Genomic DNA, 144,179 nt, shown 5'->3' with positions numbered 1-144,179 from the left:
AGAATGTGAATTCTAGTGTAAGTCCTCATGCCTACACTGCCTCATTGTTGTTGGGTAGGGAATGGAGGTTTAGAGGGTCACTAGACCCCATTAACTAACACTGCCTTGGTGAAGTAATGAGTGTACAGCTGGATCCATGAGGAAGATTTTGGAAGATCAGCTTCCTGCGCTCCCTGTCAATACCAGACAGGGGGTTGGGTAGAAGATCAACTCAATACCCCTCCATTTCTTGGAATCCTGTATCTTAGAAAACATTGCTTTTTGTTTACTTTCTAGTATTTCTGGCAAGAGGGTGAACATGGTCTCTATTATTTCACATTGGCTGGAAGTAGGAGACTAAAATGAATCACTGAATTTTTTGAAAAGATGGATTAAGTCTTGCTAAATTTGTTACAGTATCCAATGTCACTGACATGCAATCAATTGTAATAAGGTGAATTATAACAAATCATAGGATAAGAAAACTGTCATGGTATCTTCTCATAATTTCAGATTTTTAATTTTGGACTTCTCCTCAGTGAGATCCAATCAATACCAAACTGATGACTCATGCCTATAGTCTATTAAGCAGTTTGTTTTAATGCAAACAGATAATAAAATGGGAGTGGAGAAACACTAATTGAAATAATTACCTGAAATTGGTTATATACAGTTGTGGATCAAATTTGAAGTTTAGTTATTGGTATTGCAAAAATGTAAATTTCTTAATTTTATTAATTATGTTATGTAAGAGGTTAATTAGAGCAAGCCAGGTGAAAGGAATATATAAACTTTCTATACCAATTTTGCTATCTGTTATAAGTCTAAATTCATCTCAAAGAGAAAGATAATTTAAAAAACTATGCCTAACATTCTTATTATTAGAATTAATAACTTAAAATGTCATAGTCATTTCCATCCTTAATTCCATTCCCTTGCCCATTCTGTAACCAAAGTACATCCTTTTAATTCTAGGCTGTCTTTTGTCTTTTACATCACATTCTTTGCTCCAATTCTCATGAGCTCTAGCTTGAATAATTACAATGGTCTCTGCATTAGTGTTCTATTTCTATAGCTGAGGAGAAATATCTAAGTTAAATGGTTCCATTTTTGAGTTGGCTGAAACTAACTCATTTCATCACCAGATACTCACTTCTTCTGATGTCCTCAATTTTAAAGTGAGAATAACTAAAGCTGTATTGTTTACAGATTGACTATGAGACACAAATAGGTGAACAGATGGATGAATGGGTAGATGGATGGACAGATGCTGGATCTTGCAATATGCAAATTACTTGGTCAGAAACAGGAGTGTCACCAGCCCTACTTCAGCCCTACCTCACTCATATAGTGTTATTGTTGCCTAGTGGATATGGAAGTATAATACAAGTAACACCCAAACAGCACCAGTAAAATAATAATATATTATTATTGCAGGAAAACATAAACCGTTGTTTTCTGGAAGATCATTTTAGTCATGTTTTAGGTCCACAGACTTCCTGAAATCTGCTTACATATAAATAGCTTTAGATAGTATCACTGAAACCCAAAGCACACTGACATGCTTCAAGCAGAGTCCATCTTGGGGTTTGCAATGGTCTCTAATTTCTGCTTTGTTCAATTCCATCTGCATAATGTAACCATACAGGATGAACGCTGTTAATTCTCATTTTGTCACTTTCAGTAATTTCTTAAAGCCATATAGCAATAGAACTGCCTACCAAGTAAAATAATTAATAATTAATCCCAAGTAAAATAAGTCACCCTTAAATGATTGAATTGCCTTGCTGAATACATGTAATAACATCCATTAATTAATGCACCTGTGAGTACATGAGTAAAACTAAAGTAATAAATGTTTCATAAAGAAATTTTTGCACATTTGATTGCAGGAAACAATGGGATATGCTCTTAAAATTATTCATGGTCTTTAAAAAATCTTCATCACCTATATAATTTTGTCACATTGATTATGAGAATGAACACAAACATTAGCATGGTTTGCAGACTTTAAAAATTAATAGTATTTTTGCTTCACTAGTCTTTGACTTAACCCAGCCCTCTCTGCTCCCAAACTTCCCACTTTTTTTGGCTTCATATAGATGAAATAACCCCAAGTTTATTAATGATAAATGTCAATGGCATATCTTAAACTATTAGTTATGAACTGAGCATATTTGTTAACAGTTAGCTTAGAAAAGGCTTAAAAAGCAAAAGTAAGTCTTGTATTTTAGTAGAGTTTTCTAGTTTACAATACAAGTAACACCCAAACAACACCATATGTCAGCTGGGTAAAGGGTGAAATATTAATGAATTATTGAGACTTATGGCCAGAACTTTAAAATCATAATGGTTTTCATACTGTTTGGCTATTCCTTGCTGGACTCACATGACCAGCATGGACCACATTTCCACAGATTTTTATTCAGTAGAGAAAAAATCTATACTGAAACTCTAAGTCTTAACACATTGCCAGAGGATGAGACTAGAGATGTCAGAGGATCTCTGCATATTCAAATATTCAGAAACCAGTCCTGAAAAATATCAAGAGTAAGGCAGGAATTTAAGCGGGGCGGGGGGGGGGGGGGCGGAGAAATGAGTTCTTGTTTGTGTCCAGGTAGTTTGTCAGTTTCTGTGATGTTAAATAAGAACCTTGGCTTTAAATATTGACAGATGAATGATCTGTCTCTTGAGGGGGAGTTATTATCCACTAAAGGCTGTGTGTTATACAAGCACTTCTGTTTTGGTTCTGGGCACTTGGCATAAGGACCCTCCACTATTATCTTCAGCTTGAGGATGCACAGCTGGAATGGCAATGGATTTGTTATTTGTAAAACATCCCTGAATTTCACCACAGGCCTTCTACCAACATGCAAGCATCTGTGAATCAAACTGTTCCCCAGCTGTTCATCCACTACCTGCAGGTTCTTGTAGTATAAAGTCCCTATTAATACTGCTGGTTACACTACACCCCTGATGGGTCTGTACAAAATCTTCCTCTTACCCTACAGTTTAATGCATGAAGTTCCCCAAAGATAAATCCCTTAAGATTCTTTTAAAAAATGTCTTTTTGGAGTTACAGCCAGGGTTTGTGGGGCAACTCTGCATTTTCATTTGAACCCTTTTAGTTTCCCAAGTTTTTGCAAAAGGTTCTCCCTTCCAGGCAGATACACCCTTAGTGCTTTACCACACAAAAAATAGAGAAAATTTCCATGAAAACAAGATTCCAATGCTTAGAATAAAAATAAATGCCAGGCTGAAGTTGTTTTAGGCCTTATCTTCAAAAGCACAATTGCTTCAGGACCCTTTAACAAATAGCTTTTCTTATGAAGGCTCAGGAAATTTTCATTTCTTTAACAGTGACACACATATTTTAGGTTTTAATTAAAAGCTTTGAATGATAATAATTTGTATCATTGCACCACTGTACTTTTATTTTAAAAACAAATTACATTTATAAATCATTTGGCAAAGGGTATTTAAAAGCTGTACTTCAGGAAATGGAAAAACGAATAGACTTTCATATCAAAACCAAAATAATAATATGTTTGAATTTGCAAAGAACATGTATTTTAACTTAAATGTCAACTAATAACAAATGAATGATTACAAGATTGTTGAACTCAATTCAGTTTTCCAAATGTTAATGGAACACATACAATGATTGGCTTCAAAACTCAGATATTATCAATGATTGCTTTGTTTAATGGCTCCAAAATTTCATTAATATCTTATTAACAACTATAATCCATGAACTCTCTCTTATTAGTAGTTTGCTGTTTCTCTGTTTCTTGCACATTCGAGATCTAGGATTTTTGTGGAGGAGGGGTGCCGCTGGGGATTGAACCAAAAAGATCAAAAGATCTAGAATTTATTAACATCAAATTGAGTGGTTCTTGTTTTTTCCCTCAATACCCAATGTGTGCTTTTCTATGGTATATTTCTATGAATCTACAGATTTTAAACTCAATTCAATAAGAATGTACTCAGGATTATAATGTGTGAAAACTTAAATCTGATATCATGTGATTCACTAATGACTCTACTAATTAGAGTTTCACTTCTGTGTGGATTTCTAGATTTCACTTAGATGCTGGTATATTTTTAAAATTTCAGATAAATTTTTTTTAGATTTTATATATGTATTTGCATTCATAAATGAACATAAATACAATGTGCTTTTAAAAATAAAATTCCTTTTATCTAAGCCACTTTCAAATAGCAAAGAGATACATTTGGCTTTGAAAAGAAATAATGTATGTCAAATATTTACTGTCTGTTCACAATATGTGAAAAATAACATCAAGTAGGAAGTGTTAGACATCATGTTCTTAGTAGGTTCAAACCAGAGCACATAGAAAACAAATCACCACTTCATAAGTAGAAGAAGAATTGAAGATGCACAAGGTGTCTGTAGATGGTAGGGAATAGCAGAAGTTGACCTACAGACAAAGCTTATCCTGGCTGTGACCTGGTGACCCACAACAAGCAGTATTCCTCCAGAAAAATAGCTACTGTCTTCCCCAATTATTTCTTTTCAACATATCATGGCTTTATATTCCTTTTTCCCAAACCTAGTCTCCACTGAAGCACTTACTGGGGTGTCCACCACCAACCTACTCATAGTCACAGAGAATTTCTGCATAATTCATGACACCACTGGTCAAGCTTATAATGAAACATAGTTCTATATTAGATTTCCTTCTCTTCAGAATGCTTTTTCATATAGGAATAATGCTTTTTTTCATACATATGCATATGAAAATATATGTATTTTTTCTAGTCATTGCTATGTCTTTTCATGCAAATGTACAGAAAACCCTTCCCTGTCAAGTGAAAATTGGCCTTCCCCTATCATTTTCTATATTTTCTTTGCAGTAGAAACCATATTTTTTCTGAAACTTACAGAAAACTCAATCAAAGAATGACTTAGCTTAGTTAGGACTTCGTTTTTCTTAGACCTAGATGTATGTAGGCAATTGGTAAATTCGCTTCAGGACCCTGGTCTTGTCTTTTTCAAATAACTACTAGTGGCTACTCCAGCTTCAGCTCTCATTTCCACATTCCAGCAAGAAAGAAATAGTAAGTGACCCAAAAGGGGTTACACCTTTATAAGGAATACAAAACTCTCTCTAAAATTTCAGAAGACTTCTCACATTTTATTGTTCAAAATTGTGTCATGTAACCATCCTAACCTTCAAAGGGCACTTGAAAATATGTTTTCCAAGCATCTGTGAATCAAACTGTTGGACAACAGTGATCTCCTGCTAGCAATAAGGCAGTCAGGAGCATCTGCTAAATTTCATACCCTCCTTTTGTTTTATATTCTTTGCTGCCCTTATCAATTAGTATTTTTATTATGTATTTATTGGCTTATCTCCCCCTTACTAGAAGGTAAGCACCAGAAGAGCAGAAACTGCACCTGTCTTTTTTCCTGCAGCATCCCTACAATTGAGAAAACTCTCTGGTCCCTCGTATATGCTTTATAAATATTGTTTTAGCAAAAGAATATTGACTTTTGAAGTTCAATTAAATAGCAACTTTAACTTACAAAATTGAAACTTATTGAACAAATACTTCCTGTCTTAAAATTGTCACAGAAAATATCTTCACTATTTTCAGTTAATTGTGTCAATGTTTATTTAAATTTTTGTTCTGAAGACTTTATCATGTAGAATCAGGGATTGCAAAGATTCAGTCAGTCAATACACTGTTTTGATTTGAAAGAATTCTAATACTTGAAATCCAACACGTAAAACAAACCCTATGAATTCACCACCCATCCTTATTCCTTCCCCTCAACACTTCCTCCCATAACAGAAATGTCTTGGAGTCAGGTATATCGAAACAGCTGTTCCCTTCCTTAGGCAGGTGTTAGGAGGTCAGTGAGAAAAATGAAGTAGAAGTGTCCTTCTAAAGGTTCGTACCATCATCTAAAAGAACAGCCACAATACACTGGGCTAGAATACATTTCCCTGAAACTGTATCTATTAGTACAAAGTAGGTGTCACAAAAACCAAAAAGAAAAAATAAATAAATAAACCAATATGATTTTGAACAAATACTATATGCTAAAATATCTGCCAGATTTCACATCTATAAATATTTCACAGACCAAGAAACTCATTTGTTTAATCAAGTTCTACAGTGCTGTGAATGAATTAAAGATTATTGGTTTTGGCATTATAAATTCTCATGATTTAATTTCTAAAGTGCAGCATTCTATAATTGGCAATCTGTTATAGGTAAGCTAATGAGACTAGGCTACTTCTTTATTTAGCTTTAAAATGAAATTGTTACATAAATACCTGGTCAATACAGCATGCATATAAGTAGTTTAGTCAGAAGGTACTTAAGTATCTTATGCAAGTATAGCTGGGAAATTTGGTAGTTCCATTCACCTGTAAGCAGAATGAAAACTTCCAGACTTGTAGCTCCTATCATCAAATTCCATTCTTTCTGGAAGTAAGTACCTGGAAAGGTAAAGGAAAAATAATTAATTGCTCATCTTTTATTTTTTTTTTTATTTTTCAGAGACTCCAAGGAACTGCCAATGCCATTTATTCAGTTCTCATCACTTGGAAAACAAATTCCAAGATAATAAAGACAGAGCAATTTCCACAGGTCCACAGGGAATTCTCTGGTAGTTTCCAAATCTGGTAGGTATTTTCAGAGAAAAAAAAATCATGAAAAGCTGATGTAATATCTTCATGTTTCCATTATTGTATAATAATTATTAAAAGATACTATTTTAAAATCCCAGGTAATTACCTTTCCAATAAGATGAGTGAGAACTATCACTTAGCTTAAGTTGCACAAAAATCACAGGATTGGCCTAGAAGAAGTGCTAATACAACAATCCAATTGTCCCCACACCAACCTTGTGTTGAAAGCATTCTTTCACTAGGGTTCCTAATAGATGGGCAACTGAAAAGGATCATTAATTCTCTCAGGCGTTGGGGTACCATTTAAATACCCAGGAAGAAACAACTTGCCAACTGTCATATGAACTTCCTGAAAGAGTTAAAAGGACTAAGAGTTTATTCCCATGAAGTCCTTTATATACCTTGAAATCAGAGTTGTCTTTAAGTTTAAAATAAATTTGGTTTTTATTAAATGCATGCATTTGTTTGCTGTTTGCTTGGAAAATCAGGCAAATCATTTTAACCTGGTGTTTTCCATGAATTCATCTGTTTGAATGAATTTTCTAGAATGGAATACTATGAAAATGATGGTAATCACAGACAATATTGGAATTTCAGAGTTTGGGGTTTTTCTATTTTAGATTATATTAATGCGTTTGTTAGTGAAGGATAAGGGAGTTTTTTCAGTATTCAAGACATCTCTGTAAATGACATAATTGAAATTCCTGACAGTGTAACTAATAAAATGTTAGCATGTAAATATATTCTTATATACTTACTGTTTTTTAAACCAAAACGAATAACTCAATTTCCATGCCAAGCGATTTAATGATAAACATTTAGATTCTTAAAGGTTATTTTCATTTAACACTGATGTAAATTTTATAGACATGTTGTTGATACTGAAAAAATAATCATTTTTTGCATATGGCCAGATCAAAAATAAAATGTCTTTCCATTTGTTTAAAGAATGAGAAAAAAAAATCATAATGACAATATTATTAAGAATAGTCTATAATCATTGCCAGCTAGTTCAAAAATACATAATTTTTCTAGAGTTCTTTTTAAAATTATACTCTGGATTTGAGGAATATATAAGAGAAAATAAGAAGGATGAAGGAGAGGAAGAGAGGGAGAGAGAGAAGAAAGAGAAAGAGGAGAAGAGGAAAGAGAAAGGAGGAGGAGGGGAAGAGCTCAGGGAAGGGAAAGGGGATCCAGGGGGAGCTAGGGGGAGCACTGAGCTTCCTGATACTTCTTGCTACATTGTACTTTTCTAAAAGAAGGAGGTCTAAGCAAAGCAGAATTATGTAGTTTTAAAACTTTTATTTCCGAGGAACTCTGCATATAATACATATGATGCCTAATACATTAAGGGAAGGCCATGATCTCTTCCTTCTTCATCTTTTCTTCCTCTCTCACATCACCTTTTTTTTTTTTATTCCCTTAGTTTTCTCCTTTCTGTTCTTTCAAAATTTCCAGTCCCTCATTTTCTAACCAAGTGTAATCTAGTCATATGAGGCACAGTACCATGCTGACTTAGGTCTTCCTGCTTCTTTATCTTTCAGAAAAACTCCACTTGTATAATTGAAAACTCAAATCCAGTAAGAAATATACAAGTCATTAGTGGTTCAGATTTTGATCACCAATACTTTTGGGTTTTTTTTTTCTTTTTAATAGATGGGTGATCTGTTGAAGACCAGTGGAATGTTTATCTTGTGGAAAGACTGAGAGTAACATTGATAGTTATGAGAAAACTTTAATCAGAACATTTACAATTAAATTTGGTTCTCATGTTTATGGGTGACACATGAAATACTTCTAGTTAAAAGATTTGCACTATTTTAAGAGCACTAAAATTTCTTCTTGCTGCATTTCAAGTTTGGGAGATTAAAAATATTGATATATTTAACTTTGGAAATCTATTTTTCTCCTTTTGTAACATTTTCAGGATTACAACTCTTATGTGTATTTTATTTTCTAATAAAATATTTCTAATATACCTACTGAGTTTTATGTACTAAGAGAGTTTAATGTTACAAGAAATTTGTGGCTTATTCTTGAAATAATTTTAGTGTTGCTTCTTTTTACTGAATATTTAGATCACTTATCATTTGTATTAATACAAGTATTCAAAATGTTATATGTCCATAAGAATCAGATTAAAAATTATTTTATATCTGAAAATTACATTTCAAATTTTACTTTATGCAGCACCTTTTTCAAACATATTTTATTCTTTATCTATAGACCACTATTAAGTCATTCAAATTATTTGTTTTTATTGAGAGATGATAAATAAAATAAAAGGAGTACTTGTCAATTTGCTTGATTCTTCTGTTTTAATTTTGGGAGGAAATTAAACTTGCTTAAAATTTTTCATTTTGACAGATTGCAGCTAAACTTCTTCAACTTTTGCCTTTAGTTTGCAAACATTAGGGAAAGTGCCCATAAATATTCAGCAACTGGAATAAATTAAGGCCAAATACACTTGAGAAAGATGATTTGATAATATTCCTTTTGGGGTAATATTCTTTCTAAATTACATGCAAGAATGTATCTGTATCATTTAAACAAATTTTCAAAATATTTGACAAAGAGCAGCATTATCTTCTGTTCACAAGTGTCTTCTCTAAAAGAATTCACATTGTTTCTGGTAATGAAGCTTCTGGGTTTTAAGTCCTTTTAAGGATTTTTAAAATTTTTATATGGAATCAGACTGTTTTGCACATATTGTTAGACAAAAATCCATGAATATTAAGCCATTATTTTTACATTAGCAAGTTTTCCCAAGGTGAGTTTTTATCATTTTAAGACATTTTGTTTTGTGTGTTACTCCCTTTTTGTCTAATCACCTCTAAAATTATGAGCACTACAAGAATAATACATACTGAATAACAAAACAGCTTGAAATATTCATAACTAAGAAAGCAACTGTTAAATGTTCATAAACAAAGTTGTTTGGAGACTCCTTTATTAATTTTTAATTTATTTTCAGTCAATTCCTTATTACTTCCAAATTCCTGTAGGGGATTCTGTTAATTAGTCATGTGTAAAATATTCATTAAAACCAGCCTCCTATTTTCTTCTTTTATTGCAAATTTACATTTCTAATCTTATAACCAAAATAAATGCCATTGGGTAGAGGACCACATTAATTTTGATCAGCCATTTAAAACAGAAGCTTATACAACAAAAGATATGGTAATATAAGCTAGACTAATATTGAGGTGCTATTTGGTAGATTCTGACATAAAATAGCAGGTGGGTATCTACTTCATTTCTGAAAAAAATAAAATAAAATTTACATAAAGTATAGCTTGTTTGAAATCAATAAAGTCATCTAACATGAATATACTGACTTAATGCTTTTATACTCATGCACATTAAGAATATTTCATAAATTGCATTTAGTGAAGTTAGGGATTCACGGTTAATCAACAGTGGTTGTGTCAGCTCTAAAGTCAAATCAGTGAGTTTCTCAAGCTTTGTTAAATCAGTATTTAAGCCTCATGCTTTATTTTTAAATAAGTTTTTTAGAGGCTATTACTTTTAAAATATTTTAATTATCTTTATAATATGAATCATGTTGTTTTAATTCTGTTCCACAAATACTAATATAGTGTAGCAAGTGACACATTTATGAGTTTAACATTATTAATGTAGCTGTTGATTTTTCCCCAATATAAGGATATACTAGTAAAACAATTGTGGAAATAGCTCTAAAAAATATACATGCCAGCATTGTAAAAAAAAAAAAATTCCAATTCCAGTTATAGTGTTACCCAGGAGAAATTCTTGTTCTTGTAAAAACCATTTTACTTTGGATACATTTTACACTGTCCTGAAAAACTTCAGATAAACTATATAACTGCATTTCTTCTGGAAATTCATGTCTAAATTTTAACTCATGTAATTGAAATATGTAAATACAACTCCTTATGGTTGGTCATTCTTCTAAAAATCCATTTAACCTAATTACTCTTTTTGCTTTTTTTTTTTATCTTGACTACAAGACATCAAGGAAAGTCATTCCATAGTAACACACACATAAGCTAATTTATCAGTCAGGTATTGTGATTAAAAAATAAAATAAAGTTCATTTAATATTTCTTGCTGGTTAAGGATCAGCTTGCCCTCTGGAATTTTCAAAAAAAATTATTCACAGTCATGATTTCTGAGCTCCATGACTTTCTACTCTTCAGCAATGTAATTCTTCAGCATCGGAGTTTCCTAACCTAAATAAAGTCTTTTAAGAGATCCTAGAGTCATATCTCATATCCTGAATGTTGATCACATGTGTCCTCTATTCTCCAATTTGAAAATCAATATCACATCTCAGATGGTGAAGTGGGAAGTGAGCAAAGATCATGAAATCCAACCCTCTTTGCAATGAGGATCTTAAAGTCAAGCACCTGTAAATTCAGTGAACAGGAGGCCAGCTGGACCTGGGGCCATTCTACATGCTCAGTGTCTATGAAAAGAAGATGAAAGCAAAATAGGAGCTGACTAGTATGTAAGCCTGAGTACTAGAAGAAAATTAAAAACACCAAGCTCTGCTTTGGTTTAAATTCTAGCTCAACCCTTATCTTTAGGCCAATTTTTGAACATGTTTCTCTCATTTGAAAAAGAAAGAAAATCTTGTGCAGTGTTTCCACACCGCTGGGAGGCCCCAATAATACATATGTTAACATATTTCAGTATATAAGTGTATGTCATATTAATATTCTAAATTATACCATCTGTCCCATGTGTGGGCTATGATTTTTTTTAGTTTCTATTTTTTTAATGAATACATAAAAACGTAAAACTTTTGCATGGGTCCCTGTGTAATGGTTAGTGCATGTATACAGTGTATAATGTTTAAATTAGATTATACATAGTTATCTCCTCATTTATCATTTCTTTGCACTATGGGTAAAAATTCTGTCTTTTAATAAATAATACCTAAATTTTATATTATTCTAAAAATGTACTTTGTATCACCCTTCAATATGAAAACAAAATAAAACAAAATGATGTCATTTAACCTAAACGATAAAAAAAACCATTTTGCATTTACTGCATGCATTATGAAAAATCAATGAATGCAAACTACATAATTCTTATATATGTTTTCTCCAATAGATTTATGTGAAAAATTACTAATAAAGCTGTTATTTTAAAATAGTTTTAATATTATTATCCCCTATGTTTTTCAATGAAATGATTAGTGAATAAACTTATGTAAAAGAAAGTGATAAAATGAATTGGTATTAAGAAGTTAGTTGATTTTTTCTTCTAATCTTTAACAATTTTTATCTATTACCTCCAAATATACTCATAGTAGGTCAAAACAAGTAAATACAATTTAATATTAGGCTACACAATTGGGATGCTGTCATAGTAATAATCTTATTTTCATTTCACTATGCAATAGAAAAATGAAAGTTATTTTCCACTCTTCTTTCAAACACTAATTACAACTTATGCACAGAAAACATAGGTCCTGAAAAAAAATTTTAAAAAATATTCACATTCAAATCACTTTTTGAGTTAAGATTCAGGTTGAAAAGGGAGGGATTTGGAAGAGAATCAAAGATTAAGAATTCATCATTGCAGAATGACATTTCTTTTGACAACATAACTCAATTGCTACTCAAAAATAAATCATTTATGATTCAAATGCTGTGAATATTTATTTAGTGTCATACCTGTCATTTGTTTGACTTTTTTCCCCATGGATAGAGAAGAACAACTGTATATCTCTTATTACACAGTCAAAATGATTCCTGGTAGCAGAAAATCACAAACAGTGAGTGCAATAAAATGGGCAGCAAAACTTTTCATTCATTCAAATAAATCTCAAGGAGTGCCAATAGAATTCTCCAAAGACCACTCTACTTGCTCTGAGGCCATCACTTTATAAAATATAATTCAAATGCAGCATTAGAGAAATCTATCCAGGCTATGATGAAACTTTTATTAGATTTAATAAAAGTGGAAGGAGTCAAACCCCCAGCTATCTTCACAACTTAAGTCTCTGTGGAGACCCAAACAGTCCCTTGCATGGATACTGTCATGCCGGTTCCAATATTTTCTTGAGGAGCTACCCATCATGCTGATATCATGCTGGACCAGAGAATAGTTCAAAATTAAGAAAAACTTCTAGGAAGTTAAAGTAAACAAAATAGACTGGGTTCTGGGTAGAAATGAGTCATATCTTAATGAGATTGCTGTTTCCTACAAGGTAACATTCTAATATTGAAATTTTAAATTAACTTACTCCTGAACTCATATGGCTTCTATTTGATGACGTCTTTGGAGATCAGATTTAATGTCAAGAACATCATGCAGGATGAGTGATTTTTAAACAAAGGACTAACACTCTCTAAACTGCAGTGGTAATTCCTATCTTGTACTATATTGGGTAAGGTAGACTGATGTTTCATATGTAAATCACACTGTCAAATAAAGCTTTATATTAATGTAATGGATCACAATTCTTATGGTAGTGATTAATATGTTTTGGCCAATTTAACCAGCTACATGGTCATCTAACTTTAATGTATTTTTGGTAGTTAATCACCCTACCTAAACCAGATAAAGTGTCTGAGTTTATCAGAGATTTTAATCTTAATGGGAATTTATTGAAAATTAAAGTAATGAGTTAGCATACAAGTCAGATTATCATGTTAAGATGGAGTATACAGTGAAGCAAGTTAGCAATTTCAAGATCTAGTTCCTTAATAAATCTGGCACTTGATATCTTTTAGTCCATGAAAGGTATGGGCTGGAGTAGAGATCCTCCAATTTTCTGTCTAGCTATAAATCTTTATATTTATAGTCAAAGTCAGATCACCAATAACATAATGTTAGGAGCCAAACATTATTCTATATCCACTAACTCACATGGTCTTCAAGCCCCTCCTCCTCTAAAAAGCTCTGAGGCAGCACAAACATCACTTCTGACATTTTACAGATACATGAAGTTATGGAATTTGTCATGAATAAAAATATAAGATGTTCAACAGGGACTGGAAGCAAATGTTTTTTAAAATCTCAGAAAAATTTATTTGCTTATTCTTTATTAAGTGTGGTAGGCATGTGATTATTCATTCAAGATTTTACATGTTAGGCATTATTTCTCCTTATCAAGTTATATTTGTATTTCAAACAAAAAGTCAAAATTTAAAAACTACATGTAATTATTATGATGTTTAAAAGTATTAATTTTTCCCTGGGTTCAAGCAATAATAAATCATCTAGACTTATGAGAATCAAGTTCAAGCATATACACATTTTATTTTAAAGCCAATTAATTCATTTAATAAAAATGTACTCATACTATTAAACTCTTTACTATTAAACTCCTTACTCATACTATTAACTCCATCTAAATATGATTCAAATAATAAAATTTTCTTGAGGTTAACATATGATACTAATATAAATAAGTATTTTAGAACAATGATCTATAAAGCTCTATTCCTGAATTTTCATGTTATTTAAAACAGTATGTGGCCAGCTTTGATAAAGTTTATAAAATTTGAAGTACAATGATACAGACAGACAATCTTTTATATTCAAAGACATTTGATGTTAACTTTGGAAAATTTTCTACTACTGATCTCCTAGCAAAAAAAAAAAAAAAATAATCCACTAGAAAGAACTGTAGGTAGCTGATAGGATTTAATGAATTAAGACTTAGTAAAACCTATTTACTTCTTTCAGTAAGCTCAGTTTAAGAGAAAATTCATCACAATGTGTAAATTTTCTTTTGTTGGTGGAGTGACAAGTATTATTGTACAATGGCCACAAGGTTATTAGCATAAACACTGAGGACTATTTTTGATTTGATAAATAAATTTTCTTGTGCAACTTTTACATTTATTCCAGGTTGGACTCTATTCCTTATTTCAGTAAACTGAAATTTTCTTTTAATTTAGAATACCAAGAACATATCCACTATATTTTAATATTTACTTTGTATCAGGTTTAGGATGCATTATTATGATAATAGCTTTGGGGACCTTTACAACTTTTAAAAAGGAAGGGAGGAAGGAAGAAAGGGGGCCACAGGAACAGAAAGAAAAATAGGAAATAGGGGGTCAGAGAAGAAAGGAAGGAAAAATACTGACATCCTAATAAATTTACCTCTCATTCCCTCATATTCATTCCATCACATTGAGCAGGTTGTCAGTTGACAGACTGAAGTAATTCACAGATTCTGCAGATTCCAACCCATACTCACAGGAATGAATTCTGGCCTTCCTAAGAACTCTCTGAGAAGATGAAACTTGGCAGAACCCATGTGGAAATTCATTTCATCTGTTTTCATTTTATATGGTCTATCATGTATTTTTGATGACTAAATGGAAAGAAAAAATGAAATTCTACCATATGAATTTTTATTAAATATCATTTTAGCTATCAGTTGTCACACCTGCTATTTGATACATTTCAGTCAATTGACACAATTATGTATTTTTGCAACCTATATCATTCTCTGAAGGCTTGTTTATTTTGCAATAAATCCAATTTATTAAAAAATTATTTAAACATTTTGACACACACCAAATATTTGTTTCCAATATATTCAACTAATATTCATTCTGAATATATGAGGTATTGACTCATGTGCCTATTTTAATGTTATCCTGAGTCCCTTTTTCCAGGATAGTGTCATGACAGCTCTGTGGGCACTATTTACAAACATGCGGGTTCAGCAGATGTTATTAGATTTGCACACAATTTCAGGAAGTTTGAGGCTTCCTTCCACCCCTTCATGATCTCTTCCCAACTTCTGAAGCCCAAACTTCTAAATTTCATCATTAGACTCACAAATTTATTATTTTTTCAGACCCTAAATACCTGTATATTTATTTATGTCAAATAGCGTATAATATTAATTTGTTGCATAAAATATACACATACAAATTCAGACTTTAAAAGATGAAACAAAAATGCAATGAACAGGGCTGGGGTTGTGGCTCAGCCGTAGAGAGCTCGCCTCACACATGAAAGGCCCTGGGTTCTATCCTCAGCACCACATAAAAATAAATAAATAAAATAGAGGTATTGTGCCCAATTACAACTAAAACATAAACATTCTAAAAAAAAAAAAAGAAGCAATGAACCATATTTTACTGCTTCCTTATTGAAATGGTTTCAGGAGTCATGGCTTGTGTTCTAGTGAGTTTCTCAGTAAAATTATTTTATGTAAACCTAGTTTCAAAAAGAGTTCATGCTTTCTTTTTCTTTTTTTGGCAAAATTTTTGTCAGATCCTATTAGATAGTCACTACTTTTCCCTCCTGAAATAACTCATCCTGGAAATAGAACTGTCAAAAAGTCAGCAGTCAATATATTACTATATACACACACTGGTTATTGTCTGCTTTAGAAAGAAACCACACTTTCCACGTGGTAGAATCTTGCCCAAACACGAATTCACCAGTGGAACCCTAAAAACAGAAATACTTACACACATATATTTCAGTTTACATACATTTCAATTTCTTCAGTTCTAGTCAGCCTTAAATAAACTTTTAAAAGCTTCCCCTTATATTTAATTATTCCTAGATTAAGAACTTTGAAATTTTACACTATCATAACAATATTTAAGATTATTTTCTGAACTTCTGGTTCTATATTTGCATGACATCTTATTCAGATCTCCTTGACTGTATAATCTGATAGAAAAAAAATTAAAAGAGTCTTACCTATGTTAACAAATATTTTCCCTTTTGGGGTTTTCCTACCACATAATCTTTTTTTAACATTATAGCTAATATTTTATGAAAAAATATGCAATTCATTTCCCAATATTCATTTATTAAAAGAATATTTGAATGAATATTACTTATGGGAACCATGCTAGGTAATATAGTTGTCCTTTTCAATAGTTACTATCTGCCTTCTTGCTTTATATAATAATTCTCACTCTTCAATTTGTGGAATTGACAAGGAACCACCCAAATTTCCTCTACTGTTTTTTTTAAGTCTACTACAAATATTTTTTCCCAAGTCAATTGAAAATAGGTAGTCCTTGCCACAAATAATTATTTAAATTTGAGTGAATGAGTACAGAATCAGTCCCCATCCTCACAATCTGAGTTTAGAATCAATCCTGGAAATCATGCTCATTTTATCAGGGAATATAGATGTGGACATTTCCATACATAGTCTGCTTAGTCTTTGGTAGTAATAGGGGTTAAGAAAAGACTGATCTAATATTAATCTTCCCAGTATTCCAAATTACATCATAGACAGTGATTCTTGAGATGAAAACACACCTCATTTCACAGACCTACTCTGTAAGGTTTATATTCTGTGCAGTGACATAGTATTTAGGGAGTGAAAATGACAGATGTACGGTACATTAGCAAAATGAATAGTCACTTCTTCCACCAGATGAAGTGCTTTTATCACAGCAATTTATCATGAACTAGATTGTGATTTAAGAGGAAACATTTGACTATAGTATATATTGCCAAGGGAGTTGGCAATTTTGAAATTATGACTACAAAAAAGGTAAGCAGAAGCTTTTTAAGCTACAGTGTGTTCACAAAGCATTTTTGTCTCTTTTTTAATATTTGGAAATTAAATTTCATCATTTAAAAGGTGAAGATATTATATATGTATATACATATTATATATGTATTATATGTATATACATATATGATTTGAATACAGTGCAGACATATTTTAATAAAAATACATATGTGTGTGTGTGTGTATGTGTGTGTGTGTGTATACTCAGAATATTTCAGGCAAAGTTAGGGAAGAAAGAATCTTCACCCTGACTTGGTCAATAACTGCTTATAATTTTCACTCTGCAAAATTGCACACTTTTTTTTTTTTTTTGATCATGCGCCTGCTTTCATGGCAAGCATGAACAATTTCCATTGTTGCTATTTATACATTTTAGGAATAATCACAAATCTAAGTTCAAACCCAAATGCTTAAAAAGCAAGCAGAGAAATTTTGATGAATTCTATTTTGCTTTATTTCATTTTCTTATTGACATTTAGGAAGTGTTATCTTAAGGTCATGTGTGTCCAAGAAAACCTCTAGAGATAAATGTCTATGATAAATTCTGATAAATGCCAAAATTATAGAAGGGCTGTTTGCACTGAGTCAGAGCATACCTGTAGCCCTTTAATCTTTCACTCCCTTTATTATGCGTGAAAAGTTCCTCTACTAGGTTCTAAAGATGAAGAAATTAGACACAGTCCAGGAACTTAAGAGCTCACACTCTTTTGAGGTAACAATAGATGATTTGAATACAGTGCAGACATATTTTAATAAAAATACATTTAATATGCTGTGAGAAAAAATAAAGACCAATATGTCAATTTTTGAGAAATCCTCAGGAAACACTGCCCAGAGAAAGATCTCTGTGAATGATAGGCTAGCAGGACACAGAATGTTCCCCAAAGTGGAAGCCAGCCCTTCCCTGGCCTACATCAGAAGGGTAAATCTAGCTAGTTGGAATACTTCCATTCTTCTGACCATCCATCATATTTAGAAAGTATGGCATGAAATGATACTAGGCAGTAGTGAAGGAGATCTGTAGGCAAAAGGGATTCTCAGGAAAGTTGAAGAGAAATCTAAACATGTGCACACGGAGAAAAACATCTTTTGGCCTTTGCACATTTTTTGAGAGGATAGGACAAGAGAGAAGATAGTTTTGTTATCATTCTAAAAAGAAATAGGGAGGAAAAATTGGGGGGGGGGTCACATTAATTGAACACAGTCCAAGTCTTACATAGAGTTACATTTTGTATTTATAAACACATGCTTCTTTGGGGGCAAAGCAGGGGATGGAACAAGCAACTTAGAGTGATAACTGGTTCTCTACTTATCTGTTTAGTCCTAAACTTTCAACCTAAAAGATTGATTCCCTTGTGATATCGAAACTTAAAAATCTTTGCAAGGGCTCAGTTATCATTAGCTAATGCAATAATTTTTATTATTTACATTATTACATGATGCAATCTTGTAATAATTGTATTGATGTTCGAGAGAGAACTAGAAATAAATAAAGGGCACACATCAAATGAATGATGAAAGTGGAAGTGAGAATAGACACCAAACTTACCTATTTCATTAATTTGGGCTAGTTCTTTTTTTTAAAGATAGGGGGGAGAGAGAGAGAGAGAGAGAGAGAGAGAGAGAGAGAGAGAGAGAGAGAGAGAGAGTTTTTTTAATATTTATTTTTCAGTTTTCGATGGACACAACATCTTTATTTTATTTTTATGTGGTGCTGAGGTTTGAACCCAGCGCCCTGTGCATGCCAGGCAAGCATGTTACCGCTTGAGCCACATCCCCAGCCCTAGCTCTGATCTTAAGCACTATTTATCAGCCAAATTCTATTTCTTTACAGAGCAAAATTTTATACCTAAACTTGACTTTTTATTTCTTTATTAATTAAGACTATTGTGGAAAGGGAGCCAGTTAGAAAAATTCTATATTAATATTGGCAGGACTATTATAAATTAATGATGAAAAATTGTGACATCATTGAAAATTACTATGTGCAGGCATAGTACTTGATAAGTATCATCTTATTTAATTCTCGTTGCAAACAATAGACTGATAGATTCTTTATACTCTGGAACAAAATTAAGACTCTGTTGCCCAAGGCTACAGAACTTGTTAGTAGCAAAGCTGAGATTCAAATCCAACCTTTCTGAATGAAAAGCCAGTGTTCATTCTTAACCCCTAAGCGTGGACTGACTGCTCCCAAACTTGGGGTGTGGCACCTCTATGCCGTAGAGGTAATTATTCCAATGTTTTATTTTTGAATGTTAAAATAATCTGTTGAAATTGCTATGCTTTGAATATTCTCTCCAAAATTCATGCTGAATGTAATTGTCATTGCAACAGTAGTAAGGGATGAAGCCCCTAATAATTTTAAGAGGTGATTAGGACATGAGGGCTCTTCCACATGACTGGATTAATGTTTTATCATGAGGGTGGGCTAGTTATTAAAGGCGGATGTTGGGCTTTTTGGTCCCCAGCTCTCATGTGCTTCTCACCGTTGATACCTTCTTCTGTGCCATGATCTGGCATGAAGGCTCTCACCAGTTTTGGCCCATTTTTCTTAGACTTTCCAGCTTCTTGAACCAGTCAAATAAACCACTTTTTAAAGTTTTTCTAGCCTGTGGTATTCTGTTCTAGAAGCAGAAAATTAACCAAGACAGAAGCATTTCTAAAATTTTTATACACCATATCAATTTTCTTTATTAAGAAATGGTAGTGCTTCTTTTTAATTGTAGTTGAACACACAATATCTTTATTTCATTTTTATGTGGTGCTGAGGATCGAACCCAGTGCCTCACATGTGCTAGGCAGGTGCTCTACCACTGAACCACAACCCCAGCCTGGTGATGCTGCTTTTTATCAGACTAACTACAGACTAAGTATTTACAAGGATTAATAATTCACTCAAATTTATCTGAAAGCACCCCTATAGCAACTTATAACTTCCTTCCTTTTATATATAAATTTGTAAAAATTAATATTTTAAAATTTGTTAGAATGGTAATATGAACAACTCCTCTTGAAATTTTATGGGAACCGGTGTGTTAATATTCATAAGGTACATTGTAGTTCCTAGTTTAAAGGTGTTTAATTTAAAGAATATATGGACTCCAATAATGAGGTCAGGTGTGACATTTATTGAACTGAAAGCAAGTTGTTCATCATGTGTTATTAATCATGAGACTTTTATTGATGTGAACTTAAAAACAAACAGGTTCATTGCCTTCCAGGCTTGCTTGAATAGTTAGATGAGAGAACAAACTGTGGAAGTAACATCAGCCTGAAGAACACAATAGTAATGACATAAGCATAAGTGTCATAACTGCCATAATTTAATATTTGCTGACTGCCTTCTGAGTGGATATGGATATAAGCACTTTAACAGTTTAAAAGAGAGAGAGAACATCGCGTGTCAGCAGCAAAAGAAAATAAGTTACATGATGATTTTAATAGTTCTAGAATATAGATCCACTTTAATTTATAGCAAACATCATTTATTCACAGTTGCATTATTCATAGCACTTTATTAATTGCTTTACTGTAAGCATTTGATACAGACAAAAGGTCATGTAAGTATGCAAGTTACAGAGCATACAATAAAGAAGGCACTGCCACATGTCTTGTGTTCTGCCTATATGTCTGATTTTTGTCTCTTGGCAGGAAGTAACAATTATCCTGAATTTTTTTTTTGTAATTCCTTTGTTTCTTATGGTTTTAGTATAAATAAATCTACCATAGAACAATAACTCTTTGGTTTTGAGATTTCTATGAATGGTGTTGAACTTTGCCATCTTCTGTGGTTTTATTCTCTCTCCTCATTGTTTCCATGACTTACTCGTTTCTTTTTTTCATCTATAAAATGATCTATAGATTTATTTTGAATCACTCTTCTTGTATCATCCTTGCCTACTTTGAGTTTCAATGTTTTATCAGCTCCCTCCATTCTTGAAATGTTTGATTTAAATGATGGGTTTCTTGGAAATATGATTAAATTCACCTGTAAAATTATATAGGTTTAAGGTTATCTCTGTGGGAAGACTTCTACATTTTATGAAAATTGACATGAGATTTCCCTGTGTTGTATCTCTTTAGTCAGTCAAGGCAAATTATTTGTGTCTTGGAATGTATCATTTTGGGCAAATATTCCAAATTAATTAGAATAAAATGGTTTATGCTATTATCTTTATGTTCTACTAAAAAAAAAAAAAAAAAAAAACCACTTCCCTTGGTAACAACAAATAGTAGCAACCTGAAGTGCATACTAAAAATTTTCATTGCTCTACATATAACTCATAATTCTTGCAACAATCTTAGGAGAAATGTTTATCATTAATTGCATTTTAGAGATGTAAAACTGAAGTAGAAATGAGATTGTCATGCTTATAAATGACACAGTCAGAATTTATAACTAAGATCTTTTGCTTCAGGATATTTGCTAAAAGTTGTGTGATTTCATTTTTTTGTTTTGTTTTACACAAGAAAAGTCTTTCTTTCTTTCTTTTTTCTTTCCAACTTTAAAGATTCTGATGAAGGTCTTCAATTCAATCAGGTTACTCTAGTCCACTGTGGTCAGAATGGCAGAGTCTATACAAAAATCACTGCTCCCAGTCTCAGATTGAAGTAGAATTAGCAGATGTTCCCAAAATAAAAGTGCTGAATTTATAGAAGATGGTCAAGCTTCTGAGCCGAAAGAGGCACTGGACTGGGAAAATGTCTCTGAAAATGAAGAACAATACTAGACTTGGAAGAAAGTCTCTTCTTTTATAAATGAAACTTCGTGTGTAATAAAGAATTTAACCTTACCCAAAAATAGGTCTGGGCTATGCACTTAGCTCCTAGGAGATAATCCCTAAGCTCTTAGAATGATCTACTCAGTAACGTGTCTTTTTTTTTTTTTCTAGAAATGTTAGACCGCCACAACTAGTCATTGTGATCAATGTGATTTATGAGAAGCTGTGGATCACACATTAGCCTGACCTCTGGAGGTGCTGGGAAGTAAGTCCAGCCTAGGAGGTGAACATGTCTATATGAGCTCAGGGAGAGCTCTGGGCATCAAGGCTTGTGTGACTGCCATGGTTGCTAAGACTCGGTAAATGTTTTCACAGAGTTGCCCGGAGGTGTTAACAATTCCCATGTCTCCACTGGGAATGAACAATTAGAAGCTCTACATTTGGAACTGTCCTGGAGTTAGCTTCATACATGTCTTCCCATGGCTGATTTTTTATCTGTATCATTTCATAGTCTAACAGATTTCAGTGAGTTCTCTGAGTACTTTGGGTGAATTATCAAATCTAAGGGTGGTTTGGGGAATCACTGAACTCTACCACTGAACTTATACCATTCCATATAATGGTACAAATGTATCTTCCCAATGTCCTGTTCTCTTAGGATAGGATAGGTCCTCTTTCAGTAAGAACCTTGTTCTCTAGCAAAAACATTGGTAGCATACAGTCCATCAAGGCTTTTTTTAACATGTCTAATTTTCTATAAGGGATTCAACTCATACTTCTGTATATGTATATTTGTATATGCTGACATCAATTTATCATTGCATAATTATCTTTCTTTTTAGACTAGTAACTCCAGGAAGTTATAATATCGTCTTTCCTATCAGTTTACAGAGTCTCAATTCATTTATCATTTGGAATTGATTCACTGATATGAACATTTAATGTTTATATCATGTAAAGTTAAAGAAAGTAAAGTACTCTCATGGATCTTACTATCCATCATGAAATACAATATAAATAATTCTATATTCTCAGATATTAATAAATTTAGAAAGCCCTCATTTGAAATGTGACATTTAAACATATACCTGATGCAGTATGCCAATGCTGAGCAGGTGACTGAAGCAGACAAATTCATGTGAAAGTAAGGGGAGAAGCCCAGCATAGTAGCATATGCTTATAATCCCAGAGACTCCGGAAGCTGAGGAAGGAGGATTTCAAGTTCAAATCTGGCCTGAGCAGCTAAGTGAAGCCCTAAACAATTTAGTGAGAACTTCATTCAAAACTTAAAAAAAAAAAAAAAAAGACTGGGGATATGGTTCAGTGGTAAAACACCACCTTTGGGTTCAACCCATATTACCAACAAAAAAAAAAAAAGAGGAGATATATATAGAGAGGAAAATGTTTACACACAGAGTAATTGTAAGTGAAAATTGTCTGGGGAGACCAGCACTAACTCTAGTTGAGGGTGAAGTAAGAGAAATTATAAGAGAGGAAGCAGGAGAGGCAAGGAAGGTGACAAGTTACATAGGGCCCTGTTGGTGAGCAGAAATGTTCAGGCCTTAATTCTGAAGAACATAGACTGACACTTGATGGTTTTGAGCAGAGAAGTGTCATATAATTTACATTTTAAAAAGATCTGTCTAATTGCTCTGTTGAACACTGTCTATACTAGAATCACAGGTGGGAGTAGACCACCGAGCTAAGAGACAAGGGAGAAACCAGGGAGCTCAGTGGTCCCTTATATCATATTCCAGGTCAGGGTGGGGACATCAGTGGAATGTGCAGTGACCGAGTGACCATGCAGCTTGACCTCACAGAATTCACTAGCAATTTAGATTGGGAGTATGAGAGAGGAGCCCAGGGGTGACTGGAAGGCTCTTGTCTCAAGTACAGGAGGTCATCATTTCAAATTAACTAAGGAAATAGATGCATTTAATTTCAGATTTTCATTTGTGAGAATATTATTTTGTTTGAAGGGGAAAACAAGCAAAAGAAGAGAATTTTAGTTTGGGAAAATGTTTTAGATATTTAAATGGCAAAGTCAAGTGATTAGCAACAAGAGCTAGGGCTACAGTTTAAACTTGACAGGTATAAAAAAACGAAGACATAGACTTTGCCAGGTTCCTGACTGCCTTGCTCACTGTGGCCTTCCTATTACTTCACACAGTACGTTGCTTTTAGTTGCTCAGTAAACAAGTGAGAGTACTTAGTAAATGTTTACAACCTGAAGGAACAAAAGTTTGACTGTGAACCTTCAAATCCAGCCATAATTTTTCTCTGTGGAAGCTAGGCGACCGTAGTTCTTGAGGGCAGTGTCAGGAATTTCTTCAGAATGCAACTTCTGAATATTCTTTTCTGATTTCTACACAATAAGTAGCCTGTTTCCTGTAATGTTCTTGATTTTGAACAGTGATTTCCATGTGACCCAGTTAGGATGTTAGTCAGAAAACAGACCTCCAGACAAATAAATGAGTTAACTCGAGCAAAACAGTTTAGAGTTACCTATTAAAATACCAGATCATTTTGTGTAAAACAGTGACTATGACTTTTCCATAACTGATATGTGGCTGTTTTTCTGACAATAACTGGCCAAGATGTTTGGCTATTTCTTGAGGTCACTCCTGGAAAGAGGAAGTTTGTTTTCCTGTTGCTCAGACAGGAAGAGGTGGATCTAGTTCAGCAAAATGCAGTACCAATTGGTTAGGGCATGAGCTAAAAAGAGAAAGTGTATGGTGCTCTTTAAAGTTATACAGCTATAAGCACTAGATGTGTGTGTGTGTGTGTGTGTGTGTGTGTGTGTGTGTGTGTGTGTGTGTAAAAAAGCTGAACTTGCAGTGCCAAGGAAATCTATTGTTATAGATTAAACAACCAATTCTAAATGCTCATTTGACAGTGAAACCAGAGGCACTGAGACAGGATCTAGACAGAGCCACTCACTGGTAGATGCATTGGACACATTTTAATCTTGCTAAGTAAGCCTCAAATCTTCATTTTCATTTCACACTTTCTTGAGTTTTGGTAAGAGATAATTGACTTACAAAAATTATATATATTTAAGGTATACAACAAGATGTTTTGATATACATAGTGAGTGTGCGGATTCATTCAATAAAATTAACAAATCCATCACCTCAATGGTTACCTTCATATATGTGGTGAGCATATTTAAGATCTACTCTCTTAGCTAATTTCAAATGCACAATATAGTACCTCATAGTTTGGTACACATGAGGAGTTGGTTACAGGAAGCCCCATCTCAGATACCAAAAATCCATGTATGCTCAAGTCCCTTATATCAAATGCCATAAGTTTGTGTACAACCTATGCACATCCTCCCATCCACTTTAAATGATCTCTAGAATACTTATTACACATTATACAATGTAATTTCTATGTAAATAGCTGTTATAACGTAGTAGTTAGGCAATGATGAAAAGAAAAACATTTGTACATATTCAGTACAAACACCAATTTTTTTAATCAGATCTGCAGATGCAGTGGGCTGCCTGTGTAATTAACTGTGATTACCATGCTGTGCATTAGATCTCTGGAATTTATTCATCCTGCATGACTGAAACATTGCACCCTTTGACCAACATCTCCCCAGTTTCCCTAGCCACAGCCCCTGGCAACCAGCATTTTACTCTGTTTCTTTGAGTTTGACTATTTTAGATTCCACATGTAAGTGAGATCATGCTGTATTTGTCTCTAGTATTTACCTTTTTTCATTTAGTGTAATATCTTCCAGGTTCATTCATATTATCACAAATAACAGAAATTTATTTTTTATTTATGGCTGGATAATATTTCATTGTATATGTATATACCATATTTTCTTTTCCAGTTATCTATTGACAGGTACTTAAGATGACTGCATTTTTAAAACTTCATTTCTAAAGTGGTGAGGCATAATTGTGTCATGGGTCACCTCAAAATGTACATAAATTTCTATCTACTAAATGCTTTAAAATAAAACAAACATTTACTCTATTGTAGTTATTATTGTTAATGTTATTACAAATGCAATTTTGTATCTTTCTCTTCTTAAAATTATACCATAATTATTTTTCATGGCATTGAAAAGTCTTTATAAGATCCACTTAAAATAGTGCTTGTAATGCTTGTATTTAGTCATTCCAGTATTCAGAGCAATTTTTAAAAACCCATACACCTATTTTTGTTAGTATTATGCCATCATGTTAGCATTTAAAAAATATGAAGCTTTGTCATAATTTTATTCAGATAAAAACTGTCAACTCTATTAAACAATTAATATGAAAAGACAATTACAACTCTAAAAGTCTAGCTAGATATATACCATGAGTTTGAACAGATAGATATATTGTTTTATTGAAATCCTTTTTTTGAGAGTAATTCTTACTCTACTGTAAAAATATTTCCAATGAGGAGAGTATGAAAAAATAGTATCGAAAATGATATAGGTAAAGTTTGCACCCAAACTTTTATCTATCTGAGATAAAATTAAAGAACAAACCAAGAAACTTCTGCTGTAACAAAAACAAAATATATAGCTTTCTATCAATAAAAAGTTTGCAGAGTCAGAAAAAAATACCTAAAATCTTATTTTAAAAGATCTCCTCAAGGTTATCAACTCAGAGATGTATTATTTGGAGACGAAGGATTTAAAGTATTTGGAGTTATTTTATAGTCTGTCTCTGCATCATTCTCTCAACTAATGCAGAGTCAAAAAGAGCTGCTTCAGCAGAAGCAGGGAATAATCTACCCAAAAATATACTCTTGAGTTCACATTGGCAACAGTGACACTTCAAGATAGTGCTTTTGGGGGTCAGAAAGTTCAAATATTATTTTGCTTTAAAATTTCATAATAAAATATAGTTTCTTGTTCAGAAAGTATTTCATTATCTTCTTTGATATTTGATTGGAAAACGTTCAATTATACTGCATGTCTTATAATTTATTGTGTTAAAATTTTCATTTTATTTTATGAATTTAAAACTATTTTTAATTAAAACAGCAGATGATACAAAATGTTGGTACAACATTTTGAAATTAGCAAAATAATAAACATAAAGAACCAATGTATCTATTTCCCCTTAGTATCATTGTCATTAATTTTATATTAACATACAACTTTGACTGGCTTATGGCATGATTTCAGAATATACATAAAAACTGAAAACTACTACATCAAAAGGTTTTAAAATACCTTTAAGGCATGTATGAACATTGAGAAATTACTCTCTTAAATCAGTTCAGCTGTTTTTTATTTGAATGCTTATCTAATTAACCAACAACTGCAGAAAATTTGGAGTGGGAGGTATTCTTAGGCATTGTTGCTGTTAATAGCTGAAGGGTAGATTTCCACAGTGGGCAGCAATGACTAAGTACAGGATGAGACTCAAAATCACATCTATAGATGACAGGGCAGGACCTATCCCCTGAGGGAGCTTGCTGTCTGTGTCAGGGATTACAGTTATATATAAGTAGCAGCACTAAGAAAGACATTGGCAAGAGTCAAAATAGGGAAATAAAGATGGAAGGACATGGAGAATGAAGAAATAAACAATCACAAATCACAGGGCAAAAGGTGTGTTTCATAAATAATATGTGCTCAAAATGTGAAAAGAGATTATTCTTATTCTATTGATAATAGACCATGTTTCTGTATCTCTATTTTATTTAAAACTGGAAAGTACATTTCTTAATGTGGGCTAGGGTTGTAGCTCAGTGGTAAAGTGCTTGCCTTGCACATGTGAGGCCCTGGGTTCAATTCTCAGCACTACAGAAAAATAAATAAATAAAAATAAAGATATTGTGTCCATCTACAACTAATTTTTTTTTAATTTATTAATATTTTTCCCAAATTTTATTTTGGGAATAGCTATCAATATCAATACTTTAATAAAATAAATGAATTGTAAAAGAAAAAAAATCATTGTTATCCAAATTGTGATGTGCAGCAAAAGATTTGTGTCTTCGATTGATAAAAACTATCATGAGATTACTTGTAAAGATCAAAGAGCTATCCTTATTCTACTCAAAAGAAAATTTACCAATATGTGTTAGCTAAAATTGCATTTGAGAAGAAACTCAAACTGGTGGTTTTATTAGTAAAGTTACAAGTTCTAAGCATTTCACTTAATATATCAATGGCTTAGAGGCCAAATGACTTTATCAATAAACCACATTTGCTTCACTCAAAGCTTAGGATTCTGTTACAAAAACACCATGTGATAGTAATAAATTAATCACAGATTTCCATTATCATTTACAGCATGCTGGGATACTTTTTTCATGTTACTCCAATAAATACTATCTTATTTTTAATGACTGCCTTCATAATCTATAAAAGACACCATGTCAGCTCTCTGAAAGCATTTCAATAACCTTTTGGGTAAAATCCTTATGGATTTCTTTGAAATCTTGAAGGTTTGTCATTATTGTTAATAGACCAAGTAGAACACCCAGAGAATGGAGTCATGAGCAGTTAAGTCACTTATATAGGGCATGCCACACAGAAGGACTTGCGTGCAGCATTTATATTTCAATGAGGAAAATCATTTTAATTTAGTTCACAAGCTAATGGAACTCTTATAATCTCAATATGTGCACAGAATTTGGATACAGAGGGATATAACATTGAACTCATAATAAATATTGAGAAAACATTTTAATTTTTTTTAATCACTAGACTCAATAAGTGGAAAAAAAGGTGAAAATGAAGATTTTAATTTTGGATAATTTTCGTTGTACTTACATATGTAAAGACAATATATAAGTTTCAAAAGTTTTGCATTTTTGTCCAGAACTCACACACTCTCTTAGTTCTTAGTTCTTAGTTCCTCCTGAGCTTCTGACTTTCTTGCTGAGGCTTTGGTCATTAACTACTAGAAGCCAAGAGCAATTTTCGTAGGATCCAGGCATTGTGTTAGTACAGAAGTGACTGCCATCTCAGTGAATGAGAACACTGCCTGGTTCCTGCTGGAGCATGACCCTATCCTCATCTCTAGCCCTGTCAACTCCAAACCAAAACATTGATGGTTCTGAAATTAGTGTCAGTTGGGATTACATTTATATATACTTAGGAGTAAATTCCAAATGATGACAGGACGTAATTTTTCTTGCATTAAAGAAAATTAGGAGTATCCACTTTTGCCTCCACTTTTGTGGAGGCTGCATTGCCTCAACCATCTTCAGGTTTCTCATTTCAACATTGCAAAAGCTGTAGCTCTTTCTTCTACTCCAAGAGAATAGCTAGAGTTCCAATTTTTACCACTTTGTCATAAGTAGCAGAATGGAGAGAGCAGAGAGAGAAAAAAATCTCATCTATTTTAAGATTTCTATGAGTGAAATCCAAAGAGTGTACTTACACTCAATAGCCAAACTTAGTGTCAAGGATAGCAGCTGCAGGGTAGACTAGGAAATGCAAAAGCTTTAGCTTACTAGGCTGGGTTCACTGCTCTAAGTACAAGATACCATTGCTAAGTAGAAATATTTGTTAGAGAAACAACAAGAAGATTCTGCTATGCTCTCCAGCAGTCTGAATTGTTTATACCATTATCGACAATTTCTTTGCATCATAATATTTGGTTTATCCTTATGTTATAGTTTGGATCTGAATGTCCCACAAAGGTCTTGTGCTAAAACCATGATCCCCAAACCAGCATGGTTTGGGAGGTGAGTCTTTAAGGCAACCATTGCATCATGATGTCATCACTGATAGCTAAATGGACTACAGGGAGGTAGGAACTAGTCTAAGGAAGTAGGTCAATGGGGCCTGCCCCGGAAGGATTTATCTTCTCCAAAGCCCCTTCCTGTCTCTATCTTCTTCCTGACTCCAATGAGCTGAGCAACTTTCCTCTGCTAGGCCCTTCTGCCATGACATTTCTGCCTTAGAGTCAGTTAACCATGGACTGTACCTCTGAAACTGTGGGCCAAAATAAATCTTTCCTCTTCTAAGTTGTTCTTGTCAGACATTTTGGCCACAACAACCAAAAGGTGACCCACACATATTATTTAACTCTAAAATCATTGAAGCCTAGGATATATCTTGTCAACTTTTATAGTATGAGGGGCAGGAATGAGAACTCATTTTGGGATACCCAGGAAGATAGATTAGAGAAAGAATTTCTCTTCTCCCATCAGGAGCCAGCTTTATCTCCCACCCCTAACAACCCACAGGACTCCACAGTCACTGATGTTGGACAACCAGGACCTAAAGTCAGATTTCTTGTCTCCTAGGTGACTGTTATCCTCTGAAAAAGGCATTTTCTTAGGCTTGCCCTAAAATAAGGGAGGAAAGACCCAAATCCCCTTGCACATCAATCCAAACCTACACAATATGCATCCTAAAAAGTACCTGACCAAGTAAATATACAAGCTTCTGTGGTGTGAATATACTTTACTCCTTCAGAAACTCATATTGAAACATAATTCCTAACATGAGTTATTAAAATATAAGACTAGGTAAGACCCTTAAGAAGTAATTAGGGTTCTGCTGTCTTGAATGAATTAACCCATTCATGTGACTCATCAGCAAGTTATCTTAAGAATGGGTCTTGGGGCTGGGGATGTGGCTCAAGTGGTAGCGTGCTCACCTAGCATGCATGAGGCACTGGGTTCGATTCTCAGCACCACATAAAAATTAAAAAAAAAATAAAGATAGTGTGTCCACCTAAAACTAAATAATAAATATTAAAAAAAAAAAGAATGGGTCTAATACAAAAGCCAGTTTGGCCAGGTCTGTGGCATAATTCCTGTCTCTTACCCTGCCCGATGCCACATTGAGACTCTGCAATGAGTATGAGACCAACATACTCAGCCCCTCAACCTTGGATCATACCTTGGACCATAGCTGTGAACCAAAATTATCCTCTTTTCTTTAAAATTTACCTAGTGTGTGGCATTGTGCTATTAGCATCAGAAAAGAGGCTAAGATGGAAGACAAGGGTCAACAAAAAAAGAGAAGACACAGGCCTCCCAGTCTATCCATCATCTGCAGAAAACGATTGTCCAGGCCTCTCTGCTGTCCATGAAGTACAGATGTGTCTTCCAGGGGAGAGGGTCTCTCATTCTCTTTTGATGGGAAAAAGTAGGAATTTAATTTTGTCAGTTGTAGAAGAAAGAATTGTCAGTAAATTTTGAGGTCAAGAAGTTTCCATTTTTATCCGAGTTATTGACAACAGTTTTCTGGGAAACTACCTGGGTACCTTGGGGTCCATTGTAAAGTCAAGTTTAGCCCCTCAATCTGCTTAAGAAGGCAGAGGGCAAACTCCATGTTCCAGCTGGCTCACTGTCCAGGCAATCCAATGATAGTCCCTGTGCCATTTGAGATATTGCCACTTGTGCTACTATAGCTTTGGGAATCCAGGATGTCACACAGATTATGCCACACTGTAGACTCTCAGTAATGCTGGCCTGAAACCTGGTGAATAGAGCTATGATATCTAATGTTGCACCTGAAGCAGCAGCAAAAAATAAATTGATAGTTGAATTATTTCCTTTTTTATTTAAATGAAACAAAAAATCCTTGCTTTGGATTTAATAACTCTAGAGTGTGTGTTTTATAATGAAAAACCAACCTTCTTGTGATTCTTCCAAGGAAAATACCGAACGAGCTTTAGTGGAATATGGCTAAGAGCCTTTGATAACTAGAGTAACCACTCATCAGCATGGAAGAAGCTTCGTGCTGTTCTTTTTTTTTTTTTTTTAACTTACACAGTTCTATCAGTCTGATCCCACTCATCTAATTAGAATAGTTCCCCTTCATTGTAAAATAAAAAAAAATATAATCATTATAAACTAAATTTCTCTTGAGGACTATGGAAGTAAGCAATTATTTGCAGCTGGTGTGCAGGTACATTAAGAGCAGCAAGGCTTGGTTGGACACCAATGTTCCTGTTCTGGGCCTGGTAGATTGAAGCAAAGCATTCAGCTTCAGAAGATGAAGAAATTGAACATCACCTTGGGCAGATGAAGTTACTGGAAGTTAATGGAGCTGTGATCATTACGTGATAAATAAGTACTGGGACAAAGTTTTTGAGATAAAGCAGGAAATTCAAAAACATTTTATGTACTATTGTTCCAAGTAACTTAGTTAATGATTCTATTCTATACAGACTATTGCTTTTATTGGATAATAATACTTAATAGATAATTCAGTTCCAAAATGATCTTATACTCTAATAATAAATCATTAATTTGAGATTTGGACACTACACACTCAAAGTTGCATCTGACAACATTTTACCATACACAGATTTCTCTAGTGCAATGCTGCCTTCAAAAAATCCATGAAGTTAGAACTTAAAGACTCCAATAAGAATAGGTTCTTTTGTTAACCACGTTTTCCCTTAAAAAAAAATCTTAGTACAGTGAAAGTATGAAATATACTTTAAATTCAACCACAACTGTTTTTTAGGTGGGAACAATTTATGACAGATTCAGAAAATTAATCCATACTTTTGACAGTCTTGTAAGTCCTTCAGAAAAAAAAAAGAAAAACAAAAAGATCAGGATAAATTTTAGCTGTTCTATTGACAAGGACAGTAGGGAAATGGAACAAAATTAGTATATTTACAGGACAACCTTTAAGACCATAATCATATGGTTCCTCTCAAATGCACTGGTAATGGACCACAGAGAATTGTAAACAAGATACATCACTTAAATATTGTACGCATCAACCTTATCAATCTTAGCACTGAAAGTAAAAGCAATTCATAAAATTAATTTTAGCTTTTCAAAGACAGGAAGATAGAGAAATCATAATTTTAGTTGTATGCATTATTATAAAGTTCTCAAAAGTGATTCCTTTCAAGTATGAGTAAAACATTTTATACTCAAAAATATAGGAGTGTTGAGGAACATATTTAGAAGATATGTTGCTAAAGATAGAATGCTGGATTTATTAAAAATAAAAGAACCTATAATTATGAAAACAAATCTGGATAATAATAATATTGTTAGCTGTTTTAGTAGAAATATTGGTATTTAGCATAATAAAAATCTAATAAAAACTACATTAAATCTTTAATATATAGCTCAATTTTTTTAATGAACTACCTCAATTAAGGAAAATCTCAACTGCTTGTACTATAATCTTATTTCTATATTTTAATTTAATTAGACAAAATGAGAAACATACTAAAATAGAATTTCAACCTCAGGATTAAGGGTCCATTATGTTGATAAAATTCAGCTACAACTTTGGTTGTTGTACCTACACAGTTTCACAGCTAACTACAATTATAGTTTAGAAATTTTCCCATTTTAAATTTCCTTAATATTCATTAAGGAAATTACTTGTAAATATTTGCTCATCTACTTATTTAAAAAAAACCTCTTCATTCTTTCACTGCATTTTGTCACAAAAATAAAATGTTAGATTTTTTTATATCATTATTCTTCATACCTTAAAAATTACTATGCTTCAAAAACAAAATTGACTTTCAAAAGATGTCATTTTTCTTTTTTCTTTTCTAGAAGTCCATCCATAGAGATGTTTCTGGAAACATCTCTAAATCTGATCAATGTTTTAGATTTTTATAACTCTCTTATAAGTTAATGAAAAACAAATGTGTCTATATAATTTCATATGCAAAGAAACCAAATGGTATTGACAACTTTAAAAATGATCAAACTATGTACTGTGTTGCTAGGATAAATCACTAGAATAAGTTTCTAGGATAAATATTATTTAGTATAATTAAAAATTTGAAAGTCAAAAAAGTAAGATTTTGGCAGAAAGTAGTGCAACTTTTTTGGTAAATAGTTTTTTATGACATATAAGAGTAAAATTGTTAAAATAAACTCTTTATGAGAGTCCCTGGTTCAAAAATGTTAATCGATAAGTTATGTATCAATTATGCCTTTATGGCATCATAGCTTGAAAGAGCAAATGGTTACATTTAATTTGCCTAATTATTTTAGGCAAAAACACATTTTCAGTTTTTTGGAGACAGTCCTATTTATGTTTATTTGTGGTTTTAAATGAAGACATGAAGCAATCTCAGGACCTGACACCTACATTTAACAATAATTTTTTTTTAAATAAGAGATATCATAAATGAGTATCAGTTAACACACTTTATTTAGACTTCCAAATAGCTTTCTATTTTCTAATCCATTTCCTCCTCACAAAGGACTATTCACAACACAGGTTACAATAGAAAAATTTAATCTTAGCCGAGATTTTTGACAAAGTAGAAAACCAAGAGTAAGAATGTACAGTGGGGCTGGGGCTGGGGCTCAGTAGTAGTGCACTTGCCTGGCATGTGTGAGGCACTGGGTTCAATTTTCAGCACCACATATAGATAAATAAAGGTCTATCAACAACAAAAAAAATATTTTAAAAAATATAAATAAAATTTTCAAAGTAATAGGAAGGTAGGAATGCTGTTCCCTGGAGACCTTAGCCAAAGGCCTGTATCTTCAATTTGCACATTAATAACAATGCATCATAGTTCCTCTTGGGACATAATTATAATATTTAATTTTGCTAAGGAAATGAGCCATTGTAGAGAAGTGTAAGAAGATGTAATAAGCTAGTGATTGAAGAACATAAAGGTAGATGAAATTTAATGTAAAGTACAATGTATTACAAATCTAAAAAGAATAATTTAAATCACTTATACATCCTGATGGATTCAGTAACCTCTCAGGACATAATTATAGACAACTTGATGAAGAAGAGCAATCAAGTATGAATAATCAGAGCTACAACATGAGGAAAGCACAGTTAAATGTGAAACAATATTAAATAGAAAGTGAGTAACATGGTTTCTGTTTCAAGAGCGCAGTCCTTTTATAAAATGTGGTCAGATTTAGATTTTTGTAATATGCAAAAGTCCTAAAGAAAGGAAAAGAAATTAATGAAATAATTTAGACAGGTGTTAAAAGGCAAACAAAATTAACATAGATTCAGGTCTCTTTCTCTCTCTCTCTCTCTCTCTCTCTCTCTCTCTCTCTCTCTCTGTTCCTAAGTGTTGGTGCTCATTCATAAATATTTATGAAGGGAACCTTGAGGAGAAAAGAAACCATACAAAACAGGGACATTTGCAAACGTTAAACAGAATAATGGAAAGATTTAGTGATTTTTTTGAAGGTCATAGAACAATTGAACAACCAGGCTGGGAAGGAACTTGGGCCTCCTCCCTTCCATGCAACACTGAAAATTAGCAGATGCTTTTTGCACCACCTTCCACTGAGAAGGTTACTAGCAGGAAAGCCCATCAAATGTTCCTACTCGTAATCTTGGAAAATCAATTTTAAAAATGGTCTTTGAAAGACTAACTTGACGTTCATAATTAGATGATTAAATTACAGATACCTAAGTAGAAATGTATATTAAAATATTGTAATGTATTTTTATTACAAAATGTTGACAAATATTAATACAGATTATAAAGGTCCAAATTTCCAGAGAGCTATGTTTGAATATTGCAACATCTCTTTCCTGAGTGGAAATTATATTCTATAGTACATTATAAAGTTAACACTAGACAAAAAAGAATTTGTCCCCCACCCCCGACCCAGAACTTAGAATTACTGTAAATAGAACTGTTTTGCTGATTTTTATTTTAAATTTAAATTCAATAGATAATACTTTGATATTCCAGTAATAAAAAATGCATCTGTATACTTACAGGACCTCTGAGACAAGCAATTTCCAGCTAATCTCTGAAAGTAAGAGACCACATTAAGAAGAAGCATTTAAAAAGAAGTCCATTTTGTGATAACTCAGTTTTTATCCTTATGGGAGTTCCCATAGTCTGAGAGGGTTCCAGTTTCACTTTGCTAAACCATTTTTTTTAACTTTCAATATTACTATGTTGTGATAAAGTCTTCTTTCTTTCTTTATCTTTCTGGAGTACTTTTGCCTTTTGTACATTGTTCAAGCTGGTTTTGATAAAAATTGAGGCTCAGGGAAAAATGATGTGGTAGATGATAATCCAGCTGTGCTATAGGAACTGTGATAGTGTGAAGTCATGAGAAATGACCCAAATTAACAAATTGCTGATGAAAGTCCAGTAATTTGAGAGAGTCAAATGAACTGTGATGACTAAGGTTTGGAGGTTCAGTATCATGGTTTGACAAACAGAATCCAATCACATTAACACTTAGGTGAGAATTAAGACACTGTCTCAAAGACCTCAGGAAGGAAGGTCCAGGAGCAGCATTATGTTTCTAGTAGATGCCTTTGCAGTACTTTTGGGAAGGTCTTTTTAATCAACTGTGCACTGATTTACTGTATTTAGATGAGCAGAATGTTTAAAGTATGGTTGTTTGATAATTCTGACAGGTAATGCACTATCTCAATTTCCATGTAACAGGTCAACTGATCCCCAATAAAGTTAAAGAATCCATTCAAGATAAAAGCTGGACTAAACTGAGGTCTTCACATTGAATAACTCAAACCTGTCCAAGAACTTTTCAAGGAAATCCTGTATAATTCAGCATTTGTAAACAGACCTCAGATAGAAGTAAGCATATATATGATAAGATCTTACATTGATGATAGAATACGCCAATACAATGGTGTATTTCCAAAAATCACAATCAGGTAGGCAGATTAAAGTGACTTGACTCCATGTGCCATACTTAGCCACATTTAAGCTCCAAGTGATCATTCTTTCTTCAAAAGCCAAACATGCCCCAATAGCACCCAAAGGAAATGTGTTGATAAAAGTTTAGACATACAGTTCAATATTCCTTTGTAAAACACCTCTTTCAAACATGGTTTCTTTCATTGACAATTAAATTTTTTATTGAAAATTCTCAATGCTTCTGTGTAAATAATGTAAAGATGATGGATTCAGAGTTACACAGTGATTACATGTATTCCTTTAGGGAATGCAGGCTTCTTTGATCAATATATTTTTAAACAATTTTGATATTGCAACTTGCCATCTGTAAACCAGAAGTATAGTAGTAAACACTTGTGTATGCTATCATTTTCTTAATGAGAAGTATGAATAGATTTTTACCTATAGAAAGAATGCCCAGGCGAAAGGAAAGCTTGAAAAATATTTTAATAAGAAATTCAAGTTTTAATTCTCTTTTGCTAATTTTTAAGCAATGTACAGAGAAGACATATTTTAAAAGATTTGGCCGTCTTCTCTATTCTTTGGGATAAAACTAAAGATTAAGCATGTGTAACAGATATATGGGGTAAATTATTTTAGAATAATGATTTTTTTAAATAGATGCTGTATTTCAGTTTATAGCTTGTCTCCGAAAATAATACACTTCTGTATTTAAGCCTTTTGAAGTTAGTTTCTCTGTATATACAGCACATGGAAACTCAGCCTCATATGAAGGAACTAGTTTCACCTAAACAGAGTCAGATCTGTTTTATCGGTGTACTTCCAATTTTATGTTGCAAAAATAGGCTCAATTTTTTCTCCTTCAAAGGTAGTCCTTATCATAGCTTTCCTCTTTGTGAGAATAGTTCTTTCTTCCACTCACATAACTTGAAAATCTGCACACTTTCTACCTCAAACATATACTTACCTAACCATCCCTAAATCTTCTACTCTTGTTCAGGAATTTCTTGTTTACTGCCTGTACTCTTTGTAGTCTATTCTTGCTTCCTTGCCTTTGGTATCTTCTTAAAATCCATCATTTGCGTTGCTACCAGATTTTTTCTATTGAATTGCTATCCTATTTAAAAAGAGAGGTATCGTCCTGTAATCCCATCTGCTCAGGAGACTGAGACATACTGATGAAAAGTTCAAGGCCAGCCTGGACAACTTAGTGAGATACTGTCTCAAACAAATTAAATAAACAAAATGATCTAGGGATACAGCTCAGTGGTACAGGTGCACCCCTCCTCCCCCCACTCCCTGTTCAATCCCCAGTAGGAAGAGTTTGGAAGAGCAGAAAGAGAAAGATAAAAGAAATCTTTAAAAGAAAAGTTTTGTGTTTGTTGTTGTTCTTGTTTTACCTTAAGGGTTTTCAAGCTCCTTAAGTAGCACTATCTGATGGCTTCTCATTCTTTCAACAACCTCCTGAGGGTAGGGCCACTACGAAAGGAATATAGTAGGTAACTAAGAGCAAAATAGCCTGAGATTGAATCAAGCCCAGCTACTAAGAATAACTGTGACTCTGACCAAGGCATGTAACCCTCTGTGCCTCTTTAGCCTCACATATTGTGGTATTACTCTTAGGAATTTTTGGTCATCTTTAAACTAAATTAGAAAGGATCCAGGAAAATGCTGTGGAGAGCCAGGGAAATGTGTCTATACTTAAGCACTTAATGTCTTTGTGATGTGTCATTATGACTAATTTTGATTTTTACCACCACTATTTTGTTAAACTCCATGGAGCTGGGGGGACCACAGCTGTTCATAGTTTTGAAGATGCTGTCTATAAAACGTCCATTCACAGTTGACATTCAGTGAATCAGACTTTGGGATTTGACAGGGTAAATCCAACTTTTTCCAGGCACAATGGCTACTGTAGATGGTATGAACATCAGTCATTTCTTTTCCTTAAATTGATTTTTTTTCAATTTACCTAGAATTTGATTTCTTTAACATACAATACAATGAACCCATTTTGAGTACACAATTAGATGAGTTTTGACCAATGCTTGTATTCATGTATCACCATCTCAATCAAGATATGCAATATTACCATTACCCCAAATTTCTGCAGCCAATTAACTCGTCTTTCCCATTCTATGAAACCACTGATCTGCATTCCCATTATTACACATTATTTTACCTTCCGATTATACTTACTTTTTAAGCTAGAATTATTTTTATGTTCCAACCTGAATCATGTTTCTACATAATGAACTTATTCAGTAACACGCAAAAGGAAAACCATCTATGATGCATAAATTGTTCTGGGGTGAGAAAGTAGAAACAAGTGTATTTTAAGTGAAACTTAGTTTAAAAAAGGAAAACAACATTTTGTAGTTCCATAGCTGTTTTATTTTTGAAACTCTGTTTTTGTTGTTGTTTGGTTTTTATCATTCTCTCTCTTTCTCTCTCTCTCTCTCTCTGTTTATTTTTGTGTAGTTGTTTTAGCTGTTTGTTTTTTGTCTATTGATCTGTTTGTGTGTGTGCAGTTGTTTTAGCAATTCTAATCTCCCTGTAACCCTGAGTTCCAGCAAGGTGAGTACTGAGTATTGGCAATGCTGTATTGCATGAACCCAGGTCTATTGACTACTTTTTGGTCAATTGCTCCTTATGGAAGTTAATTATTGAACAGTAGGAGGCTGTATCCTGGAGTACAGGTTGCAGGGAGGACCCCTAAAATCTAGCTAGCTCTGTATGCCCTCGGGAAGCTATTCCATGGGTCTCCGGAGATTTTTGACTATTGAACACAGGTTTTGAGGGTGACACTCTGAGAGCTGCTCCTGGGGTCAAAAGATGCACAGGGGATCTACCATAGTCCTGGCAGCTATAGTCACCAGGAGAGAGAATGCAGCCCAGGTGGCCTGGGGAAAGGGTCCAGAGGCCGGACGTGGCCTGCAGACTCAGGACTTGACACACAAACTCACACAAAAGAGGCCGGAAAGTGTCCGGAGGAAGCCCCTGCGTCACGGGGGACGGAGCCCAGCCGGACCCTGCCGCGCCCGCCCCGCCGTCCAGGGCACAGGGTCCCGCACAGCCAGCTGCGCTCGCTGCCAGCCCCACCGCCGCGGCCGCCGCCAAATGAAGCTTCTCCCGCTCCTAGGTGAGTGCTCCGAGTCTCTGGTCACCGCGGTAGCAGGGGGAAAGTCACTTGTAGGAATGGGAGTTTTTACAAGGTGGAGCTCACGTGGTAAGCACATCTGGCAGAGTCTCTGAGGAGGACTGACGCAGGACTTCTCAGGATGTTTTTCTCCTTGGCCTTTCAATTCTAGAGCTTGGTATTCAAGGCTCAGGGACATTACTTTTTTACTCCTACTGGAGAAGTCCCCAAAGCCCTCAAAGACTCAGACTTTGAGCATTTTTTTTTTCTGATCCCCCCCTCCCCCAAGAAACCTGGGACATCCAAGCCATTAGCACTTGTGGGAGGCTTCCTGACATTTTAAGGGGATTGCCTGCCCAGACTTTAGGTTCATTGAAAATACCATTTTGATGATGCTGCCCTGAAAGATAATAAATCACATCTCGGAAGACGAATTAATTCTGGTTTAGACAGTATATACAGTCCTACGTGGGCCTGGGATTTAGAATTGAATGTTTAAGGATCTCTTGGTACCAGATAGGGACAATTTATCTCAGATGTCTGTTTTCAGAACAATGACTTCATGATTCATAACTGTTGGTCCTCAAGCCTTCTCTTGAGAAGACCTGGAACAACAATAAAAAAAAGGAACATCCTATGCTTTTTCTTATCTTAACAGTCCATAAAATAGCATTTTCAAGTTTATTTTCAGCAACTTTGAAATAAAACCTTGTTCTGTTTTTGTTGGTTGTGTTGGGGTGATATTCCATTTCTGGAAGATCAATCTTTGAACAGTATGTTGTATTTTGTTTTAATTTCCCCTAGTGTAAGAAAATGTAAAAAAAAAATGTGTTATAAGATAAGCAGAATTAACAATCATTAGAACACAGAGGAAAGAATAAACAACAATTACATTTGTCTTCCTAGATAATAAGGTATCATCTTAAAATAACACATATTTGAATATAAGACCCAAATAACAGATTTCCTTGATTTCTGAAAAAAAATTACAATAATTACTCCCAAAAGAGAAAAATTGCTTTACAATCTTGCAGTTACCTGTGAAGAATGATATTAGATCACCTTGGCACAATGATCTGGAAACACAGTTTTTATTACAAAACTGTGCTGCTTATTATATTTTAGTTTTGTCAAGCTTTACTTGATAATGATTGAAATTGAAAAAGGTCTTTTTCTTTTTGCCTAGTTGCTTTTGTGCTGTTATTTAGCTAAATGCTCCCTTGGGAAATTTTCATGATCCATTTATCTAAATGGAAAGAAAGAGGAATATTTGTATTTATTATATTCTAACTCAACAATGAGGGGATGTTTTTGAAAAAACGTTTTATGTTTTTCTGTTGTATCTAGTGGGTTTTTCCACTTTGTTGAATTGTGCCCATACTCAAAATTGCACCAAGACACCCTGTCTCTCAAATGCAAAATGTGAAATCCGCAATGGAGTTGAAGCCTGCTACTGCAACCTGGGATTTACAGGAAATGGTGTCACAATTTGTAAAGGTACGCCATTTTATTATCTTTTATCGCTTTTACTGAAAAATTCAATTTCTGATATGATGGTATTTATGGTCTTCCAGAAATTAACTTCTTTCATTTTATCCCGTTAGATTGTAGGCTATTGAAAAAAAGCTTAATTAAACAAATTTGAATGTTCTATGTAAGTTTATACTGTATTTTTTGTTTTTGATGACACCATGTGCATCCATCTTTCCTTGTGAATATTAAAGGTTGTTCTAGAACCTAAATTGGAACATTTAGGTGCCAAGAGCAGAGTCAGTACTTTGAGAGCACAGGAACAGAGGGTTCATGGTAAGGTTACACTCAAAGAGGTGGTACTTAGAGACTTTCCTAACATTCGACTAGCTAAAGTTGAGGATATTAAGAGATTTGAGGTTTTCTTTTGCATACTCTTAAGTGTGGGAAGTAAAAGGGAAGGAAGGGAGGCAGAAAGGAATAGAAGGAAATTTTGAAGACCTTCTAATTATGAAGTAGAATCTTTCATAGATCTTGAAGGTAAAGGCCAGAGATTGCCAGAAAGGGTCCTCCAAGGGTGCCCATTGACTTAGTAAACAGAACATCATTTGATAAACAAATTTAGGTGTTTCCTTGTGTGTGGTTTCCACCAGCAGCAGCACTCCTCCGCTCCCTACAAGCCTCACTCAATCTTCATTTATTTTCTTTCATTTTCAAAAGGATCTAATTTTAACTAGGTCGATAGCACAGAATTCTGTGTAGGTAGGAAAGAGAGAGAAAGAGAAAGAGAGAAAGTTGCAGGTCATATAAATTAGTTTTATATATAATTAAATGGCAAGTTCAAATTAGAGCTGCATGGTATTATACTTCTAAGTGTATTTAAGATAACATGGACTTTTTCCAATTAAGCCAGGATACTGTGCATTGTTAATATTGCATGTGGTTGCTTATAGCACAAACAAGTTGTATCTCGTGATTCAATTTGATAGGCTTTTAAAAAGATTAAATATGTAGTATATAGTAAGACCAAACCTCATCATAATTAGTTTAATGTTTAAAAAATGTACAGCAAAGCTACAGTTTGCCTAATGGTTCATTAGATGAGGCATTTCTGTTTTTACATACAGCCAGAATTTGTAATATACTATTCTACGATCACTACAAAATACTTTCCATAAATAATCATAGATTTTTATTGTGTATTTAATTGAATGGCATTATGGGAAGTTGATGGCTGAGTGACCTTCAAAATATTGCATCAAATATATTAGTATGCTTTTCCACTAATCATTACAAATTGTATCATTGTATTTCATAAGCAGCATTGCCATTTTGTTATTTAGATACTTTTCAACTGCCATAATTACCGACATTAACATCAATAAATTTTCACAATTTGGACATTCAGCAGCCAACCAGCTTATAATCATGCTTTTAATGATTTCTTTTTTTAAAAGCATCTTCCATTATCTAATACAGTTGTTTTTCACTCAACTGCCTGAATCAATAGCCACTTAAAATACAGAAAATATTTTCCACCAGAAAAAATAAAACAGCAAAAAATCCAAAAAGACATTTAGACCTTTTGACCTTCCATTTCTCCTCACTCAGAACACAATTTATAGTGGAAATCACTTTTCTTATTATGTTCATGTTCAACTTACATCCCCTTTGTATTTAAAGAAAGTTATATATTCACTTGTTTTAATATTTATTACCTGAGGTTTGTAATGTTTTCCTAAAACTAACACGGTTTAAACAGTGATTTTTTTTAATCTTTTTTTTTTAACCTCTTAACTAATTCACTAACAGATTTTTGACATATTTTCTCAGAGGGTACACTTATATGTTCCTTAGAATTAAACCTAAAACATTGTATTCTCAATCACTGAGTGGGTTATATTTTGAGTTAGAAAATTCCTTTCTTAACTTTTTCATCTCTAGACACATTCCTCACAATTCTTATCTTTCTCTACAATTTATATTGCACTAATAAGGAATGTCTGGATAGGAGTTTATCTTTAAAGGTATCTACTTATTTAAAAATAAATGTTGTTTTCTTTCTAGCATCATCAGCATTATAACCATTATAAAATTTGGGTCTCTTACACATACCAAGAAATAACCCAATCTCACTAAATGTACAAGAACAAGTGTTGAACTAGTCTTGTACAAATTGGATTATAGGATTCCTTGGAAATAAATATTAATAGTAGTGACTTAATGTTATTTACTCAGTTTTATTGACCTTCTTCATCATCATTATCATCATTATCATCTCAAACTAGAAATTAGAAGTAGATATAAAGGGAAGCATTTCGTTCAATGCATGTGCAGGTGAGCGGATGAATAAAGTCCCTTTACTTGCAGATAAACTCATTAGGTGCAGCTGTGTTCTTGGGAACCTTATGGAATCTGAATGAGGAAAAAATGATTTCCCCAAATGAGGATGGAAAGGGTCAGAAAAGATGTATTGACAGCTTGTGCACAGGTATAGGAATCATTTTATAGCTTGAAACATGATTATTTTGAAACAATATCGCAAGGAAAATAATGAAGTATTGGTGCCGACACACAGGAAGAAACATCTTGCATTTAACTGGATTTTTTCATCATATCTAATAACATACATGTTACTAGTGTGGGATGGTGGCATACACTTGTAATCTCGCAGCACATCAGGAGGCTGAAGCAAGAAGATGGCCAGTTCAAGGTCAGCCTCAGCAACTTAGCAAATATGTACTTCTAGAATTCTACTAGAAGAAGATTATAACAAATTAGAGAACAAGAGCACTAGTAAAGGGAGAGCAAATGCTGTTGCAATAACTATCTAACAGAAAGAAATAGCCCATGGACTCAGAATGTTGGAGAAGTATTAGTTCAAATAATTCATCAGCAAGATTCTTTTTTTTTTTTCATCAGCAGGATTCTATCTGGGCTAAAATAAAAATGCTGAGGACAATTGATTGCTTGCATGCTAGTTTGTTCCTTGGCAATAAAGAGGACTCTCATCACAAGGCATCAGAACTGATGCAAGACATACAAAATGTGTGTGTGTGTGTGTGTGTGTGTGTGTGTGTGACAAGTATACGCATATCAGTTAACCCAATTAACTATACTGTCTAAACCATGTTTCACAAATAGTAAGTTTTAAATATTTAATGAAGTCATAATTTCCACAATAGAAATGTAAACAGAAAAATAATTCTAACTGCTTGTCTGTGAATTTCATTTCTAGAATATTTTACATTTAACTATGAGAGATATGGACAGGGTTGAGCATTCCTAACCCAGACATCAAACCTCTGATATGCTTCAGAATCCATAATATTATGAGCCCAAACATTATCACAAGTGGATAATTCCACACCTAACCTCATGCAATAGGTTGCAGGTTATGAATTACCATTAAGTCATATAGATATGTAACTTCTGTGAAGTTGCATACCTAGAATATAGGATGGATCAAAACTACCTGGTTCAAGTCACTCCAGAAAAGCCATTTTAAATCTAAACACTTCTAAATCTCAAGGCTTCAATGGGTATCTTTTTATATTTGCTTTCTATTCCCATCAGGAACTGTCATCTCCTCTGATAGTTCACCTAAAACTTTTCCTACCCTTATATATTTATTACATTTTTTGTGATATTGAAACTTGGGGTACAGAGTTGGTAGTAGGTCAGTATGTATTTCCTTCCTTATTCCTTCCCTCTTATTTCCTTTCTTCATTTTTTCTCTCTTGTCTTCCTACCTTTCTTTCCTTCTTTTTTTTTAATTAAAATGTTTAGGAGGAGTTGGTTCTTTATCTTTAGATAGTATTTCAAGAATATTAAAAGAACTCAAATATATGACTCAATAATATTACACAGGCATGTTATGCATCATAGATATGTAGCTAAAAATCTTTGGGGAAGCAAATATTTTTGCAAAACGATTGCATTTTACATTCTACAGAAGAATTTCCCAAATGAATGAATACTGCTAAAAAATTTGGAAAAGTAGGAACTCTGAGGTGCATATCTAGATAGTATACCAGATTTCCTTAATGTAAGCTTTATATTTCTTTGGCATTTCTTGTAACTAAATGGAAAGTGAAACCTATTTAAGGAATGGTCATCTAAATTAACTCAAGGTTTCCACTTCAGGATGCAGATTTCCGTGAAGTTTATCCAAATAAATAAAATATCTTTTCCAATTTTATAAATCCTTTCCATGTACTAGAAATATGACCTCTTTCTTCTCTTCAAAAGGTGGTTACACAACAGAGAGAATAAAACTGCTACAATAATTAGATGGAATTTCCTAAATCATATTCACTCCATGAAGATTGAAAGTTTCATTAATACATTGAAAGAGAAAAATGGAACAATAAGCCACTGCAAACTTTTATTTAGGCTAGTATTTTATTTTGAGAAGGATAAGAAAAAAAAGGCTTGTGTTATTTTTGTTTTGCTGATAGGTTCCACAGTTTTGGAAAACATTTCTTTTTTGACCTGTCAATGTCAGTTTTGCAAGCCGTTTCAGGAATTATTTTCTGGGCTGGGGATGTGGCTCAAGTGGTAGCGCGCTCGCCTGGCATGCATGCAGCCCAGGTTCGATCCTCAGCACCACATACAAAGATGTTGTGTCCGCCGAAAACTAAAAAATAAATATTAAAATTCTCTCTCTCTCTCTCTCTCTCTCTCTCTCTCTCTCTCTCTCTCTCTCTCCCTTTTAAAAAAAACCCTCTTTAAAATAAAAAAACAAAGGAATTATATTCCAAAATCATCCTGTTGTATCTCACAGGACAACTATAATAATTAATGAAATACAAATAAAAAATATATATAGATATTTAAGAAGGGTTTACTATAAACATGTAATTTTGGGTTTCTCATTATAGTTTATTCCAAATAACACTAATGAGGTGTCATAAAAAAATTCTCTTTCACATAGAATTCTTATTTTTGACCACTTTCTAATGAGTATTATCCAGATGGATTCATTGCATATTTAGAAACAGAAAAGTAATATTGATAACTAATAGGACAGGAAATAAAACCAAAAGAGTGAAAATGAACACATAGCTTCTGAATCTTAATTTAAACAATCATAAATACGAGTTTTTCAAAATTCTATGTTAAGTCAATAAAGTTTCTCACAATATTTTTTCTACGTATCACAATAAATACTGAGTTGATATTAAAGTGTTGCCTTTTCTCCAAGTGAGCCTATTATTTTAAGCATATCATTAAGGCCAAACATCTGTTTTGATAGATAGATAAATAGATACATGAGAGATAACTATTACTATGTAATAATTGATGATATTATATACATCAATGACAATAAATATTGTATATTGTTTTTCTAGAATTCATGTTCATTTTATACTCAAAGTGAACATAGAAACTATACCATCTTGTGTTTTCTATCCTGCCAATTTTTTTAGGAATTGCTAACAAATTAAAATTAAGTGAAAATGTGCTTTAATTGTGGATTTTTAAAATATATTTAAATCCTCGGTTTAAAGGATTAGATTCAGGGGCACTTGACCACTGAGCCTCATCCTCAGCCCTATTTTTTTTTTCTTTTGGTGGTACTGGTGATAGAACCCAGGGCTTTGTGCATGCGAGGCAAACACTCTACTAACTGAACTATATCTCCATCACCCTAGAGGTGCACATTTAATACCACAAAATAAATCCCTGAGTTTCCATTTTCAGCTTTACTTATTATAGATCTACTCTTCAGTCATATTTTAAACTTGCAAACTATATTTGGCAAAATTGGTAACATTTTCTTTGTTCTGGCACTATCCTTTGGTCTCTTTTTTTGGACATCAGTATACTTCACAGCCAAATACTGATTATTTCAGAAAAATTATCCAGTCTACTATTGGTCTAACTTTCTATTATTTTTCTTCTTCCCAATTTAGTCTCTTAAACGCCTAAATAATGCAAAATTACAACTGAATAACAAAAAAAGTAATATACTGTTGTTGATTTTACTGTTTTTCTGTGAGCTAAGCTAAGCTCCTTACGTGTATTTATGAACTTAATCCTAACAACAACTTTCAAAAGTAAAAGCTGGTATTATCCCCAATTTATAGATTAAATAATTTTCCAGAGAAAGCATATTCAAAGAATCACTTTGTAAAATTCTCAAACTACCTTTTGAGGTAGATCTATAAATAAGAAAAGTGAATCTCCTTGAGATAAAAGTGGAAATTATTTGGGTTCTATCCTCTCTGCACCTGATTTTTACCCCCATAACGTTATCAAAACAGTTGAGTTGTTTTCACATTAATTTCCGGCACAACAAGCGCAGGGAAGCTACAACTGTTTATGGGTTGTGATGTCTTATGTTTAGGTCTTGTTCTTCACCAGCTTCCCTTAAGCTATGTTCATTGACTAAAGCAATGAAATCAGAAGGGGCCATGAGGGGGTCCACAAATGAAGAGTGAACTTCTCCAGACTCCAGTGTCATAAAAGGGGGCACTTCACCCAGACACGGTTGGTTGCAGCAAATCTGGTAGTTTTTCTTGTGGTGCTGGCTCTCTTTCCAGAAATGGAGCAGAAATCTAGGTGATTGGTTGAAATATTACTTTCTAAGGGCTACATATTACTTTTCTAAGGGCACTCTATTACCCATTGTTGGTTGCCCCCAGATAAGGGGGCAAGGAAGTATGCTTGTTCCTTTAGGGAACTCTTGACAGTGAAAATTGATGCTACTGATTATTTTAGAAAAATTATGCACCTTTCTGTCTTCTTCCAACCTATGCTACCTGCAATATGCCCTCCCATGTGCACAGGGAATTCTGAATTTTCTTATGATAACTTGCCTGTCTCACAGTCAAAACCTGGGGCAAGCTACCTATGATAATCCATGTTATTTGTTGATTATAAACAGAAGGGTCATTTAAGCATGAAGTCACTAAAGAAAAGCCAACAATAAAAAAAAAAAGATGTATAATAAAAAATGGCCTGTAAAGCGATACTTTTAGGAAGAGCAAAAGAGATTGAAAGGAAAACTCTAATTTATTTATGTTCAAAGAAATTCTGGAAACCTTTGTACTCAAACAACAAAATAGCACAGGCTCTAAGTACAAAAGAACTATCATATCACAGAAACCTTCCTACTTGCATAGATCCTTGATTCTGTTCAACCTCTTACATCTCCAATCTCTTCTTGTTCTCTTTTGCAGCAAGAGGTATCAAGACAATAGCGGGTAAATTGTAGTGTTACAAACAGTACTTGAAAACCACCGTAAGATTGATGCTAAAGTCTCCTATTTCTGGATTTCTTATCCTGCAAGGACGGTTAGCACATAGAATAGGGAAGCTACAGATATTGAATTTATTTGCACATCAATGTAGAATACACTGGGACTTCAGTAGTCAAGATATTCAGAAAATATCAGCTCAGCACAGTCCCCCTTTTTATAATATACCGATTTCACCCATTTGTTATCTTTCCTTTTATCTGTGCCCAGACTTTCTTAAATGCATCTTCAGCTTTATTTTATGGGTTAGACAAAGCACTAGTCAACCTAATTGCACAATTTTCCTGCGCTTTTCCACATTTTAATGTTATTCACATCGGAATGGGAACCACATCTAGTAACCAGGAATAGTCATTGTGCCAGTAAGAGCCTCAATTCCATTTGATTGAGTTCAAACTCTTTTTTTAATATACCTATAACTTTCATGGTTATAATAGTGCAGTTGTCCACGGTCTCCTCTGTTCTTATTTAAACTAATCTCTGGAGCTGGCATGACAACTGTAGGAGCTGACATGACAACTGTAGGAGATGCTTCCATCTATTCTGGTACTCCCCACTCATAACTATCACATTATGATACTTTTTCTTGCTAAGCCAGAATGTGAGATCTGAGTTCTTGTCCTAATCTTACTAGGTAGGTGACACAAATCATTAGAAATTAGAGCAAAAAATGACAATTTTTTTCTGTTTCTCTGGTGGCTTCCTCCCTTAAAAGGAATTTCTGATTCAATCTTCAAAGAACCCTCCTGTATTACAGTGCCCCAAAGTAAGGTATTCAATATAATCTGGTCAATGAGGAAAGCACTATATTGGAGTCACTTGAACAATTAAAACCAGGTGGAAGGATATAACACAATGATTTTTTGTATTTTCTTTTAGGGGTTTAGTCACTGTTACATACAATTGAGAGTATTCTCATTGAATAATGGTGCACACCGGTTTGGGGAAGAGGACAGGAGGGTTGTGTTTTGAGTGATGTTATAATTACCATGTAACTAACACCTGGGGGTGAGGATGGGAAATGCTACATAATGGAACTTACCCTTGGTTGAAATTCCAAAAGAACTTAGCTGAGTATATCCAGGGATGGTGAGAGTGAAATTGATCCAAGGTCCTCTTAGCTAAAAAAGGAGTCTAAAGTAAAATTTCTCCATTCAAAGGATAATACATATTGTCAGACATCAAATAATCTTTATATTAGGTTCAATAAATGGGGCAGAATCATCAGAGGAGAAACTGGGCCTTTTCAATATTGGAAATATTATAAACTCTGACTCATTGTCTAAGATATAACTGATATGTCACCTTCTTTATAAGGCCTTTTTGGATTTCTCTCCATTATAAATAATAGGGTTTTTTTTATATTCTCCTAGTAATTTCATTTTGTTTTTACTTTAATACATTTTATTGAAATAAGTTTCAATGTGGTGTGCCTGCTTTTCAATAGTGACTGGGGAATCTCAACAATCACCATTTTTTATACTTGTTTGTGTCCTTGGAAACTATCTAAACACCTTTAATCCAACATGTAAAACACTACAATTTTGGACGGTGCCCCATTTTTATTGCTTATACCTATACTGAATCTATTAACACACTGTGATTGTTTGCTCTATTTGCATTATTGTGATACTTTGCTTTGGCTAGATTTTATACATTTAAAAATGTCCATATACAGAATAACTTTAGATATAATCCCATTCCCAAATATTTTGCTGTAAATAAAAATGACCTCTATACCCAGGTGAAAATTTAAATAAATGATCAAAGTTAGAGTCAAAAGCTTTACAGAGGTTTGCTCCATAAAATATTTGTTTTCCTTCTTCATTTTGAGTGATCAACTATTCAAGACTGAACATGTTCATAAATTAGGAAGCATTATGTTCTAAGGCACTGTCAGTTGTAATATTGACACTCATACCTTGTGATGGTCTTCTATTTTTGAGGAACCTTGGCCAGTCTCTTTAGAGAATGCAAAAATCACTCTATGTTATTTCTTTTCATGTCTAATATATAAAATATGTATTTTAAATAAACTAGGAAATATGAAATCATTAGCCCTTAGGAAAATGAAATTTTTACTTCTAATCATAATAGTTCTTTGATGGCTTACTCTTCAGTTAAAAAGGAAATTTAGTCTTTGCTATTCATAATACCTGTCTCATGCTTATCACTCCTTCCCATGAACCAACCTTTATGAACAGCTTTATGTGGAGCTGTATTTATTCCTCAGTAAGCAATTGAAGATGAAGGAGTTTTTTTTTGCATTAATATGTATAAAGCAAAAGTCTTGCAATTCTTACAATTTGACACTAGAACAATTCTATTTTATTTTCAATCCCTAAATTTGTTTAAAATGGGATAAATGATCAAAAACAAATAGGGAAGAAATAACAATTCCCTCTTTACTACTTTAAATCATTTTATGAGAATTTGATAATCTCAATATATAAAAAATATAAATATTGTCTTTATCCACACAAAAAGTTTTGTTATTAACCCTCCCCAAGTAAATTTTACTCTTCACCTCTGTTTTATTCAGCTTTTTTGCTGCTGTAACATCAAAAAAGACCTGACCAGAACCTAACCAGAACAATTATAGAGGAGGAAAAGTTTATTTGGAGACTCACAGTTTCAGAGGTCACAGTCCATGGACAGCTGGCTCCATTTCTTGGAGCTTGAAGGGAACCAGAACAACATGGTAGAAGAGTGTGGTGGAGAGAAGCAGCTCACATGATGATCAGGGAGGAGAGAGAGAGAGAGAGAGAGAGAGAGAGAGAGAGAGAGAGAGAGAGAGATAGATGGATCCACTTGCCAGACAAATATATACCCAAAGCCCCACCACCAAAGCCATATCTCCTCCAGCTATACCTCCCCTGCCTTCAGTTACCACTCAGTGAATCCCATCAGGAAATTAATTCACTGATTGAGTTAAGGCTCTCACAACCCAATAATTTCCCCTCTGAACCCTCTTGCATTGTCTCACACTTGAGCTTTCTGGGGGACACCTCACATCCAAACTTTAACAGGAAGGACTGTTTTTATTCTGCCTAGCATTGCTAAAATCAACTAAAAGATTTTATATTTAGGAGAATGTCAGAAAAATGATTTGAGAAACTCTATATAATCTCAGTTAGTTTTCTACTTCCTGTCTGTTTGAGGTAGGATTTTATATCTTGTGTTTTATCAACCATCTAGCATCTAATTGGTCCCAAGGATTTGAAGTCACAATATAATTGTTTGTTTCATTAGAGATTACCACTACATGTTATATCTTAAAAAATATTTGCATATGTGTACCTAATATTTGGATGGTCTTTTAAAAACAGATAAAACTATACTTTCATAGGTATAAAAGTAGAATTTCTGAATTTTAAGATGCCAAGATTATTTAAATATTTTAGTTTATTTACCTATTTTGGTCCATAGATGACAGGTATCAACCTTAAATTATTATAGTTTCATGGGTAATTGTTGGTAGGGGGAGAATGAGGATATTATGAGAGGGAAGGTATATAGAGAACATTTGGAATATAGGAAAGACCTATATTCATGAGAACATAATGGACAATGGTATTTTATATTCAAGTCAAAGAGTTTCCATTAAAAATGTGATTATCTTGAGTGTTGTTGGTCAGACAAACTCAATTCCTGCAAATTTCCTATACATGGGATTTACTGTGAGGCTGTGTTATTTTCCATATTAACATGATTTGATTTTTTTGGTGCATTCTTGTGTTCAGATACATAATTTATATTACCAAGAAATCCAGATTAGTATACAGATTCATAGATTTTCTTTATAATATTTTACAAGTTTCCAAATCAATCACCATAGGTATAATGTCAGAACTGTTCAAACCTTATATTTATTTTAAGGATGAAATTAACACTTTGGTCCTTTATTTGCCATGGGAAAAGATAATGACTTTCTCTAGGAAGATTAGAATCTAACCAAACGTTGTAAGCTAAATATAGCATACAAAACCTTGTGCCATTTGTGAAAATGCTATCAGGGAGAAAACCCAATGACTGAGTTTCTGCGCTGTATTTTTTAGGTACACAGATTTAATTTAGAGATTATGGTTTGAAAATAAAATTTGCTGTATGAGTGTTTTTGGCTGATAAGAAATTGATTTTGTGACCTTGGTACACATTAATTGAAATATCTGGCAACATGTTTCAACTAGGTTAAAGGAGCCATACATACTTGGAACCATATTATTCCTTCACATTGAAAGTGTAAGTTAATCACTTCATTACCATTAAAGGAAAGAAGCTACATCTTGCTAGTAGGGAGGAACTAAATAATCCCCTGCTATTGCATAACAGTGGGTCTTATGTAACTAACATTATATTTTAAATATAGTGAGACAACTATTATGTTTAGTCGACTCACTATATTGAAGGTGGAGTCTTTTAATTTATTTAAGAATTATATCACTAACGATTAAATACAGTATTTTATATTTTCTAATATATCAAATGGTCTGTTTATAAAATCATAAGAAACTATGTGCTGAGAAGCATATTGAGACAAATAAAAATTATTTACATTTTGAACTAGTCATTAAAATGTAGTATGTAGTTTTCAAGACATTAAAACGTTGGCACCTACTTAAGTGGTCAGTGTTCTCCATGCATCTAAATGTTAGGTTATTTAACAGGTATTGGCTCTGGTTGTATTTACACAGGAAAAATGGATTTGAAAGAGGGAAAAAAAAGGTGAAATTTTAAAAATCTACCCAAAGAACTCCAAAATACAGAATTTCCATGAGATTCTTTGGGCTTGACTAGTCAGATTATTATCCATACAATAACTATCCAAACAAATGCACATCAATTTATATCTCTTTTGTGTGTTTAACATACAAACTGAAATGTAGGTCATGTTTATGATTTCATATTGTTGGCCCTCTGCTGGACAAGAACACATCCTACGTCTTGAAGAATTTTATATTAAAGGTACAAATGAAGTCATGTTTCACCATTAGAACTAGAATTAGAAAGGAATACGCATAGTCTTTGGTCTTTGATAATTAAAGTTGACATGTTCAGACAGATCGATCAGGCTTGATCAGATTAAACAGAAGCTAAGGTCATTCTAACAGTTGCTTTGATAACTTTGTCTCTGTGACAATATTTTGATATTCTGAAATAAAAGAGTTGTATATCCTTTGTATCAGAAAGGTTCTTATGGCAGTTCCTGGTGCCATATGGAGGATAAATTCTGAAGATTATTTCTGGACCTTTATAAACACAGAAACCTATTGAGAATACTCAAAAAGAACAACAAATCTCTGCTGTATACGCGACTCAGGATGGAAAGCAGATGCGTGATTATAGTGTTATGTTTGTTCAACTGATGTTATGTTCATTGCTGCAGTTTCATAGTGGAATACAATGTGGAGAAGAATGATCTTTTAAATGTGTTTTAGACTTGGAATTTCATTTTGTTAGTGGACAAACATATCAAAAAATATTTCAGTAAAGGGATTAATTGTTGTTTTATATTCAACAACTTATTTATTTATTTATTATTCCTTACATACATCACACTAGATGAGTGCATTACATTCATAATTTTTTTTTGCATTGCAATTCTTAATACACCTTTATACCACAATTTATCAAATCTCTGTTTGTATATCAGGTATGTTGTCAACAATGTCTTTATACTTATCCTGTGAAAAACATCAGATGGTTCCTTTCAGAATAAATAAATATAGAGTTAATCTGCATTGAAGCAAGGTTTTAGACAGTAGTCCATAATACAAATCACATTATTATGTTGTGGACATAAAACTTATATCTTATCAATTACCAGTGATACAAGTTTAATAAAAGATTTTAGTTATTCCAAATTTGTAATCCAAGGACCTACTACTACAAATACCTGCCTACTATATTTATAGATTAATTCTTTTCCTCATTGAAAACAAAGTGTGTTTCCAATAACATTTAAAATATAATGGAAACATGAAGAACTTACAGAGTAGAATTTCAAATAAAATTCTGAAACATAAGTATTCAATACTAGGGTATCAAGTACAAATAATAAATACTAAAGAGAAAGAAAATAGCTATTGTTGATCTGAAAGTAGACAATCAGAGGTGAAGCATTATAATGGAGATCCACTGTGAAAATACAAGTCTAAGCACTTAAATTCAGAAAATGAATTTTGATAATTTTAACCAACATTGATCAAAACCTCATGAAAATAGGTCACTATGTTCAGGAGGAAGTAGAATTATAGTTTTGTGTGGGAGGCAGAACTATGAAAGAGGCAGATCCTCTGAGGAAGGCATCCATGGTGTGAGTCTCAGTTTTGGCATTTATTACTTTCTATATCTAGTAAATATAAATAGTTTTATCAATATCAAAATGGTTGTTGAGGACTAAGATAATAAAAATAAAACAATCATAATACTAACCACATAGAAATGCCTCAATAAATGTAAACTCTTACTCCTGTATATCTGTCAACAATTTTCTCTCTCAATTTTTTTTTTTTTTTTTGGTAGATACATTCTCTTTTTACCTTCCTAGACCATTCAAGAAACAAGAAGAAGCTTACTTGAGCAGCAGGGTTCTGTGACTATATCACCTATGTAGAAACACTTGCTCTTCTGCTTTTCCCACATTCCATGAACAGCAACACATATATTCATGACAGTATACATGAAATGAGAACATATTAATGCTTACTTGTTATCTGCTTGCTAATTCTTTACTTACATTTTAGGCTTACTGTGTCCAAAGGGAAGAAATTCAGGAAAAAAATTACTTCCCAATAAGCATTCTTTAAAGAGGGAGTTTCTTTAAATCTTAATACAAATTGCCTGTCCATGATGAAAGACTGTGTTTAAAATAGAAGCATGTTAAGCTGGGTGTGGTGGCACATGCCTGTAAGCCCAGTAGCTGGGGAGGCTGAGACAGGAGAATCAAGAGTTCAAACCCAGCCTCAGCAGAAGCGAGGTGCTGAGCAACTTAGTGAGACGGTGTCTCCAAATAAAATACAAAATAGGGCTGGGGATGTGGCTCAGGGGCCAAGTGCCCCTAAGTTAAATCTCTAATACTACCCCCTCCAAAATAAATAGAAGCATGTTTACAAAGAATATCTTAGATCTAATTTCTCACAAATCATATTTATATGTATACGTGTATACACGTATACATATAAATATGATTTATACACATATACATATAAATATGATTTATTATACCCATACACACATGCATAAACACACTAATAAATCAAATTACCAAAGAAAAGATATTTAGCAAAGAAAGCATGGTGCATAATGAATGACATAAAATATATAAGAAACATTTTAAAAATGTAAATTCTCAGATAAAAGTTATTTCCTAAGAATATTTATCAAGATTAATCAACAAATATATTAACATCCATCACAAATTTTATTGTTTGAGAACAATAGTGCTTACATGAACTCCTGTACAAACCTCTTTTTTAGAAAATTCTAAATATTTTTGTTTACTTTGAATATGTCTCTTGCTGAAGGGAGAGAGATAAATGATACTTCCTGTGTAGAAAATTTCTTTAATTATCACCATGCAGTTAAAAAGCCTTGGAGGATGATTTGGCATAAAGCTTACTGGAATATATATATTAGCCAAATAATTTCAGGTAAAATGGAAAGTAAACTTATTTTGTAGGGTAGAAGAATTGAATAATTGGCACTATTTTGATTCAAAGACTAGAATTTGGTATCTTACATCTCAAGTGATCTGTATCATCTCCAGGTAGATTCTTAAAACTCTTGAGAAAAACCACTAACCCATAAAATAACCTTATTAGAGAGAACTTAGGATTTTCAGTGTTGGGGTGAAAAGACTTGTATACATCGACAGGATCTGGTTGAAAAAAGTGATTAGAATTACCCTACCATGATTCTTTTTTCCTATGACTTTTCAAGTATCCATTGGTATCATCTAATCCTGAACAAAGATAGATTGGGTGGAATTATGGCTAGACACTTTCATTCAATTCAGCTACATTTCTGAGTTATGGTTTAACTTATGGCAACTCAAGACAATCACATACTTACTTGTGGCATTAGAACCCTTTGCAATTTCTTAGAAACTGCCATAGTTTGGAAGTAGCTTAATTATTTAATCATATACCCCAAGGGCCCATTGTGATTGAGGTCTTGGTTGCCAGAATGGTGCTATTGATAAGTAAGGGCCTGGTTGAGAGTTCATTAGGTCAGTGATAAGCAAGTATGGGACTTCCTACTGGGTGACTTAAGCTTTTTTCATATATGTATATATGCACATCTGCCATAATGTGACAGGACCCAGGAATTCCTTTACCAGAACTGAGCAGAAGCAGGTGCCATACCCTTAGCCCTTCAAGATTGTGAGCTAACTAAACTTTTCCTCTTTCAAATGTTACCTGCTTTAGTTATCTTGTTGAGTTACACAATGCTTACTACTATGGAAACCTTTTCAGTATATAAAAAGTGGGGATGCCAATATGAATCCAATTAACAAAGAATGAACATGCAGCCTTTTGAGACTAAAGCTCAGTTTTGTACTTTTGAGAAGTTGAAACAGACTTCTTTGCACTTGGCCAATGGTGGAAACTCCCATTAAGCTTTCCCCAGTCTAAATTTATTATTATTATTTTTAATCCATTTCTTCAAAAGCTGGTGATCAATTTACTTTTTCTAAAATGTCCTGAAATAAAGAATTTGTGTCCTTCATATAATGCATTGTTTGGGACTTTCATTCGGTAATTTGGTAAGAAACTACTATATTATGACTTAAATTGCTTTGCTTTTATAGTTGTTAGTTTTAATTCTAATATATTTTGCAGCTTTTATTCTAATTTGTCAATATTCCTAAATTATAGAAAAAATAGTTGCCATCTTAAAATGTTTTAAATAATAACATGAAAAATAATACCCTACCATAAGTCTAAAAATAAATTCTATAATTAGTCTGAATTACATTTTTTAAAATAATGGACCACTAAGGATAAATGAAATTGGAAGCTTGCATGAATAATTTACCATTCATTAATTCATACCTAATTCATTCAGTAAATACCGTGCAGCACCTATAATTCATCTGGCACTTTGCTAGCTTAAATATAAAGCAAAAAACAAGCATACATGGTCTTCATTGAGTCTCAGAGGATAAAAAAATTAAAAAAAAATATACAAATGGCTTCTTAATGATTTGAGGGAATGTTCATAAGGAGTCAATGTATAAGCTGAGAATTGAGCTGGGAATTGACTTCCTGAGGCATGTGCTTGAGGATGGGAATGGTGAGAAGTGACTGTTCAGGAAATGGACTTATAGAAGTACATTTAAAATGAAATGAATGAAAAAGAAATGCAAATTTCTGGAACAAAAAATGTTGAAGTACTAAGTAAAGGCTGTAATCAGAGGGGACATATCTATAAAGTTGTTCAGCAACCATGTCTATGTAGGACTCTGATATTTTCTATAGGAAAATTGGGTTCATCTCCAAATATTTGCATTTCTGAATATCACATTAACTTCTACAAAGGAAAATGAATTGGAAACCACCCATGTGTGGATGTTGCCTCATCAGGTAGGAGGCTATCACATTGGTCAGCAAGAGACAGTATTAGCTTAATCAAAATGGCTATGCAAAAAGATAGGAGACAAGTGGGAGAAATGCATAAATGTAGAGATCTATCAATCATGGTGATGGATTGGATATTCCAAGTAAGAGAGAAGCAAATGTGAGAGATGTGTCTTAAGATTGCATCATGAACAACTGGGTGGCTATTGATAACATCATTTAGAGAGGGAAATGTAAATGGAGAGAAATAATTGGTCAATTATGGACATGGTAGGACTGACACACTATTTATCTAAATGGAGACACTAGTTCATGTTGCTCTAAAACTTAGGAAAGTTTCAATGTACAGATAATTTTTGGAGTCACTAACAGAATATTGGTGGTAATATTAGACATGAAAGCAAATATTATCAAAAGCACTGTATAGGGAAAGCTGACAGAATGAGAATAAGAAGGAAGCAAGCCCAAGTTCTAAGAGTCAAACCTGTAATCAATAGAAGCATTAAGGGAAATTGACAGGATTCCAAAGTATGACCTTAGAGGAGGGAAAGTATATGATTAGCATAAAAGAGTGGGTATGTCAAGAAAGAGCTTACAGTTCTAAAAACAACTGAGATGTCCAGTGGAAACTGAAAAACACCTAACAACTTTATAAGTGTAGAGATGTAGGATGACATTAGCAAGAACTGTTTTGCTGTAGTTATGGTAACCAAATCCAGTCTATACTGGGATTGGACAATTTTTGAGAAGGAAGAAAAAAGATGACAGCCAAGTGCCTGAAAATCCTCTAAGTTATTTGGCTGTCAAAAGATAAGCAGAAGGGGGCTGGGATTGTGGCTCAGTGGTAGAGCACTCGCCTAGCATGGGCGCGACCTGGTTCGATTCTCAGCACCACATAAACATAAAGGCATTGTGTTGTGTCCATCTACCAAAAAATAAATAAATAATAAGATTCTCTCTCTTTCTTAAAAAAAAAAGATTCTCTCTCTCTCTCTCTCTCTCTCTCTCTAAAAAAAAAGATAAGCAGAAGGATCAATGTGGAAACTGACCTTCTTAAAAGGCTGTTGGAAAAAAGCAGTAAAGAGTAGGATATAAGAGGAAATGGCTAGACAGAAGAGTAGACCCAACAAAGACAACAATGTATGAACTACAGAGCACTAAAAAGTACCCCAGTGCTTAGTAAGGGTCAAGAGCTGGGAAAGCTTCTGGCTTACTTGTAGGCACAGCCACAGGTCTGGCTTTGGAGTATCCTTATGTGCTATTTCTAATGTGTGAGTGGTGAATACAAAAAAGAAAATAATTGTGAACTATCTAGGAAAATAATAGGAGTTTTGCAATATTGAAAAAAATGATTACAGCAAAGAAATTACCCATATAAAATGACCAAGAAATATTTGCCAGTGCTTACAGCAAGACATCACATTGTAAACTTCCGATGGTGCCTCACTTTCTGCCTTCTCTGGTAGATAACCACCCTGTCATCCCTTAACAGTGCTGACTACACATTGCCTTAGGAATTTTCTCCACACAGACTACTGAACTATAATTATCACGGGAATACACCTCATTCTAATAAATTTCTCAAAAGTTTTCAGACTGAACATCCAATATATGTACATTTGCTTATTGTTGTATTTGCATCATTCCACATTATGAAATGCCCCAAAGTTGAAATGTATAAAATATAAGTAAATTAAGCAATATGAGCATTGTTTTTCTTTGTATCAATAGAATTCTCTGCATATGCATTACTGCACATTGCCTCAGGCATCTAGAAACCTCTGGTACCAATGAGGCACTCTGAAAAGTGTACCACAATAGCCTATTGCTCACATACTGTATTGCTGTCTTAAGTCATGTATAGAAACTGTCATTATTATGCTTTCTGTTACATAGTGAGTTAGATATTGAGATTTGTTTCTACTTTTAACTAATGTTCTTGGTTAAAAAAAATTCATCGGAAACTGGAAGTTTAAAATATCACTTACATCTTCTTCCAAAATATCCTGTTTAAAGGATACCATCATCCCATGATTGATCTATTTTTGTTACATGGCACACATGTTGAGACTAAAGTGTCTTCAAAGCATCTTATTGCTACAGAACACCTCCCTTATGGTCAAATTCATTTTTAGAATTCACCCAGTCTCTTTTCCAAGATACATGTTTTTCATCCCTTTGATAGTCTTTTGAGACTTCAACTTAGATTGTTTATAGTTATTTCAAATAGGACACCAGCTGCTCTTTAGTTTTGATGAGTCAACAACTTGGAAAATATTTGAATTTGAATAGAAACACAGTGTGAATTTGGATTTCAGTTTTATTTTATTAGTATCGAAATATTATTTTCAATCCCAACTTGTAAAAGTTTGAATAAGAAACATTGATACATACTGCTTTAAAAAAAATATCAGTCTTTCTTGTATACTTCCTTAACCAAGAGAACAAAGTCAATTAGTCATAGTACTGCTGTTTAAGAACTTAAATATGCAGCCAGGCACATGGTACATACTGGTAATCCCAGCGACTCTGAGGGCTGAGGCAGGAGGATGGCAAGTTCAAGGCCAGTCTCAGCAATTTTACAAGACCCTAAGTAACTAGAGAGGACCTGTTTGAAAATAAAAATATAAAAAATGTTGGGGATGTAGCTCAGTGGTAAAGTGCCTCTGAGTTCAATTCCCTTTATAAAACAAAACTTAAGTGTGAGTCACGGTTTTCATAAATTGCTTAAGCTTGGCCACTCCTGCCTTCTAACATCTAAAAAGAAGTTACATAAATTTTCTCTGGTTTTCCATCTTAGTTTAGATGGGAAATGAGAGTATATAATAACTATGAACTAATCTCAAGTTATCATTGGGGGAAACATGCCAGTACCAACTCAATGCTAAAAAAAATAGATGCTATTGTTAAATTGATAAGTTTTATGATTTTGTTCATAAATATATTTTGAGTGAATTTTTTTATAAAAGTGATATATACATATGGTAAGAATTTCAAGTCATTTAAAAAGTCAAGGGAAAAAGCAAGACTTCACTCAAATCCCCAACTCTTAAACCCACTTTTAGAAATTTATTTAACATCATTCATGTTATCTTTCTTTTCATGAAAATGTATAAAAAAGGATATTTAGATGATGTAGAGAATATAAGATAGACTATTATAACAATTATCATTTATATCTTATTTCACTTAAATAAGTCTACTCTCATTTTACTAAAAGTTAACAGAAGAAAAAGAAATTGGAATGAAACAAATTATTGATTGCAGATTTTTATCTTTAATCAACAAAAAATTGATTAAAATACTATAATATATTTAAGAAAAGTTATATAAATATAATTAGAGTGCTAATTTTTAACTGAATTTGACTTCAGACAGTACTCATTGATCAGTTGCTATAAAAGGCAAATGAATATCATACTAACAATTTCTTCTTCTTTCTCTTCCCTTTATACCTGTTTTTTATTGCTTATACTGTTTTTACTTTGTCAGAGGTTATAGAAGTAGTACTCTGTTTTATCATGATTCATACAGTAGTTTTGTCTTTATTTTATTATAAAGGATTAGTGCTACTTTGAGTCTTTTACACTATAGTCTCTATTTCTGTTTGTTTGTTTGTTACATGTAATGTAGTTATTAACTGATTCTCTTTTTTAATAACTTTTTATTGATGCATTACAATTGTACATAGTATTAGGATTCATTATAACATATTTGTTCATGCACATATTATACTTTCATCAATTTCATTCTCCAGTACCTCCCTTTTCCTTCCCCTCCCTACTTCTCCCCACTTTTACACTCTACTCGACTTGATTCTGTTTTCATGAGATTTTTCCTGCTTTTCTCCCCCTTTTTCTCTAATTTCTACATATGGGAGAAAAATAAGATACTTGTCTTTCTGAGTTTGGCTTATTTCTAAGTGAAATTAGCTGAGTTCCTTCACTGAATTTGTTGTTTTCAACAAATGTAGAAAGTAGAATGTTAGCCTCTGTATTCTGTTTTCCTCTGTATTTTAAAATGTCTTAAAGTTCCCTTTATGCTTGAAAAATTTTGTCCAGATATACTGTTTTTAAGCCAAACTGTCCAAATCAGAAATTTGTGAACCATATTTTGTGTATTTGGGCATTGACTGCTGTCATGCCAGAGACAGAGGCTTGCTAAATTCCCTGTCTCCTAGTTGATGAGCCTTTTCTGCCTGGTGGATACATTCAAACTTTACTGAGACTCTGTTTTCAAATGTATTTTCTTATTCTATTTCTTTTAGTAGGATCTGTAGGATCTGCAGTTTTGAGTTTGCAACATTACTTAAACAAGTAAAAATAATAATTATCATCTTCATATACTTCAAAATACAAGAAGTTAAATAGTTTAATATTAATCACTCACTTCTTTTTTTTTCATTGATATTGTATCATAGTATTTTTAACTCCTTTGCCCCAATTAGTCATTAGTTTTGTTTTGTTTTGTTTGGTACTGGGAATTTAACCCCAGGGGTACTAGGGGTGGTGGGGTGGCACTTTACCACTGCGACACATCCTCAGCCATTTATTTATTTATTTATTTATTTATTCATTTATTTATTATGAGACAGGGTCTCACTAAGTTGCTTAGGGCCTTGCCAAGTTGCTGAGACTAACTTTGAACTCATGATATTCTTGTCTCAGCCTGAGCCCCTGGGATTATAGGCTAGTAATTAGTATTTATAAGTAGTAGTAGTAGTAGTAGGAAGAAGAAGAAGGAGGAGGAGGAGGAGGAGGAGGAGGAGGAGGAGGAGGAGGAGAAGAAGATGATGATGATTTTTTTGCTAGAAAGTTTCCTGCTATCTTTGCTCATATTGACTCATATAATCTTGCAATATCTGTTTTCAGATGTGACATTTACACATTTTGCCTAATATTACTCTGTAAGCTATTAGCTGAATGGTATTTCAAACACATGGTTGCTATAGAAAACATGCTCTGAATCACTAAACTTTTGTATTCTCCTTTTGAACTTGTCATTCTTTTAATAATGTTGCCTTATATTTACTCAGATATTTCCATTTCTTCTCTGCATTGCTCCCTGTTGTCATTCATTTCTTCTGAGTGCAATATTCTTTGTCCCAAGACTCACCACTGATAATACTTTTGGTTTTGTTTACCTGAAAAAGTCTTTATTTTTTTCTTGTATTTTAACGTAACATTTTGAGTTAAAAGATATTTTTTCCTAAGAACTTTCTTTTTCCTTTACATATCACCTCTTTTCTGCATCCCTATTTATAATATCATCTGTGTATTAGACTTTCTGAAATTTTGCTTTGATGTTTTCATGTTTAGATTTCTTCTTGTTTATTTTGCTTTGTATTCTCTGATTTTAAACATTCATAGATTCAGTTCTGTAAAATCTTTATCTGTTACCTCAAAATAATGACTCATTTGCTTTCCTTGGGATTCTAATCAAATGCTCTTCTTATCCTTCATGTTTTCTGAACTTTCTTAAAAAATCATTTTGCATCTCCATTCTCCAGATTTTTCACTTCTACATTTTTCATATAGCTTCATTTAATTTGTTGTGTGGCCAATTCACTAAATTATTATTATTATTATTATTATTATTATTATTATTATTACTTTAGAGCTTCTACTTTCTCTGGAATCTTTCTTAATAGAACTGTGTTTCCATCACATATTTAAATTCAACCTCTTTTCTGTTTTAAACATACTTATTGTTTTCTCTGTATCAAATACATTCATTTGTAAAGGAATCTGTTAGTCATTGTTTCTGCTGATCTTCACTAATTCTGGTTGTTTGTATGTGTGTATTTTTAATTTCGAATGTGTAATTATTCCACAAGTCTTCATGTGTGGGAATTCTACGATGCCTATCTCAAGGATGTTTCTATAAGAAGGAATATTTATATCTTCTAGTCACTCTACCCTCTTTCCTACCATCTCAGGGATACTTTTTGCTATCTGTCAGCTTGGACTTTCTATAGAATAGACATGTAGTTATGAATTCTTAAATATTTACACCCCCCTCCCCCCCCCAAAAAAAAAAAACTTAGGCCAAGACAAATTATTTATCCTTTTCCTGGAGAGGATCTTTTTCAAGACCATCTTATTTCTGCATATGTAACCCTTTAATGTCCTAGACTCAGACAGTTGTCTCAATCCTAGCTCCACCTTGCAGATTCAGTCTTTGTCTCCTCTCCCAAAGAAGCCATTGAAAACCATCACCTCCCAAAATTCTTTTGAAGCTTTGCTTTACACTCAAGTTTATGCTTTCTCTTTAAGTTTGTCCTCAGATTGTAAGAATAGAAATTGAAAATTCATTATAAGTCGCCTATGTTCAAGAAGAAACCTAGCCCAAGAGAAAGTATCATCCTGTGGATGACAGAGGAGCCTGAGAAAATAAGCTTGATGACATGGTTGGTGACTAAATTAATCAGCCCTGTAGCTGCTCTACTGCTGCACTTTTTCTCTCTTGTGAGATTATTAATTGCCTTATGGCTTAAGGCACTTTGAAATAGGTTTTCTACAACTTATAGTCAAAGCACTTTGAATGTTTTGTATAAGTCCATCTCCATCTGAGCTGTGGGCCTACCTTTCAAGGAGAATGTTGAAGCATGTAGTTGTCAGGCCCTCACTCAAGGAGCATACATATTTTACAATGTGATGTATGCAAATATGGAGAATATAAGTGAAATTTTCCGGATAGAAAGCTGCTTCAGTGAATAAGATGAAATTTAAGTTCAGGATTACATAATAAATCAGAAAAATTCAAAAACTAAAATTTAATTAGAATATATGAATGAAAAATTATATTAAGGATCCATGAAGCAAATTTTATCATCATGTTACTTAAAAGATGCTGAGGGTTAAACTGTAACGGTACACATAAAAGACATGGGAGGCAGATTACAAAGAAGACCAGGAGAAAAGTGGTAAATAGTGAAGTTGAAAATGAATTACAATATATATTGAACATAAAGTAAAAATGGTAAAATGTTCCCTACGTCTGGCAAGGACAGTAAGGGACATAAAAGAATATTTAATAATTTAAATCATTAAATTTGTATTTAACCTTTGTTTTACATTAATAATTACTGAAACTTAATTCACAACACAAGACAGATATTTTAATTATTCTCAGCAGCTTCGTTTGTAGAACTGAGAAAGACTAAGACATTAAACAGATTTATTTTGTTTCTGTAAGACCATATTCCTTGTCATTTCAGAGATTTTTTAAGAATTAAAATCATACAACTTGGTTTTTATATTTAAAGAGTGCAAAAAGATCATCCGTACTACAACAAATACTGCAAATAACATAAACTAACATTTACTATGCACCCACTCAATGCAATAATCTTCTAAATTAACTTACATTATCCTAATCAATTTTAGGAAGATGCTCTTATTGTAAGCATTTTGTGGGTTAAAAAGTAGTCACATAACTTTTTACTTGAATTAATTTTAGAATAAATTGACACAAAATAATTTGAAATATTCTGAAAGGAATGGACATGATGAAAATCATAGTTTCATAACAGGCAGCATTTTTCCATATTGTCTTCTCCACCAGAGTGAACACTTCATATTAATCAATATATTTTACTTTCAGATATTGGACTTTTCATCTCTTTCAATCTACTGACTTTATTTTATTGATCAGCTTATCCTTCTTACTCTCTGTTCTTTGAATTTTGCGTAATAACATGGGTTGCCTGGGAGAAGGGCTTGCCAATGGGAAGGAGTGGAAATGAGAAGCACAGAGAGCATGATGCTTTCAGCAAGAATTCCAACAGATACCCAAAGATTGATACAATTCTGGAAAATGGCTATTCAACCTGAGACTAAAAAAATTACTCGTGGCTGCACTGTACCAGTATGTGATGGCTGGGCACACAGAAATTAACTGCAGACTTAGGGCTTCAACAATGCTCATGTAATCCGTTGACACTCTAGCACTAGAAAATATAGGGAACATTTAGGGAAAGACTTTCAGTGCAAAGTTGTTAAGTCCTGGAATGTGTTACAAAGAGAAGTTGTCATATCTACTTTGGGGAGGTTTTTACAAATAGTATAGTTTTTCATCACTCTGGGATGATTTAAACATCACAGATGAACCACATGACCTTTCTGATTCATTTTCAACCTTATAATTCTGTGAAGGAATAGAATATTTCTTTAGAACTGCTCATAAATTCCATTAGCCTGAAGTTAGTACGCTCAATGGTAAACTAGTTGCTAAAGACTTTTTCTAAATTTTCTGACTTTATAAGTAAAGCCTGAAGTCCTTAGTGGCTATAAAATTTTCTGTTGTAAGAATTTAAAGTAAAACTCTTTTAATTGTAAAAAAACAGCACTGTTTTATTATAAAACACTGAAGTGGACTGCATTTATAGGTCTCTGCTGGAGAGAATGTAATATTGTAAACAGCATTTTGTTTTGTTTTGCTTTTACTATTTATTATGTGTCTATACTTTACTGACAGTGTGTTAGGCATTAGAAAGAAAACCAAGTCCTGGCTCTTCAGAAGAAAGGCCCAGTGAAAATGTCAAACAGTAAATAAATTGATTTAGACCCCAGCCAAAATAAGCACATTGAGAAAATGTAACTCATAGGAGAAGAAATGCCCGCGCCACCCAGTTTGGAGGTGTATGTGTATGCATGTGGTGACTGTGTGTGCAGATCAGAAGTTAGGGAGGCTACTGGGAGATGAAACATGAGCTGTGTCCAAAACATTACTATTCACTGTTAATGTAAGGTTAAGAAAATGATGGCTAGAGACAATGTGTAGTGGTTTAGAAGAGGAGCAACATGAGATGTTTGGAAATCTTCAGGTACCTAACAGGTCTGAAATATTGGCTAAAAGGTTGGAAAGAAGAGGGATACAGCCCAGGTCTGCTTATGAAGGGACTTCAATATAAGCCCATGGAAAATGACAGAAATACCAAACTAAGGGATTGGAAGTTAATTTTGACACCAAAGACCTTTAAAGTAATGAAAGGGTATTTATATTTTATGAATGTAACTCTCATGACTGTGTGAACAATGTTTAGTTTTAAGTGCTAGCCTTACCAATTAAATATTATCATAAAATCTGAGCTTGCTTTTCTAAGACCAGGTTCATGAGGGAGATAAACATGCTGGGGTTAGAGAAGGCTGCAGTGTTTCTTGTTTGTTTGTTTCATTTTGTTTTTTGGTTTATTGAGACACACTCAGAGATGTAATTTCATTGAATTTAACGTGTATCCAATTCTAGAATTTGCAATCCAAAATGATAAATATCCACAGCCCAAAATATTAAAATTTGAGGTACTAACATTAGATTATCAACCCATTTACAGATATTCAAATAGAGAAGGAAAAAAAAAAGATGAGATCTTTGGCATTAACTTGTTTTTAAGGCCTTTTCTACCTTTGTAAAGTTTGAAAATTTAACCTCTCTGACTCCAATTTTCTAACTGGTGAAACAGAACTAATAAAATGTAACGTAACCCGCGGGAATTTTTGTAAGGATCAATTGAAACAGCACATGTAGAGCACTTACAGATTTCAACACCGGAAAATACTCAATAAATGTTAGTCTGCTCATGTGCATATTTGTAAAGGAGAGTAAGGTATCTTGGGGAATCCTTCTCAAAGGGGAACATTATATCATACATGTTGAAGACTATAGCTATGAGAAAACTATGGTAATTAAAAACAGATACCTGGCAACAATTGCCTGAGGGATTATACAAGAGAGGAATTCAAACATTGATTATTGCAAGTGGTTTTCTACCTGGAACATTTAGCTTTTCATCTTCCATGTTCTTGTGGTCAAAGACAAGGCCTTTCACTTTTGCAGTGTCAGCTATATGGTAGGCCATACGCTTTAAAAACAAAAGCAGTTGTGTGAGTACAAAGTTCAGTTATAGGTGATTCTATTTTGATTCTTTACAAAAGGCAAGACAATCCCCCTAGAGTCCTCTAAACTCCAGAAAGCAGGAGCGTGACAATAAGCATAGAGATTACCCAGTCAGCAAAATAGATTACCATGGGTTACTTCAAAACTGGAAGATAACTGGAATTCTGGGATGATTTTATACATGAGGTAGTTTCCAAGAGCCAAGTCCTTTTATTTTATTAGAGGCCAAAGAGGCTGATCTCCAAACCTCTTCCACATGTTCAAGATAAATGAGGTAGAGCAGAGTGAGGAATCATTACAGAAATTTATATGACTGCAACATCTGTTGGGGGATACTATTAATTTTAATATTAATTTAGAAATGCACATACATTTGTTAGTTTCTTTTTTATTAATTAATTTCTTTTCTCATACACTTTGTATTTTCTGCTTACAAAGGCTTGATGGAGTGACTCTCTGCTCTTTTTGTTGTTTTAGTCTTTTCCAGTGAATTTCTGATAAAGAAATTATGTGACACCCATGTTGTACACTTCATTTGCTAGCATACATGTTTCATGGCCAGATTCTGGTAACACCAAAAGAAAATAATACCTTTTCCAAAGTACTCACCATTTCACACATGTATCAGAATTGCACATGGATATGGTTCTGGCTTCTCCATTCCATTCATCAATCCCTTTGTCTATCTTTGCACCAGCATCACATGATCTTAATTAACATATTTTTATGTTAAGTCGACTGATAAAGCCATCCCACCTTGTTTTTCTCTTCTCAAGAGAATGTTAGAATTTATCTCTTCGCATTTTTAAAAATCCACCTTAGTGAGTCACAATTTGAACTAAATAATATTCACCCATCTTCAATCTCTACTTTGATGGGCTTTTTTGAATTTATAAAGCCATTTAACAAACACCACCATCACCCCTGAAAATTTCTATATATTCATCAGAGCCAGTCTTGTCCTAGTCTCCATGCCATGTATGAGTCAACCACTGACTGATTTTCTGTCACTAGCTATATATATCTTAAGTATGTAAAATCATAAAATATGTACTTTTAAAAATCTGTCATCTTTTTCTTCACATCATCATTTTGTGATTTATTCATTGTGGGATGTATCCGCAGTTTCTTTCTTCTTTGTCATTAGTGTATATCATGATTTATTAATCATGTATCTACTGATGGAAATTTGGGTTGTTTGGGCCAATTATAAATAACACTGCTACAAACATTCACATACAAGCTTGAGTGTGGATGTATTTTTATATTTCTCTTTGAGTAAACACTTCAAAGTAAGGAGAATGGCTAGTTCATTGGGTAACTACATATGTAACTATATAAAAAAGTGACAAAATATTCTGCAAAATAGTTGAACCACTTAACTTGCCCATAGACAATGTGTGAGCAATGCAGTTTTTTCACTTGATCTCTTATTTCTTTGTACTACCTAATTACATTAGATGAAACTCTTGCAGTATAATGTTAACTGAAGAAATGAAAGTAATCATCCTTATTTTGTCATTCATCTTAAAGATAAGCATTTGATTTATTTTTACCATTATGTAAAAATTTTTTGTAGACCAGGGAGTTTTCTTCTATTCCAAGTTTACTAAGGTTCCCTTTAGCATAAATGGATGTTAGATTTTGTGAAATACCTTCTCTGCATTCATAATTATATAATTCTTTGAAGTCTGCTAACATGAAGAAATATATTGATTTATTTTTGAGAGTTAAACCATGTTGACTCTCTTGAGATTAACCCAATTTGGCCATGGTGTATTATGTTTTGTATGGATAGCTAGGTTAAGTTTGCTACAGTTATGTTCAGAATTCATGCCTCTGGGTTCATAAGGGATGTTGGTCTGTAGATTTCTTGTAATGTCTTTGTCTGATTTTTGTGTCAGGGTAATGATGGCCTAATAGAATGAGTTGGAAAGGATGTCCCTGTATTCAGTCTTCTGGAAGAGTTTATGTGAATTTCATATTTATTTCTTAAGTATTTAAAAGAATTCACCACTGAAGTCATTTGGTCCTTGAGTTTCCTTTCTCAGAAAAATTACCAAATATAATTTCAGTTTCTTCAAAAATATAGGGATACTCAAGTTATTTTTTTCTTCAGTGTGCTTTTGATTGTATTCTTTTTAAAGGAAATTGTCCATTTCATCTAAATCAGAGGTTGGAAAATTTTTGCATAAAGACTCAAAAAAGTAGGTATTTTAAGCCTTACAAAACAAAATCAAAGTTCATATGTATTTTTAAAAATAATTTAGTAAATAAATATGAAAGCCTTCCTTGACCCATGGGTCATAAAAATAAACTAAACCAAACTTAAACTAATATACAGAGCATTTTCCACCTCAGATGTTGAATATTTTATCTCCAAAAGTTTTTGTTTCATTTTGTTTTATTAATATTCCATGTCTATGTGCAATTGTTCAATAGGAGAAAGTACTCAAGCCAAACCTTATTAAACATTCCACCTAATGTCCTATTTCCCTTATGGTTTGTGGGGACAAAAGAGGTTGGTACCTGTACAAAGAGCCCTGTTCTCTTTTATCCTTTCAACTGTTTTTTCTCCAACATGCAATAATCATTAGTCCTTTGCTGAATCCTCAGGAGACCTTTGCAGTTCCTGGGATTCTTTCTCACTGTAGTTTTTTCCCCCATGTCTTATGTACTCTATTCACCTTGGTCTTCTGTGTCTATCAGTTCAATCTTCTCAATTTGAGGAATCCATCAAGCTCTATCTTGATTATAGACAGAAGACTCTCAAAGCAGTAAACTAGAGAGGTTTTGTAATTTGTTTCATTTTCCACTCTTTCAGATATTAACATCATTTGATGGCCTATTGTCCAGTGTCTTGGAAACCACTGTTTATGTATTGTTCCTCCTGTTTGCTGTTGTCATTGATGGTGGTTGTTTGGGGAAGAGTATAAATTTTATCCTTGTACCATAAAGGGAAATATTTTAAAAACTGTTATATAAATAGTTCATATAGGACTATGTAAGAAGGTCCTTGTAGAACAAGAGAATTGGGATGGAAAGATAGTTGCACAAGTGGCAAAGAAGTCTCTTACTATTTAGGCATCTGTCACTATCATTCTGGATGACATAAAGCCATATCAGGTTCCTCATTTTCAAAATGAAAATGTGGTATTCTTGTTGGTTTATCTTCTTCCTGTTCTGAAAATTGATGACTTTACTTACTCTTTGTTTCAACTATAGATTTTCATCATCTATGTTCCTGTACCCTAGTAGCCATGTCATTAATTTACCTTGAGATGCTTATTCTAAGCAGTAATTTTTTTTAAATCAAATTTGCAACTCTGAATCTCTTTTGCCCCATTTTATCAGAGTTATAGCCAGAAACAAATGATGGCCAAGAGTAAGAATTAACTAATAATCACTTTTTTAAAAACCTGCTTATTCTAACTTTCTGCTAGAGAGAAATTATTTATAATTTCATATTTTTCACTCTGTAGATCTAATAGGACTCAAAAGACAAATATTTTCAACTATTGCCTTTTGCTGGCTTTGTTTTTCTTCACTATATGAAATACACAACTAAGGTATACAGTATAATGGCTCCCTCAGATGCCCATGTCCTCATCCTCTAAAACTATAAATGTAATATTTTACATGGTGAGAGAGAATTCATGTTTTGGGTGAAATTAAGGTTGCTAATCCAATGATGTCCAAATAGGGTAGCTATCCTGAACCATCTGTGTTGGTCTATTGTAATCTCATGTATCCTAAAATGTGCAAGAATATAGAGTAATGGAATATGAGAAATGATCAACCAGCCATTTCTGTGAAAGTGGAATGGGATCATGAGCCAAGGAATGCTGGAAGCCTTGGAAGCCAGAAGAGGCAAGAAAATTGATCTTCTCTAGAGCTTCCTGGAAGGAACTTAGCCCATTCAACACATTTTAGCTCATAAGCCTATTCTAAGACTGTTAGATAATACATTGTGTTGTTTACAGACATAGAGTTGGTGCTAATTCATTTTAGCAAAAGTCAAAAATCAACATGGTAACTGAGAATGTTTCCTTGGGTAGAATATTATATAAAAGTATAAAATATCAGTGCAGATATTTTCATTCTTTTTTAATCTTGTAAAATTTGGAGGCACATTTTTTAAAAAGAGACATTATAAAAGAATACTCAAAGCCAAGTGACATGATTGAGTTGCCATAAATATCTGGAAAGTAGAAGAAAATAGATTATTGAACGATTGTGCTAATCTATGCCTAATCTAAGCAGAAGGTTGTGACTTTGACCCCATTTTTTTGCAGGAAATTATTACATAATAATTTAAAATCAGAATAGTTACTCAAGGAACAGAAATAAAGTACAAAATTGTTTCAGTAAAGACAAACTGGACAATAAGAAAATTTATGTACATGCTTGAGAGAATAAGAGGGAGATGGTGTGATGTAGGTTGGGCACTGTGGCTGTGCAGTCTGGGATGGGTGCTGAAGGGAGCGGTGTTTGCAACTGAGTGTGTCCAATATACTGCAACAAGCAAAGAAAAGAGACTGTTTTTCCACTAAAGATTGCTACAAATATATTCTTAATACTTAAATAATGAAATCCAAGCTAACACTGATGATTACTGAAAGGTTTTGTCAGCTGTCCTAATCTTAATTTACTTTTTAAAAAATAGTCAAAAGTCTTCCTGGAATTATTGAAAAGGTGAATTATAGAGCATGAATGTATATAAGAAAAGCAATATATAACAACAAAACCACTTTAGCACCAGTGGATATTTTAATACTTTTTACAAGTAGAGAAGGATAACACAAAAACAGGACAATTTATCATAAACATTTTAAATGACAAATTTGTTGGAACAACACGCATATTTCTTTACTTATGTCTATTAACAGTTAACAATTGTCATGTAGGATATATCTTATAGCACTTAGGAAAGACTTATATGTTACATTTTATTCAAATTGTTTATATATATATATATATATATATATATATATATATATATATATAAAGTATCTTATTTGAAAATTTTAAGTGTAGTCCTAAAAATGTCTTTTAAAATTACTTAGGTTAGTGAGAAAGGTTTAAAAACAATATTTTTAATTATAAACAGAATATTCACTAAGAATACTTCAGAACTAAGGGTAATCTCCATATACAGCATATATATGTATTGCCTTTAGTTTTGAAGAATTCTTACTTAATGTTTACACAAATATTTGTATAAGCATTACCTATATATGTGTACATATACATATATATGTAGTGGATTAGAAGATGTTTACACTGTTATGAGACTAAAATGAACTATTTTTTAAAAGACACAAATCATTCAGTAAAAGTAATTCCTGATTTAACTCTAAAATATGAACCAAAATCAAGAAGCTATTTTTAAGAAGGTTTATTTTTTTATTTTAAATGTTTTTAAACTAGCTCCTGAGAAGAGAGGGGATGAAGGGCTAAATTAGGAAGGAAGACAAATGGATAAAGCAGAGGAAATGATATTTGAGACAAAAAAAATAGAAATTCTAAAACCTAAATAAATGTTCCACCTGTCTGGTTTCCTTTAAAACTACAGAAATATGGGCTTTGCCACTGAAATTCAGCCTGATGTTCATAGCCAAGAGGTTTACACCTGCTCAGAGCAGAGTCCACTGGCAATCTTATTTCTCAACCAAACTTGCCACACCTTACAGGTAGACTGGAATAGGCAGCAGCAAACAGAGGAAGTTGTACTGTAGCACAAAAAGCATTTGCTGGGAAACACTTGCAGTTGTTATGTTGGCCATGAAAGTTGATATAATTTGAGAAATTAATCAGAACCATTGCAGAAAACAGAATTGCCCAGAATTGAGGAAAGTTTTAACAATAAACAGCTTACGTTTTTAAAATCAAATACCAACACCATTTTCTATATCTTTCAAGCAATGAAGTTTATTTCCCAGCATGTTTGGTTTCTAGTTAAATAAATGCACATCCATGTACTAGTAGTGAATGTATACAGTACTTAAATTTTAAAGGTTATTTTACAGAAATAATATGATTTGCTCTGTTTCCTTTTGTAAAGAGAGATTCTTCATGAGCAGGGTCTTATTCTTTTAAATATTTTTTTGTAGTTTTCATTAGTTCTAAATATATGCTAGAAAGCTTATGAATTAATAAGATTCATGAGACCTATTAATTCTAATCTTAGAATTGTATAAGTTTCTGTTTACTGCCTTACTGAAGATTCCCTTTTAAGTGTTACACCCAAGCATAGGACCCAGTCCAAATTTTTCATCACACTGGTATGGTATGGTGATAAATACACATTTACATGAAAGAGGTAGGTCCCATAACTTCAGCAGTGAGTTAAAAATAATAACTACTTCCCAAGTGGCCATTCAAGTTGGCCTTTACAATCTGCTGTTTGCACAGCATTAGGCCATCTGATGTTTAGTGGTACTCAGTCCTTAAAAATTATTCTAATAATCATTAGTTCCATTTTACAGAAGAGGAAATTCTAATAAATCACATAAAAATCATACATCGTTCTTTGTGACTCTTCAGGCTGGGTTTTTGTTTTGGTTTGGGTTTCCTGTTGGTTGTCTGTTGTTGACATTATTATACTGTGAGCACAGCTAAAATGAAGCAAACATTACTACTTCATTAAAGACTATTTCTTTTGGCATCATGTTTATTCATATATTACAAATACTGCTTCATGTTTTCTAGTGTCAGCTTCATAGGGAGATGCAAAATTCAGTTTTGACACTGTAATGGCTGTGTCCTTCTGTGAATTGTTCAATATCTCTATGCTTTCAATATTTTCATCTATAATGTGGAGACAATATCATTTCAAAGGTTTGTATTACTATTTCAATGATAGTTAATTTTGCCTAGCGCCTACATGTTCAATCAATGTAGTTGTTTTCTCATAAAAGATAAGTGGAAATGGATACAGTAGAATCTATAACATTTTCAACTATTGGTCTTTGGAGCAGTTTTTTAAATGGGGATTCTGGTTAGATTTGTTCTTGGTAAATGAGTTTATTTCTTGCTACACAATTGTTGAGTTTGTGAAATAAGAAAATTCTCTTTTTGGTTTTCTTATATTAATTCTCAATATTTGGGCTCTTAGGAATACTAGAACTAAAGCGTTAGCATGTTGTTCTAGAGTATTTATTTTTCCATTAGTCTGCAAGGTTTGCATAGTATAAATAAGCAAGCACAAGGAGTTAATGCTCAAATACTTTTTTTTCTAGCATAGTTAAGATGGAATGATCAGCTAATTATTCACCTAAATTTTATTCTTAAATTTATACAGACTATAGTTTTGTTGAGTTGTATTTAAGTGCAATTGTTTTTAAATTTTAAAAAAAAACAATTTTAGGTTTTTACACTAAAAAAGAATCTCCCAAAATATATATTTGCATTTTACAAGAACCAGATATTCATAAGCATGAGTGGATTTCTATATTGTGAATTACACAAATTCCTATTTTTAGAGATTAAAATGCTCGAAATATTTTAGTTTTACAGTTTTATTTATGCAAGTCCATTTACAGCCACTCTCATTTATTGCTGAAAATAATTCTGCAGAAATTTAAAGGTGAAGTATTAATATCATAACTTTGTAGGTGAAAAAAGAAGCAGACGCAAAAGAGAACTAAGTGATTTGTCCAAAATAAAAAATAACTACTTGTGAATAAATCTAGGACTGGGGTTTATCTTCCCAATTTAATGTCTTCATACTTTTTATTTCACCAATAAACGGAGTTGTATTCTGATTGCATGTCTCTACCAAAGTATCTACTATGAGTCATTTAGCAGAACCAAGAAGTACCCACTTTCAGTAAGTCTGCACGGAAAACTCATTAGGCATAACTAACTGCTATCACAGCCATCTTTAAATGGACGTTTGAAAGAAATAACTTTGATTCTATAACAGAAAACGTTACAGAAGCAGAAAACACTATTTTATTTGATGAGTTTAACAATATATCAACTAATAAATTGGCTGTCATCTTGCCCAGTGTGAAGATAATGGGGACGAGGACATGTAGATGCCCTTTTTGGCATGTCAATTTGCAATTACCCTGTGACAGCACACAGTGATTGATGAAACATTGTAGAAAGAAAGAGACTTAAATGGAAGAATTTTATTAGCTTTGAAATGACATTGCTAACAGTAGTGCTAGGGGGAAAATAAACATAAAAACATTTTAAGTAGATAGTAGAGATGCAGCCTAATCCAAACTGCCTAGAATGTCCTTGCTATTTTCACTTACTTTTGCATCATATATGTGAATATAAACAACTTAATTCTAAAGTTATTGTGCGACCTTTTCTTCTTTGTACTTTGATCAAAAATAGTGTCTGAAATAAAAATGAGATACCGCTAAGTCTTCAGTGGCTTGTCATAAAAGACTGTTATTAAACATAAAAAAAATGCAGTAACTGCATACTCTGAGCTAGAAAAGCATAAGAGTGATAAAGAAATGTACATTACAGTAATATCAGGATCACTCTGATCTTGAACATTCATTTTCAAGTTGGACAGAGTTTTTGAATCAGTCTCTTTTGCACTTAAGTATTCGTATCTCAAGTTATAAAATCAGTTTTACTATCCCATGTTGGGTCAGATCACTGGTCCAGAAAATAAGGCATCATGTCTTTTTCCTGAGTCTGTGCTATTAGTTAAATCATCTGCACAGAACCCAGTCTCTAACCAGTGGTATAAGGCTGCAAAATCATTGGAGGAAAACAATTTTTAACTGACCCTTTAGGCAATTATTTTAGGGCTGGAAGCCTAATATTTGATTACACTCAGTATCATTTTCAATTTACATAGCTATAAATTGTTCGGACCTTTTTTGAAAAGCAACAATTCTTAAATCAATGAACTATTCTAAGACTTGAAAAAATGTCCATAGGTTGATTATATGCTCCATAAACCAGTATTTCTTTACATACTTTAATTTTTTCCCAGAGCCTTGATTTTATGTGTAAATTTATTTTCAGAAGAAATCATGAAAATTTGTCAAATGACTGATGATTTGAGACCAACAAGATATAAATTATAAAAAGAATAGTTTTTCAACATGCTTAAGGTTAAAGGCAGATTTGTTTTAAAATACAAACAAATGTTATAGATAATCCTTCTAGTATGAAATTTAGGAATTTAGTATCCAATATTCATTTTCTACAGCCCCAAAGTAGACCTTAAATCCATAAATCAATGAGATGATTTCATTGCTAAAGAGACCTCAAAAGGCAGAGAAAGACAACCCTGACCTCACCCTGAGAGTGAGAATTCTCCTGTTTAGACAGGGCCTCCTTTCTGGGTTCAGGGGACTTGGGATTAGGAAAAAACAGCAAAGGGGTGGAGGCAAAGGGATTATGGATTTGAAGTTGCCTATTGAGCATGAAAACCTGTGTTGTAATTTGAACATTAGAATTCCATACAAAGTTTTAAACAGCTTGTCAATAATAAATGTTTGACATTTTGAGATCTAGATGCAAAGAAAAAGCCTTGATCTCATGGTTTCCTTATTGAACAAGAATTCAACATGTGAATCTCATGGTTTCCTTATTGAACAAGAATTTATTATGTATCTACTAGGTGCCACATATATACTATTCCTAAGAAAAATATACATATCAATAATTTATGGCCTCTTAACTTGATAATCTTACCATTTAAAACAGAAGACAAATTTATGAAGAGTTCATCAACTTATAAAAATGAAATGATTTTGTACATATCATAATTTTACCTGTTCAATATTTTTAAGAAAAGGGAAACTTTGGCAGTCATGTTTCTCAAGTAGATTGGCACCACATCTTATAATGGGAGCTTGTTATTTAATTAGTTTTATCTAGTCATAGAATTTAAATATATCCTTACCATTATTGTACTGTATTTTGTGTGTAGTGAGATATACATGAAAGAGCTGAAATGGTTGCCATCTTTGAAGAAGATAACACATTAAGATTTTCCGTATTTAATGTAGGTAAATGTTGAGGAAAGTGAGTGAGTTATTTAGTGGTTATTGAATTAAAATACAGAGAGAAATCAATCATTGAACACAGGGGAGTAAACATGATCTCTAAGGAGAACAAAGGAATTCAGATTGAGACATGTCAGAGGTACATTGAAGGATAGTTGAATTAGAGACTGAAATCCTGCCCATGATCTGCTTGTCAAGCCCTGTACCATTATGCAGGACTGAAGAAGGGCCCAATTCTCCATATTCTCATCTAGTCAGGAGCCTGCAAACCAGCATCCACCCAGAAAGCACACACAGTTTTTTAATACTTATGCTGGTGCCATATATGAACATTATGGCTACATGAGGTCTTCAGTCATGTTGCAAGTTTGTTGTACAACATCACAGAAAAGTATTGTCTGGCATCTGCCACATAGCAGGTCATCATCAAATGGTGTCTAACAGTGTGAAACTTAAGACTGAATGTAATCTTCTTGTTCACACTATAGTTCAAGACCCATTAGAGGGTTATACAGTCAACATAGTTGCATTTGAAATAGTATAGAATAAAAAAAAACAATACACACAATACATATTGGAAGTGAATTTTTAATGAAAAATAAATTATTTCAATTTATTTATAAATATGTTCACATGTGAATACATAATACACATTTCTTTCAATAGGCCTGTTTTCATTCATTCTGGCTATTATAACAAAATACTATTATCTGGGTAGCTTGGCAACAAGCTACCCAGATAATATATTTCTCATAGTTCTGGAGGCTGGAAGATTCAAGATCAGAGCACTTACAAAAATCTGCTTTCTGGCATCTTCTCACTGAATCTTCATATGGTGGAAGGGGCAAACCAGATCTTTAGATCCTCTTTTAAAAAGGCACTATACTCACTCACTGCAGAAGGCCTTATACTCCAACACTATCACCTTAGGTTTAGAATTTCAACATATGAATTTGGTGGGGCTGGAGGTGGTATGCATAAACATTCATTTCAATAAGGATTGTAAAAAATTCTGCAGAGCATCCTAGGCATCACACAATAGAGTGGAAGACTTAAAACAATAAATATCTCAAATTTCCTCACTCCTCATTTCACACCCAAATGACTCTACCATTTGTGTGGTCTGGGACACAGAATAATTTTGTTAGGTCACCCAATAATGTTGTCAAAACAATAATTATCATTTCAAGGGGAAGGAATAATGTTTACTGGTATGATAATTTTAGAGGTTAGCTATTATTTATAACATATAATAATAATGTAAACTTCCATGGGCACAGAGAGCCAAAAATCTGAATTGTCCTTGGAAAATTTAATAACTTTAGGAAAATCATGATACAAATTCTTTTTAAAACAGACACATTATAATTCAATTAAATAGTTCATATAAGGATATGCACTCAAATAAGCATCTTTAAAGAAAGGTGCAAGAGATACTTTGACCAATCAATAAGCAATGGGCGACAGGGGGAATCATCTTTGTTTCTCATAATATTCACCTATTAAATTCTAGATATTATCTAAAGTTAGCCAGTAATCTTCAAAATGTTTCATTCTATATTTGCACATTCTTAGATAATTTGAAATATTTTATTGGGCATTTAGGATCTTGCTTATTCTTACCATTATATTACCTACATGATATTCTTCTATGTAAGTTTTGCCATATTGAAGCACTTCAGTAAAAATTACCTAGAAGATGAATTTCTGGGAGAAAAATATGACCATTTTTACATCTCTTGGCATAATATTGTTTATATTTCTGATAGCAAAATATGTGGGTGCTCAGATTATACTGATTCTGATTCAGTGTTCTCCAAAATCATTATATTCTCCTATGCAGCATTAAAAGAAATTAAAATGCCAAAGTAACATGAATTCTGACCAATGAAATAAAAGGAAATGCAAGTTGAATTTCATTACTTCTGTAAGTTTCTTTCTGTTTGGATGAATGGATGGATGAATAGATAGATAGACAGATAGATACATTAACTGATTGATAGATAGTTGTCTCCCAGTCCATTCATGAATCTAGCACTGCCTAAGAGGAAAACACACAAGGTCAGGATAGAGACACGGCTAGAATAAGATATTGAGGATGATATTTGTGTGTTTTAGCTCTTTCTATCTTATGATTCATTCTGATTTTAAAAAAAAAAAAACATTTGTATTAGCCAAGGGTAGTATTTAGTATCTGTGAGTGTCATGACCAATTTGACTATGAATCACAATGTAACAAATCTCTAGCTTAAAAAAAAAAGTTTAGAGAATCACACCCTGTCGGAGACTCCTGTGTTTCTCTTATACTAGCAAAGCAATAAAACTTCTTTTTCCTTTTTCTCAAAACCATGTTCTTGTTATTGAATTGGCATCAGAGACAAGGACCAAGCCAAAGGTCAGTTTGATCAACTTGGTCTTAAACACCTGGCAGGAAAGTATAGCCTAAGCACAGTCCTACATGGACATTTAAAAGGAAAAACATTAAAAAAAAATGTAACTTAAGATGTACACTTGTGTCAAAAGTAAGTAAGGCTTAAGGAAGTAACCCTTAAGGAAGGGTTCTTGTGTGGGAGTGTCTAATGATAATGATCACAAAGGTCTCTACAGTCGCAAGTTTGTTCTGAATCAGTTTGAACCTGATCTCTTAAACCAACAAATCTTCTTAACCATCTATATTGGTAAACGATCTGATTTTCACTGATACGATATGATTTATTATCTTCATGGTTTTCAAAGACTGGCTGAAATACTAATTACTTTTATGCTAATTGTTTACCAAAAAAAAAAAGTAATGCTGAGTTGTCTTGTTTATTGTCATCTTAACATGATCCCTGCCTTATGTATGCCTTGTCCAGTCACCTGCCATCAGCCACTGTGGACCTCTGAACTGCTCTGATGCTGAATACCCTTAACTGACCATGCCCCACCTGATAGAGAACAAAGTCTTTAGGTTACTTCCCCCAACTTCACCCCCTTTCAGCAGGAAGCAGTTTGGAGATGGCATAACTCATTTTTCCATAGAAATGGAATGTACAAATTGACACTGGGGAAATGTAACAGTAGTCCACTTTATATTTTGAATATAGCCCTTGCTCTCTGCCATTGCAAGTTATTTTTCAAATGGACACATTTTTTTCTCTTCTTCTCTCCCTGCTCTTCCCTAATCTCTCCCCCTCCCTAATCTCAGGGGAAATAGGATTACCATTTTTCCCTATCCTAGGCAGATTTATCTGTCCTTGAGTACACAAGCACCATAGGAATAAAGTATCAGAAGATCTCAGAAATGACTGTCTCCCAAATTAACAAGTGAATTACAACTTCAGACAGAGTATGTGTGGAATGTAGCCCTTGAATCACCTCTTTAAAATCACCCTGTTCTTGCTGATGAGCAGAATTGTAGCTGGACAAGAATCCCCTGTATTTCTCCTATGCTAGCAAATCAATAAAACTTCTTTTTCCTTTTTCTCAAAAAAAAATAGTATTGTTAAATACACATTACCAATTTTAGCTGATATTTGACCTTGCATTTATTTGATTTGTGTTTCTTTGGTTCTTAGTAAAGATGAATATTTATTTACAGAACAATTAGCTACCTCTGTTTTCTTCTGTGAATTATACATTTATTTCTATTTTTCTGAAGGATATGTTATTTCATAATGATTTCTGATTTCTTCTTTGTCCTATGCATTATTTAGGATTTTAAGATTTTATTTTTATAGTCTAAAACATTAGATAATTTTATTTTTAAAATATTAACTTTTATGCTGTCAATATCTAGTTTAATTCACTACTGTCAATTATTGTTCTATGTTATGTACTTTGAGAAATAGTAGTGGGGCAACCTAATATCAGGGAAGATTTGAAGAATAAGAGGAAACTAAATTGAATCGAGAGATTTGAAAAGTAAACATTAGTCTCTTGCTTTACTAAAAATAAAAAAATAACATAAACTTGACTGTCAGGTAACTACTGTTTTTTAAATAGCAATGAGTCTGATATCAAGAGAAACTTGTTAGCTTATGGAGAAGTAAGTGTGAGTTTCTTGCCTTTTCACACTCAGATGTATACGCTGTCAAATCTCTATGAATGTATATAAAATGAACAATGGTAGCTGAAGTTGGCATAATCAATGTCAGATTCAGGAAGAGAGTTTGCTAAAGCAGGGATGTCTACCTACCTGAGCTTAAACTGAGTGCTGAGAAAGGCAAATTTTCAGTGATGCAATGTAAAGATGAGGATTAGAAGTTAAATAGCTAGTTTAAATTAAAAGAAAATGCAAAGTTCTAGTAAATTTTATCCTTAAGCAATATTGAATATTTACATGTTATAAAAACTGGAGTCAGTGTTATAATTACAAATTATAGAAGGCAGTATCAGCATGAACTATGTATTGTTGGATACCAAAGTCACTTTCAGGTAATAGTACAATGTAATGTGAAAAAGGATTGCAGTCAATATTTATGATATGGTAAAGGAAGTACAGTGTAGTAGTATGGATAAATGCATAAATGTTTAGTAATAAGTGTAGATTGGATATAGCTTTTTCCAAAGTATCTTATTATATTGGAACGTTGTCTTGTGATTTTCAGCATCTTAAAATCAGGGAGCCAGGGTTCCACTAATAATTAAATTAGGCTGTCAGTGATATAGATATGGAAAATCCCGTCCACAGAGACACTTCAGAAACTGTTTTAAGTAAATGAATATATTTTGAATATGACTCTTCATATTCATTTCAAATGATGAAAGAAATAAAAGATTATTCAATAAATGATAATGAAATGACTTGCTCATTTTGGGAGAATCAAATCTCTGCCTCACAATTTACACTGAAGTAAATAGCTTATGATGTAAATATTTTATTGTAGAAAAAGCAAAGGTAATTTAAAAAGTACTATTGAATGTTTTTATAAGTTTAGGGTGAAAATGCTTTATAAATGTGAAAAAAGAACAAAATAAAGAAGGAGAAGAAAGTAATAGTTAACTGTAAAAATGTTCTGGAATTTAAGGAAAAAAAAACATACCACCAAGTAAGTTAAAAACAATTTTAAGTTCAAACATATTTATATTATACCAATGAAAGGCAATCATTGATAATTTTTTAAAGGCTCTTTTAAATCAACAAGAAAACTATTAACGTATAGGCAAAAGATAATGAAGAGCCATCAGCAGCAGAAGAAACACAAATAAATGACAAATATGTGAAAGGTGCCTGTCCTTTTGATAATTAAATAACTGTCTGAGCACAATTATGAAAATGACATCTTATGTCTCTCATATTGGCTTGTGTGCGGAGGGATGGGAAAATAACCACATATCATAAACTGTTAGATCTAGTCAATATCTCAAGGAGTACTTTGGCCATGTTGATCAAGATTCGTTTTTTGGAATGTTATTTATGTTGTTTTTAAAAAATATTCCTTACTACATTAAATGTTTTTTTTCCCAATTGTTGAATTTTAGTAATTATATATTTTGTACCTATTGATGTAATTTCATATTTTTACCAAATGGGATACATCAGATTCAGAAAGAGGAAAATTAAAGTATTACTTCCCTTTTGAATTTCATGTGACTTGTTTCTCTATAGTTACTAGACTCTATTTTGGCTTCAGGTTATGTTTTTAACTACTATAATTTTTTATAAATTGAGAATTTTTTTAACATAAAATGTCACTCTTGCTCTTATTTCATGACTTAAACCTTAAATTCTACTTCGATGTTACTTGTCTCATTCCAATTTTCTTTGTTTACTGATTTATTTTCAACTTTATTCTAATTTAAATTTTATGTTTATTATTGCCCCCAATTTTCTCAAACACATTGAAAATAGAAAAAAAAATACCTGTTAAAACACAATTAAATATCACTTTGAAACATTCATATTCAGCAAAGTTAATGAATAATGGAAAGTATCAAGTAGAATGTGAGACTGTAGGAACCTTCATGTATCCAGGAGGTAGTGTAGAATGGAGCTGCCACCTGGTAGTTCACGTTTAAATTAAGAATTTACATGTCTTTAACACAGTGTTCACATTTCTTTTATATATTCTTTTATATTAAAAGTGTCTCACACAGGATCATAAGGACAAATATAAAAATCTTAATTACAACATTATTTGAGGTAATGAGAAGTTGTTAGCAATCTAGTTTCTATTACTAGGAAAATGGAAAAGTGTAACACAGTGGATGGAAACTATGGGATATTATAGAAGCAGCCAGCAAAATGGGCATAGATAAATTCAAGTAGGTCTTAGTTTGCATGCAGTATGAATAAAATGAGAAACAGAACAAAGGCTATCGCAAGCAGTATTTACATGAATTAACAATGCAGAAAAACAAACAACCTAGATTTTGTTTTTAATCTAATTTGATATCTGTGTCTTATAATAAGGAATTAAGTCTTTTCCATTTAGTGTAATAGCTGATATACTTGAATGATATTTTCATTTCACCAAAATTATTTCATGTTAACTATTTTATTTTTACTTTGTATTAGTTTCATTGTCTTTCTCTTAAATTTGATCTCATCTCGTTGCTTTTAATTCCTTTAGTCCTGAATTTTTTTTTTGAAACCTCAGGGGGAATTAGCAGTGTCTTTTCCATTTCTATCAAATTCATATTTTTGAAGGTTACTAAAGTTAAATAACAATAATATCTTTCCCGAGTCTGTTCTACATGCTGACCAAAATAATATGAAGCCACGAGGCCTAGTATGTCCAGACAATTAATTTCCCCATTCAGAATATATTTTTTAAGAATGTTAATTAGCACTCTTACAGTAGTTCCCCTTATCTGTGGTTACACTTTCTCCGGTTTTAGTCACCCACAAGCAACCATGGTATGGAAATATTAAGGGAAAATTTCAAAAATAATTAACTCCTAAGTTCTAAATTACATGTCCAGGTGAATAGTCTGGGGAAATCTCATGCTGACTCCCTGAGAATGTGAAGCATCCCTCTATCCAGCAGGTCCCTAACCACCTATTATTCACTGGTAGCTATCTGGGTTATCAGGTTAACTGTGGAGGGGCTGCAGGGCTTGCGTTCAAGTACCTCTTATTTTACCCTATGATAGTGCCAGAGTGCAAGAGTAGTGATGCTGGCGATATGGATATGCCAAAGAGAAGCTGTAAAGTGCTTCCTTTATGTGAAAAGGTGAAAGTTCTAGACTTAAGGAAGAAGAAAATCATAAGCTTGTGTTAAATATTATTTTGAGGTTACTAGAATCTATAGTACAATGAGGTATTTTGAAAAAGTCAATATTCACATAACTTTTATTACAGTGTATTGTTATAATTGTCTTGTTTTATTATTAGTTATTGTTATTGATCTCTTACTATGCCTACTTGACAAGCTTTATTCTAGGTATGTATTTACAGGAAAAATGCTAGCATATATAGTGTTCAGTTCTGTACACATTTTCTGGCTTTCCACTGGGAAATAGAAAAGTATTTCCTGTGACAAGGAGGGGTTAATGGGTTACACTTATAATGACTTATAAATTTAATGTCATTTGAATTTATACATGCAAGGCTTATGGTCTTAACTCTCTTCCTAATCTTCACCCATGTAGAAGTCTGTCTTCTGACTTCATTATTATTGGGATAAAATGCTATCCTGAATATTTCCTTCACACAATGCATGGGTGATTTATTCCCTAAATCTGTGTATTTCTATAAATATCTTTCACTCCCATGAGTGAAAGATTTTTTGAGCTGGTAAGAGAATTATAGGGACACACTCGTTTTTCTCAATGACTTACACGTGCTATGTGCTACTCCTCTGTTTTTGGATGCTATACGAGTCTGATAACTATTCTGTTCTTTTTTCCTTTGTGAACTAGCAACTTTTTTTTTCAACTGAGAGCTTGTAAGACATTTCTATCAATGCTTTGATTTTCCCTATTGAATATGTATTACATCAATTATTAGAAACAAAAAAATCAATAAGGCTAATTTCTCAAAAGCAACTCCTAACCATCACTTAAATCTAAGACTACAAGAGTATTGCTCATCTCAAATATTAAAGTTGATAGATACAAAAGAATGAAAAATTTCAGAATCATTGATTCATAGTTTGAAATAAATGTGTTAGGATTTTATCTAGCCTCTGTGTCCAATGAGCAAGAGAAAGTTTTCTAGTGTATAGAAAAATAAGATTTTTTCCTTTCCATTTGCCTCCTCTTATATTCAGTTTTGCTTGTTTTTATAATATGTGTGCATTAATAGTTCTGACAAAGAGAAGACCAAAAATGATACTAGTATAAAATGGGAATATTTTCTTAAGTGCTGCATTTCCCTCAGAAAATGAGTAATTGCAAAAAACATCAACAGAGACAATTCTGTGCATGTATTGTTTGTTTCCGCTCTCCCAACCCCTGCCTATGCATCCTTTTCAAAATCTGATCCATAGTCAAAGGCACATTTTTCCTTTCAAAAAATCCTCAAAATAATACTTTGCAGCTTCAAACAGTTTAAAAATCACATTTCCACTAAAGAAACTTAAAAATAATAATACCCAGCATAAAAACTTTTTCTTGTATGACTCTTCTTTGTTTACCTTGATCATCATAACATTTTTCACCTGCTCTGTCTCATTTTTCCTTGAATACATTGCATGGACTTATTAAACCCAGGGTCAAGAATGTGAGTTCATACTCTGTGCTTTATACTCGACAATGGAAAAGTGGGAAGTATTATTCCCTTCAATACTGGACTGTGTTTTCATCTGTGTTCTTAGTTACTCCCGCCTATGTGAATTTATACGTGAGGAGGGATAAGTTAGATGCATATCATTCTTGTATTTTTAAAGATTCAAGTGCAAAAGAAATTCCTAAAGGAGAATCAAAAAATATATAATTCTGTACCTTTCTTTGTCCCTTTCTTTGCCTTTTACAGAGGATGCTAGAGACATCAGTTCCATGTGGAAACAATAACTCCATTACTTCTCTTGACTGATTGAACCCATTCTAGTTTCATTGTAGTTCTCCTTTTTCTGTCCCTTCTATTGACCTTTCCTTCCCCCTTATCTCTTCACCTGCATGTGTACCTTGGTGTTCACCAAAAACAAAACGAAACAAACTAAAAACAGATAAAACAAATACAAAACCACAGGAAGTACAAAATTGAGAAGGCTAATAATGACGATTTTTCTAAGTTCATTGGAGATTACTTATCAGAGGATTTCCAGGGCTATTGAAAACAAATGAGCCCAGCAAGCTGCATGGGGGAGAAAAAGAAAAAGAAAGCTTTCTGCATTGCTCCACCTTTGACATAGAGGGCCTGTTTCACAAGGAATCACATAATGGTTATAGTCATTTTAGTGTTCAAATTTACAGAGCAATACTGGCAATCATGTCCAGAGGGAAAAGACAAGAGTGATGCTGCTGTTAAAGTCTCGTGGCTTTCAAGTTGTTATAATCAATTTGAGCCTAGCCAATAATATCTCAAGTGTTAGGAAAAAAAGAAGGGAATATTTTCACTTTTTAAATTATTTTTTCTTTGTCTTCAGTCAATAGATTGAAAAACGGAATGCAAACTGAAGTCTTACTCAATTTTTGGAATACCCAGGTCTTATAAAACCTATAAAATTCTGATTTAGTAAACATAGAAAGTAATGTAACCATATGATTGCCAAAAGAGTGCCATTACTAGGGGCCTGGTATCACTCGTGAATTTGGAGAATTAGATGCCCACTCTAAGTATTTTATTGAGAAACACATTTTTTGACATAGTACCCTTCACTCTAGAATGCTAACAACAACAACTTTGTTTTTAAAGTCAGACTAATTATGAAACCTGTGTTCACCAGATTCTGTTTCTACACTAGCATGATTTAGCACATCTGAGATTGGTTTTCTTCATAAGTAAAATGGAGAAAATGTTGAACATTGTGTTATCTTAACCACGGAGTAATTTAAAATGTATCATATAAAAGAGTACCTGAAAAACAAGTTCCCTTTCTTTAATCAGGTTATTGGGTATAAATCATGCCGATCCAGTTGTTGATATAAACACAAGGCAACTAAATGAGTAACTTATACCAATTACAGGAAGAAGCTGCCCAAAATATAGTGGGAGAGGATATTTGAAACACACACATCTGTTTATTATTTCAAACCCCCATGAATGTCTTATCAAAATGGTTCAGCTGGACTGAACCATGTGGAACCCTAAGGATTCTTCCAGCCAATGCTGAAAACACACATAAGTGAAGGTGCTTCTTTGATTTATTTTCTCTACCTTCACATCATCATAGCCTCAGTCCTTTGTACTTAACAACAGTTTGGTTTGTGAGAAGAGGCAAACCCAAGGGAAAAAACCTACTAAGAACAACAACAGAGTGGGAAGGAAAAACCTAAAAGCCGCAATGTCCTCAGCTACATTCTGTTTAACTGAGATCAAAGGAGGAGTTGGAAAGAGAATGAGCTGGTCTCTCCAGAGATAAATGTAATGGAAAGGAACAAGCTGGCCCCTAGCACTGGAGTGAATCCCCTGTTCTTGAACTCTCTCAAGAGGAGACAGCTGATGACTATGTGGCTGACTCTCCAACAGTTAAGACTCCTATCTGAATTGTCCTCAACTAATTGTGCCTCCCTTCCTTGACAAAAGTGACCTCACTATTTTAACCTGCTAGAAAGCTCCTCCTTTGCTTCTCCCAGTCTTGTTAGTGGTCAGTACATCCACCAATCCTTTCAGGTTGGAACCTGGAAGCCATTGCTGCTTCTCTTTTCTCTCTAGCCAACTTGAAAACCCAGTGAATCTCTAAGACCCACAGATATTTTAAATGTTATTTTATTATGAAAAAAGTCAAATAGACAAAATAAAAATGTTTGCATTTAGCCATCATCCAGATGGCACATTTTCAATTCATAGCTATCTACTTTAATCCTACCCGCTATCTCTTTCCAGATCACTAAATTTTAATGTCTAAATATTGATGAGGTGAAGCCTAATTCTTCTTGACTCTGCTTTGATTAGTTCCTCCACACTCGTATGTTCTATCAAGTTTGCCTTTACCTGACTCATAGTTTACCTTAGATTTTAAAAATTGTTTTGAAACTCAAATATTTACCATGTAAAACATTTTGATAGACATTCTAAATCAGACCCTCTAAATACAGTTCCAAATTCTTAGTATGTGTTTTCTTTCAGTTGGACCATTCTTACTTTCATAGATTTTTTTGCTTGATAGTCTCTAGGCTCAGACCCAGTGTTCAACAATAATTCCAAAATGCCATCAGGGCTTTGAGTAAATGCTTTCCTTTGTTTCTCGACCCTTTTCTTTGCCTAAATCCTTGCTTACACTGAAATGCTTGACTCAAGCATCACTTTAAAAAAAAAATTTCTTAGTTGTAGTTGGACACAATACCTTTATTTATCTATTTATTTTTATATGTTGCTGAGGATCAAACCCAGCACCTTGAACACACTAGGAGAGCACTCTACTGCTGAGCCACAATCCCAGCCCCTCAAGCATCTCTTTTTTTCTTGTAATCCTTCCCTGCAAATAATTGTGACTTTTTAATACTGAACATGACCTGAATAAAAAATTCCCTTCTCTGAGTTTCCACTCTACTACTAAATGCCTCTTTTATTTTTATGTATACATTACAGTCTAATAATCTGGGTCTTTGTTCATCTTTTCCAGTAGCCCTGGATCCCAGTAAATTAGGGGCACTGAGTGGATGGCTTTGTTACTGCCTTTGTGCTGTGGCATCAGACCCCTCTCTACCTTATGATAGCTACCTTCCTGGCATACTGAGTTGAAATCCCTAGTTGCCAAAAAATTCTTGTCCCCAGGATGTGGCCCAATTTATTCTTGGGCAGACAGAAGAGCAGAACAGTATGGGAAGACTTTTGAACTCACCCCCAGAACCAGCAACTTTGAGACATGCAAGAGGAGAGGTTGAGATCTCCAAAGAGATCCCATGTGCAGCATGGACCAGGCAGGTCACTTAGAGTTTGACTCCTCCAGGTGTCAGGCAGCAGAAGATGGGTAGCTTGTGAGACTAGAAAGTACACACCTTTCCTAAAAGATCAAAATTGCTCATCTCAGTGTGTTAGACATGAGCCAGGAAGAAATTTGCTGAGAGAATGCCAAGTGCCAAATATTTCTTCTTATTAAGTTTTTGATAAGATTTTAAAAATCTATCTCCAATTTAACCATATTAGAGTGAATTTTTCAAGAAACATCTTAATCTAAATAAGCATTTTATAATCCCCCCCCAAAATTACATGTAGACTTACTTCAAGTAGGTATTATGACTAGGAAATTGTTCTGAACATTAGAAATAAGAACACAAAAGAAGAGGTCTTTTATTTTCCTGTATTATACCCATCTAAAGAAACTTTCTCCTTGAAGATTAATTATCACAAAGCTGGACACTGGAAAGTTTAATGCCATTTAAATAATTCATATTTATATATTACTTCACAAAGATAATTTCTTGCCTATCTCCACTATCTTGAGGGAAGTGAGGTTACGTTCAGATAAGTGGTATTTTACTGAACAAGATTTCACTAAGACCATTGGGAATATACCCATATTATATATTCATTCCAGAAGATTGAGAGATAGGAAATATTTTTATTTCCAAATTCTCAATAAAGAAGCTAAGAGGTCAAGTGTCCAAAACCATGCAGTATGGAGAGACAAAAAAATCAGTATCAATCAATTTTTTCCACCTATTAATATGTTACTTGAGACTAGTAAAAATATGTTGGAGTTAAATAACATATTCGTCTGTTAATTTATTTTTAGAAATATAGTCAGTCAAAGGATATAAAGTGCTTCATTTTCTTAGACTCTGACCCATACTTCAGACCTGCTGAGTCTTTTTCTCTTCATTTTTACATATCGTTTTGCAAGGATAGTCCACAGGGATGCAATCCTCATCGTTTTCTGTATTACCAATAACTGATCTGAGAGCAGTTTCTTTTAAAGTTTAATATAAACTTCTCCCAGTATGCTGTGAAGAGACTCAAATTTAGAAATATAAATGAAAACTTTTATTTTAATAAAAACTCAATTATATACATCGGTGTTAACTTACCTTTAGAATGTGAACTCTGACAGGAGGGCACAGATCCTGACTTTCTGATTAATTTTTACTTATTTCCCAGTATAGATATTCGCATTTGGGAATTGGGAAATTCCATAAATATTTGAGTAACTAGATGATTGAATCAAACTCAATGTGGGTGAACTATTTTTCTTTAACCTGATTTAGGTGCTCGTGTTCAATTTGTGAGTCACTCTCAATTAATTTTATGAACTTAATTTAGATTGAATGCTTATATACATATAGTCAAATATTCATATTATATAAATATATATATATACTTTCTGAATATGTAGAACAGATAACTGAATACATAATGTTATTAAAATATTAACTTTTCAGCATTTTATTGTCATATTTTTAGCAACTGGTTTTAAATTCCACCAACCTCCATATACTGTTTTGGAGAAGAGACAAATCCCTGGCCAAATACCAAAACTGAGTACACTGTTTTTAAGAAGTCTTTGATCCTTTAGGTGAGGTGTGTATTTCCCAGTCACACAAGCTACCCAACTTTAAGTTACCTGCCTGGTCCATGATGCACAAACTTTGGCCAGTTCAAACTCTGCTCTTACATGTCTCAAAGTTGCTGGCTCAGTCTGTGTTTGAGGAGGAGGGGGAGTTCAAGAGTTCTCTTACAGCTCTGCCCCTTTATTTACCTACGAATAAATTGTTACCATATCTTAGGGACTAAAATTTAATGGGAAAGGAATTTCAATTCAACATGCCTGGAAAGAAGCTATCATAAGAGAAAGAAGTCTTATGCTACAACCCTCCCCCCACCACCACACACATACACACACATACACACACACACACACAAAAAAAAAAAAAAAAACCTTAAATGTGAGGTCTACTCTAGCTCTGCTGCTCTGCTTCATTTTCTCATCCATTAAGATAATACCTACCTTCTAGAGCTTAGGTAAGGATTAGGTGAATTAATATTTATAAAGGATTTGGAAAAAAATATCCAGCTTATAGCTGTATACTATATGTGTGTCATAGCCACCCTCTGTATGTATTAAATGCCATATAACTTACTCTTTAAGAAAATAAATTTGATTTGATTAAAATGAAGAATAAACATTCAATGAATTTTCCAATGTTGACCTATTTGTTTAACAAAGTCCTCCATAGTTTCACTCTTTGCTTTCAAATTGGGCCTCCAAGGCATTCAGAAAAGTCTCAGTCATCCTTATGATCATAGCTTTGTCCAACATTGTTCTTCCTCAGTTTCACTCCTTCTCTCCGACTATTATGTGTCTCATATTGTTCCATTTAGGTCTATCAGTTTCTTAGAGCTGCCATAGCAAATTACTAGCAATTTGGTAGCTTAAAAGGCAACCCTTTATTCTCTCACAGCTTGGGAACTGGAAGTCTGCAGTCAAGGAGTCAGTCAGCTGGGCTGTTTTCCTCCAAAGTGTACTGGGAAGAGTCCCTCCTAGCTTCTTTCTAGGGTTCTAGTGACCACAAACCATCCTTGGTGTTTCTCGGCTTGAAGCTGCATCACATCAATCTCTGCCTGTCTTCACAGGGCCTGCTTCGGTCCAGATTCCCTCCCTTTTATATGGACACCAGACATTGGATTAGGACCCACCCTAACCAGTATGACCTCATGTTAACTTAATTATATCCTAAAGGTACTATTTCCAAAAATAGTCATACATACGAACTTTGTGGGGTTAAGAATTGAACATTTCTTTAGGGGAGACACATGCAGCCTGCAACAGGGTCTCATGTCATGTTAAAATGTTCTTCTTCTCCAGTCCATTTTGATCACCTCTGAGAACATATTTTCTTATCTACTTATTTCACAGATAATATAAATATGCTTTCTGATTTTTAAAAAGGGTTTCTATAAAGCAAGCTTCACATTATAAACTATGTATGGAAGGTGAGTTCTTCAGTATTTTTTTTTTAAATAAATGATGCTTTACCTTTAACCAGTTAATAATAAGAATTCTCAAATGGTGATGGAAAATAGTATGAATTCATGACAACTATACAAAAATAACATTTTAAATTAATATATCCACAGATGACAATGAGTGTGGAAATTTAACCCAGCCCTGTGGTGAAAATGCTAACTGCACTAACACAGAGGGAAGCTATTACTGTATGTGTGCCCCTGGATTTAGATCCAGCAACAACCAAGACACGTTTATCACCAATGATGGAACCATCTGCATAGGTAAGTTCAATTATATAACATAACATTTGTACCTGTCTATTACTGCATAATTTCTCCAGGGATTAAACAATATTTGAACTAAATTCTGCTGGATTAAATAATATTTGAACTAAATACCCTGATTGAACCCTAGTTGATAAATGCTTTTAGAAACTTCATTTTTCCTTATCAGTAACAAATACTTATTTATCCAAGAAATTAAGAAGAGGAACTATTTTCAAAGCATATTCTCTAGATACAAAAATCTTTTAACTTTGAGAATAATAAGTCATCCTAATCATGTTTCTAAAAATTACTTAATTTACTGGCTGATAAAATTAATTGTGATTGATAATGTGATAAATTAATAGACAAATTGAGATGCTAAGAAATTAATCATACTATCAAAGAAAAATATGGGACTGGAACTTAGGACTACATATGCAAATCAGCCAGGAATAATATGATGTTACTTTACATAGTTAGATAAAACAGAGGTATTCAAATTACTCTAGATCACACTAAAAAATCTTTGATTTTTGCTCTAATAAAATCCTCGTCAGCAAGCTAAGAAGTCTGGCAATATTAATAGTAACACATGATAAGTTAGGAAACAGTAGTCAAAGAAAATTTATCAGAAAAATGTCTGTTTCAAAGAAATCATCCAGTCTCATGTACCTATGCTTTACACTTTCTTACGCAAATAGGAAGATTTTAGTCTCTTCATTTTATAGCCAAGGAAAGTGAAGGGCTACTCCAGTTCACACATTTAAGATAAAGGGAGGACTAGAATCACAGTCTTATATCTAGAAATCCATTATTCTTTCCACAGGAGACTTAAATAGCTGGGCCATTTAAGTCTCACACTGAATCATGTAATATAGTGGATCAAGCTTTGCAAGGGCATAAAGAATTTAAAATATGAGAAAATAATGCTATTCTTATTGAACAATAATTTCATCTTTAATGGTTGCAGAAAATGTTTTATTGGAATACAGTATTATGATGTATTTAGGATCTAGGAATCTATGAAGTACTGCCCAGAAAGTTTATAGTACCTTTCTATTTGCCCTCTCAAGCCTATATTCTTGTCCCTTATCTGGATAGAATATCATAATGCATTTGCCCTTTAATAATTACATGCTGATTATGTAACTCTGTAAATTTGGTAGAAATGTTTCAATTAGCGAAGAAGCCCAACTTATTGCATCTCAATTACTGTAATTTAATACGATTTTATCTATGCTTTCAATTTTCTAACTCCTCTTGTCCCTAGAAGACATGTGTCTTCATCTGATCATTTTTATTATTAATATCACTCAATTCACAAAGGGACATATTTCTTCCTTCATATTCCTTATTAAGTGAAGAATTCCTGTTGTAGAAGAAACTGAATCCTGGACAGCAGAGAAAATATATACACACACACACAAAAAAAAATTGAATGCCAGCATTTTAAAGAGGTGTACTATATTTATAACGTAAGCCATCTTTCTTCTCCCAATATTCATCTCTGTTGAGATCCTGTGGAATGACCCTCAGTTTCTGCTAATTCCCTTTTTAGTTATTTTAAGTAGTCAGAAAACACAACAACTATATGAAAAACCAATACCCAGTTCCGAGTCCTTCTGTTGCTACCTGCTTTGGTTGATGGATTATTCAGTGGAAAACTCATTCTCTGGAAAAAATGTTATTTCTCACCATTTTCTGTTGTCCTTAAGGATTAAGCTCTTTTGAGAAGCTGTGCAGTTATTTCGTCTTTTTGCCAATCGGTAGTGATATTTTTTGTGCACAATGATAATCCTCAGGGAATTTGAACAGAGAACCATAAATCCATTTGCTTTTTACATTAGTTTAACCCATTGTAGTATATTGCTTTTTGATTTGAAAATTTAGCAGATCCCCAAATTTGATACCTCTAGTAATTAAAATCATTAAGAACCTTAGTAAGTAGAAAATGAAAGACTTCAATTTGGGGCAAGAAAAGACCCAAGTGAGATTATTTACCTTTAGTCCATATGCATATGATATTTTCCACAAATAGGATAATTTTGTCACAGAGGCTGTGGGTGAGATTTAACACTGTGCATATTTTTCTTCTCCTTGGAATCACAGCAAAACAGAACATCAGATACCCAGTTTCTAAGAGACCTAGATCTAGATCAACATTTCACAAATGGTGAAACTGAAGCATCCAATTTTAAGTGACTCCCAAGGCTCAATGAGTAGAAGCCACGAATTCTTTCTTTTTACCCTGTGCTTTACAGCAATGTTTACCTCTTAATTTGTTGTGGACTACTTTCTATGGGTATTCTATGTAGTTGTAGATTTTTTCTTAGTATTGGATAATATTAAAATTAAATTTGGTCTTTGTAAATTATTTCCAATAATTTTATATTTTTATATTTTCTTTGCCACTTAAAAATTGTACGTTATAAAACTCTATCATTAATAATAATTATAAGTATCATATGATCATAACCAGGATATAATCATGTTTTGAAAGACAATTATGATAAAATACCACTGGGTTGGCTAGTTGTAGGCATGAAAAATAAACATAACCTTACTAATGAAAAAATAGTAAATGAATTATGATTGTTAGTGATGTGCTTGCACTTAGTAATATTAAATTATTAGAATGAAGTAAAGTGATAGATTTGATAGTAGGGAAGTGGGTCAATTACTACACCTGTTCTGTGAATCCTAGCTTGATTAAAATAGTTACATAGTTGCAATTTAGCTTTCATTAAGATGGAGGAGTGGGTTCTCTTTCTCTTATAGCTTTGGGGATTCCAGGACATGTCAACCTAGAAATAAATGCATTAGCAACCTGTACTGCCAAACCTACTTATTAGGGTTCCTACTATGAGAAAAACATACATGTGAATAGAATCACTTGTCCTGATTTTCCAGTTCCAATGTCAGGTATCTGCTGTATCCTAGACATTACTCCAAGCACCCTCACCTGTATTTCCACATCTGTTATAAAACAGCACTCTTTTGAGTTAAAAGTATTTCTTTAAAGTATTACCCAAGGTCACATAGCTAGTAAGTGTGAGAATCCAGTATAAATTAAAGTCTTCTATCTAGTAAACTCAGTGCTTTTTCTTGCAGAAAGGTGAGACCACAGTAGATTTTTTTTTAAGGTTCAAGCCATTTAGGCCCTGCAAGAGATTGAAAGAGAATTTAGTGAGGATGTTGCTGCAAAATAATAAGTTATATTCCATTTGACCACACCAATGTCATCCCTTTACGACATGGGATTTTTTAAAAAAGATTTTTGCATCTTTACATATTATCAGATAAAAGGCGGGGGGGCATAAAACAAGATGCCAAGGATAGATGAAGCTCTTTTGACAGGCATATAACCAGTTGGGGCAGTCAACCCAACACTACTGGGTTAAACTCTAATAATTCTACTACTGAGGCCCAAAGTGATGATATCAAATTCAGTAAGCCTTACTTCATATTTTAGTAAAACATTATGGAAACAAAAGCATAAATCAGGCAGTAGATGGAAAATCATTGCTTTAATGGGAAATTTAATAGTTAATCATAAAGTTGAAGTTAAAATATAAAACTTTGCTAGTGTCTCAAGATATTGCTACTACTACTGCTACTGCTCTCATTATTATTAGATCACCATATTGTCACTTGATGAATTCAGAGGCTAAATGCCCATTTGATGCAAGTTACTGGGATATCAACCAACCAGGTGGGTAATGATCAGGGTGCTTGAACTAAAGCAAACACCCCAACTGAAACCCCAATGGTTATAAGGAGGCACAGGGCAAAGCTGAAACAGAGTCAGTTATTAGCACCAAGGTCTTAAACCCAAAGTACAAGTGAGTGGATGGAAATTGAATTCATAAGGCCAAGATTTATATGTTACTCAGAAATTGGATTTGGAATGAAATTATTAAGAATGTTGCACATTTAAATAAATGGTTTTGGAATCGAGAGAAGTCAGCACCTCATTTACAGTATCCATAGAAGTCATCTAAAACTATATAACACAGGTATGCAAAGAACATATTAATTGGCTCACCCAACAAAATATATTGTGCTATTTATGATACTTCATCCATCTATTAACAACTTCACTGGGGTGTTTTTCCAATTGGGGTGCAGCATGTGTTACTTTCAACAGCTGTGCTCCAGGAAAAAAAAAAGACCTATCCTGGCTTTAGTTCCATATTTTTTCTTACTTCTTTGACCTAATGAAAAATAATAACCCTAGTCTGCACTCCTGTCTGCACTGGTTTGGTCTTTAGCCCAGCCAAGAAGGCTTTTCTTGATAGTTCTCCATAGCCCTGGAGTCATAGTCAACCTGTTTGTCTCTTACTTTATTTCCTGTCCGTTTGCTTTTGTGGGCAATAGTTTCTGAACACACATAGACATAAGGGAAAGCAGGGTGAAGAGGCTACAGCAGCACTCCAGATTCTTTGGGTAGAGTGCACTTAGATTTCTACAAGGTCCAGATCATGAACTTGTCAGAAGAACCAGAGGATACTAACCTTTAAAATTGAATCCCATCACCTTTCCAGCTAATGGAAATTACTTCAAGAACATAGAAGAAGTTTTGCTGTCAAATCTGGCCTTTAGTGGTATGAGTATGGTTGTTTTTGCCTTATCGCAATTTCAAGCGATAAATTAGAAACAGCTGCATTTAAGATAACCAGCTAGATGTCACTTTAAATTACTTCTGTTTAAATACTGGTAAACACTGTGGTTTTTTAAAGATCAAATTGCAAATTTATTGTGAATTGTGCTGCTATGAACATCCATGTAGCAGTATCCCTGTAGTATGCTCTTTTAAGGTCTTCAGAGAATAGTCCGAGAAGGACAATAGCTGGGTCAAATGGTGGTTCCATTCCCAGCTTTCCCAGGAATCTCCATACTGCTTTCCAAATTGGCCGCACCAATTTGCAGTCCCACCAGCAATGTACAAGAGTACCCTTTTCCCCACATCCTCGCCAGCACTTGTTGTTGTTTGACTTCATAATGGCTGCCAGTCTTACTGGAGTGAGATGGTATCTTAGGGTGGTTTTGATTTGCATTTCTCTGACTGCTAGAGATGGTGAGCATTTTTTCATGTACTTGATGATTGACTGTATGTCCTCCTCTGAGAAGTGTCTGTTCAGGTCGTTGGCCCATTTGTTGATTGGGTTATTTGTTATCTTATTGTTTACTTTTTTGAGTTCTTTGAATACTCTGGATATTAGGGCTCTATCTGAAGTGTGAGGAGTAAAAATTTGTTCCCAGGATGTAGGCTCCCTATTTACCTCTCTTATTGTTTCTCTTGCTGAGAAAAAACTTTTTAGTTTAAGTAAGTCCCATTTGTAGATTCTTGTTATTAACTCTTGTGCTATGGGTGTCCTATTAAGGAATTTGAAGCCCAACCCACAATATGTAGATCTGAGCCAACTTTTTCTTCTATCAGACGCAGAGTCTCTGATTTGATATCAAGCTCCTTGATCCATTTTGAGTTAACTTTTGTGCATGGCGAGAGAAGGGGATTCAGTTTCATTTTGTTGCATATGGATTTCCAGTTTTTCCAGCACCATTTGTTGAAGATGCTATCCTTCCTCCATTGCATGCTTTTAGCCCCTTTATCAAATATAAGATAGTTGTAGCTTTGTGGACTAGTCTCTGTGTCCACTATTCTTTACCATTGGTCCACCCACCTGTTTTGGTACCAGTACCATGCTGTTTTGTTACTATTGCTCTGTAGTATAGTTTGAAATCTTGTATTGCTATGCCGCCTGATTCACACTTCCTGCTTAGAGTTGCTTTTGCTATTCTGGGTCTTTTATTTTTCCATATGAATTTCATGATTGCTTTATCTATTTCTACAAGAAATGCCATTGGGATTTTGATTGGCATCACATTTTGATGATGTTAGTTCTGCCTATCCATGAACAGGGTATATTTTTCCATCTTCTAAGATCTTCTTCTATTTCTCTCTTTAGGGTTCTGTAGTTTTCTAGACTGTGGAACCAACCTAGATGCCCTTCAGTAGATGAATGGATAAAAAAAAATGTGGCATTTATACACATTGAAGTATTACTCTGCATTAAAAAATGAAAATATCATGGAATTTGCAGGGAAATGGATGGCACTAGAGCAGATTATGCTAAGTGAAGCTAGCCAATCCCTAAAAAACAAATGCCAAATGCCATCTTTGATATAAGGAGAGCAACTAAGAACAGAATAGGGAGGAAGAGCATGAGAAGAAGATCACCATTAAACAGGGTTGAGAGGCGGGAGGGAAAGAGAGAGAGAAGGGAAATTGCATGGTAAAGGAAGGAGACCCTCATTGTTATACAAAATTACATATAAGAGGAAGTGAGGGGAAAGGGGAAAAAAACAAGAGAGAGAAATGAATTACAGTAGATGGGGTAGAGAGAGAAGATGGGAGAAGAGGGGAGGGGAGGGGAGGGGGGATAGTAGAGGATAGAAAGGGCAGCAGAATACAACAGACATTAGTATGGCAGTATGTAAAAAAGTGGATGTGGAACCAATGTGTATCTGCAATATGTATACGGTGTAAAAATGGGAGTTCATAATCTGCTTGAATCAAATGTATGAAATATGATATGTCAAGAGCTTTGTAATGTTTTGAACAACTAATAATAATAAAAAAAGACAAAACAAAAATAAATAAATAAATGCAAAAAAAAATTGCAAATTTAAAGTTACTGGTTCATTCATTATTAGAAAATATCTCTAAGAAATTGCAGCTGGGCTTCTAAACACGAAAGCCTCGGCATTGAACCAGGCATGGTGGCCTGCGCCTATAATCCTAGCGGCCGGCATGAGAGGCTGAGGCAAGAGGATCAGGAATTCAAAGCCAGCCTCAGCAAAATCGAGGTAGTAAGCAACTGAATGAGATCCTGTTTCTAAATAAAATACAAAATAGGGCTGGGGATGTGACTCAGTGGTTGAGTGCCCCTGAATTAAATCCCCCATTACCCCCACACACCAAAAAACCTTGGCATTAATTTAAGGTAATGATCTGGATGATTCAGTTTCTTGAAATCACTCTCTTTCCTGGAAGTGTATTTATACTATATTTATAACTTTAAGTCATATTTCATTGTAGTATATAAAATTTTGAATTCAGAATACAAATGAATTGAGCTTAAAACCTAGCACCGTTATTGTGGTTTAAATAAAAAATAAATAAATAAATAAATAAATAAATAAATTCTGTGCGATTTATTACTTTATCTTCACTTTATGATGATTGCATATGAAGAATCATAGTAAAAGTAAAATATGTACAAAAGTAATAAGTTGTGGTAAATTTGAAGGAAGTTGAATAACACATCTGCTACATCTTAATTTTTATGTATAAAATGAAGGTTTGGAAAGAAAGTTAATAATTCTTTTATTCTCCAGATTATTTGAAACCCAGTCTTTACAATCAATTTCGCTTAAGACTAAACAACAAATAATTTAAAGTATATTTTTAAATTTGGTTTTTTATTAAATTACACCTAAATGTTACATTTCAATGATGGAAATTATTTAAATGACTATGTTGATGAATCATTGCTATTCAGAAAGCAATTTGAGAATTTGGCCCATGAATGACATTTTCAGTACACAGTGAAAATGAATTGGCCAAATTAGAGTTCAAAAATATGTTGTCTTGTTTTCTTTGCTTTTTACCAAATGATAGGATGTTTCTTACTTTCTTGTACAGTTTGATATGAAATCACCAACCTTATGTAATACTGCTATCAACAAGGTAAACAACTATTTGAACACTAAATTAAAAAAACTAATTTTTCAAATATTTCCAGATATAGATGAGTGCAGTGAATCAGTTGTGTGTGGTGCTCATGCGGTGTGTGAAAATGTGAACGGTGGGTACAACTGCTTCTGTGAGGAAGGTTATCAGACATCCACAGGAAAGGTGCGGTTCATGCCTAATGATGGCTCTTACTGCCAAGGTAATTTATGTTATTAAATTTTTTTGTGTAGTCAAAGAACTATGTAAAACATTTACAACACAATTGTGAAGTATCAAAGAGTTATATTTCCAAGAAAATGTGCCAGCATTCATTTGTGTCTATAAAATGAATTAAGAAAAGGTTATTGTTTTATTTAACAGAAGAGGTAGGCAGCATGTTTTATGCATTTAATAGTCATTCCTTAATCCTTTCTTCCATTTTCTACAAACTATTATGTATTCTAAAATTGAAATGGAAACTCTAGTGTTAAAGAATATGATTTCATGAATTTTTATGAATGAGTGAACAAAATCATTGTCATCAATATGATTAGCTTAGGAAAATATTTTTTTAAACTTATCATGTAATCTATTTTTTCCTGCAGAAAATGTGAATGCAAACTGCCATTTAGATAATGCCTGCATTGCCAAAAATATTAATAAAACTTTAAAAAAAGTAAGTAGACAAGCTGAGTTCAAAATTATTCTCTTTTGCCATTTTGGTCTCAATTAAAATACTTCCAATGTCTTATCTCAAGAAGAGTAAGTATCAGTTGAACTTCAATCTCAACTTGTGGTAATTATTTACATATAAGGTCTAAATATTGTTTAACCATTACAAATAGAATTAGTTTTAAAATCTCCAAAGTGTTGAGGTTTGGAGATTTTAAACTTCTACAGGTTTAATTTATGTAATTTGTTCATTATTCAGTATACTGGAAAATTACCTTCTTCCTATAAAGAAGGTTATTAAATAATATAGTAAAACTTTTCTTTGACTCCTGATCCAATCCTACGTTCTAAGAAGACATAGTTGAATACAACTAGATTTTGTACTTCAAAGTGAATACTTCAAAGAGCAAACAAAGTCAGCCTTTCATAAAATTATTGTCATGTGATTGAAAATATGAATCTCAACAAGAGCAATCAACTATCAGCTAAAGCAAATTTCTCTTTGATCACATAGTAAAGAATCTTCTTTGGCTGATTAAAATCTAATTTAAGTTATTAAGTTATAATTTATCACTTAGGATATCAATATTTATAAGGAGTAAGGAGCTTAAATATTAACATATTTTTTGGTTAAGATATAATTCCATATTGGAGTATAGGAAGTTACTTTAAAAGTTATTTTTTAAATTGTCCATTCAAATACATTCTGTGTCTTTTATGAAGAAAACGCTATGCTTTTTAAGTTATCTACTTATCCCTTGAAAATAATTCAGATTTAATTGATGCATGTTTTGGTTTAAGTTTAATCTGGTAATTAAATATATATGTATAGGACAAGAAAACCAACATTAGAATAAACTTAACATATGAGTTTTATTCTTGAAAAGCTATGAAAGTCTAAATTGGATCCCTTGTCTGGACTCATTTTTGCTTAGATGGGACTGATAAAAGAACCTATGGCTTTGTTACAAGAAGTCTATAGAAATTCTGTGACTGAGCTTTCACCGACGGATGTAATTACATATATAGAAATATTAGCTGAATCAGCCCCCTTACTAGGTTACATGAATAACACTATCTCAGCCAAGGACACCCTTTCTAATGCAACTCTAACTGTGAGTATGTTGAGCTTTAACTTTTAATATAATTAGTCTTTACATTTTTCCTTACATTTGGGATTAGTGAAGGATTCCAATATTTTTAAGACTTACTTTCTTTTATAGGAATTTGTAAAAACCATGAATAATTTTGTTCAAAAGGATACATTAATAATCTGGGACAAACTGTCGACGAATCACAGGAGAGCTTATCTTACAAAACTGATGCATACTGCTGAACAAGTTACGTTAAGGATTTCTCAGAATTTCCAAAAGAGCACTCAATTTGATACAAATTCAACTGATGTAGGTAAGACTTGAAGGTCAATTTCAAAGCAGTAGTGTTTTCAAGCAAGCCAGTCTCCAAAGGAGGGATGGGTGTTTCAAACAGTGTTGATTAAATTGGTAGGTTTATCAATGTAGAAGTGAATAGCAGCGATGTATAGTGCAGGAGCTGTATGAACAAAGTACTGCACAGCAGAAAAAATGACTATAGAGGTGCTGCTTCCTTCCTGACACATCCATCTTTTCCCATCCCTGAATTGTTTAGCATTTAAATATACAGAGCACAATACCTTCCTGTTATTTGCAGTCAGTTATGTTATAACTTCTTAGAATCTACTTTGACCAAAGATAGTGACATCAGATCTTCTTAGTATATTTAAATATCTATTTAGGAACCCTTTGCTTTTTGCTAACATGAAGTAGTAAATATGGTAAGTTAAAAAGTTCCCTGCTTAATGCAATTTCATACTAAAACCATTCATGATCTTGGGTCAAATTAAGGATACCTATAAAGTTGTCCTAAGGAAGCAAGATATATTTTTTAAATAATCATTGCATTTTGCTATTACATTTTCTGGGTTATGGGTTATGACCTGTTATGTAATAGTACATTACAAAAATAATTATCAAGATTTCACCACTTATCAAAATTAGCTTTGTAGGCATTTTGATTGATACATGGGTGTCCTAAATTTCTAGATATTGCTTCAAAAAAGGTAAAAATCACCAGCTAAGGGAATTATCTCACAGTAATTTAATTCATTCACTCTTTAGATAGTAAGGTATGTTATAGATAACATACTCTAAGTAGATGTTGCTTATCTTGGGTTTCGTAATTATGTATGAAGGCCCTTGAATGCATATGTATTTTATCATTTATTTAACTCAGTATGAATTAAACCATGAGTGCTATAATGAAATGAAAAATTAAAACGTCATATTTTTAAGATACAAATTATAATGTTTGCTTAGCACTTTGAGACGTGCCTCTAATAGCCTCTAATTCCAGAGACTGGGGAGGCCAAGGCAGGAGAAAAGCAAGTTTCAGATCAGCCTCAGCAACTCAGCTAGGCCTTAAGCAACTTACTGAGATGGTGTTTCAAATAAAAAATAAAAAGGGCTGGGATTTAATTTAGTGATAAAGCACCCCTTGTTCAATACCCAATACCAAAACAATAACAACAAAAAATTATACTGCTTGGATATGTTCAGAATATGTTCATTTATTAGGAAGTTGAAATATAATAATGATGGATTAAACTGTCTCTAAATAAACAAATACATTGATTATGAATAGTGAGTAAACTAATTTTGGAGAATTTATGATTTTCATGGTTTTGTTTCAGCTTTCAAAGTTTTCTGTTTAGATTCATATCACATGAAACATATTCATCCCCATATGAATGTGGACGGAGATTCTATAAAGATCTTTCCAAAGAGAAAAGCTGCATACAATTCAGATGGTAGGACAATCTTATATACAATGTATCAATGAATTTGCAATAAAAGTTGTCATGCATTTGATTATATCACATGCACATATAATGTGTGTTTTCCTATATAAAAATATTTAATGTTTATTTACAGAATATCTGCAATTTGTATTTAAAAGTTTCATTTTTAGTACCTGAGGAAAATTTTAGCTGACCTAGGTCTTTATTCTTCTTCATGAAAACAAATTTGAGATTGTGTGAAACAAAATATAGATCATGTTTATAAAATACTAAGTTATTTAGACTTCTCTTTTCACTTGTCATTTCTTAGCCTTTGAATAGTAAACCCTTAACTAACCTAAAGACAGCATTATTTAAAAACTTGAATCAGAGAATGCTAGCACCAACAGTCAACTTAATGACTATATAATTTACAGATAATGAAACTAAGGTGCAAAGTTAATGGATTCATCTCCATGCTTATCAGAAACTAGTACAGAATCAGTACTAGATAGGAGGATGTTAAGAAAGAAATCATCTCAACAATATTTTCCCTGTCAACTAACCAGAACCAAACAAGTAGCTACTATTTAAATTTAACCATTTATCTGCTCTCTCAGAGCAGTACGCTTAGAAAAATCTCTGCTGATAGAAGAATTTTTATTGTAGTTGTTCTCATGTGGGTAAAAATATATTACCTAGGAAAATATGAATCAGAATATATCTTCAAATAATATGTGGATGGTCATAAATACAAATGAAAAAAATATACAAGGCACACAGAGTCTCATGTGTATACACTATTTCATAAAAAAAAGATGAGATTTCTTTCTTATTAAGAACATGGTATACATCCATTCTCAGAAGAAAGCCTTTTTGTTTTGTTTCCACTGCACTAACCAGGGATTTTTTTTCTTCATTCAACAATATTGTCCTCTCCATTCTTCCTGTCATTTTCTATACAAATGTAAGAAACATATAGTCATAAAACAAAGGAAAAGCCAGATGTGGTGGTACATGCCTGTATTACCAGTGGGTGGGGAGGCTGAGGCACAAGTTCAAAGCCAGACTCAACTACTTAGCAAGTAGATAAACAACTCAGACCCTGCCTCTAAATAAAATACAAAAAACAGGGCTGGAGATGTGGCTCAGTGGTTAAGTGCTCCTGAGTTCAATCCCCAATACCACCTCCCCCCAAAAAAAATAATCGAAGGAAAATAACTAAACCACACTGACTTCGAACCCTTGACGCTCAGTTATTATACCACATTCTAATTAGCTAAGTCTACATATATAATACTTAATAGCTATTCCAAAGAACACAAACTGTTGAAATTTCAGACATTGAATAGTGTTTAGAGGTTGGGGGGAAAAAAAAACATTGAAAATAACCATTATAGTGACAGATGATGAAATTGTCATAGAATTAGTATCTCAAAAGGATACTGTCTGATTGTCTGGTAGCTTTGTTATATTTAATGATTGCACATATAAACTGACATTGAAAGGCATAGTAATATCAGCTCTCGATAAAGCAGAATGAGAAAATGTCTTTTCCTCAAGGTTGGATCTTAAATATAAGGGCAAATCTAACAAACTGATCATACCCTCTCAGTGATGTTTAGGTGTGATTTCACTTATTGACAGCATTCATAACTAAAATACATGTATTATTTAAAACATGCACATTGCTATTTGTAGGAATATGTAGTAGGTCCATGGGGAACAGCTGATTTTTAGTATTTTTATAGGCTGAATTTTAGAAGAATGAAGGAAAGAGGCTGAGGATAAAAAGAACAAGATTCAGTACTCTGACCATGGTTTTGTAATAAAAAGATAATAGACTTTTATTGAGAGATTCCACATGCTTACTTTTAAATTACTTATGAAATTCAAATAATCTTTAGACAACAAAATAGAGAAGCATATAAATTCTTGTTGAGAAGATGCTTTTAGTTATTCTCAAGAGAAGTAGCAGTAAAGAAGTGTGAGAACAATGATTCTCTATGAGTTCATTGCATAGTCTAGGTTGAAACAATTGATCTTGGTTTTTAACATATAGAAAAACATAATTTCTGTCATACTAATAGTTTTCCAGTAGTTTGTACTGCAACTCATGATTGGACCATGGTAATAAAAAACTTTCTAAATATCATATTAAGGAAATAGAGGCCAAAAAATAAAATAGGTAAATCTAAGAAAAAACAGTTACTGAATAACAACCCTTTAACAAATTTATGTAATTGTTAATTTAAAGTACAGTCCCTCCAGAATTCAGCGTTTGTTTTTTTTTTTCCCATTGAGAAAATGCTCAAGTATTGGTTCTAGTCATTGAATTAAAGGCTATATCCACTTCTTAGAGAAGGTATGGTAATATTAATAGATATTAGAAAGATCATAGCACAAAAAAGACTAACATAAAACTTTATTAAGAAGAAAAATGGGGAAGAATGAGTAATAATTTAATAGGAAATTACCTATTATTTTCATACTACTCCAGGTTTTTAATTTCTTCCATTAGTGATTGACCCCTAGTTTTTGAAGAAGATATAGATTTGGTAAGAGAGCTCAAGCCTAGATCAGGGCTAGAGTGAGTGAAAAATCATAAGAAAGAACTGGAAAAGGTTCAAAAGTTTGAGAACGAACAAATATTGAAACAATATTCTTAAAGGTAATCAAAGGGATTTTGGAGCATTCTCTATGGTACCCCTTGCCCAAGGTAAAAAAATAGATGTTAAATAATATTTGTCTTTGGATAAGATAGCAGTAGGTAACAGAATTTTTGGTTTCACCTGCTCTTTCAATTCTTCATTTGATTTCAGACCATCTCTTATTATGACCCCAAAGAAATCACTATTATCAACTAGATGTTGTATTGACTGAAAAGGTTTTTAGGCCCTTGTCTCTCCACAGCAAAGCCTGGGATAATTGTCTAAATCTCTTGGAGTCCTAATTGCACTAGTCCAACTGTGTTACACTAACACCCATTTGTTTCTTTGATATAAGTGTTCTAAGTTGACAGGAAAATGTTCTATGTGTTATATGTGGTTCAAGCAATCTGTTAACATCTCCAGTGGTGCCTTTTAAAATTACCATAAGAAATATGCATAGGGATACACTTTGGCAACTTTTGCCTTACATAATCATATTGAAGAATACTAATAGATATTGATAATAGTAATATTATTATTTATTAATTCTTAATTAACATTAAGAATCATATTGTTAGTATGATGTGGAGGTTTCCAGATTTATTATCACAGGACTTTGTTTTTGATGATGGTATCATTATTTGTATTTATAAATCTTCAGTATTGGGTTACATTCTAATACACTGCATTGTGGAATGTCAGGGGACCCCATAAATGGCTGCATCTCAGGTCAATCCACTTCCTCCTCTGGCACACATTAAATAAGAGCATGTTCAGTGAGAATAACGTTAAACTCGGTGGCAAGTCACGCAATCTTAAACTTTCTTAACCCATTTTGTCCCACTGGCCCAGATGTGGAACATCCACAAAAACTTAAATATTATATATATATATATATATATATATATATTTTCCATAATAATATAATTATGTTATAATGTAATTGCAAGGTAATAATATTAATATTACATATAAGCTCTAGATTATGATTTCCAACCTCTCTTAATGTACTTGTGTCAATTTTGTTGAAATATTTGTGGAACTGAAAATTTGAAACTTAATGAGTGAATTCTATAAACCTGTGATAATTTTCTGTCAGTATCTCTCCAGTTCATATATTTGCTCATGGAAGTAATAACTCAAAATTTTACCTTTCAAGTGAATATGCTTCACATTCTGGTTGATCAAGATTTAGATGTAACTTAATCTGGAACTATTTTTCTCTAACTATTGTGTGTGCAAAGGGAAACCTACAGTTCATGATCATTTTCAGATTCATGGAGATCAGACAATAATAGCAGTCTTACCATGGTTTGATAATGTATACATGGGTTTAGTGTGGCCCGAACTTCGGTATCTGTGTATTTGTAAGGCTTCCTTAGAGTAAAATTTTTGTTTGTTCTATTTTTATGTTTAAAAGCTCCAATATAATTTTTGTTTCATAAGAATCTTACTAAGCATATGAATTTGATTAATAGGCAATGTTGCAGTTGCATTTTTATATTATAAAAGTATTGGCCCCTTGCTTTCATCATCTGACAACTTCTTATTGGAACCTCAATCTTCTGATAATTCTGAAGAGGAGGAAAGAGTCGTCTCTTCAGTCATTTCTGTCTCAGTGAACTCAAATCCACCCACATTGTATGAACTGGAAAAAATAACATTTACACTAAGTCACATAAAGGTAAGTTGCTTTTTTAGATGGTGATACATTCAGAGAAATGCTTTTTTTGTTGTGGTATTGTCATTTTAATACATGTGAGTTTTATAGCTTAAAAATATGGATGTAAAATTAAGAGAGTAAAATGTTTTCAACTAACTTTTCTATAAAACATTTTTATATTCATAGTGTTCTTTGAAGTTTCTGATCAGTACCAAAGAATTTACATATTTGGTTCTCTAAAATTGTTATGTTTCAGTTTTATTCTTTTAAGTACACTATTCATTTTGGAAGTTTTCATGCCTTCAAGAAATGAATCATGAGAAAGTATCACAGTTGAAAATATAAATGCACTTGTTCAATAAGTGAGGTCCTTACATTATAATTGTAATTTAAAACAATTTTTGTAGGAATTTGGGTGTGGAGTAAAACAAAATCATACAGACTTTTATAAAATTTCATAAATAGTCAAAACCACTTTACTCTTTTATTTTTATTCAAAATCATTTTTAAATTCAAATATAATTAAAGCTATATAGTAAAAAGCACCATTTGAACTAGCCAAGCTATTTTAGTTCCCAGTGAATAGGGAAACTCAAAAATCATGGATTGTTTGCTACCTTTGTACAGTTGATGATTTTCCTGGGCTTTCAGCAGAATTTTGGTTTTTGTACATGGTCAAAGAAACCTTCAAAACTCCATTTGAAGAACCTTGAAGCTGGCCATTAATTCGTGTGTTCATGTTAGTGGGGAGAAACTTTCTAAACCAAAAGCATACATATGCATACACATAATGCAGATGTGTCATTGTTCAATGAAGACTTCTAAAGGAAAGCAACTAAATTTATAGAAAATTCAAGTAAATAATAGGTAAACAATGATAAGCATTACAGAGAGAAAAAGAAGTGTGAGTTTTTTAAGAATGTAAACTTGGACATAGGTTTCATTTTTTATTTAAATTTATATTTAATACATAAAAATATAAAAATTATATATATTTATGGGGTATCATGATATTTCAATACATGTATATATTACATAATGTTTTAAATCAGGTTAAATATATCTGTCTCTTAAAACTTCATTTCTTTATGATGAAAACATTCAAAATCTTTTATTTTTGCTTTTTGAAATATACAGTATACATCATTTCCATGGTCACTCAACTATGCAAAGTGTCACAACAGAAATTCTTTCTCTTCAAGCACAACTTAGCACCTATTAATAACCCTTTCCCCATTCCTCTCTTCCTCCTATTCTCCTCTCTTTTGGCAGCCACCATTTTATTGTCAACTTCTATGACATCATCTTTTATTCCATGATTAAGTGAGATTATATGATGCTTGTCTTTCTGTTCCTGGCTTACTTCATGTAACATAATCATTTCCAGTTCCATACTTGCAGTCACAAATGGTGGGATTTCATTCTTTTTTGTGGCTTTATAGTGTTCCACTGTGTGCATGTACCACATTTTTTTATCCATTCATCAGTTGATGGACCTTAGGTTGTTCTCATTTCTTTGCTACTGTGAATAGTGCTTCAGTAAACATGAGAGTGCAGATATCTCTTTAACATGCTTTTGTCATTTCCTTTGGATATACAATCACTAGTAAGATTATTGGGTTATATAGTAGTTCCGTTTTTAATTTTTTTGAGGAATCTCCATATTTTTTTCCCATCATGGCTGTACTAACTTACATTCCTACCAACAGTGTTCAAGGGTTCCCTTTTCTCATCCTTTCTAGCACTTATTAACTTTTGTCTTTTAATAATAGCCATCCCAACAGATGTGAAGTGATATCTCACAATGATAATTAGTGAAGTTGGAATTTTTTTCAAATAAGTTGCCATTTGTATATCTTCTTTGAGGAATGTCTATTTATGCCTATTTCCCATTTTTAATCAGGCTGTTTTTATTGTTCCATTTTTTTTTCTTTTCTAGTTTTTTATGTATACTTGATATTAGACCCTTGTCTGATGTGTAGTTAGCAAACATATTTTCCTATTCTGTACCTTGTTATTTCACTCTATTATGAACTTTGCTGTAGAGAAGATGTTAAGTTTGATGTAATCTTATTTGTCTATTTTTATTTTTGATTCTCGTGCTTTTGTGATTAGAGATACTAAATGTTTTTGTAGCTTAAAGTTGCAAAGACAACCCACTTCACTTTTTTTTCGTTTGAAAAGAACCAAAACATAAAGCACACATGTGAAAAGAAAAAATAACCCTCTTCAAAATAATCCATGGAAAGACTTAATTGTCCTTGATCCGACCACCTGTAGAAATGTTTTGTAACTCAAAATAATGACCCTTACTTTCTACTTACTCCCTGCATCTTCTTTCTCTGAGAATGACAATTTGACCCCTTATTATTTTCCCTGAGAAAACAGAAGATATCTCATACATAATAGCATTAGTGACTTGAGTCTCCCATAATTTATCTGTGATTTGACTAACTGTTATGCACCTTTTATTACCTCAGAGGAATATCAATAGTAGTAATAATATTAATAATAAAATATTAGTGGATAGTACAAAACAGTGTTATCATGCCATTTCTAAATGATTTACTTTGAAGAAAAGCTTTCAATTCTCATAAGATCCTTATGCATGATATACTGTTATCACATTTTATACATAAGGTAGCTGGGACTTCAGGAGATTAAACAATTTGCATGTGGTCAGTTGGCAATCAGTTGGAGAGGATGGCACTCCTCTGCAGACCTCCTTCAGAACCTTGCTCTCAATAGTCCTCATTCTTCTGCCCAGTCTGGTGCTCTTCAAATCCTTGACGATCTAATTCCCAAGAGAATTGGCTTCAGCCATTACCTCATCTTTCCTGGATCTCTCTACATTTACTTCAGTGTCTTAGTTAATGAATATACTCAAGTCTCTGACTCCTTAAAGTTTCTTTGCCGTTTTATCTCACCAAACCTCAGTAACTCTTCATTTTATACTTCTTAAAAATAGGTCTTCCCTCCTAACTGTCATCTTTGAAAGATTCAGATTTAGTTCTTTTACCTGTTTTCCCCTATGATAGACAAACTTCCTGAGCCACCCATCATCCCATGCCTACCTCCAATTTCCAATAAAATCAGTTTTCAGTGTCTGTAGTGTTGTAACTTGGAATGTGTTATTTTCAGCTGAAACATGAGGCTGAATCTTTTCCTATAAATGAATTGATACATGTTTGCTTATATTTCTGTATATCCATTACTAATTTGTTCCCAAACTCTATGATGGCACCCCATGCCTTTGAAAACACAGAAGTACATGTGATTCTCTGTCAGAAGTATTTTCTTCTGTAAAGTTGCTGTCCCTATGATCTACATTATGGTTGCTGTGCCACCATGAGCCTCGCTGTCCTCTCACCATTACCCCATACATACAGTCCCCTCTCTTCTGCATCAGGCTCCATGTTTCCCCAAGCCAATCTCATCCTTTTTCTTGGTTTATTTGTGTATTTTGGTGGCATATTCTCTGGTGGCTACTTGAGAAAAGAAGCATAGAAGATCACATTTTAAGCCCTTGCATTATCTGGTTATTTATCTCATAGATAGAGATGTAGCTATGGTGAGTATGAAATACTCATTGATACTTGTGTGTGTGTGAGATATATATATATATATATATATATATATATTATATCTATGTATATCATATCTATATCTATATACCTATTTATATATATCATCTCTCTCTCTCTCTCTCTCTCTCTCTCTCTCTATATATATATATATATATATATATATATATGATATATAGTCCTTGAAGCTAAGCTACAGCCCTTTATGTAGGAAAGAAAAAACTAATAGGCTTTTATATATCAAATATATCATATGATGTATTAATATATCATCTATACCTACATATCTATCTATAGTATCTATCTATCTATGTATCAATATTTTATGTTTATACCTTACCATTGTGTCTTCTAGATTGTAGTGGCACCCCCTCCTCCACACAAAAAAATATTAACCAAGCTTTGCCAGAAATCTTCACCATAATTGATTGTAAGACTATAAGCAAAAGAGACTCTACAAAAAAAAGTTCAATGTAGTTAAACTTTCTATTTTCCTGTTGCTCTGTTTTACTTGGCCACTGGCCTGGAAGAAAGCAGCACTCCAGGTTCTAAATGCTCTTTACTTGTTTTTCAAAAACATGAATCCAGTATAGTACTTTGTAGAAGTATGTTTGTAAATGCAAAATGTGATAAAAAAAAAAAAAGACAAGTCCTTTAACAAGGCCTCTGGCCTTGAGCTGGGGCTTCACAGAGATGACTACATTTCTAAGAGAAGTTACCAATTGGTAACATCCGGCAGAGGGAGGAAAGAAAGGGAAGAAGACACTCCCCTCTTCTCAGGTGTTGCCATTGAAGGGTTAACTTGCCCAGAACAGGGAAAGAAAAAGCTGTTTTTATGTGAACTTCTGCAGACTGTGAACTTCTGAGCCCCTGCTCTTACATGCTGGGTATAAAATTCTGAAACTACCTGAACTTGGGGTTCAGGGGATTAATTGATTACAGCAAAAGCTGTGCCCTCTGAACCTGGCTACAGCTAAATAAAACTGTTTCCTGCTATCTTCAGTGTCTTGCCCCATCTTTTCCTACAAGATAATATCATGATGCATGACACTGGGTTATGAATTATAAATGTTTTTTCTCAGAACTTTTTAGACCTTGCTCATATCTTCTAACTTCAAGGCTAACCTGGATGGTTTATACATTGAGTTAAAGAATATACCCATGAACTCCTTTAATAATATAAATGATCACAACTTTGTGACACAAGATTGATAAAATAACATTGTTGCAAGACAAATTTCAATTCTTTCATATAGCAATAACCTGCATTTATTAGAATTCATTTTATGCTTTATTTTCTAGACATTGCTTTAATTGTATTAATGGTATTTTAAATAAAATTAAAGCAACATTATATAACTTTTTCTCTTTTTCCATCAGTAAAATGTTTCTTTTTCAGATCACAGATAAGTATAGGACTCAGTGTGCATTTTGGAACTATTCACCTGATACCATGAATGGCAGCTGGTCTTTGGAAGGCTGTGAGCTGATCTACTCAAATGAGACCCACACCTCCTGTCGTTGTAACCACCTGACCCATTTTGCAATTTTGATGTCTTCTAGTTCTTCAATTGTAAGACAATTTCCCACTGCATATATATAAATCTGACTATCTTTCTTTTTCTGCTTTTATTCCATACAGTTCAAATGAATAATTAATTTTATGTTTTTCTTGGATATCAATAGCATATATAATATAATTATAAAACCAAAAATATTTTCTTTCTTTTAGTCTCTGTCTTACTCCCTGCCTTATAAGACATATCTAGTTTTGACTTTAGGTTATTTCTAATCTATGATTTATCTAATCTGTAATATCTAGTAGATTACATATTAAATATCCATCTATAAATTCTTAGTGTTTTATGCCACTTGAACTTTATAATGATTTATGGAATCTAAGGGTCTTTGTCTTTGTATTGAAAATTTATTTTTAACAGTAACAGAGTACCCTCAAATATTTAATATTTATTAAAAAATGACACATAACTAATATCATGTTTTTAGCAATATAGAATCCTACAAGATTTTAAAACATGAAAAATCTTAGATGAATAATTTCATACAGCGTATTTTCCTTTAGTAATATTTTACTTACTTATTTTATGCTTTGTTATTTTATATCTCTGAATCATATCTTCATGAGATTATAGATTTGCATCCATTCATACTTAGAATTCATTATTAAGTTTATAAAATGGCCCAACAAGCCTGCCTAAAGTAATGTCAATTTTAAAGATTATTTTTTCAGGGTGTTAATTAAGCAAAGAAGTCTCTATTCTATATGTAAAAATAAATACTTATCTAATTAGAATAAAACATTTTCCATTTCAAAGTCTTTGGACTATGCTATTTGGGTCTTCCACATATTCAGCTTTTCTTTTCTTTTTTTTTTTTAAAGAGAGAGATAACTTTTTAATATTTATTTTTTAGTTTTCAGTGGACACAACATCTTTATTTTATTTGTATGTGGTGCTGAGGATCGAACCCAGCGCCCCTCGCATGCCAGGCCAGTGCGCTAGCCGCTTGAGCCACATCCCCAGCCCCTCAGCTTTTCTTATACCTTTGTTTAATGTGTTTTAGATGAATCACTGCATAGAAATAAGAGTTGGACTTACCACTGATAAATCCATTTTAATTAACCATTTCCCATTATAACAATAAATTGTCTTTCCAATATCATGAAACCAATGATGATAATATCATTAAACCATAAACTAATAAACACTATGTTTAAGGGGAAAAATCACTGATTAGAGTACTGTTGAATTGAGTGCTATGTGATTTATATCACATTCTTCTGGATATTGAGTATTTTCAAAAGTACAAAATTTTTCTCATCTAAATGCACGTTTGTATTTTTACATTTTATGAACATTTTGATTAATGGTTCACCAAAAAAGGAAGTTCATTACATGTTGTAATTTCTTTGACAGGTTACTGAGTTATTCTTTTAACAGCTTTATTATTATTTCCCCTTAGGGCATTAAAGATTATAATATTCTTACAAGGATCACTCAGCTAGGAATAATTATTTCACTGATTTGTCTTGCCATATGCATTTTTACCTTCTGGTTCTTCAGTGAAATTCAAAGCACCAGGACAACAATTCACAAAAATCTCTGCTGTAGCCTCTTCCTTGCAGAACTTGTTTTTCTTGTTGGAATCAATACAAATACTAATAAGGTGGGTAGATTTACCTACTCTCTATTTTATTTAAAATTTTTCTTTTTCTTAAATATTTGTGTCCTGGAAACATGAATTGTAATGAAGGTCTTAATGGGTCAAACATACTGTATGAATTTTTCTTAAGCTATCTTTCCTAAGTTTGATAATACTAATGTGTCTAAGCAACTTGAGTCCATTAAGCAAAAATGTTCCTCATTATGTTGAATTATTGGAACAAATTAAAATTTCACAACAAACTAAAGAATGTTTTGTGTTTAAAGGGTCATTAAAGACCAAGAAGAGAGAGAATTGGGAACAAAGTTCACCTTAGGATCCAACAGAACATCAAAGCAGCTAGACTTTATAGAATGAAATATAATCAATTGGTTCTACCTATTCCCTACGCTTTATTAATGCCCCTTTACCAAACAATTTCATATTAGGTTCATCTAGAGGCAGACACTGAAATGGGATCAAATGTGTAATATTTTTTTTAGTGGAAGTAACTATGAGGATAAAATGAGCTTGGAGAGCAACAGGAGCTTGGAGAGCAACAGCACACCATGCAGGTTTGAGCTGAGGGAAAGGAGGAGAAAAAAGGAATTGAAGGAAAGAGGAAAAACAGGAATGGGTGGAGAGTTTACACAACAATTCTAAAGACGTTTAGCACAGTTGCCAAGGAGTTCTTACAGGGGTCCCTGAACCAAAGTCACCTGTCCAAGGTATCCTTATCTCTCAGGAACAGGAACATGGTAGTAGCCCTGCTCTATGGGTGGCTGGTTATCAGGCAGCAGCCAGCAGGAAGTGTGAACATGGCAATGGATTCCCTACAACAGCAGCAGCTGGAATCTGTTTCTGTACTCCTTGCAGTTGGAGATTACAGAAGTGTATTGTCATGATCACACAATGGCAAAGTGCCTCCAGAATTCCATTCTCCTTAAAAAAGTCCCAAGGACTGAAACTAAGAATCAGCTAGGTTTTCTTCTGGAAATTGGGTGTCCATCGTATCTATTTTAAATACTATGCACTGGACTATAAACTCCTAACCTAATTTTTTGTTTGTTTGTTTTATAACATTATTAGGACATCTTTCAATTGAATACACCTCCCACCATCCCTCAATGCCTATTTCCTCTTTCAGTTGTCTCCCAATATCATCCTTTCTCCAAAAATACTTCTTATAGTGTTTATTACAAATATTTTTTTTCTTTTTTTTTGAGCATGAATAAAATAAAGGAAAAGATAGATGTGTCCAAAGCAGAAGTAAACTTAAATATAACATAATCACCAAGATACCATGGTTTACATGTGAATAACCCACAATTTTCTACACAATGTAAATTTATACAAAGAATGTCTTTGCACAAGAGCCATAACTTAGCTCTATCACAAGACTAGTTAATGTCTTCTATTGTTGAAGCACAGTTCTTCTAAATCAGCTAGAAATAGCATATCTTTAAAAACTGACATGACAGGAGTATTTTAATGTCATCCATCATGCATAGTGGCATAATTTATGGAGGAATTCAAGATTTTATGTTATGATAATTTTAAAAGCAAATGCTTATGGATTCTTTCTTTTATTTCTAGCTCTTCTGTTCAATCATTGCTGGGCTGCTTCATTACTTCTTCTTAGCTGCCTTTGCATGGATGTGTATTGAAGGCATACACCTCTATCTCATTGTTGTGGGAGTTATCTACAACAAGGGATTTTTGCACAAGAATTTTTATATCTTTGGCTATCTCAGCCCAGCTGTAGTGGTTGGATTTTCGGCAGCATTAGGATATAGATATTATGGCACCACCAAAGTGTAAGTTAAGTTCTTAAGCATTTGAAAGACATTTCTGAATATATTTACCATGTCTTTGAAATGTTGCTTGTTAAAGTACGGAAAACCATATTTATGGACTTTACTGGTTTTTTTTTTCAGATGTTGGCTTAGCACAGAAAATAACTTTATTTGGAGTTTCATAGGACCAGCATGTCTAATCATTCTTGTACGTATATATAAAATTGTTATTAAAATTAAAAAATATATATATGATTAAAGGGTGCGTAAAATTTCCAGCAATCAGGTATTTTATTTTTAAGGAGAAAGGATTTTGAATACTGTACAGTATATGATTTATTAATATTTTATATATATTGCATTGCAACAGAAAAATATATACCTTATAAATTCTAAGCAATTATAATTCATTTGCCCCTTTTGGGGGAGGATTTATTTCTGCATAACGTAGGAAAAAGCATTTTACTTATCAGGAGCCTCTTGGTATACTTCAATACTGAGAGTGTGCCAACCAGCTGATAATCTGGTATTGCAGATGTTTACGTTATTTAATCTTTTATCGATGATCGGTCATCTTTGAAGATTAGACTGTCATCTTTATAGTTTTATCATCTTTATGTACCCTGTCATCATAAAGTGATTTTAAACTAAATTGCAACGTCGGAGACAGGAACCCACTATTTCTCAGAAGCAGACAAGTCATATATTGATAGTCCTATTTCAGCAAGGAAGAGGGCCTTTTAATTCTTATTGAAGGTGGTTTCAAACCTACAAATTTGGCAGGTATTATATGTTCCATTCTAAATAAAGACATTTTTATATGTCTCAAGAGCATTTCTAAGTGCTGAAAGTTTTCAACAGCCGGTCTGAATATAATAGTCTGACAATGAATCCGGGAGGTATGACAAGACTCTAGAATGGAATGAATTGTCAGTAGAAGAATTGTGACAATATTTTGGACAACTTTGTTCTATGTTTTGACCAAAACCTAGCCATAATTTTAATATCTTTTTTTCTGTTTTATTCTTTTCCCTGAGTCTTTTATGGTTGCATGAGAACTGATAAGTGGAGAAAAGCTTGAAATGCAAAGCAGAGAATTTTCATCAAGCTTTATTTTTTAATGGTGTGGATAAAATCAAGTGCATTCAGAAATTATACGCCCTAATCATCACAGAAAATTGTTTCTAATTCTCACAATTAATCTAGCAATATTTTAAGCCACTGGGTAGATTTCAGTTAAAACAATTTCAGCTAATTTATTATAACTGCAGTATTTTCAGCCCACAGAAGAATACAGACTGAATAGCATCCTGTTCTCCTATACCCTGGATACTGGGGATTGAACTCAGGGGCACTCAACCACTGAGCCACATCCCCAGCTCTATTTTGTACTTAATTTCGAGACAGGGTCTCACTGAGTTCCTTAGCACCTTGCTTTTGCTGAGGCTGGCCTTGAACTCTCTATCCACTGGCATGTGCCACCATGCCCAGCTGATATGAGTATTTTGTGTGAAGACATATTACATATATTCTAACTTTACTGATTATTTCTTTCCAGCATGGACAATCTCTGATAACTGTTTTATACCAGTAAAAGTTCTATCAAATAACTATTCTTAAAGATTAGGTGAAAAATAGCAGGCTGGAAATTATGCTAAAAACAGGAAAAATGGGAGCATGTTTCTGTAAAGTGAGAAAGGGAAAGTGCTCTCTGAAATAGTTTTTTACTGTTATTTATGTAAGTGAAAAGATAACTTTGGATTATCTTATACTAAGGTACTCAGGCTTCAGCTGGGCTTATCTAAAAATGAGTCCTGAAAACTTTCCAGAAGTCTAAATGGACATCATCACACTGTTCCAGTCTAGAGTTAATGAACCAATTTGTCTTCTGTACAGTTGCAGTATGATAATCATCCCCAAGTTAACCAGAAGGTCAGGATACTTAAGAAATGGGCAAGGCACCTCAGTTTTATTCTAAACCTAAATATTGCTTTTATTTATAGTATTTTTAAATAGCAGAAACTCTTTCTGAAGCAAAGTGAATTAATTAACTCTGGTTATATCCATTCAATACCAATGCTGGAAGGTAGATAATGTGATGTTAAATGAATTTTTTCTCTTGTTCCAGGATAATTTCTAGTCCAAAAATAAAGTAAAAAAGATTGAGGATCAAATATTTTTGGCCCGATACTTCCCATGGGTCTCACTAAGAGTCAGTAGGAACAGCTGTAGTCAAAAAAAAAAGAAAGAAAGAAAGAATGGAGAGAGGGTCTCAAGAGCTGATGGCCCAGAGTGAGGCATCCTTGGCTTTTGAGGAAATGCAATGTCCTCTATAGGAAGTTCTTCTTTTCCCCACCTAGTGAGGAAGAAAATTGGTGCTCCCCATCTCCTGAAAAGAAGGTGAGGAGGAGCACTCCAAAGATGTTGCAGGAAGTGGATCTGACATGGTAAAATAAAAATGATCATCCTGCTCCCTGATTGCTGGTGGGACTGTAGAACGTCCATGTCTCCTTGGTATATTAGAACAGAGTAGGAGGAACAGTTTTTGGAAAGAGTTTGACATGTGTCTCCTGATTTGAGGCCAAATGTGAACATATAACACCTGCTTTTGTCTAGAGTTTCCCTTAGGCTGCATGCTTGCTTTGGAATCCCCAGTAGCAGGAAAGGAAAGAGATACCATATGGTGGGCCTAGGAGTAAATTATGGGAAACACACAAACTTCAGCTGTTCTATGCACACAGAAAATTTAGAGAAGTAAAAAGGAATTGCACACCTGCCCAGATCAAATGAAGTTATATACATACACCTAAGCGAAGGGGTTGAATAGAGACATGGCTGCCTCCCTCTGAAGAATAGAAGGGATTAGGATAGAAATGAACTACTATATAAATGCCACAAACTGATATTACTACCTAAGTGGAGACCATTTTATAAGCCAAGAGTATTGACAAGAATAAGAACCCAATTAAACTAAAGCGATGTCCTGAAGCTTCCCCATCACTGATAGGTGACCAGAATTTTCTAGCCCTAAGAGGAGATGAGCTGAGTCTGGACCATGGAAAAAATTATCCGAAAACCAACCATGCTCACTTACTCCAACAGCTCAGTGTATCTGCATGGATACAAACCACATGTACTCCAAAGTCCTGGAATGGAAAAAGGAGTAAAGACCAGGTTTTCTTTTTCATCTAAAATTGCTAAAAGCAAAGGCATGTAGATTTGTCAGAGTCTAAAAGGGGAAAAAAAAAACTTGTCTTTTATGTTATAAAACAAGTAAAAATTTTTTCTAAAATGGGTTCAGATGTTCAAAATTGATCACTTGACATTTTGGGGATATGAGTTATCTCCTGACTGAAACATCACCATCATATGTTTGGGAGTATTCTAGTAGGTAAAGATGACAAGACAGATAACTAAGTTCACCATGTTAATTGGGTGCCCTGAATATAATGGACATAACCAGAATTATCCCAACCTGCTAGAGTGAGAGAGCAAAACAAAACAAATGAAAAACAACAACATATAATTCCATTTAAGTGATACTGGTAAGATGCGGGAGCCACCAGTGTAAGACACCATAAGCATTCAACAGAGCTTCATCAGATGGAAGACCTTGTTTATGGGCATAGTGAGTAGTAGATCCTACTTTATAAAAGAAATGGGGAGAGGACTAAAAGGGTGAACATAAGCTTCTATCAAATAACCCTGAAAGCCTGCCAGATCCCTTTTGAGGGAGAAAGAAGGGCAAGGCAAGAAACAGCATTGAAAGCCAGGTCATACCTGACATAAACTAAAGTATCACTGCTACTCTATTATTAGCAAAATTCAAGAATTATCTTTTCATGGATTCTTCACTCCTGAGTCTAGGTTGTCAGTAATTATAAAATTTTTGCCTCCATATATAAACTCATCTGTTTCTTCTCCTCCACTTCTATATTCTGGCCTTTGTTTTCTTAAGTGCCTAGTATTAATAAAAATACTAAGCATTTTTTAAAAATTTTCATTTTATTGAGTATCCACTACTTTTGAAACACATAGTTAATACCTTAATTCTCAATCTCCCGAAATCACTTATATTTTTATTATGCCATTTTATATTGAAAGAAACAGGACTTTTGATTCAAGATATTAAGTGATTGGCCTATTAGTCTACAAGTAAACGTTGGCATTAAAGCTTGAAACTCTTCCTTGCCTTAATTTAAAACTCACCTTTCATTTTACTTTTGCAATTGCCTTCTGATCTATCCTTCCTTCAGCTATCATTCTTTCTCATTTCAAGTTAAACTATGCAGAATATACTGCCCCAAAACAAATTCACATAAGGGGAACATTAATTTTAATCCATAGTATGTCTGTCCATGGTCAGTATAAAAACATTCTCTGTGTATTAGTATATTCAGTGGTTTAAACAAATCAATGAGAGATGTTATGTGTTGCATTTATGTGTGATTTAATTTATTTCAAAGAAGAATAAATGGAGGAATAGAGTATTTACACTTCTCTCCCAACAGCTAGTAAAAACCCTAACCAGAACTTCATTCTTGGATTTGAATTCATTGTCTGCTTTCTTAATTCCAGTGCTGCTAGTTCCCCTTTGCCTATAGTTCAATGCTGTAGGCTAGTGTATAAAGTTCCCAGGAACCTGCATATTCTCAGCCTATTTCATACTGCATGTCTTCACACCACAGTCTCTTCAAGAATTTTATCCTTGTTACACTACTTCCTTTCCCTTGGATGTTTTCTTGATTCCTTGCACTCAATAATCCTGCCACTTACAGCACAGAGTCATGAAAACTTTCTCCAACATGTCCCATAGAAATTTGATTCTAACTCTATATAGTACTTTAAAAAAATATTTATTTAGTTGTCATTGGAATTTATTTATTTATATGCAGTACTGGGAATCGAACCCAGTGCCTCACACATGCTAGGCAAGCATCCTACCACTGAGCCACAATTCCAGCACTATGTAGTACTTTTAATGCTCTATTTTGTAGCACATATTAAATTTTTATGTGCATGACACTACTTTTTGTTCACCCTAGAATATAGAGGTAACTAGAAAGACCTCAGTGATTATTTGTGTATTTTAATGGATCCATTAATAAAATCATAGTAATATATGAAACAGCAAGAAAATACCATGCGATCTTAAGCTATTTGTGAAATCTGTGCCCTGATTCCTAATAGGTAAATGAAGACAAATAATGTTAGCCCAATATAACAAGATGATAGTAAAAGCAAAAACAAATTTTTGAGAAAGCATCCATTAACAACTAAAAATGGAAAATGCATAGCGATTTGAAGGACAAGCTTATCACCCTTGTATTTTTATCTTTAATAATTAAAAATGAAATGAAAGACAAATTTTAAAGCCAAAAATGTCATAGCCAAAAAATTATATGCAATTGAATGTGTGCAAGATTGAATATAGAACGTGTGTATGTGCAGATCCTTGACTTTTAAAATATTGGTGAATATGTGACAGCATTTAATTATAGAAAGATACAATTATAATATATGTGCCTATTACTATATAGAATTTGTTATGTCTCAAGTATACTCTGCCAGGAAAAATTAACTAAATAAAGCAAAGAAAAACCATAGAAACCTAATGGAACTAAAGAGCATTCATTTTCTACAACAAAGATAAAATGTAAGCGAACCTTCAATTTTAAATAGATAATCAGTGGCAACATTTTATGGCTTTAAATGAGGGATAAGATTTCTTTTATACTTTTGTTTAAACAAGGCTGGGAAGATTTGTACTCCAGAGAAGAAATCACGATAGAACACTGCAATCTCTTTCATTTTTTTCATGAAATCTTGCATTTCATCTATAGAGTAAGGACTGGGTACCTTAAATTGTATTTGCTTGTTTGTAAGGATGGAGCCTGGGGTATGCCTGATTTGGGATTATAATATAAAAACCCTTTGAGACAACATATAAATGAGTAAAAACAAATTAGTTCAGCACTGGTGGCTTTTTCTACCCCCAGGTATGTTGTTTCAAACAAATATTCAAGGTTTTAATCTACTCTGATAAGTGTTAGCTACTTAGCTATTTGAACAGCAACATTTTCTGCATTGATCATATGAAAGTACTTCCTCAGGTGTTGACTCATTAATATTAAGGATCTCTTAAATTCTGAAAAATGAACCAGTGACCCCATTGATTCTATCTATGAATCACTACATTTAAAATTTAAGATTGTAACTCTACATGAAAAGCTCTTTCTATGCTTTTGAAAGAGTGAGCTGTACAAGAAAGAGACTTCTAAATCTTTGTACAGCAAGCTGCAAACTGAAGATAATTTCTATAATTTTTCTTCAATATTTTTAATCTTTAGTGCTGAATTCTTTCAACAAAAACTACATAAGCTATTAGATTCAAGTACACAAATATAAAAAAGAGTTTTTAAAAATAATTTAACTTTTAAATAGAAATTGAACTTTCCCATAGATATGTTCAGTATTGAAGAATAGAATTTGCCTGATTGAAGCAAATACTAATTAAGCTATGTCCAAATAAGGCATTCTTTTAAAAAAATGTGAGCTTTCATTAGAATTTAAATCAAACTCTTATAATTGAGTGTTGTTATATTGCTACTCTTTCATACTTTTTTCAAGATTTGCCCAGAACTTCCTTCAGTTTTCGTGGTAGTCTCCTATATAATTGCTTTTTCTGTGTCTACAGTGTCTTCATTCCCTTTCCCCAGGAGATACCTACTGAAACCTACTAAGAATGAATTCCTATGTAACTCTTATAAGACAGGCCATGTCTATGTAGATATTTGTGATGTGACATATTCTGTTTATATTTTTAATTGCACAAATTTTTAAAAAATTAAAGGAAATGTAAGTACTACAAAATTGAGTAAAACTTGTGCATGCTATCTTGTACTCATAGTCTAACTATTTTTTCATATATACTCTATACCTTTTCAGATCTTGGCTCTGTGTATGTATATATACATTTGACTCCAAATTCAAACTAGGTGAATTATCTGTAACCTATAATATATCTTAGTGATATTTCCTCATTAGCATCTATCATTTTACCATTTTGTAATTGCATATTATGAATGTGCAGTGATATTTAACCACTTCCCTAGAGGTGAATATTTAATTTGCTTCCAATGTTACCTTATTACAAGTAACATTACACAGATAATCCTTGTTCCAGTACAGTTGCATCTATGCATTAAATATAGTTGTGAAGAAGGCTTTCTAGAAGTAGAAATGCAAGTATGTACAGGTTTTTAAATTATAAATTGCTTTCAAAACAACTTTTTCAATAGACTTTTACACCAATGGAAGGAGAGAATGCTCTTTTTCTGACATTTTGCCATCAATAGATTTTTGTCTACTATGGTGTCCTAATGGCTTAGTTGAACAATATAAATCAATAGAAAGGATGATAGGCCAGGATTTCATAAGAGTGATACAGTTGACATATTGGAGCACATCTTTGTTGTGAAGGCTATCCTGTGCATTAGAGGATGCTCAGCAGCATCTCTGGCCTATTCACTAGATTCCTGTGGTACCAACACTTAGGTATGGCAAACAAAAACATCTCCAAACACAGCCAGATGTTCCCTGGACCAAACTATCTCTGTGCCTCTGAACCAGTAGTCTAGACTTGGACGTTAAGTACCTCATGTAGGAATGCATTTTGGACTCTTCCACTAATAACATAGACTTAACAAAAATAATTACGGTCAGGGTGTGGACACTATACTTTCGATGACCACATAAAGTGCTATTAGAAACACTGCCCACTGTAATTTTAAATATTGTGGATAACAGCATCAATATTACAATTAAATATTTTAATTTAATGGCATCACACTTTTTAGGTGCATCTTTCAGTGACCTCTGTGGTTCCAGGCACTTTAATTATCTAACCTTTCCCCATATTTTATAATTATACTAAGCATTTCAGTGTCTATAACATTTCTTTACTTTTTTTCATGTTATTCTGACCTCCTTGAAAAAAATAGCTAGAATTTTTTTTAAAAAAAGAAGATCAATTGGAGTTTTTTTAAAAAACAACAGAAAAAATTACATTGATAGTTTGAATATGTTCTCATATATGGTAGTTATATTCTTATTATAAATACTTTCAGAAATAGAATCCTTGGGACTTAGTAGAAAATTTCACAAGAATTGAATAACTTTATAGATATTAGAGATCCAAAAATATTGTTTTAAATAGAAATAACTAGTACTTCCTTAGGAAGGTAGCTTTATGGTGAAAGGGGAAACACTGTGGATGATGCAAGAGTAATAGAGTCATTAGAAGTATTACTACCCTTATGCTTGTATAATCTTTTAATCTTTCAAAACCTTTTAATATATCTCAGTTAATCCTCACAAAGTTTCTCTGATACAATAAAATAAAAATAGTAACAGCATTTAGTAAATGATAATGCTTTACTAGATTTTCACACTGTGTACTAAAATCTTGACTTATCTGTTTGTAAGTACCTAAAGGGACTCTGCTATTTATAATTTAAAGAACAAATTCCTTAAAAAGTACTGATTACACTAAAGCATATTATGTACATTATTGCATAGCTAACGGATAAAGCCTTCAAGCATCTGTTCACTAAGAATTTATAAAAACAATTCAACTTGACCAAGAGCACCGTGCATGTGCTGATCATCATTAGGTGATCATTTTATCATCCTGAGTGTAACACAGTGCACTTGCAACAGTGAAGCGTTCTTTGAATCAGTCTTTATTGCACTTGCAGAACTCTTATTCCACATCTTCTAATGCAAAATAAAACAAAACAAACAAACAAAAAATGCATCCTATGGTAACTGATAAAGAAGAGAACCGAACTTGTTCAGTTTTACATGCAGCTTTTAGTCGTTAGAGTTTAATTCACATTTCAGTGGACAACAACTATCACTATGCCTGTACTGTATTCTATGTAGGTAGAAAACAAGGCTGGGTGAGCTGAAGCAGTGTGCTCAGGATCACCCAACCACTGAGTAGCAGAAGCCAGCTCAAGGGTTCAGGGCTCACATTCTGCACAGTTTCCTTGTCACATGTCCTTTCGGCTCTCTTTGCACACAAATTTGAAGGGAGTAGATTGTTAGGTCTATGAAAATCTTGTTCAGGTCTTCTGGTTTCCAGAAATGGCTTCAGGATGAGTTGTGGAGAACTAAAAAACTCAGATCTTATAAATATTATTCATAAGCTAGACACGGTGACACACACCTGTAATCCTAGAGACTCAGGAGGCTGAGGCAGGAGGATTGCAAGTTTGAGACCACTAGGGCCAACTTAGTGAGATTCCATATCAAAATAAAAAAGGACTAGGGATGTAGCTCAGTGGTAGAGTACTGTGGGTTCAATTCCCAGTAACCCCCCCCACACACACACACACATATTTCATAAACTTTAAATTCTCTATTTGACTTGGTGAAGGCAGCAAAATAAAATACTTTTTATCTTGTTGAAAATGGAAGAAATCATTGCTAATATAAATATCTCTGCCTCCATTTAGTATTGATTTATTTAAATGCTTGCTAAGACTATCCAACAGTTTTATCTTTCCTAAAATTCTGAGTGCATCAGAATTCAAAGCAATACTTGTAGTCTAGGTATTCATTAATAAGTAACTTTCAATCCACCAAATTATTCAAATTCCACTTTGTTTTCTTCTTGTAGCAAATAATCTGAAAGTTTGAGTTATTACTTAACCCATTTTTCATTGTCCTTCATTTCATACGTCTAATTTGAAGATCTACTTTATTTGAGGAAAAATGTGTTCCATTAGATCCTTTAAAAAGTCTGTATAAGTTTCTGTAACAGTAACCCTATCAATAAAGACATAATTAAATAAAAGTTTGGGTAGTGTGGAATGAAAATACTTGCAAAATTAAGTACTACTCTTTGGATATTTTGTAGGTCAAATATTTTATCAAGTATTAATGCTCTCACTAAGTTTGTGTTAGAAATTGAGTGGATACAAATGAAGGAAAGACTTTGCTCTTAAAAAGTATATCAAGGCGATAGATAGATAGATAGATAGATAGATAGATAGATAGATGATAGATAGATAGATATAGTAACATATTAGTAAGCTTGAAGTCATGTTTTAGAAAATCACATGTGATCATCTTTTCACCCTGCTCCAGTTTATATATTTCTTGGCTTAGCATTGTTCTTGGGATCAAGTTCATAACCCTTAACACGGCTTATGGTTAGACTGAGCTTATTAGTTTATTTATCTTCAAGATTTAGACCTTTTGAAAGTGAATGTGGCTGATAAACCACTTCAAGTTTGTTTTATTAATTTGGACTTATAAAACACCTCTTTTCCAAAACCCATTTTCAAAACTAGATTTGTTTCTCTTTTTAAAAATAAAAATTCCTTGTAACAGAACACCATATGGCTGACAGTATCAGCCATTTGAATCTTTCTTCACTACTTGCAATGCACAAAGGAGGTAGCTGTCCCTAACCGCATGGATAAGTGTATTTGAATGAGAAGTAAAGCTTATCCTCCCTCTGCACGGGATCAGAAAAGAGAGGTTTAACATTGCTCATTATCTGTCAGGACTATCCACATGTGGAAGTCAGAATGATCACTGCACATGTGACTGGTTTACAGGTCCAGTGAAACTATATCACAAAATAATGCTGACCAACTGTTGAATAAAAATGTAAATATATCAACACTTTAAATATTCGATACAATTTAGAAGAACGTAATTCTAGATGGTTGTGATAATTGATGCTTGTTAAAAACTCACATATTGGGCTGGGGATATAGCTCAGTTAGTAGAGTGCTTGCCTTGCCTTGCAAGGTCCTGGGGTCCTGGTTTCAATCCCCAACACCACTCCCTCCCCCCCCAAAAAAAACATATTGTGCAATTTTTGAAGTATTTTAATTGTTTAATCTAATGCACACAATAAACTTAGTAGATAAGTAGTACTAATATTACTCATGCTTTCATACCAGGAAAGCAAAACACAAAAGAATTCTAAATTGCCCAGGTAACTTCAGTTGGAATTTGAATCCATGAGATGAATATGGCTCTAGAAACCAATTATTCCAGTAATGTTGAAGGTACAAACTTTGCTTTCTTAAAATTGTCATATTATAAACAGTGGTCTCCATACTTATTTGATTAAATAACCCATCAGTAAAAAGTATATACTTTAATAAGTGTATGTTTGCTTCTTGAAAAAATGTATACATTTGTTAGTATATACATATAATATATACATTATAAAACATACTTGAAAATATAAATTTCAAGAATGAAAGGTGAAATAACAATATTTAACATATTTCAATATGATCCTCACTAAAACATTAGCATTTCATTTTTAAAAAAGAATATATATTGCACTTTAAAAACAGCAGTTCAAAGATGTAGATGTAAGTTCACTTTATTTTTTTTCATTTGGTTTTAATGACTAGCAGAGCTGCAACCTCACAAGGATGAATTAAATCCATACTTTCATGTTATTGTGTGGCAGATTTACTCAGAGTTCTCTCTTCTAATACCCATCCCTTCAGTGATGCTTTCCTTTGCTTTTTAAAACAGTATTTCCTGAAAGAGACATACATTTAAATTTATAAAAGAACACTTGCCTTTGGCATCATACTGTTTTCCACATATGGATTCAGTTAACTTACTTCATCATAAGGAACAGAGCTTCTCTTAAAAAAGTATGTGATTGTTTTAAACACTATAACCAGGAAATGTTAGAGATACTTCTAAACATATAGCGCTGACTTTAGAGAAGTTATGTATTGAACTGGTTTGCATGCTTTAAAATATGATTGAAAACCGGATGTAAATCCATACTTTGATAACTTAACAATTTGAATGTTTACATAATGAGATATGAAGTCTGATTAGATCTTCATGGACTTTAACCTGGCTGACTGGCATGGACTTGTGACATGGAATTGTGACCTTGTCAGCAAGTAGCTCACTTGTAGGCTCTTTATCAGTATTAAAAAAAAAATAACCCGCAGTGCACTTGAAGACATCTTAAGGCTTTGTCCATTTCATTAGGGTTACTTTATTAAAACTACATAATGTGATCTCAAAGTCCCCTTAACAGGCATATATGTAGTATGACACAGAGGACTGGAAGGCAGCATAGGGGGTGAACCTTGCCACCATCAACCAATGGCTCATCTGACATTGCCGCAGTCTGGCTGGGCACAATTCAGAAGCCACTTGTCAAAAGAAACGAACTTTATTTTTAGAACACACACACCACACCACACAGCTCCTCAGGAAAAACCCTCAGAGCCCAACTGCCACCACCGGCTTCCCACAAGCCTCTGCACCTCCCCCACTCCTCCTGCTCTTGAGGCCGATTGGCTGGGTCGCATGGGCAGACCCAAAAAAGTCCCCCAATGAGCAGCTCCGTGGTCTGAAAGGGCAGGGAAACAGCCCAATAAGCATCACCGCAGAGGAGCCAATCAGTTGGCAGCTAGAAGTTTGCTGGGGCCGCTGTGAGCCAATCATCAGCTGGCAGCTGGAAGTTTGCTGGCAGCTGGAAGTTTGCTGGGGCCCCTTCAGCTGTGGCTCTCAACATGACATGACTCCATAAGACATAGATAATGTGAGGGTACCAGTGTCATTCATATGTTATGTTTTCCCCAGGAAAATCAGTCAGAATTCTGAAATGTTCTTCATTTAGTTTATCTTGGCATCCCACCATGGAGATCAATAGCATGAATCTAAAAACAATACTTGGACTCTACCACAGGTATAGCCTTGCTATTCACCAGCACAGGATAAAGTATCATATTCATAGGAGCAGTGAGGACAGGAGTCTCCAGTAGAGGACTGCTGGCACTGTCCATTAGGTCAACCACTACTAGCAACACTTCAGCCTTGGTATCTTGTCCAGTGAACTTGGTACCAAGTCGAGTGTCCACAAGCCAATGCCAAATGGAAAACCCTATCACCATTTTTTTTTAGTAGTTTACTCCTCTCTTTTTAACCACTTCTAAAATTAAGTAACTGTTAGCCACTCATATAAATAAATGTCTACATAATTAAATTCTTTAAGTTTTAGGTGTCAGTTTAGCTTCTCCTCACTGGTCCTTCATCTATAGTTTGATAGTTTATTATAAAGTTCTCAGAAATGTAGACTCTATAATCTGTTAATTATGAATTTTGGCTCTGCTACTGCCTAACTATAACTTGAGTGAGGTATTTAACCTCTTTTGCCTCTTTTGCCATGAATGTGAAACAAACATAATAATAGCATTGACAACAATAATGGTAATATAAGAAGAAGTATTAGTGCCCAAAAATATTTTTTGCCAGTGTCTTGTTTCTCAATGTTATAGTAGTTTTCAAGTACATGAAAATGTACATTATCCTAGAACAACTATTTATCCAATTGTATCCTTGGCAGACAGACAGTGCTTGGTGGGAGAACACTGATATCTTCTAAAGTATAAATCTCAAGGGATCATTGCAGTATGGCAAAAACTGTAATATCCCAGACTGTTCTATTAAGGATCCTCTCCTCTTGTGATATTTATAACCAATGTGAATACATCTATTATGTTTTCAAATTGTGTCAAATATTTCAACATGTTTCTAGTTACTCAACATTTTTTTTCTTATGATTGTAGACAATGTCCCCATTTTTCTGAAGTTATTCCCTTCCAAGATGGGGTAGACTCAGCAGAGGAATATAATTTTGTTCTTAATAATCCCAAGGCTGCTAATTCTGAGCCATGTAAGTGCTCTAAGTTTCATGATGTTGAGAGACACTTCCTAGCAGTGTTGCACAGGTATATGTGGGGGAAGAACTTATTCCTGGTTCTTCATGATTCTGTCAATAGGTCAAGAAACACTGCAGCACCAAATTATGTGAATTTCATGAAATTTATACTAATGCCATTTTACACCAAAGCTCTGTCAGTTTTATTTCTAACCACTACTCTATTAACAAAAGCTATTTAGTCAGTGTGAGCCCAATTCTTTGCTTCCTGGCCCAGCTCCACCATGCACACCAAGGGGAAAGTGTTCTGCAAAGTTGGACGTAGTCTTTACTGGACTCAGTTTTTTCATGTGCCCTTTCATCCATTGAGCGACTGTGGAATATTTTATTAGTCTTAACATATACATATATATTTCACAACAGTTGAAGCATCTGAAAAATCTCCCCTTCATCCTTTGAGATGCCTTTTCACACGGCTAGATATCAGCCCATTGGAAAGTGTGACAGCATTGGGGTTTTCCACTAGGTCAGTATTTTCTGTTATAAAAAGGAGAAGATGTAAATTTGAGATTCACAAATTCACCAATATTGGATGCTCAATTAACTTGAATTTAGGATATACAATAAATTATGTAAGGTCCAATTATTATAGGGAACATGCTTATATTAAAATATTATTCAATGTATATCCAAAATTTGAATTAACTGGTATCCAACATTTGTATTTACTACATCTGGCCATCCTATGAAGAAAAGTATTATACAGAAGAAAGTGTGGTAGGTACTTAAAAGTACAAGATGCAAATATGACTTCCTGAAAAAGAAATCTTTTACTAGTTATGATTGTCTTCATCTTTTTTTAAGAAACATGGAAGAATCCATGAATAATGAAGAAATCTTTATATAAATTGCTTACTCATCAAATGTAAAACACCAATAGTAGATGAGTTTAAAAAGTCTTTATTTTAAAATGGATTTAAATTTTTTATTTAAGAATATTAATTACTAATTATTCCATATTTTGTTCCACATACATAATGTACATATAATATATATGTATAATGTGTATGTATGTGAACACATTTAGATTTCCACTATCTGTATTCATTTTCTCTTGCTACCATAATGCATAGCATAATTCACCAGTTTAAACAGCACAAACTTATGATCTCACAGTTCTGTAGCTCAGAAGTCTGGGAACATCATGGCTCAGTTGGTTTCTCTGCTTAGAGGGAGGGCTTAAATCACTGGCTAAATTCACCAGATCAGTTCTTCTAGAGATTTTGCAGGAAATTTATTTCCATGTTCTTTTAGGTTGATAGCCAAATTCAATTCCATGTCATTGTAGGACTGAGGCTCCATTTTCTTGCTGGATGTTTCATGGGTTGTTCTTAGTTTGTAGAGGCCTCCCGTATTTCCTAAAACTTGGCCCGTCTGTCTTCAAAGCCAACAAACACCTAGTGGGGTCTTCCCATGTAGTAATTCTCTCTACTTGCATTTCTCCACTTCTGTCCCATCTTTCCTGCCCTCACTTATGCTAAATCTCTTCTGCTTTAAGGGCTCGTGTGGTTCTATTGGGCCCAAAGGAAATGATTCACAATCATCTCTCTTAAAGCCCATAATTTTAATTCTATTTTGCAAAATTCCTTTTTAAAATATTGACAGATTTTAAGTTTAGAATATAGACTATTTTTTGAGGAGGTACATAATTCTGCTTACCACACCCCCAATTTTTCAGATACTCTATGTGATTGGCATCGAAATTAAGGCATTTAAAGGGATGATTCCAAACAGAAGACAAAGCTTCATCTATTTTATTCCAGTTTGAATTATGCACAGTTAATAGAGCATACTTTTTAAATTTTGATGCTTAAATCGATAGCTCCCTCACTATTTGTACAGTGGTCTAAAAATTGAGAATGGATAGTTATTTTCTATGACCCCTCGGTAGCCCAGTTGAAACCCACCCTTTGTTCATGGAAGATGCAGTTTGTCCTAAGCCAGTTAGTTTAAAGGCAATAAAACTATTTAAAAAGACATATAAGTTCGGATCATGACACATTCTTAAATGAACCAGATTTCATTTGATGCATATGAAAAATTAAAGCAAGGATCTAAAAGTGCTGTAAGAGAAATTTTCTCATTCTTTTTGGTAAGATCTGACAAGGGCATATAGATGGTTTCATTAATTATTGAGAAACAGACTAAGAAAATGACTGACTGGGATGCTTCATCTGGAAGTCTGAGTTTTGGGCCCTTGGGTTGTCTGTACCTGAAGGTCTGTAATCCTTCAGAATTAGCTCATGCATTTCCACTGACTCATCTACTTCGATTTCTTGTTTTCAAAAAATAAGGCTCTTAAAAGTTTTTAACACACCATCAAACAACAGAATGTGTTTGCTAAACTGCATCTACCTGAAGTTCAAAAACAGATCTCTGTATAGATAAATATCAGTTAAGATGAAGCAAGAGAAATTATTTCAAATTTAAAATATTGTTTTTTTTCTCTAGGATTAAGTGTTCATGGTTTCAAATGATTATTTTTTTCTTCACAGCTATTTTCATTCTTTTCTGTATTTTAAAGTACAGTAATAAATTTCAGAATCCTTACGATTCCCATCTAAGGTCCTTGTCCTGCTTATTCCTGTAAAGGTATCACAGACTCCTAGTTAACACTCTAAAAGTGTGTTTAAAAGTTGAGACAAAATAGTAATGAATGAATGTTTGTTTCAAGTCATCGATTAGGCTCTGTGCTTCTGTGACACTAACATTTGGAGATAAATAATGAAGGAACACAGCTGACAAAGTAAGCACACATAGCTAAACGCCAGTAAGCAAAACATATTGTCTTGAAGACACCATTTTCTCTTCTTTTTTTTTTCCTTTCTCTTTTTCTTTTTGTGGTGGTGATGGAGGAGGAGCTGAGCATCTAACCTAGGGCTTCAAGTATGCCCAGCACACTCTTTACCCCTGATCCATAACCCCAACTTCAAAGGCATTGTTTTCTTAAGGTGATATCTCCTATTTCAAAAAATGACTCAAGTACTCAAGTCTGCTGTTAAGATGTAGCCACTGTCATGAAGTGGAGTGCTAATAATATCTTTCCAACTGTTCAACCTGAAATACAGATTTTTTTTAACTATTCTCAAAGCCATTGCCTCTCTGGGTTAATTGCAAACTGGTTTTTTTTTTCCAGAAATACTTTTTAATTCTATATAATTTTGTTTTGAGCTATTTTTTCTTGTCTCATTTCAGGCCCTTTTTACTTACTTCATAAAACTTTTCCTTTCCAAAATATGCTTTCTATTCCATGAAAACTACAGAGTTTTAGCTTAATTTTGATATGTCATGTGCCTTTAGATGCCTTTAAGTGATACTGATTATTTATATATGGTTTTTGGCTCTGTTAGAAAAAGGATTTAAAGTAGCTTATCTATTTATGGATAAAGAAAAAATGCAAGCAATGTAAAAGGAGCAAATGTAGTTTTTACCAATCACCTCAGATTTGCTGGATCATATGACCCAATATCGTATTATAATATTCAGCAAATTTGAGACAACTGAACAAAATTCTAAATAATAATTTTTGAAAAATGATTATTCTAGTAAAAACATTATTATTCTGATAATTTTTTAAAAGATCACTTTGACTTTTATTAAGTGGTAAGAGAAACTTTATTTAGGGCTATTGTGATAGATGTCAAAACTGGCAGAAAGGGAGAGGGATTAGCTTAACTCTCAAAGCAGTAGAGACAGCTGGGGATTTATAGCCTGGGAACATGTTGAGGGTGATGGGATAATTACTAAGAGACATCAAGGGTAGGGGAAGTTTTTGCTAAATTGACTTAATAAGGTTCTTACTGAACAGCAGCCTGGAGAGATCAGATATCAGTGATGAGAGATGAGTAGTTTGATTACATATTGAGAGTGATCAGATATCAGAGGAGGGAAGATTCTCTGTAAACTGACTTAGCAGGATTACTTACAAAACTGGTCTCTACAAGGATGGACAGTGAATCCCATCGTCAAGGCTTAGTTAAGAAGGGGCTGAGAGGAGCCTGTCTAACATCTGGTCAAGGAGACAACTTTTGTCAGTTTCTAGTAACTAAAGCAAAGGAAGAAAGTGTTGTCATATGGAGTTTGCATTGTCCAAAAATAGTAAATACCCATCATTCTCTCCACTTCCATAGAATTTAACTCAGGTCTGACTTTATAATTTGCATGTCAGCTTTTTAATAAAAATACTCTGAAAGCTCTATGTAAGTAAGGTGACATTTAAACCAAAGCAGTGAGGGAATGACCATGGCAGTGCTTTGGAGACAAGCAAATACAGCTGCCTGGGGGTGTGCTTGATGTGCTGGAGGAACAGCAAAGAATCAATGTGAGCAGACTGAGGCAGAAGGACCTGAGGAAAGAGGAATTCCAGAGACCATGACATTTCAGGCCTTTCAGATCAGTCGTGAGATCTTTGGCTTTAACTCCAAATGAGATGGGTAGCCACTAGAGGATCTGAAACATGGTCAGACATACATTTTAAAAAGACCAAGGTACCTGTCTGGAATTCCAGCAACTTGGGAGGCTGAAGCAGGAGGGTCACAAGTTCTGGGCCAGCTTCAGGAAGTTAGCAAGGCCCTCAGCAACTTAGCAAGACCCGGTCTCAAAATTTTTAATTTTTTTTTATAACTGGGAGATAGCTCAGTGATAATGTGCCCATTGGGTTCAATCCCCACTGCCAAAAAAAAAAAAAAAGTAAAAAGATAAGGCAGAGTACTAAGATGAAACGGATTGTAGGAAGGTAGGGATGGCAACAAGGAGATCTGTGGGGAGGTTTTTGCAATAGCCCAGGGGAGGCACCATGATGGCCAGTTTCAGGGTAGTAGTTGTGAAAGTGGGTAAGTAGTCTTCATATTCTGAAAGCTTTTCGAAGGTAAAGATGAAGAGTTGGCTAATAGATATGCCTTGAACCAGAAAAATTAGATAATGTGCACTAGTGAACAAAATAAAGCAGCAAAAATGAGTTGGGGGAAAGAAAAGTAGTTTGTTTTTTTGACATTTTTAATTCACAATGACTATTAAAATTCCAAGTGGAGGAGTCAGATTGGATCTAGGGACAGATGGTATTTTGGACCATTGGGTCTGATAACATAAAAAGTGAGTGAACAAAATAGATCTGGAAAGCAATGTGGAGATTCCTTAGAAAACTTGAAATGGAACTACCATTGACCCAGCTATCCATTCCTCAGTCTATACTCAGAGAACTTAAAATCAGCATACTATCACAACACAGCCACATCAATGTTCACAGCAGCTCAGTTCACAATTGCTAAACTGTGGAATCAACCTAGATGCCCTTCAATAGATGAATAGATAAAGACACTGTGGTATATATACACAATGGAATATTACTCAGCATTAAAAGAGAATAAAATTATGGCATTTGCAGGTAAATGGATGGAGTTGGAGAATATCATGCTAAGCAAAGTAAACTAGTCCCCATAACCAAAGGCATTCCCTCTGATTAGTGGATGCTGATCCATAATGGGCAGAGGGGGCATGGGAAGAATGAAGGAACTTTGAATTGGGCAAAGGGATGTGGGGAGGGGAGGGGATATGGAAGTAGGTGAGATGGTGGAATGAGATGGACCTCATTACCCTAGGTACACGTACAACTGAACAATGGTGCGATTCTACATCATGTACAATCAGAGAAATGAAAAGTTGATGAAAAGTTGTGCTCCATTTGTGTACAATGAAATGAAATGCATTCTGTTATCATGTATAACTAATTAGAAAAAAAAATTTTAATGTTAATATAAAAAATAAATTGGATCCATGACCAAGGTTCCAAGTGATGGCTTATTTTCTCTATACTGTTTTCTCCTGTCTCTTCTGGTTGTTCAAGATTGGCTTAGAAGGCCTATTTTCCATTACTGTCCCTTCTGTTCTTTCCTGTTGCTGGGCAAATGCCCACTGTGTGCAGACCTTACTAAATTGTATTGCACTCGCCCATTGACTGGTCATCTCCATTATAGTCCATGTTTCTTGAGGAAAAGGCCCATGGTACATTCAGAACTCTTGAATGAGAGAATAAATAAAAAATCTTTGCACTTAAAAGGTAAAATCTGAGTGATATTTGTCACTGCCAACCTCACCCACCAGAATGCATGCTACTTTACTTTTGTTCACTAACAAACTAGCCATCTTTATCAGCTGTTTAAAAGGAAGACACTTTCTCAACTCCCTCAAGTCTCTTGGCTTTTTTCTGTGCTGTTCCTCATGGAAAATCTTTCCCCCTCCATTCTTTGATCTTCTAATGCCTTACAATTCATCAGGTCCTGGAAGTCCTAAGAGAGTGTACTTCCCGAAACTTCATGCTAATCAACCTCAGTCTTCTTTTTTGTCTCTCCTAACAGTCCATATTTGTGAATTAATATCATAGTTTAGGAATTTACAAACATCTCTATGATTACTTATAGAGTCTTTTCCTTACTTGAATCTATGAAGACAAAAGATCGTGTCAGTTTTATTGATTAATATGTATGTACCAAGTCCTCACTACTGTAGTACTTATTAGATCCTTCAGAAAATTCTTAGAATAAATAAAAATTTATAATACATATGTTTATATTATTATCCATGTATATAAGCCATATAACCAATGTATATGTAATTTTTTTGATTATATAAAACTGTAACACCTTTTGATAAAAATGCTTTAATTTCTTTTTTCTAACTTTTTGAAAAATATGAGCTTATGGAATAAGAATTAGCCTCCTACTTGCCTTGTAGCACCTGGTTTTTATAAGTATGTAAATATTTTCCCTTTTTACAGAAAAATTAATGCACTTTCCAGATCTGGACCTCCCTCAGGGAATGTTCCCTTTCCTCTCTTCAATATTTTAGCACGTGATATAGAAAAGTACGTCCAAAATGTGTAAGCTGCTTTCCATACTCAGTTTTAACAACAACAACAAAAAGTCTAGGAAACTTTAGAAAATATTTTAAATTACTAATTTAGGTGGAAAATTGTAGATCTAGAAAACATTTTAAATAATTTAAAGTTATTTTATCTTACAGCTGTTTCTTGGTTGAGATAACAAATTCAATATAAAAACCTCATAAAAATTATTTAAAGATTTTTCAAACCAATAGTGATTCGGCATACACTTTTATACTAACCAAACTTGAAACATTTTTATTATTTAAAAATACAAATGCATTTATTTGTAAAATTAAGTACAGTTGTTTCTAAATTTATACCAAATAGCTATAACTATTGAAACCTAGAAAATAGTAAGTATTTCTCTTTTGTAGGTATTAAAGAGTTTATAAAATTAAATATTATTAAATTGTCACTTCAGTTAATTATTTGAACATATAAATAGGGCAAAACTATTTCAACTAAATCAATTTAAATTATACTTTATCTCTCCTTTGCTATTGCTAATGTCTTTTCTTTGTATGGAAGCATTAGTGTAATTAGAGTTAATTAATCATATAATTAGAAGTAATAGACAGTTAGAAACAGAAAGAAAGTACTAGACCCCTTATTTCTCTAAGATTTCCTCTTAAGGACTCCCCATAGAGAAATGACAACATGAAAATCTCCAATCCATTATTTTATATGCTTGTTATAATAATAATCACCTAATTTCATTTTGAGAAGTTATATAAACTCCTTAAATATAGAAAAAAATAGTTTTGTATAGCAATAAGCTTCTAAATTACTAGTAGAATTAACAGAAAATTATAACATTGTGCTTGGCTGCTGTCATTTCAAAATGGCTTTTGAAAAATCTGTTTGAATTAATAAAATACATTCAATAAATGATTAATCTGATAATATTTCCATAGTACTTAATATTTTAAATGATTAGCATTCTTATATTAGAATAGATATACATTCAAAGCATACCTCTCATTTAACCCTCTAACACTGCAAATATAACTTGAAATTTCCAAAACCATAGGACAAAGAAGGAAAAGAAGAAGAAATTTCATAATGTGGTCACATTGAGAAGGGTAAAAACACTACACATTCTATTTAGCTCATAGTATAAAATATAAATAGAATGTGTTTATTAAAATTTATTTGCCTCCCAACAAATATTTATTTCATGGATTGATACATTGAAACCTTGAAGGTTAAATCTGGGGAAAGGAAGTCTCAATATAAATATAGAGAATTATCCAGATGAACCATAAAAAGAAAATACATTCAAAAAAATCTTAGCAATAGAAATAGAGATGTCTTGTTGAGTTTTCTAATGTGCTTTCAAATTTTCTTTTCCAGACTAAAGTTTTTAAGAGCTGAATTATTTCTAATAGTTTTCCTTAAGGAATCAGTGAATAAAATTTACTTCCTCCAGTGTTTATGAAGCTTTCCAATCACAATTTGTCTTATATTGTTTATGAGTCATATTACTGGCAAGAGATGATACCATCAATATGTAGATGTTGTTGTATCAATTAATGAAGTTTCTTGAACCAGCAGCTTATCCCAAACTAGCAATTGCACTACTACCTTATACACTAACAAACAATATTCAGTGATATTATAAAGATAAGCCACACTTGCCTATCAGAGGGTTTATACAGTGTAATATATGAAAATATGTTTTTTGGTTTCTCTTATTGAAATCTTTAGTACTTATTTATTTCCTTTGTGTGTAAACAGTTTATTATGAAAATAATCTAATTTTTGAAATTAATATATTTTTGCAGGTTAACCTCTTGGCTTTTGGAGTTATCATATACAAAGTCTTTCGTCACACTGCTGGGTTAAAACCAGAAGTTAGTTGCTATGAGAACATAAGGTTAGTGTTTCTTGATGCTCATGAACTTTAGTAATTAAAAGATTAAGTAGCTTGAAGTATCAATAATTTTTGGAATTACTGTGTTTTTTTTAATTGATTGGTTCACACTTCCTTCACCATATTTAAAATACTTATTGGTAAAAAATATTTAATGTATGTAATTAGACTATAAATACCACAGATTAAAGAGTAAGTGAAGCAGTCTTTTCAAATATATTTCCTTTTGAAAGGGAAGAGATGATGACTATGTTTTAAGGCAAAAAAAATAGGCCTTAAAATTTTCTTTTATAAAACAGTTCTCAGTACTTAGTCAATTTTTCTTTTTCATAATTCCTTTTGCATTTTGCCATGATTTTTTTTTCTTTAACCCTCTCTCTTTAAAACTGATTTATTGAGACCTCAAAAATGGTTTGTTCAGGAAAAGCTGAAGTGTACTATAGGGAACAAGGGAAACAGCTGACTGTTGGTGTTGCTTGGGAACACTCCTGTAGTTTCAATCCTCACCCAAGATTTATAGTGGGGATTTAGCAAATGTTTGATCGATTACTTTCTTTTAGTCTTCACCATTCATAGCTTCATGTTGTGTGCTGGTTTTAATAAAGTTGAAAATGACTCATTTTCTGGAGCACATTGCTAAAACACCTTCTGCAGTAAAGAATGATTGGATTGAAAATGAATGAGAATAATCACTAGTTACTTCATGTTCAAGGCAGTGCCTTCAGTGAGCAGGACTGAATATTATACTACCCAAAGTCAGGGGCAATCAGTTGAAAATAAGTAAGTCTGAGTATATTTTTTCTATAATTTTTAAAAAATCAGTACTCCGACAACAGTTTATTTTGAGTTAACTACATTGCAAAAGCAGTTTCATATTCTACACTTTTCCTCCTAAACCTGAATGAAAAGGAGAAGCCTCCTTTGATGTCATGGCTATGTGCTGACCCAAGTCTACACTCAGTATAATTTTCAAAGTTTCTTGGGAAAAATACTTCTTGATAGATATATTTTATCTTTGGGAACTAACTGACATGTTACATTTGAAATCAAAGCATACCCACTGCAGTATAGCATATAAAAATGTTTTAAGATTAAGTAATTCCTGTAAAAATGCCATATTTTAATAGTGGGACTTTGATTTTAGTATCACATCCTGCTTCAGTGCAGTAGCAGACCCTTAAGACTGTCCCATCTAAGTACAGGACACACTTGTCAGTTTCAAAGTCATCAATGGTCTTTGTCAAGGATTTCTTGGTTTTGCAAACAATTCATTTCCCATACACTTTAAGGAATTTGAAAGATGCAGGGAATATACTTGGCTTTCTTAATGGAAACCTTCCAAACACATTTCCAGGTCCTGTGCAAGAGGCGCCCTTGCTCTGCTGTTTCTTCTTGGCACTACCTGGATCTTTGGGGTTCTCCATGTAGTGCATGCATCTGTGGTGACAGCTTACCTCTTCACAGTCAGCAATGCCTTCCAGGGCATGTTCATTTTCTTATTCCTGTGTGTTTTATCTAGAAAGGTAAGCAATTTATTATTTTGCCAACATCATAATACATTTACATAACATCAGCTAACAATTGATAGTTCATATTCTCATAGATTTATGACATATCTTTATTAATGAAATATAATGCATTTTAGAATTAAAAGAGAACACTAGGGAAGTATACTTTTTAAAAAATTGATATTAGATGTGTGAATATAGATTAATTATTATATTCTGATAATCAGAGATAATAATGCTTTAGAAAACCAAATACAGTCTGTGATTTGAATATAATTTGATATGATTGTCATGATTGTGATTAACATTTCTTCTTTTCATTTTCTTTTTTTCAAGATTCAAGAAGAGTATTATAGATTGTTCAAAAATGTCCCTTGTTGTTTTGGATGTTTAAGGTAAACATGGAGAATTATGGATGATAATAGCTGAAGGAAACCAAAAATCCAAGCTATGGAGGACCAATGCATAAAAATTACTCAATCCTATTCACCAGTGATTAATCATTAGATAATCACAATTTTTAAATCAGTTTTTCTGTTTACAGTCTAAGAAATATAGATAACAGGAGATAAAATAACATACCATGTAGTTATAGTATGTTTTCCTACATGCCATAGTTAGTAATGTCAAAAATAGTATTGCAGATATTTGGAAAGAATTGGCTTCTCAGGAGTGATATCACTGTGCCCAAGGAAAGATTTTCTTTCTAACACAAGAAATATATGAATGTCCTGAAGGAAACCACCAGCTTGATATTTTTGTGACTCATGTTGCCTTTGAAACTAGTCCCCTACCACCTTGGTAATAAGCTCCATAACAGAAAAAGGAACATAAGAGAATGAAGGGGCAGAATATCAATCAGCAAAAAAGGAAATGGCTGTTGTAACAATGAAATGTACTTTGAATAAACATGCTTTTCTGTAAACTAGAGGAGAGACTTTTGAGATAAAATAAATAATTGAATAAAAATCTCTTACCATTTTGTGAATTGCTCTGAACTTAAATATGAAAACAACTTAGACCTCTATTTGCTATATCCATTTTCTTTTATAGTATTCTAAGAAATAACTCCACAAATGAAAAAAATCTATTTTTAAATTAACATTAGATTGAGGTATATGGTATTTCTATACTTATTTCATAGATTGTAACTTCAGATGCATAATCAGTAAAATATAAAAGTGTCAAAACATAATGTTGTTATGCCTGGAAGTGTAAAAATGGTATGTATAAAGCTGAAGGGTTTTATTCTATAACTTTTTAGTGTAGTGAAATTATCCTATCATGGTAGACTAGTACATTTTAATGCTTTATTATTTTTAATTTTAGAAATACTATCATTCACATTGCAATAGTCCCTTTTAATTTAAAGGGCATTGTAAATATGAAAGTATTCATAAAGTGAATTGCTATTTTTTTCTGTTCAGAAAAGTACACATTTAAAAATGTTATTTATAACAAAGAAATCACTGAGAACTGTAGAAGGTTTCACAGTGGATCTATTTTCTAACAGTTTTCTATTATCTATTAAAGCAAATCTGCTTCAATGTATGGCATCTATCTATTCTCAAATCTTCTTATTAAAACGTAGAAGCAGTGAATTTATTTCAAAAAGTTGTAATTGTTCTGTACCTACCAGCCCATAAAAGTGTACCAATATACTGAATATTGTGATTTTATATCATTTCCTTTAGCTATTAAAATGAAGTTTGTCAAATTTTGCTCTAACAAATAAAATGTTACCTAAATGAAGCAATCCTGTTCCTGCTTTTCTAAAATTTCTCAAGAAAGATGATCTACCTGCCAAGGTCTTTTTTATGCTTTTAGAGAATCTTATGAATAACTTTTAATTATAATTTCTTACTATCTAAGCCTGTGACCTATTATCATCATTGTCCTTACAGACTAGTTTTAAAAGGAATGTAATATTGAAAAACTAATCTATTCAATCAATGTATACAAAACCATGCATGGTAGGCAGAACACAGGCCTTCCAAAAACATCCACATCCTAACCTTCAAAATCTGTGAGCAGGGTGAGGGGGAAAGGGGTTACAGATGGAATCAGGATTGTTAATCAGCTGACCTTGGGATGAGGAGACGATCCTTGATATCCAGGTGGGCCCAGTGTAATCACAAAGGTCCTAAAGAGTCGAAAGGGACAGAGTCACTGTGATACAGTGTGACAGACTTCACCAGCCATTGCTGGCTTTGAAGCAGACAAAGTCCACAGACCACAGAATTCAGGTAGCCTTCAGAAGCTGACAATGAATGCCAGGGAACCCACTCTCTCCTGAGCTTCCAGAAGAAATCAGCCCTATAGACCTTTCTTCTAGTCCAGGGTTACCTGTGTTAGACTTCTAATTTCCAAAAATGGTAAGGTAATAAAATTTGTATTGTTTTAACCCACTAACCTTATAATAACTTGTTATATCAGCAACAGGGACTTAGTACGATGGAAATATTCATGTAATAGCATCTTTAGAGTATTCAGGTGAAGATAAAGCTTAACTCCAGCATCACCCTCACTTATACATGGTTGAATAAAGCCTAGGAACAGGTATGTTGCACAAATGGTATGACTTTATTTCGTTTAAACCAGAGAAGTGAAAAATTGTGCTCCATTTGTGTACAATGAGTCAGAGAGCATTCTGCTGTCATGTATAACTGATTAAACAAAAAAGCCTATATTCTTTAGCACAGCAGTCAAGCTCTTCTCATAACTGCTCACCCCCCCAGTTTTCACTTTCACCCTATTCCCAATTTCTTCAGTCTCACCAAACATTTAACTTTTCCCACGACTTACAGCTCACCAATTTCTCTTTTTCTGGAATTTGCTCCTGTGACAATCATTACTCTGGAAAACATCTACTTGTCGTTAGTGTATCTTTATCTGTGATAAATGGACATCAAAGAAATATAACTTCCCTGAAAACTCATTAACTACAGAAACCATAATCCCTTAAGAAAAAAAAAAATACCTGTTGGTTAAATGACTACACTATAGTTAGGAAAGACTTATTTACATGTAATATACTAATTATTAAAAGTATAATAA

At 33.2% G+C, this 144,179-nt stretch overlaps 1 protein-coding gene across 1 annotated transcript; it reads left to right on the top strand.

The window, feature by feature from the left end:
* Positions 1 to 39,450: 39,450 nt before the first annotated feature.
* On the top strand, positions 39,451 to 142,327 carry Adgrl4 (adhesion G protein-coupled receptor L4). Its single transcript, XM_026410009.2, has 16 exons — positions 39,451 to 39,551; positions 40,896 to 41,045; positions 92,854 to 93,006; positions 100,800 to 100,949; positions 101,335 to 101,405; positions 102,337 to 102,516; positions 102,625 to 102,808; positions 104,130 to 104,246; positions 108,346 to 108,551; positions 113,514 to 113,687; positions 115,097 to 115,300; positions 116,873 to 117,093; positions 117,214 to 117,280; positions 139,526 to 139,617; positions 140,969 to 141,137; positions 141,459 to 142,327. The coding sequence occupies exons 1-16, from the start codon at positions 39,530 to 39,532 to the stop codon at positions 141,519 to 141,521; spliced, it is 2,223 nt and encodes a 740-aa protein (XP_026265794.2). The 5' UTR covers positions 39,451 to 39,529; the 3' UTR covers positions 141,522 to 142,327.
* The last annotated feature ends 1,852 nt before the right edge of the window (positions 142,328 to 144,179 follow it).

This window comes from Urocitellus parryii, chromosome 11, assembly GCF_045843805.1.
Source record: "Urocitellus parryii isolate mUroPar1 chromosome 11, mUroPar1.hap1, whole genome shotgun sequence".
NCBI classification, from domain to species: domain Eukaryota; kingdom Metazoa; phylum Chordata; class Mammalia; order Rodentia; family Sciuridae; genus Urocitellus; species Urocitellus parryii.
The sequence above is the reverse complement of the archived record's forward strand: the minus strand, read 5'-3'. Positions and strand labels throughout refer to the sequence as shown.

Excerpts from the sequence above, each read along its gene's own strand:
- Adgrl4 (XM_026410009.2), top strand. The coding sequence starts at position 39,530 with ATGAAGCTTCTCCCGCTCCTAG. Across the intron at positions 93,007-100,799 it reads TGATGGAACCATCTGCATAG|ATATAGATGAGTGCAGTGAA; the intron begins GTAAGTTCAATT and ends AAATATTTCCAG. Across the intron at positions 115,301-116,872 it reads TCAATACAAATACTAATAAG|CTCTTCTGTTCAATCATTGC; the intron begins GTGGGTAGATTT and ends TTTTATTTCTAG.